The following is a 144,179-nucleotide window of genomic DNA, read 5'->3' as shown; positions in this document are numbered from 1 at the left end:
CACTTATAAATGGATACCAGACAAATATGAAAATATCAGATCATTGGAAAAAAAATATTCGTGAATACTTAACTTGGTAGAAAATGAAACAATGTTTCGATTTTTATGGAATATATGGATTTTTTGAAGTTTTATGAGTTTTATGATTTTTTTTGAGTATTTTTTAAATTGTTATGATTTTTTTATTTTTATTTTTTGATATTTATGAGGCAAACCTCTAACTCTTCTCATGTTATTAGTACTAACCAAGTTATCAAAATTAACATGACTTAACCTCTTGTGCCATAGCCACACATCATCAAATTCTACAACTAAACACATAGCATCCTCTATATCAAGGTAGAATAGATTACCTCTAGTTTGATCACCTTTTTCAATCAGTTTTCCACCAGTATCATATATCTTAGCAATTGTGTTCTCAAACTCAACCCTACACCCCAATTTTTTTAGTTGTGACATACTCAACAAATTATAGTTAAGTCCTTCAACATAGTAAGCATTGTCACATAAAATCTTTTATGTGAGCTTGATAGAGCCTTTTCCTTTTATCAGACATGGTGCATCATTACCAAATCTTACACTATTTCCATCATAATATTTCAAGTTTATTAACTTACTTTTATCTCTAGTCATGTGATGTGAACACCCACTATCAATGATCCATCTGTCTTTCTTGTTTACACAAGACACCAGTGTAGTTGTCTCATTTTCATCAAATTCATCCTTCATTGCAACATACACCACTTCATCATCATGATCTCCACGAATGTTTGCAGAAACATAGAAGATTGAGGGGTTCTATCTATTATGTAGATTCAGTTATATGCCTTTACATTAGTACCATATAAAGAATCTGAGGTCCACCCACCTAGGTTTTGCAAGTTTAATCATGTTAGGTGGTTGATGTGTGACTGAGATTTCACAGAGGTAAAGGAAAGTTTAAAGGTAAGTTACCTATCATGTCTTTCAATTGCAATTAGGTTGGTCATATTGCTACTAGATGTCCAGAGAAGAAGAATTACAAAGGTGGTGACAAGTGAAAAAGTAGAATAGATGAAGACTTTATGATGTGTATCTGAATTTCCTTCAGGAGAGAGTTTTTTTTATTACTTTAAGAAGATATCTCAGATATTTTGCAACAACAATAACGAGTTTTGATTATTGATAGAGGAAGGAAGAGACAATTTCAACAACAATAGGATGAAGAGTTTTAGCAGGACACTTGGCAGTATTAGATTTTGATCCGAGTTTCTTCTCCTTGTTTATATATCTCTTTTCTCTTCCATTATAAGGTTTCCAGTTCTGGATATTTTTTCTCATGACTGTGATAACATAGTTGGTTCTAGTTTTATTACTATGATACCATATTCTTAGTTTTTCTATGTTATGAACAACAATAATGTAGTTTTTTGAAGCATTCTAATTATATAGTCATCTATTGTGTATCCTCTAATTTTTTGCATCTACCATGATGTATTGATTTTAAGGAAATGAATACAAAGCTTCATTGAAAAAATTCATTATGAATTTATCTCCTTTACTTTGGGTTTGTAGTTTTCTATTGATTTGTACCCAAAGTGCATATTGTCCAGTTGCAACTTGTTTTTTGATGTCGTATGCCACTGTGTGTCTTGCTATTGGTTCAAGAACCTAAGTAATTTTCTTGATATGCATTGAAAAATTGCAGGGATCATAAGAGGATCTGATAAGTATGAATTTGGTTTGAAGATTGATGTCTATTTGCAAAGTAGGTTGATAGATCTAATATATAGATATATGAGTATATTTCAGGCATCCATGTGTATGTTTTGACTTAGTTTGTGCCCAATGGACAAGGGATTGATCAACTTGGAGATTACATTTTTTTTTGTTGCATACCTGGGTTGTGCTGATTCAATCTTTGATTGAATATCTTTTCCCTTTATTTTTAAGAGTTAAAAAGAGTTACCCTCACTTAGTTTATTAGATTCATGTGGCCTGTTATTAGTTATTTCATGTCCATGAATGTTCGCATAAACATAGAAGATTCAGGGGTTCTATCTATTATGTAGATTTAGTTATATGCCTTTATACTAGTACCATATAAAGAATCTAAGGTCCACTCACCTAGGTTTTGTAGAGCCCGAAGAAGAAGGAGAGTATAGCCTTATAGTTGGCCCTAGTGTTTGAATAGTATCATTGACCATGGAAATTAATTGCCCCTAGGTGTATGTGTTCTTATCACTAGGTTGCTAAAAAATGTTAATTTAGGAGCCAAAAAAATGGTGAATCTGTTGGGGACATATTGAATCTAAAAGGTGATTCAATATGATTAGAAGAAAGGCATGTGCAAAGTTTGTTATTAGCAGCAAGGTCATGCTAAAGTTTCATCCCTCTTAGTAGTGTTTTGTCCAGGACAACAATAGCTTTGGAGGTTGAATGAAAATTTTATTGTTACTAGTGTTTCCATCATCACTCAGTTCAATCAAGAATTTTTTTCAAAGTGTTGTAGTGTTTAGAGTCAAGAATGAACAACATGATTTGTTCTCTTTTTCAAGATTGTAAATCTACAAGAGTGGTTTGATGATTTGTGTTTTTCCTGCATTTGAAAGTCTAGTTCAAATTTTGTCTAGTGACAAATTATGTTTTATTCTCATGTTTGTGAGAGGTAACTCTGTATCTTTGTACCAATGTATCCTAGTTGATTTCATGTTGTAAATTTTGAAGGACTTTCAGTTTGTATGGGTAGATCTAAATTTCTTGATGGTCATTCTTGGAAAGAAGTTTGGATTCTTGATTTAAAGTTTGAGTGTTCTTGCATCTACTGTTACAAGAAATATGAATGTTTGAAAGTGAATCATAGCTATGGTTTATTTGTCCTCTTCAAGGAGGTGGCAACTCTATAAGGTTTTGCATTAGTGTTTAAGGTAGTTTTGCTTTTCATGGGTTTTCTTTTCATGGAATGCAAAGTGTTAGAAATGGTTGCCTCATTTAGTAATTTTCAACACTAAGAAAAGAGGTGAAAATTTTATTTTAAGATGGAGTCAGATCTCAGATCTGAGGTTAGTCTACCAAGTTCTAAAAATTATGAAACCGTGGTTAGTAATATTGCTATGTTGAACAAGAAAATCTACAATAAAATTGTCAGCTTTATAAGAATTGCAATAGGAAGTACTCATGGTCTAAATGTTGAGCAATGTTATCTAAAGTTTAAATTAGCGATCAATATGATGCCTTTTCATTCTAGACCTAAGGAATCTTCCTTGCCTAGTATTTTCGTAGATATTCTTGTGCTTGATTTAGTTAATTGGCCAACGCCTATAAGATTACAAGAGTTTTTACAAGCTGAAGACTTCTCAAAACTTATTATTCCTCCAGAGGTTTGAATCCTTTCCATGTCCATAAGGGCATGCATCCCTAGATAAAGCCAATGATGGGACTCAAAATTGTGTTCCCGTTTTGAGTACCATTCCAAACATTTGAGTCAATTTGAGGCCTATAAGCGCATTTCATGCATGTATACCCAGTTATTGTTTTATGGCCTAAGAGGTATTTTATGTTTCTAACACCTTGCATTCAATATTTTTATGCACCCTATAGTGATAAATTTTCATTTTGACTTTTTTTGTGAAGTTTCATTTTGAGCATTACTTAAATTTGCATTTTTGCCAATTGTCAAACAATGACAGGAAACCTAGTTTGCAATTGAATATCTTCCACCTAGTAATGTTTCATGACTCACTACTTTGGGAGTGTTTAGTACACATATCAAAGAACCTATGTTTTAGTTTTCAAGTTCTTTTGACATATTTTGACTAGGTTTTGAATTCCTCAAAGTAGGTTACTTATCTTTGTGATGCTGATGCAAATTGTTCAAGAATTATAGGAAGCCTTGTTTGACCTGTTATAACTTTGAACCAGTTGACCGAAATGAGAAATTTCCTTTTGCATTGTATTCTATAGGTTAGAGACTTTCTATGTTCTAGATTTGAGCATATGAAAAATCTGTTTAATCAATGTTTAAATGTGTTCCATGTGCAATTTGTGAAGTTTTACTAGTGTCAAGGAATGCAAATTGATCGATACCCCTATTTGGGAGGTCATATCTTTGAATCCACGATTTTCTGAACCAAATGAATTATACAATTGCATTCAACTCCAAAAATTCTCTAAGTGTGCCAATTTTTGAGTCTTAACCAATCCATTAGCATAGTTTCCCAGGGCCATTCCATTTGTGAAAACTACAATTCTACTAATGTTTCCACTTTTGTAAATCTAGGTACCCCACTTCACATGCTTTCCAAATGCATCTAGTTATTCATCATGAGCCCAAGTCACATAACTATATTCTCCTCATGACAATGAACTAGTGCCCTAGTTTTTAGGCCCCTAAGTATCCATTTGACCTGTTTCTGAGGCTGAAACTGAGCGCATTTTATGGTTTTTTGACATGTTTGCATGCAGTTTTAAGAAGGCAACTTTGACGGTCAATATCTTCTGACCCAGGTGTCATCAGGACACAAGATTTGATAGGGTGCAAGAATGCAAAACAAAGTATTGACATGTCAATTTTCAGAGCCAAGTTATCTATTTCAGTCAATTTTTAAAGCTATTCTCAGAGAATTCTGAGCAAAAAATTATAGTTTGTAGAAACACGATGAAATGAGTTTTAAATAACATTTTAGTGCTCAAATTTGAATCTAGTCAATGCCAAAATCTCAGCGGATCAATTCGGGATGCCAATTGTTTCAATTCAAATTTTCTTTTAGCCAAACCTGCTTTGGGGCTCCACTAATCTCAACATATTAACAAGGCATTAGGTTTTAAAATAAATATTATAATAATTTTAATCATATGCATACTTGCACTTGAGACCAATTGGATATAGGTAGTTCAGGGGCAAAGGTTTCAAAGTTTTCAAATATCTCACACGGTTGATTTTGGTGCTAAGGGGGTTGATGTGTGACTAGGATATATAAGAGGGTGTCAAGAAATCATGTTAATGCATTGCATTTGACTAGTCTTTTTATACATACAAGCTAGGATTGAGCATCCTTTCGAGAATGAGATCTCGATGTTTTATGATGAGGATCACATGCTCCCTAAGATTTTGTTTGCGCATAATCTAGATCTCAATAGGATGACTCATGTAGTTGGTGATGGGTTGGCCCCTATGGTGGGTGGAGATTTTATTACTCATTTCTATGTTTTCTAATTCAACTTTGTGTCTTAGCCCATTCACAGTGGTGCCTTTGCTTCAGGGAAGAGGAAAGGGAGGGAGGAGCTTCACCCACATTAATATAAATTCATGGCTATGACATGGAGGTAAAGACAAAATGTAGAGCTCCACACAGATGGAAGGGGACTGATGTTGTAGTCCACATGCAAGGAAAAAAGTAGATAAAATGCATAGCATTCATGACTAGAGTTAGAAGAGTTGATCTCCCGCAGCAAGGCAAGAGCAGAGCAGTCATTTGTATGGAGGACATAGCTCCACGACAGAGGATGGATTGTGCATGGAGTATGAAGGTAGGGAGAGGAGTTTTACAAGGCATGAAGATAGGTAGAATGTTGTCCACGACAAAGGCAAAATCCATGAGTGAGTCATACAAAGAGATCGATCTCCTTAACCTTTTGTTGGAAACAAAGGAGATGGTTTTTTATTTTTAAAGGGAATACCTAGCCTGTGCAAGTTGGACACAAATATATTTATTAGGGAATCTACAAACAATAATCCCACATTGATTGGGCAAGGAGCTTTTTCTTTATTTAAATACCCAAGTACACACTTAGTGAAATATCTTAAGGACACGAGCTTTTTGAAAGTCGTAGGCTCGTGTGGAGGCCCCACCTATACTTGGATTGCCAGCTAGACATGAGTAGAAGCAATATTTTGAACAAAACTACACTCGAAGGAAGAAAAAGGGTGACGTCAACAAGTGCCATGTGGTGCTCAATTGTGAGGTCATGGGGCTAATTGCGAAGTAAGATGTTAACCGCATGATGATGCAAAAAATGGAGATTTAACCACAGTTTTCAAGTTGCTAATAGTAAATGTCAAGTTAGAAAAGTGTTGTGACCGTGTGGAAAGCCTCATTTTTCTCGATTGTAAGCCTTAACCACAGTTAAGAGGATGAAGCCATGAGGTCAAAAAAAAGGTTAGTCATCTAGTTGCTAAGCTTAAGGTAGAGTTAGTGGTTAAGGTCGTGAACTCGTGAGGAGGTGACACATGACGAGGGTAGTGTGAGGTGGCGAAGCTGGCCAACTAGGAGTTGACATGTGGTGACAATTTGGTGGTCAACATGAGGTTAACCTAGAATGAGAAAGAGGCCAAAATATGAAATAATATAAAAATTTATATTTTATTAATATTCTTTCAATTTTGAACATGCAAGCCATAGGCATGAAAAATCTAAATAGATTTGAAGATATTCTATAGTTTCGACTATGGCCTATTTAAATTTTTAAATTTAATCTCTGAGCATGAAGTGGGGAATGAATTTTCAAGTCAACTTTAGAGCCACATTTTTTAATCAAAAATATGTAGTATAATATACTGTCAAAACTGGGAGAACCTAGACTTTTCATTTCTATAATCAAATTTTGCATAGGTCTTGAATGGCAGGAGCTACATGCAATTTTGTGTTTCCAGGGCATCCTTAGTATTTATGCAATTTTGTTGTTTCAAAAGGAATAATATCATATTGTAATCAGTTTAAGATAAGATTGGATCCATTGAAATGACTACCAAGAAGAATTGAATGTTTTGAGGGAAGTTGTAGAGAATAAGTGTTTTATCGGCAGAGGCAGTTGAGGATTCACGATAAGGGAAAATGAAGACAAACCAATCAGATTAAAGCTCCTTCATACTTTATGATGTGTATCTAATTTTCCTTTAGGGGAGAGTTTTTCTTATTACTTTAAGGAGATATATTAGATATTTTGCAACAACATTAATGAGTTTTGATTATCGGTAGAGGAAGGAAGAGATAGTTTCAACAATACAAGATGAATAGTTTTAGTAGGAAACTTGGCAGTATCAGATTTTGATCTAGGTTTCTTCTCCTTGTCTATATATTTGTTTTCTCTTCTCATTGTAAGGGTTCTGGTTCTAGAGAATTTTTTTCATGATTGTAATACCATAGTTGGTTCTAGTTTTATGACTGTGATACCATATTCTTAGTTTTTCTCTATTATGAACAACAACATTGTAGTTTCTTGAAGCATTCAAATTATATAGTCATCCATTGTGTATCCTTTGATTTTTTACATATACCCTGATATATTGATTTTAAGGAAATGAATATAGATTTTCAATGAAAGCTTCATTATTAATTAATCTCCTTTGCTATGGGTTTGTAGTTTTCTATTGATATATGCCCAATGTGCATATTGTCTAGTTATAGCTTGTTTTCTAAAGTTGTATGTCACTGTGTGTCTTGCTATTGGGTCAAGAACCTAAGTAATTTTCTTGATATGCATTGACAAAATTGCAAGGATCATAGGAGGATCTGATTGTGTGCTAAAATGTTGTCACACTTCTATGAATCATTACATGTAAGAAAACTCAAGAATGAGCCCTCACAAATCGATCCATAGCTCTCTACTCATAGAGTGCAAGGATTTGCAATGGAGGCCCTTAGTTTGACCTATTTTTGTGCCCATGCAAGTACACCATGAGATGAGAGATTTAAAGAGGAAAAGCAAGAATGCTAGTCTCCATGATCTTCAAATATGCATGAAAATAAGATCTAATCTATGAAATCAAAATCTAATCTATAAATGCAAGATCTAAGCTAAAATCCCATGATGGGTGCAAGAGAGAAAAAGACAAGAAAATAGAAGTTCTCCACAAAAAGCTTTTGTATTCAAACTCCTTCAAAAATTGGTTTTCAAACCTGCAGCATAACGATAGCATAATCATGGGTCTCTAACATGAGGAGAGGGCTCTCCCTTATAAAGGAAATTATGGAGGTGAGAGGCTTCTCACAACCAATATGGGATAATAGAGCTTGATCCATGTGAGACAAAATTCCACCAATGAGAAAAGAGGAGTGGTTGAGAAGAAAGTGGTGATCCATGTGAGACAAGATTCCACCAATTAGAAAAGAGGAGTGGTTGAGGAGAAAGTGGAAAGATAAATCCCACTTAGATCACATTTTTAAGTGTAGAGAAATTAAATAAAAAGAATTTATTTTATTTCCTTTTTTTATCAAAAGAGATATTTAAGTGGGATTTTTATTTAATTAAAAGGGAGCAAGTTCTTTTTAATTAAATAGAAGATATTTAATTAAATTAAAAGAGAGGTTTTTCTCTTAATTAATTAAATGTGGATGAACTGTTTAATTAAAAGAGAGGTTTTCTTTTGATTAAATGGGGATTTTATTTTATTTAATTAAAAGAGAAGATTTTCTTTTAATTAAATACGACTTGGAATAAAATGATCAATCTTAGAAATGAAATAAATCGAATTTGATCAAGGAAATTGATTTGAAATGATTTAATAAAATATTACAAACCATTGATTCAGAAAATTTGATAAATTGATAAATTGAATAATGGGGGCCCATAGTCTAGGCGACCATTTTTGGGTGCATACATTTGCCCCTCTTTGACTAATGTGTGATCGATTCGGGAACACATGTAGTCAAAGAAAGAAATTGAAGTGTGAGGTCAATTTGGGATCACAAAACAACCCAGATGTGTGGTCGACTTGGGAACACATCAGGACAAAGAATTCAAATAAATTTTAACTTGAAAAAGTCTAGGATAAAATTGATAAAACTGAATCAAGGATTGAAATTGATAATTATTGCCCCCTCGTGATCGAAATCGAAATGAGATAGAGGAGAAACAACAAATTGATAAATTTGATCAAATCGAACAAAAGATAAGGTTCTTGCTGTAAGATGAAAGATATAAGAATCATAGAACCAAGGTAGATCATCAAGCATGAAATATTATGCCCCAAAGGTTATTTAGAAGAAAAGAAGTGGGGAAAAAGAAAATGGAAGATAGAAGTTTGAAAGATATGGAAAGAAATAGAAATAAGAAAAGAAAATGCTCCAAAAATCAATCAACTATTTAAGATAGAAATTTCGATTGAGATCACGAAAGAAAATAAGGAAATGAAGATCAAAATGTGACCACAATTGATTAAATGTCCACAATAAAGATGAAAGGAGAACCCTCTCAAACTCATAATGTAGCCTAAAAATGCAAACTAACATGAAGTCTAATAATGCAAGCTACATGAAATGCAATGGTGTACTTGCAAAAGAGCAACTGTAACATAGGATTTTGTGTTCATCATTCATTAGAGAATGTAAAAGAACTTATTTTCATCATTGGGCCATTATTAACGGACATCGAAAAATCACACAATCATCACTAGTTACAAATGCAACTATGAAGATATGAATGCAATTTATATTGAATTGAAATGTGGAAAGATTCTAACATAAGCATCAAAGACATAAAGGTCAAGATGACTTCGATGTTAGCTTACCCAATTTAATATAGAAAAAATATGCTTGCATCAAGGCATAGATGCCAAGATGACTATAAGAATGGTTGTGCAAAAACAATCAAGGATGATGTCTCAAATCTCCTAAGTGATTCAAGGGGACAAAAAAAGACACTCTAGAGTTCAAGACCACACCCACAAGAAAAAAATAAAAAATAAAAACATGTCTCATGCCCCAAGTCTTCTAGTGATGCATCATGGAGAGACTTATCAGATAAAGACACTCAACAAAAATCAATAACAGTTAGTACACAGAGAAAAAAAATCATGACATAAGTCAAGCATTAAGTGTTGCGCTTAAAAATTTAAGTGTGTTAACTGATATTGAGTTCTGAGGACAAGGATCAAATGCTTGCAGGAAGGTAAGATCACATGATGATACTGGGTAAGACCAAACCAATAAGTGTTGAAAAACACTCGATGTCAATGGGTGTTGAAAAACACCATTTGCGAGGTGTCCTAAAGACTCACACATCTAAGAAACCAAAGCTAACATAGTTATGCCCCCTAGACAAAGACCAATTCCAAACCAAGGTAACAAGGACAAGGCATGGTGGAGAAAGGCTAAGTGTTGAGGACATGTGCTAAGAAACAGGGGTGCAAAGGCCTCAAGTAGTGCCAGTTTCCAGGTTTTCATCACTTGGATTTTTTTTTTTTAAAAATTTTTTTCCAGGACTATTTATAATTTAAAAAAACAAAATTTTGCTACCAAGGCGCTTGTTTCCAGGTTTTCACCAAGGCACTTTTTCTATTTTTTTGAATTTTTGATTTTTGTTTTTTTTTTTTTGTGTATTTTTGAAATATATAATTTTTTTGAAGATACATCAAAGTGCCTTTTGCTAGGTTGTCACTAAGATGATCATTTTTTCAGGACATTTTTCAATTTTTAGAATTTTTACAATATATCATTTTTTTGGATTTTTTAAAATATATCAATTTTTTTTGGATTTTTTCAGGATCAATAAATATGTACAAATAATACACAATGCCCCCAAACAAAAACAAGGACCAAACTCTCAAGCATGATCATATCGTGTAGTCCCAATGTTTAGCAAGGTAGAGGACATGATGGAACAATAAGCTAATGGATATTATGGATAAGGAAGGAGTGTATGAAGCAAGTGAAAGTGATCTTCAAGGACTGACTCCTCAAGAGTACCCAAGCTAGGGAAAAATTGTCATGTAAAGAACATTTAGACAAGAAATGAAAGGCCAGTATAGGATAATTCAAGAAAGCATAATGTAAAAGTGGGAAAGATGAAATCCAAAGAAGTAGACATGTCAAGAGACTTTATAGCATCATATTTTACTCTATTTTATTAGATCAAGACCAAAGGGGTAAATGGGAAAAGGGTAGCAAAAGACTAGAATGAATGGAGGAAAATAGATATAAAGGCTAAACATGAAAGGAATGAAAACAAGATCATCATAAGATATCTCACAAGATAGCCAAATGTTTGTCTATAGGTCAACATTGTCAAGATCAAAGAGAGAAGACGAAATGAATGAAAGATGTAGAAGAACTACGCATGATGCCTATTTGTTAGGTTTTCATCATGGTACTTATCCAAGGCACCACAAGGGAGTGGTTTTCACCATAGGATGAATTTATTTCTCTTTACTTTTGCTACCAAGGTGCCTGATTACCAGGTTTTCACCAAGGCACATTTTCAAAAATTTTAATTTTTTTTTCTTTCTTTTTTTTCAATCTTTTTCAATTTTTTTTTGGAAAATGTCAAGCTTTTGAGATAATGCTCTTTGAATGTTTAAACCATGATATACAAAGGAATTCAAATGATATGCTCAAAGATGCTAATAGGGAAAGGAAGATGGGAGACAAAAATGAAGGATATGGCTTTATGCGAAGTGAGTGAGATTGAAAAATGGAAATGAAGGCAAGATCAACGTCAACACACACCTTGAAGGGTGGCGAAAGGATGGAGAAAATGTGAATGAAGGAATATGTGAAGGAATATGGTGAGTGGATAAAAAAGGTTGTAGTTTAGGCACATGGAATGGAAGAATTCTTTTGGAAGAAGATGAAGTAGAATTCTTTGGAAGCTTGAATGTCAACTTCAATTGTTGTTCAACATTAGACTTTCTCAAGAAAGAATTTGGAATCCATATAGCCTTAGGCTTCTTTTCATTTCTTTTTGATGATTTAGAGATAATATCTTCAATGATGGATTTTGGAACCCATACTTGTCTTGTAATTTTTTTCTTAGATATCTCTTTTGACTTAATGCCCCCATGTCGATTAGAAGAGACATGGTGGTCTTATTTTTTATATGGATTCTTGAATTGCTTCTTTTTCTTGTATTGAACATTCAAGTTACTTCCAAAAGACTTGGGACTTGTGGAAGAAGAAGGATGATATGACTGGATTAGGTGAGTGGGTGGATGAAAAGGATTCAAGGATATGCATCTACGTTGATCTTGAGGAAAGATAGGAGAGGGAGGGACATAAGGACCCAAAATGGATGAAGAACTAGGAGAATTGGGAGGGGAAAGTGAAGGGACATAAGGACCCAAGATGGAAGGTAGATATGAAGAATTTAGTATTGGTGGGGAGGTCCAAGGATGGATGTATAAGATGCAAAAGGGTAATCAATAAGTTCATGAACATCTATATCACAATCAAGGACATCAGCATCTTTAGAGTGAGCATTAGGATTTTCAATAGGAACATAAACATCTTTAATAGGAGAAACTTCTTTAATAGGAGAACTTATAGCGTGAGAAGACTTAGGAAGAGTAGAAAGTGGAAGGGAACATGGAGTGATAGAACAAGAAGATGGAAGACTTTGATCTTGACAAGGATCTTTGGATAACATAAGCATAGAATTGTTCTCTTGATTTTCAATAGGCTCAACATTGGAAGTAATAGCATCATTTTTAATAACCTTAATGGAAGTATCATCTTTGGAAGGCACAACTATATTAAGGTGATTTTGATTGTCAATAAGCTCAATAGTGTAAGTAGTATCTTGATCTTGCTTAGGAAAAGACTTAAGACATGGTGGAATGAATGAGGAAGGGTGTAAGGGATCAAAAGAACCATGAAATGTATTAGAAACATTGTGAAAAGGATTGGATGACATGGAAGGTTCTTGATCTTGATCTTTTTTTATATTCTTTTCTTTATCATTTTTAGAGTCCTCTTGACATGAAGCCACTCCTAAGGAGAAGGAAGCATGTTGGAATTGTATGGAAGACTTTGGAGGAGATTGTGAAGGACTAGATGAAGTAGGCATTATAGCACATGAAGGCTTAGGATCTTTAGATTTAGCATTATCAAAAGTATTTGCAGCCAAGTGAAGGTTAGCTTGAGTTTCTTTAAGAGGTAGCCCTTGAGGATAACTATAGGGAACTGCATGAAAAGCATTAGGATCTTTGTTGGATGAAGGATTGGTAGGAGATTTGAAAGACTCTGAATCTTTAAGAGATGTATGGATAGTGGAGGAAGTAGAAGATGGAAGGGGAGCATTAGAAGACAAAGGTTCAACATTAACATGATCTTGCTCAAGAGTGTAATCTTTATTTTCAGCATGAGGGTTCTTAGAAGAGGAACTCTTATCCCATTGATGTTGTATTTCAGCACAAAAAAATTCTTTCTCTTCGTCAAAAAATGCAGATTTATCATTTAGGTATTGTTCACAAAATTTATCAATGTTGTTTTCAAGATTTGATTCATGTGAATTACCATCAATATCTTTTCGTGACGCATCCCCTTTAAGCACAAGCATAGGACTAGGAGGACTTTTAGGAATTGTTCGAATGTAATAATCATCACCATCATAATCATTGTCACTAGAAGAATTATAGATAGGCATATCACAAGACTTTTCATGTTGTTAATTATCATATATCTTAATAAGAGGAATAAGACTCTTGGTAGAAGTAGAAGAAGAATGATATCGTGAAGAAGTAGCAGGTGAAGACCTAGATGGATGATATCTAGAAGAGTCATGGTAAGATTTAGAAGATGAAGTATGTGAATGATATTTAGAAGAATTATCGTAAGACTTAAAAGATGAAGAGTATGAAGGATATTTAGAAGAATCATGATAAGACTTGGAAGATAAGGAATTTGAACGATATTTAGAAGACTCATGATAAGACTTGGAGGATGAAGAATCATGATAAGACTTGGAAGATGGAAAATATTTGGAAGAAGGATATTGTGATTTGATCTTGCACATGATCCTAGCAAAAGTGTCTAATTTATCCATTTTTTTTTATCATTTTTGTTGCAACGTTAGCATCCATGCATCTATTGGAGTGACAACACTTTTCAAATTCAAGAAGGAGGTGGATTTCATCTGAGCTCAAATGAGGATCCCTAAAAAGATATCCAAGATCCATGGTTCTAGAAGAAGAAGAATCAAGTATGGAAGAAGAGAAAGAATGAATAGAAGAAGGTAGACTATATTATAATAGGAGGAAAAGAATCAAAAAGACATGAAGAAGAGAAAGAATAGAAATGGGAGATTAGAAAGACATGAAAGACGAAGAAGAAAGTAGACCAAGAGTCATTTTGGGAAATTTGATACCATTTGAGATCATTTGAATGTTGAGCAACATGTAATTGCACTTGTAATCAACATGAAAGAAAAGGTACTAGTTGATAGGATAACCCTAAGAAACGTTGGTACCAAACTAGGATAGTAAAAGCACTCACTTGTCCAAAAGAGATGTGATAAGATAGAATTTAGCAATAGTTGTAAACCAACACTGCCACAGAGGTGCCCACAACTTTGGGTGAATACCCTAGCACATATGGACCAGGAGGATGATTTACCCAAATTATATATAATTAAAATTGAACTTTGATGAAAGCGAATGGACAAGAGATTACTAAGACTCTCCAAGTGTAATATCAAAGGATCCAAGTGTATATCTTTCTCAATAAGGACAGTTTCTAACTTACCAACTCCAAACAAGGTCTCTTGTGAAATCAATGATCACTAATTCAAGAGGTCAAAGAACAATAACCCATGGTGCAAAAAAGCTTTTAACAATGAGAAAAGTAGCCTAATCCAAATAGGACCAACCTAGGGAGACTAGAAATAATGGGATAACAAAGTTATTCGATCGTAAAGTCTCAACTCAAGAACTCAGATTTTGTTCATTTTAAATATCCAACTAGATGTATCAATAGATTCTTTATCATAAACCAAGCACGCAAGATAGAAAATAGGAATTTCAAGCAAACAGTCTTCAAACAATGAACAAGGGGCAAAGCAACCTTGCGCATGAGCAATCAAGTGACTTAGTTTATGCTAATCCCTAGGAGAGCTAATTGTGTATGTTCTCAAAGAGTTTCACAATCATTGCATACATCCCTAAAAAAAAAAAGTTGGCTTCTCTAAGGTTTTTAGTAATGGTTTGACTCTGCAACTTTTATGATTCACAGGGGTGACCTCCAATCCCGGCGCACCGAGGTTTTGACACAGTTTGAGAACTTAATCTTCAAGAGCTGCTAGGGAGATCTGACAACCCACAATGAACCATACCCCATGGAGATTTCTTCCACGAGGACATTTATATAGCGATTGTTGCAACCACGGCAGAAGTGGCTATTACCGCTTGAGGTTCCGTCTGCAGTTTGCCCTGTATAGGGATTGTCTGCTATGGTTAACCCTCTCTAAAGGTGACCGACTCACAATAGTGGACCACAAGGGGACTTAGCTTTCAGATCCAAGGTTTTGACACCTTTTCACTTTTAGCCCAATCAAAGCAAGTAGATAAATTTGACACGCTAACTAAGATTATCTCAAGATCTATGATATCAACCCCTAGTGATCTATCAACCTCTCCGGAGAAAGGATGCCTCAATCACCAATTTGAAGATCCATCTATCTAAGAGATTCTCAAAGTATCCTCCCCACCTACAAGGAATCCGTCTTTGAGAGGAGTTTCACTAGGAACTCACTCCCTCAAGATCCACGAATAGTATTCATGGGGCCTAATTACTATGTGCGTACAGATGTTAATTCTCCAAAAGCAAATCTATCCAAGAATAATCAAAAAGCACAAGGTGGTACACTTAACGCTTTAACTAATGCAAGGTGAGTCCAAAGATGTAGAACACTTAACCCCTCACACAAGCCAAAACGAGTCCACAACTCAAAGATTAGTGAGTTCTAGAAAGCACAAGAGGGTTGCCAAGTGGAGCACTTAACGCTTCTATCCTGTAGACCCCTCCCCTTTAATGTGGCGCTGATCTTGCAACTACGGGGTGGAATGAGGGGTCGGTGGATTCAACGAGTCCAATAACCCAATATAGCTATCTAAATCTATCACTAATAATCAAGCTTGCTAAATAAAAATCAATAGAGATTACAACCTAGTATCCATTATGCATGTGTTTGAAAAATAAAAGCATAAGCAAAACACACAAGCTAGACACATGAGAGGTTCATTTTAAGGTTCCAAATCAAAGTGTTATCAGCCAAAGAAGAATACCTGAAGTCCTCGCAACGCGCTTAGTAGATCTTACCTATTTTTAACAACTTTAGCACGTTTTTTCAATGAAATCACAACTTGCTGCTATTTTGTTCCAAAAAAATCAAAAAACACAGAAAAACCCAAAACAGTGAGCAATTAGCAGAAAAAACTAGAAAAACACGAAAATCCCTACAAAAAATAAAAATGAATAACCTAATCAACATGATTAGACCTTTTTTTTGCTATGATTTCGGACCCAAAAATAGAAATGAAAAGAAGAGACCCCTGCTAAAAACTAAAGAGCTTTCCAAAAATGTAAGAAATTCAAAAAAATCCTTTCATTTGTGCCCTAGGGACCCAATTTTTAAAAATAGGCTAGATTCATCAAATCGAGTTTTTGATCCTTAATACGGCCTCAAAATTCAAAATACAAAGAAAGAACACCCCTTAGAATTCAAAAAGCTTTTTGAAAATGTGAATTTTTCCAAGAAATATGCTGATTTGCGATCAGAAATGACTTTTTATGAAAAATAAAGAGAAATTCATAACTCACGCAAATCATGTCAAAATGCTCTGAAAATCAAACTGGGACATGTTGGGCACATACCCAACCCACAAAAAAAATTTCAAAACCAAAATCTAAGTGGTTTAAAAGATATGATTGAATCTTTAAACCAACTAGATTTTTTGCCTGCAAACCAATCTATATATGGGTTGGCCTTAAAAACAAAGTGAAAAATTTACCTAGATCCAATATGCTGCTGTAAAAAACCAAAGATGAAAAATAAAATCAAATGGAGCTAGAAACTTGATTCAAGCTCCACGGTGGGCGCCAAAAATGTGTGCTAAAATGTTGTCACACTTCTATGAATCATTACATGTAAGAAAACTCAAGAATGAGCCCTCACAAATCGATCCATAGCTCTCTACTCATAGAGTGCAAGGGTTTGCAATGGAGGCCCTTAGTTTGACCTATTTTTGTGCCCATGCAAGTACACCATGAGATGAGAGATTTAAAGAGGAAAAGCAAGAATGCTAGTCTCCATGATTTTCAAATATGCATGAAAATAAGATCTAATCTATGAAATCAAAATCTAATCTATAAATGCAAGATCTAAGATAAAAGCCCATGATGGGTGCAAGAGAGAAAAATACAAGAAAATAGAAGTTCTCCACAAAAAGCTTTTGTATTCAAACTCCTTCAAAAATTGGTTTTCAAACCTGCAACATAACGATAGCATAATCATGGGTCTCTAAAATGAGGAGAGGGCTCTCCCTTATAAAGGAAATTATGGAGGTGAGAGGCTTCTCACAACCAATATGGGATAATAGAGCTTGATCCATGCGAGACAAAATTCCACCAATGAGAAAAGAGGAGTGGTTGAGAAGAAAGTGGTGATCCATGTGAGACAAGATTCCACCAATTAGAAAAGAGGAGTGGTTGAGGAGAAAGTGGAACGATAAATCCCACTTAGATCACATTTTTAAGTGTAGAGAAATTAAATAAAAAGAATTTATTTTATTTCCTTTTTTTATCAAAAGAGATATTTAAGTGGGATTTTTATTTAATTAAAAGGGAGCAAGTTCTTTTTAATTAAATAGAAGATATTTAATTAAATTAAAAGAGAGGTTTTTCTCTTAATTAATTAAATGTGGATGAACTGTTTAATTAAAAGAGAGGTTTTCTTTTAATTAAATGGGAATTTTATTTTATTTAATTAAAAGAGAAGATTTTCTTTTAATTAAATAAGACTTGGAATAAAATGATCAATCTTAGAAATGAAATAAATTGAATTTGATCAAGGAAATTGATTTGAAATTATTTAATAAAATATTACAAACCATTGATTCAAAAAATTTGATAAATTGATAAATTGAATAATGGGGGCCCATAGTCTAGGCGACCATTTTTGGGTGCATACACTGATAAGTATGAATTTCATTTGAAGACTGATGTCTATTTGCAAGGTAGATAGATATATATATGATATCTAGATATATGAGTATATTTCAGGTATCCATGTGTGTGTTTTGACTTTATTTGTGCCGAATGGACAAGGGACTAATCAGCTTAGAGATCACATGTTTTTGTTATTACATACCTAGGTTGTGCTAATTCAATCTTTACTCAAATATCTTTTCCCTTTATGTTTAAGAGTTGAAAAGAGTTACTCTCACTTAGTTTATCATATTCATGTGGCTTGTTATTAGTTATTTCATGTCCATGAATATTTGCATAAACATACAAGAATTAGGGGTTCTATCTATTATGTAGATTCAGTTATATGCCTTTACACTGGTACCATATAAAGAATCTGAGGTCCACTCGCCTAGGTTTTGTAGAGCCTGAAGAAGAAGAAGGAGAGTATAGCCTTATAGTTGGCCCTGGTGTCTGAATAGGTGCATTGACCATGGAAATTAGCTACCCCTATGTGTATGTGTTCTTATCACTGGGTTATTAAAAAAATGTTAATTCAAGAGCCAACAGTGGCCTCGGTAGTAGGTAGATGGAAGGTGTTGTGCTCGTTGTGCCACCATTCAACTAAAGCACTTAGTAACCCATGGTTCACCTGTATATAGGGCATGGATGTCAACCATCTCAATCCCATACTTGCTATGGTAACCTTCCTGTTATCATCTAGATGACGAAGGACACATAACCCTACCACCTTGGGGGCTTTGATCAAAAGGGTGAGAAAGACAATCTGCAAAATTGAGTCACACAAACATCAAAAACATCAATATGAGCTATACATAGATCAAGGACATCATCAATAAATTGAAATGATAAAAAATAGTGCTTACACATGTAAGATTTAACACTAAATAGTAAAAAAAACTCAAAATTAACTTGTGTGGTACTTTTCATCATAGTTAGATGATATTTTTTTGTTGATTAAGTATCACGTGATACTTCTTATACTACTCAGGTGATACTTTCGTGTCAAGCGATAGTTCACACCATGCCATGCAATATTTGGGTAGGGTTGATGCGATAGAACTTTCTAAAGAGTGTGATACATTTTGTGTGATAGAAGTATCACACGATACTTCTCAAAGTAGTCGTGTGATACTCTTAAAGTATCACACAATATTTTTGTCAAAAACCCTAAAAACCTATTAAAATGGTGCTAAATGCTAAAAAAACATGCAAAAAAAATTGAAGACTTACTGCGGCCTCTTACTCAGGTGGTTGGTTGTGCAATCGATTGTGCTTGAAATGATGTCTGTGGGTTAGAATGCCAACAACCACCATGATATCTCTTATCTGTGGGTTAGAAGACAAATGAATTAAAAATGACCCTTGGATCCCTTATCTCTGACCTCATTTTGACTCATTTTTCCAACTCCTTAGAATTCTGTGAAAATTGCACCCTTGGCTAATTTCAATGTCCTGGATCCATTTTTTGGATTGAAGTCAAAATCTGAGTTCATCTTGATAGTCAAAATCACATTTTAAAATGTTACCTTGTTTCATGCAGTTAGCTGACCTTTTGAGGTCTAATCTTTGAATCTTCGCTTGGGAATCTTGATTTCTCGATGTCTTCACCATTTCTACACTTTGTACCTAGTTTAATTCACATCTTTCACTTCTAAATCATCTTTCTACTAGATTTGACCTAATTTGCATATTTTATCCTTCTTGGTCAACTTTGGTCAAATTGGGGCATCCTATCACTTCTGTACAGTCACTCTTTGGTTCTAATGTCATATTTATCATCATGTACTTTTATATATCTCAATTTTCTCATATCTATCTCATTTCTACATTCCCTTTACCTCATTTCAATTTCAATCTTGAGGGGGCATAAATACTCTAGCATCGCTTGCTACAACTATCTATTTTTCAGGAGTATATGTTTGATCTTTTCATTTTCTCTTGATCTATCTACGTTTCTTGGTGTTAGTACTCTTCTTGGGTTCTGATATCATATCTTTCCTAGTGTTAATTACTATTGCTATCAGGTTGTACATTCAGTACTTGTTATCTCTTTCTACATTTCATTCTTCAGAATCAGATCTCTCTATCTATTGTTGCCTACTTGGCTTTTGTATTTGATGTCATGTGTTCCCAAATTGATCACATATTATTCAAAGAGGGCAAAATGTAATCACCTAAAAATGGTCATCTAGACTATTAGCCCCCTTCTTAGCATTTTGGTTAAATTAATTAATCATTCCCCTAGGCCAAATTGCTAAAAATTAATTTATTTGAATTTAACCTATAGTTTGACTATAATATCCTATGTTGATATTTGATCAAAAGAAAATGTCCCCTTTTAATTAAATAAAAGACCCCATTCTTCTAACCCATTCAATGTGCACATATAAAGTCATTTTCCTATTTACAAATTAAAAGAAAAGGCTTTTGTCTCACATGAAAAGTCAACTCCCTTTCCTTGGTTGACTTGATCTTGCACATGAATCATACCAAAAGTCAACACTCACCCTTGATTATCCACTTCTTGATCTTGATCTCAACCATCCATCTACCTTTAAAAGAGAGAGCTTTCTCATTCTCAAAGGATCTTGTTTCTTTTGTATTGTTATGTTATAAGTTTCTTAATAGATTTCTTAGAGCTTTGTGGAGAACTTCTACTTCTTGTCTAATTCTCTCATCCCCATTCTCATACTAGCTTAGAGTCATTTGCAAGTAGTTTAGTTCATTTTGCAATAGTTTAAATCACTTATTTTAATTAGCATGGCTTGGAAACATTATCATATTGTTAGCATAGTATCATTGTACATCTCATTATAGCATAAATCATACTTGCATTGCATACTTGAGAACTCCTTTTGGACAATTGCATTCTTGCTCTTGTATAAGGAATATCTCGTTGTATGGTTTCTTAGCAAGGGTTGCATCTCTAAGGCTCATTTCATACTTGTTTATGCCCCTTGAAAGTTATGACATCCATATTTGGTGCTTCCAATTGGATCACCCTTTTCTTATTTCTCTCCAAACTTTGTTGTAACCAAGATGTTGAGATTTTGGTAGATGAATCAATTATTAAAGGAACTTGTAGGATTGTAGATATGATAAATCTAGGTTATTTGCATTCTCTGTTACTACCACCTCTTGAGTTTCTTCCACACTTTCAGGAGAAGAGGAGCATGTAGGATATTTTATGGATTGAGTCATCTCATCTATGAATGATGATGGTAAAGTGTTCATCTTAGGAGCTTCATTTATCATTTCTTGGATAAGATTTAAAGTCTTCTCTTTGGGTTTTGATCTTTCTTCTTGGTGACTAAATTGATACTAAAACTAGGTCAATTCCTTTATATGGATCCTCACCATCATCTCCACCTTGTGCACTATGTAAAGAACCAAAAGAAGTAGGTATAGAAGATGGAATAGCTGAAATAGATGTACCTTCTTATAGATAAATATTTTTCTTTGTATTTCCTTTCCTTGCCGATCTAGTAGATGTGGCTTCTTTAACTTTATTCTTTAACCAATTCTTAGTTCATTGAGTCATAACGAAGGTCCTTTCCTTGAGATCTTTCAATTTTGATAGAGATCAATTAATGTATGGCAATTCTAACAGTTATTTTCACTCAAAGAAGAAAGGATCAATTAGGTTCAATCCATCTTCTTTTATCTCTGTCACATCCCACCCCATCTTGTAATTAATGATTTGTTGCATAGTGAATCTCATCCAGTCCCTTCTTTTCACTTCGAAATCATTTTCATAGTTCACCCAATAATCTTTCATCGTAGGGAAATGGAGATAGCCAAGTCCCAGTGTCAAGTTATTTTTAACATACCTGTTGCCATCAAATGGGAAATGACTCTGAAAAGAATGTAAAGTTATCTTCAACATGGATCTTTCAATATTTGGATCATCCGAAGAAGAAATATAACTGTAGTGTCCAATATCAATTAATAAAGGAATTGATCTTTTGTTCCTGCACTTCCTGTTTACCTGAGCAATTTGCCTGCAAACTTCTGAAAGCACTTACCTATCATATACAAAGTGAAGCAACATAAGAAGACAATCTTGAAAACCTCTAATGGAGGTGTAGGTGAACCAGGGGTATCGTATGAAAAATATACCATAAGTACCGATGAAACTAGCTACTTCAGGAGAAATCTAGAACCCTATATCTCCCTGTAGCTCTTTGATTGTAAGCATAGAAAAAACATCATTCACCCTATGGAAGTGTGTGTTGGTTTGTTTCAATTGCAATTGGGGGTAATAATTATAGATTTTCATGGTCAAGTTATACTCCTCATAAGGATTAAGATTGGACCATGACTTCATACTAGTAATTGTATACATCAAGTACGAGGACATGTAAAGCCCTTGATTTGTATTGAATTCAATTAAATAATGATGAAGGGCATCACTAATCATTTCTCCCCAATTGATAAAGTGTTTTTTAGCGGTGATGGTATTTATGTATTAAAACATCTAATCTTGAAAGTCTTCAGCAGCCTAATTTCCCACTATCCTACTGAGGAGTGATTATATAAAAAATTTCTTCATTAAAAAGATTTCTATGCAACGCTCTTGGTAACTGTGATTGTCCTCTTCTAGGTTGATCCAAAAAACTCTTAGCAATAACATTAATAAACACCTTCTTATTCTGATGAAAATACTCTTGAGCACCTTCTTTAGAGATTTCTATGAATTCTTCTCTTACTAGCAATTTGAATGTGATGGAGATAGACACCAAATGTAGCTTAGCCACGACATTACCTCTTGAAGTTTTTATGTCTCTAGAATTTTGGTCATATGCCTTGATACATTCCAAAACTAGTTCAGTACACTAAACTACAAGTGGGATGTCCTTTTGCGTGAGCCAGTCTGCTATCCAATGTTCGCTGCGCCAAAGGTGATCTACTTTCTCTACTCATCACCTGCCAAAAATCTACAATATTCATGTGTCCCATTTTTGTATATGATATCTTGAGAAGTGTGCTTGGTAATATCGTACGAGGCTCTTTACCTTGGAACTTTTTTTCATTGTATTGCTTATTAAGCTCCTTATTCTTTGCTTACAACTTCCCTTCATCATACCATTCCCAATTTAATTGGCTTAAGGCATCAAATTTTTTATTGTTATAGTCATGAAACTGCAAGGAATATATCTGAATTCAAAGAATTTTATTCTATCTCAAGATTCTTAGACTTCATGATGTAATTTTTGAATATTGGGAAGATAATAATTGGACTTCTTTTGCTCAAATTCATTTAGTTTAATCTAACTTTCTACCAATGTCACTCAGAGTCTTTCATTTGGTACTTCTAACTTCATATATAAAATGAAAGGATCTTACAATTCATCATAGGCATTCAACTAAACACTTTTCCAGTTAGCATATACATGCATTTATATCATACACTTGCAACCGTTGCCTGGTGATTCTTGTCATTTATTTGCAACATCAAACGATGGCTATCAACTTGGAAATAAATTTATATTTGTTGCTTGTGTATTCTTAGAAATGCCCCATATTTGCTTGAGATCATTATGTCAAATAGTTATGTGCACTTTCTAAGTTCCTGTCAAGGTCACAAATTTGTGAGGAATAGCAAGCATCTGGTTAATGCAGCGAGTGCCAACTTCCATGTTTCTAGGCATTTGGCGAGGAATTATTTGTGTTGAATATGATATTATTTATATTTCACCAAGGCCATCTTCATCAATAGGAATCATCCATGTCATTGGGAGTCAACATGACTCGGGTTGGGCATGTACAACTGTAAAGGGAAGCAAACATATCAATTCATAATGGCATGGATCTGTGCATTCGCCAGCCGGACACTTCGGATTCCATTCAAACATTTTCTCAGATAGTTCACATGCCTTACTGCACATGACTTCATGTATTCTTCAATTTTATGTAACTTCCCTTTGATTTCTTGTGTAATTTTGGGAATGTCACATAATTTCTTGAATAATGAAAGAATGTTTTGAATAATGGTTTTCAATTCATTAACCAAAGTGGACGATTCCACTTGTTGTAAGACAATAGTTTGTGCAACATTTTCTAGTACTTTACTCTCAAATTTATTTTTAGATCTTTCCATAAACTTTGTGTGTGCATCCACATCAAGCTTATTCAACTTTCCAACTATCTAGACAAGTTGTTCTAGTATAGGAGGATTTGCATCAATTGTGACATCATGAACAATATCTAGTAAGATATCCTTGATGTTAAATAGAACTTTCTTTTTCTTTTGCTCCCTTAATCGATCTTGTTAAGCCCTCGTACATAATTCTTCATATGCAGTTAAACAATATGGATATAATGTGTTTGGGTTCTAGTCAAGTATCATAATCTCTTCATCAAGAGCAACTGGATTAGATCTTACTATGGTTTTCTTCTTCTTCTTCAACTTTGTAGCCTTGGGACTAACTCTGTCGGTACTCGACGATGTCTTTGGTGGTGCTGGAGCCTTTTGATCTTGATTTATCTCTTTAAGTTTATTGTCTTTCTTCATCCCATCCTTATTTTCTTCATGCAATACTGGTGTAAAATGAAACTATTTGAGGCTTAACCCCTGATTGTTTCAATGCATCTACCTTGCATTCATTTACTTCTCTTTTCTCAAAGGTAGGATGCTGAGATGAGGCAGTGAATCAATATCCTCTAAAATTTTTGTACATTTTCAAATCTTATTTACCCTTTATTTCCCTCACTAGGATGTCATGGGCTTGTGGTACTCTACCTATAGTAGAATCATGAAATTGATTATTAGTTGTAGCTCCTCTTATTTGTGAATTTCCATCATCAACATTATCATTTCATTGCTTGATATTTGTGTCTTCTTCTTCAATATTCGAAGCATGTCTCTTTGTTTGCTTTGCATTTGTATCCATTGACATATTAGTAACAAAATAATGTAAAGAACTAGTAGGAATAAAATTTACATTAGATGACTCATTATGTGTCTTAGGCTTCTTATCCTCATTAATTTGTCCATTGATTGGTGCATAGCCCAGTATATGTGCATGAGCTTTCTTGGTTGATGTTAGACGGCCTTCTATATTGGGTTTGGTGTTAGCCATAACATCTTCATCCTTTTTAAATTTATCTCCAAGGTCTTTAATAGTAATATCTTGAGTAGTAGAATTGTCATCTCTATCATTAATATCCTTAACGATATTCTGTACTTCATTAGTGACATTTTGAACAAAGTCATCTTCTTGATTATCAAGTTCAATATGTTGATCTAGCTTTGTATCTACTACTTGTGTGACTCCCTCTGGGCATTTGATCTTTGAATATATATTACCATATTATTTTCCCATTAATGTCAACATCTCTTAATTTTCTAGTCAAGATCTTCAATGCTCTCTGTTTAGGTACAAATATTTTCTTATATTTCTCAATTGCTTCACCTATTTTGTAATATACAATTCTGGCATTTCATTTGAAAGATCTCTCTCTCTCTCTCTCTCTCTCTCTCTCTCTCTCTCTCTCTCTCTCTCTCTCTCTCTCTCTCTCTCTCTCTCTCTCTCTCTCTCTCTCTCTATTCAATGCCTATTTTCATTTTTCATCATTTTTTTCTATACAACTCTTTTAGAATCATGTTCCCAATCTCAATAGGTGTTTTAAATTTTTTTTCTATCTTAGCAAATAAACCATCTACTATCTTTTGTTTATCTTCTCCAATCATTGTGTGATACTTAACATATTGAAAATTAGATAATCCTCCATTTTTCCTTAGGTAATATGTCATTTCATCAATAGGTTTTGGTCTCTTATTCACAACAACTCTATAATGACTAACATCATCAGATTCAGTCTTCTCACTATCTTCCTCTTCTTTAATAATCAACCTTCTTTCGTTCTATGAGTTGGTTGGCTAGAGGATGCAGGGACATCCTTCCTCTTCTGATAAGTCTTAACTTGCATCTGTATTGGTTTAATAACTATAGAAAATCCTATCTTAAAAGGTGGAGTAACCTCTGATGCATCTCATATTCACCTACTTCACCAATTTTTTAGTGATAAAATTCATAGATTCCTTAGACTAATAAAACCCTTGGGGGAATTGACGATAATGCCCCAATCTTATCAGTTTGTGTAGCAACCTTGGGATGTAAATGATATTTCGGTTCTTCACAATCCTCATTATGAATCAACTTGACTTTACTGACCTTGCTTGATTTTATAGTTACAAAATTTGACATCATTTCATAAATTAAGTTTTGGTGAATGAAATAGAAACAGGTTCAGTTTGATCTTCTTTCACTCCAAATTCACCTCTCCATTGAAATTTGCTATCGAATCCACAATCTTAAGCTCCAAATTGTAACAATGTACACAAATCAATCAGGTTTGTACAAATAGCTAGGGTGAAAAATTGAACAGTTCAAACTCCAATTTATAATAAAGTTAGTTTAAATGTTTGTTACGACACAATAAATGCTTCATGCCACATTCTCAGTTAATATACTTACTTCCCCAAACTTCACTCAAATTTCATAGGATACTTGATTAGGAAACATTTCCAACTCAATCTCAATTAACATAGTAAACATACCATCATTCAATTCACTATCTTAGTCAACACTCAACTTCCACCTACTACTTTGCTCGATGTGAGTCACTGAATGCACTATCTTCCAGTTTCTCATAAGTTGTCCTATTGCATGATAAATTAGGCTAACATGGACTTCACTTCATTAATTTAAGGAACTAATGTAACATATGACAATACTAATGTAGTTCCATACATCTGTACTATTGGCAATTTGGATAGGGTAGATGATATAAGGTTTTCATTTATGGAAACATATAGTCAGGATTGAGTAAGAAAATCATGGAGATAAATATTTGATAGATGTACTTAGAAAATTGTCTGAGTATCATAGAGTTTATCTGTTAGTACATGCACTATTTTGATCAGCGTAATTCAAAGAGGTATTTCTAGCACATGTGCACTAAGGTACATATGGAACAAAAAATGAGGATTCTACACCTAACTACTCTCAAATTTCTTTTTAGATCTTTCCATAAACTTTTTCTATGCATCCACATTAATTATGACACCATGAACAACATCTAGTAAGATATCTTTGATGTCAAATAGAACTTTTTTTTTTCTCCTTCCTTAATTTGTCTTGTTAAGCCTTCCTAATACATAAATCTCCATATGCAACTAAACAATATGGATATAATGTGTTTGGATTCCAATTAGGTATGATAATCTCTTCATCAAGAGCAACTAGATTAAACCTTACTATATTTTTCTTCTTCTTCAACTTCTTAGCCTCGAGACTAACTATGTTGGTACTCGATGATGTCTTGGGTGACAACAAATCCCTTTGATCTTGATTTGTCTATTTAAGTTCATTGTCCTTCTTCATCTCATCTCTATTTTCTTTATGCAATACTGGTGTAAACTAAGTTACTATTTGAGGCTTAACTCCTGATTGTTTCCATGTATCTTCCTTGTGTTCATTTATTAAACTTTTCTCAAAGATAGGATGCTAAGAGGGGGTGGTGGATCAATATTCTCTAAAATTCATGTACCTTTTCAAATCTTGTTAACCCTTTATTTCCCTCATTAGGAGGTTATAGGCTTGTGGTAATATACCTATAGTAGAATCATCAACTTTATTATTAGTTGTAGCTCCTCTTGTTTTTGTATTTCCATCATCAACATTATCATTTTGTTATGATGAAGGGCACTTCCCTTAATACCTTAAACACATAACAGGAACAAAGAAGTAACAACAATTTGCAAGAACAAAATATGGGCTTCTTATTATCATTGCAAATGCAAAATTATAGAATTTAAAATCTCACTATGCTAACCCACATGGGTGCCTTCATTACAGTAATCTGCAAGACAAAGTTACGAACTATCACCAAAGCTGTCCTAGACAATGTTCAAGCATTTCTTAAATAGGCAATTTTATGCTACTCGAGAAGGCTCTAGACACCCAAATTTAATACCTAGGGCTAACAAACCCTACCGATACATATAAAGTCAACCAAATACACCTTTGACATTTATTTTGGAAGTTTTGGTCAGCCCAACTTTGAAAGGCCATAACTCTCAAACTATTGCTCTGATTGACTATTATAACCACTTTTTGGAAACCTCAGCTTTTGATCTATAGGCTTGGATTTGCACAAGAGCCTATCTATCAATTTTTTGGGCCTCATTCAAGCACATTTAGGCCTTCAAAGGTGAGCCTGAAGTTTATATACCAAAATTAAAAACCAAAAATCTGCAATAAATCCATGAATACACGTGATATGACACTAAGCCTTAATTGGTAGGTTGATTTATCTAAGATGAACCTCTACCTCTAAAATGAGGATATTCTGAGCTCGTATGACTGACTTGCTAAGTAGCAAGCCTCCATGGACAATAACTCTACATTAAGACAACCCTTATTCAAACTACTAAAATGAAATATTTTTGGTTGATGCAAGATTGAAGAGTTCATTTCATCAATCAATATAACAGAATCAACATCAGAATAGTATACAAAACCTTAAGGTAGGAATTGAGATTTGTGAAGCTAGTATAAGGTAGAGAAGAATCTAAGTAAGCTATAGTTAAGAGCGCATGAGATTTAGAGTTTATATGTAAGTGTGAGAAGTAAAATAAGTTCACTGATAAATATAAATAGTTTTTTGTCACATGTGTACTTGTGCAATTAATGCAGAAGTTAAGTGGAAGTGAGTTAAGGATCAAAGTTAGGTTTTTGAGTACCATTTGATTGTGAAAGAAGTTAAGGAGTCCTTGGAGTGAATTTAAGAGAAAAGTTAAAGTGTTTTGAAGCATATATTAAAGCAAATTCAACAAGCCCTAAAGTTCACAAACTTGAGGTATTTATTGCTTGTTTTGTTGTAATTTGGGGTTTAATTTGAAAAGAATGGCAACTCCAACTTTTTTTATGTGAACAAGAGACCTAGATATAGGTTTATGAAGCATCCATACATTTCATTAGAAGATGACGCATTAGGAGAATTTTTACAAGTGTCAAATAGGTTTTTGCATGTAGAAGACATTTGTATGTACATTCATTGCAAATTTGAATCTATAGGAGACAATGACATTCATAAGGACATGAATCTAGTGTACAAAAATGCCCTAACACCGAAACAAAGGTTTGAACATTTGGAAAACCTAAATATCACAAGGCATATGTTCTTCATAGAATTCTATAACCATGAGTGTACAAGGATAATTCTGAGTTGTGTACATGAAGATATGTCCTAGGTAGGAGACATACTTGTAATGATTGACAATGACATGATTCACAAATTAACTAGTTTGAGCAATGAGGGTACAAACTCTGTAAACATTAAAAATGTTAAGAAGTTAGTGGAAACTAACTTGAAAACAATATCAAATGGAAGAAATAGGAAGTTGAATATGATTAAGAAAGTTGATGTTAAACTTATAAGAAATATAATTGGATACAAGATGAATTATAGTTATAGGTTGAACTTTGTTCCAATAGGATTCATTCATGCAACATACATGATGAAAATTGAAAAGGAAAAAGTCAATGTGTGAGATTTTGAAGTAGCAAATACTAGACAACATTGATAGAATAAAGAAGACCAAGAATACAATATTGAGATTTGAGTCCCCATTAACACATTTTTTTTCCAAGTAATAAGGAAGTTTCATGGTATGCCAAGTTTTGAATGGAATTGCATCAGATTCATAATGGACCTAATCACACATTATTACAGAAAATAATCCGAGGATAAAATGATAAAAGATATAACTAAGACGATGAAGAATTTCCAAGGAGAAATGAAATAGAGATTTAGAAGCCCACCATCCCTAGTTGAGAAGTATAAAGATGAAATTTGTTTTATGGTTGAAATGGATGTTACTTGTATGGAAGTAGTAGAACCGATAGTGAAATTTATTGATCTTATGGGATATGAGTTGATAGAGGAGTTAATTGAAGGATACACAAAGATTATCTTGGAATTAGAAAAGGATAAGGAGTCTCCTAGATGGGGCACCTATGAAGAAAAGGTTAAAGAAGTTGACAACGAACTACACAATAAGGATATCAAGAAGAGAGTTGATAAGAAGATAAACAATATTCTAAAGGAATCAGGCATGAACAAAGAAGAATTTAAAGAAGCCATGGGAATTGCAATGGAGATGAAATCAAGTGGGTAATCAAACATTCTTATTATGAAGCCATTAGCCATTGAAAAAGAAATAAAAGGAGTAATAGTAGTAGTACCATCCACGCAGACACCTATAACACCCTATTAGTTGCACATGTGCAACCGCCATTTGTGCCACAAGTTCAAGCAAAAGATGAGGAAGATGTCAATATAGTCAAATTTCAGTCAGCTACTCCACCTATCTGTTAGAGTAATTAGATATTTCCTAATTAACTCTATTTTAATTAAGCTAAACTTTAGGTATCTAATAATTAATTATTTTGTTAATTATTATGATGCAACCTAGGTTAGACCTTTTTAGGGTTTCAATCTCCTTTATAAAGAAGATCTCTCATTGTAAAAACCAATTGACTTTTGGTAATAACAATTTATATTTTTGCTCATCAAGAATGTCTCATCTATGGATATGGCAATTCCAACCTCCATAGCTTTTTCTTCTTTCTTTTTGTGATAGGTGTTTGCATGCAGGTTATTCTTGGGAGTTGTGTGGTTGATCTTTCATAAACTTCAATATGGTATTAGAGCACGATGGAGTGAGATATGTATTCAATTTTTTCCCTGTGTACTAGGCAGATGCAGTGGCTAGGTACCTATGCATTTCTATTAGAGTAAATAATTATTATTTACACTTTTACTTAAGTTTACTTAGGTGAATGCATTTATTGAATAGTTATAGTCTAGGAGTTGTTGACAACATGGGAGTTTGTTCCTATCTAGTCATACTTATCCTCTTACCTTGATCAAGGATATTCCACCTTTTGTGGACGTATTTTCATTATTGTAATATCTTCTCTCTCAGTCTGTTTAGTTTTTCCAAGGTCCACGTCTTCCTTCTTTGGTTTCCCTTCAACAGGTTATTTGCATGCAAGTGATCTTGGTGAGCTATGAAGTTGGCTTTCATCAACTTCTACATGATATCAGAGCCTCCCTACTGCTTCTTGGCTGAAGGATTTTTGAAGTTGTAATTTAGAGACACAAACCCTAGTTTGTTTGTGATTTTTTCTTCAATCCAAGGGAAGAGCATTTTTTGAGAGCAATTTGGGCCTAAACGGATGCTACCATTGAGTTTAGCAGGCCCGTTATAGTCATAATCCATATAAAATTTTCCAATTTTGGAGAAAGTCACTCCAGGAGGAATTTTTTTTAGTCCAAGAGCCATACGGACCTATATAGATGATTTCATACGAAAAAATTAAAAAATTACAATTTTAGCATTGCCGCCTAGCGGCCACTAGATCTCCATCACCGCACCACTTTCTCATGGCTAGCACATAGCCCAGGGGCCACCGTAGCTAGTCGTAGACCTATTGCGACAACACCATATCTTGGCCGCTGTCAGTGGGCCTCCATCTTGCCACCTCCATCGAGTTTTTTCCCTAGCATGTTACCCTATTTTGATGCTTCATCAAGTTCCACCGCCTCCACGTAGCTCTGCTATGGACCACCAACTCCTGCTACATTTGCAATCCTTTTTGTACACTTGGCACATGTTTTGGGTGCCACGTGGCCCCTACCATGTCACCCGAACACATTAGAAACTACCACATGGCTAGAGATATTGGTGTAGGTATTTTTAGGTTTTGATGCAATTTTATGGCTCATTTTTGTAGTCAAATTTTGAAGTTCTATTTTTCACTCTGGCAAGCTTTTCTTTTGCATCTCATCTCCATTTTTTGAAAACATTATATTTTTGGAAAGCTGGTTTTGTTTACTTTTCAGAAATGCTATCATTTCCTTCAGATTTTGCCCCATGCTCTTTCTATCACATTTTTGGCATTTTTTCTCTATAGTGGATATCTTGGGTGTTCCAGGTCTGAGGATCATTTTCATGGCATGGGATTTTTTTTTTGGGTTGTACTATCTTTTGTATCAACTTTTTTCCTTTTCTAATCATTGTTGTTATCATTTGTAAGCATCTTTATGCAAACACACTGAGATAAAGTGTCACTTTTGCATTTTGGGTTCATGAACATTGTTTTGAGATAGTTGTACTAACACTATTTTATAAAGCACCATGGGTGGATAGTTGTTTGCCACTTTTGTGCCCTCTTCCTTTTTTCCCCCATGTAGAGTTGATGATTGTGTCTTTATAGGTGTTTGTACCTCTTCAACTCTCTCGTCATTCTTGGTTCTTTCTGCAAAAGATTTTGGCCCATCTTCTTAGTTTCCTATCATCTCACCCCATCTACATTAAGGGGGGGTTATTCTGTTGTTCTAATGCTTCCTTGGTTCGATGGTTTGATAGTGTGAACTATGTATTTAGTACATGATCCTATATACTAGGCAATTGTAGTGGCTGGCTACCTATGCATTTCGATGAGATGGATCATCCACCATATAGGCACGCTTGGTTTGTGCCTTCTTCTTCCATTGAGGTTCTTTAGATCAACAGTTTCTTTTTGATGACATAGTCTATGGCTTCTTCATGCTTCAGCGATGCTCTTCATGATCTTCTTTTTATTCTTGTTTTATGAGACATTCCTCTAGTTAGAGGCTTCTTCAGTCCTTCACTAGGTTTTCAGTTACCTCTTTTTTGGGGAGGGTTTTTCCCATGTGGTTTTCTCTCTTTCCCTATTTTTAGAGGTTGCATTTCTTTGCATTTGTACATGGGTACCTAACATGGCCTTGTTGTTGGGACCCATTCTGCATTTCATCTTAGTATTAGAGTAAAAAAATATTATTTATGTTTTTACTTAAATTTACTTAGGTTAATGCATTTATTTAATAGTTGTAGTCTAGGAGTTGTTGACAACATAGGAGTTTGTTCCTATCTAGTCATAATTATCCTCTCACCTTGATCGAGGATATTCCACCTTTTGTGGACGTATGCTTAGTTGTCAACCTTATCTTCTAGCACTTTCTAGCTTGTTCTACAATCCTCCTTGAGGCCTTTATATTTTTGCTCTCTCATTGTATTTCTCAACTCATTTTCAAGGCATATTGTATAGCAATTTCATTTTCATTGTTGCAATAGCTTCTCTTTCAGCCCATTTAGTTTTTCCAAGCTCCACCTCTTCCTTCTTTGGTTTCCCTTCGACAAGTTATTTGCATGCAGGTGATCTTGGTGAGTTGTGAAGTTGGCTTTCATCAACTTCTACAATTTCATTGAGATGAATCATTTACCATATAGACATTATTCTTTTCATTCCTACTTTGGATACAACCTTGCATGTTTGATTGTTCAACTCTTCAATATTTGGTATTTCATGCCATCTATATCTACGAGTTTAGTTATTTTCCTTTGTGTGCCTTCTAATTCGATGTAGATTATAGTCTTCTCTACCTAGTTAGGTTCTATTTCAATGGAGGTTCTTCCGATCAATAGTTACTTTTGACAGTGGTTTGTAGTTGCTACATGCTTTAGTGGTGTTCTTCATGATCATCTTTTGTTCCTATTTTCTAGGTCATTCCCTAGTTTGGAGGCTTCTTTTGTCCTTCACCAGATCAATAGAATACCAACAAGAATTGTACAAGTTGAACAAGAACTCATTGAGCCACCTAAACTCAAGAGAGTGAAAAAAATGGCCAGTGGTCTAAGAAAGAAAAGAAAGACATTAGTCACCTATATAGGTAAGAAAAAGAAAAGGAGAACTGAACAAAAGACAAATAAATTAGAATCAAAGTCTAAAAGTGCAAAAAAAGAACCTAAGAGAAAAATAGAGAAATGAAAATCAGAGGCAACCACTTGAGAAAGAAAGAAATGGAAACCAAAAGTTGAGAGATTGAATTGTATGATAATTAATGATGGAGATTTTGTACAATTGAACAAATTTTATGACTTATACAACAATTTTAAGAAGTTTGAGCTAGAGAATGCAGTTATTAGACTTATGATATTATCAAATAGAAATTTTGAAGATATATAAGGATATATTCCTAAAGATTTATATGAGAGATTAGATAACCAAAAATAAGAGAGTTGTTTAAGAGGACAAGAGTATAAGAGAAATATTGATAAGTAAATTATTCAGAGTAAAGGAAGATGAGAAACTTGTAAGAATAATGAAGAGCATTGAAAATTTATTGAGAAATAAGAAAAGAGTCATATTAATAATAGGAGGAAACTATGAAGAGGTCAACAAATAAATAGAAAAGGCTATTGTGAAACATATGACTTCTATGGAATGAAGCACAAGACAAGAAAGAAAAATGATGGGGGAGAAATCCCTACTCACTCTATAGAAGAGGCACAAGTTGAGCAACAAGTTAGATCAATATATACACTACTAGCAATAGAGACCACAAAGGATACAAAATGAAAGAGGTAGCAGAGACATTAGGGATGCCACAAATAACAACTGACACATATGCAATGCATGTGGACAACACAATCATTAAATTGTATACAACTAGAGATCCTTTTAATAATTATGGACCTACTATTTTTTATAATTTGGTAGGGCATACAAGTTCAAAGAATAAAGAGGAGGAGAAAAGAGAGAAGGAAGAAGAAGAAGAAAGGAAGAAGACAAAAGAAAAAAGGAAGAAGAGAGAAGAAGAGATGAAGAAGGAAGAATAACAAAGGAAGAAGAAAGAAGAAGAAAGAAAGAAAAAAGAAGAAGAAAGGAAGAAGAGAGAAGAAGAAAGGAAGATGAGAGAGGAAGAAGAAAGAAGAGAGCAAAAGATAAGGAAGAAAAAATGAAAGCGATTGAGAAAATGAAAGTTAGTTGGAAAATTATAGTTCAAGAAACTTCCAACTTCAAACCTCACCTAAAGCAAGTTGAAATAGAGGAATCACCCATGCAGATAGAGGTAAGAAAGAAAGAAATGAAAATCAGTGCACCTATTCAATAGACTCATCAAAGGACAAGTGAACCAATTTCTTCAAGGTCACCACTTGAATCAACCTTGGCAACTCTATCTGGAGAGGATGATGATCAAATTGAGTTGATATCATCTACAAGAAAGATAATTGAGATGTACAAAAGAGTAAAGAATTTTCAAAATTCATTGATGGAAGTCACTAAAAAATTGTAGAGTATCATATTAGTCAAAGTTACCAAATCTGATCCTCAGACAATAACAAAGGAAGTGATCAAAGTTTTTGATAATGAGTTCACATAGTTATCATAAATTGTAGCTAAAAAGGCTCATACCCTTCATGATGTAGAAATGTTCATAAAAGTTTGTCAGAACATTAGAAAAAACTTGAAGAGTCTTGATGTAAGCATCAAGTAATCAAGGAGATGCTTGATTGAAGCAAAGCATTATATGACAAATGTATCTTGTCACATTATTTTGTCAAAGATATCTCATATGAGCTAATAGTCAAATTGATAGAGTTGAAGGCTTTTGTTACTAAAGCACAAAGTCCTAATGTACAAATCATGGACTTAGAGAGTAGAGTTAGTAGAACTTGTGATGATATTGGGCTATTAGAGCTTAAAAAGGAAAGGATATTGAAAATATTTTCACTACTAAGAGAGCACCTTAACTTACAAATTAACTATGTTCATAAACAATTGGATGAATGCCTTTTAGCTAAAGCATCATATGACAAGTTTGCATATTTAGATTTGAATGCAATTGAGATTGCATCATACAGGATTTGTGCATTAATAAACATATTTGAAGCAATCAAGGAAAGGTTTGACAAGAAATTCTCTATCTCGAGGAAGAATTTTTTGGATTGCATCACATTAATATCCACTCAATACTCTTAAAGGTAGAAGTTCAAAATTTTGAATTTTATATAAGTTTTGACACCACCTTTATCATTGATGTCAAAGGGGGAGTATAGTGAGGAAAATTATATGTTAAAAATATAATTGTATAAGGGAGTTATAAGTAAGAGTATAGTCAAAGGGGGAGTATCCTTATGGAAAGTTTTGACACCACCTTTGTCATTGATGTCAAAGGGGGAGTATAGTGAGGAAAATTGTATGTAAAAAATATAATTGTATAAGGGAGTTATAAGTAAGAGTATAGTCAAAGGGGGAGTACCATTATGTTAATAATAAAATAATGATCCACAATTTTTGAAAATTTTGTAATGGCTATGTAATTGTCATTACAAGTTTTAAAATTTTGTAATTTTGAGTTTTTGGGACACAACCAATTTTGCCATATGTTGCCATTAATCCCAGAGGTGGAGATTGCTGGATTTTTGGATAGGGTAGATGATATAGGGTTTTCATTTATGGAAACATATAGTCAGGATTGAGTAATTAAAATCATGGAGATAAAGATTTGATAGAAGTACTTAGAAAATTGTCTAAGTATCATAGAGTTTATCTATCAACCCAAGAACTATTTTTATTAGCTCAGTTCATAGAGGTATATCTAGCATGTTTTCACTGAGGCATGAATAGAATAGAGTATGAGGATTCTGCAACTAAGAGCACAAGGTTGTATAGATAAAGAACAAAAAGAACATGATAAAGATAAGGAAATGGATATTTTTAGTTAAGGAATTATTCTATTTATCAAAATAATTACTTGACCAATTAGGGATGACATCCTAGATGTTAACCCTAAGTCAACAAGAGTTAATTTTGTATTTTGGCAAGCCTGTAAATGTATGAAGGCTGATAGTGTAGGTTATTATGAAATAACATGGTATAAAGGACAAAACTTGAGATGCAAAGTTTTGGTGATGTCAATGACATTGAATTGCTATTGTTGTGATATGTGAATTCTGATGTTAGATCAGAGTAGTGCAAATATATGATTAGTTTTGTGAATAGCAACAAAGGAAAATCAAATATTAAAGATATCAACAACAATACGAGGTTTTGTAATTATCTCTTGTATTGAAGAACATTAATGTAAATTTCATGTTTGGGTAGTGGCCCATCTTGCATACTTTGTATAATGATAATAATAACTCCTAATAGGGTTGAGGCTTCTAACAAGACCTAGTCCTCTAACAAGGACCGAGACACTATACAAAGGTAATAGACTCCTAATAGGGTCAATATCTTTTACCAAATACTTTTGAAAAGTGGGTCATTTTGTGGGTAGCATCCTCATTGGGGTTTTCCCTTGGCTAGGTTTTCCCTAGTTAAAAAAATATGGTGTTATGTGTTGCATTACTTTATGATTGTGTTTACTATTCAGCTTAATAAGTTTACTTTCATATGCAAGTTATAATTTTTTTAATGATATCCATAATTGGGCAAAAGTTTGTGGAATACTAATTCACCCCTCCCCCCTCTCAGTATATCCTATTTCTAACATTTACATGATTCAGTTGGTAGTAGAGGTTTCACCTAAGCCATTGGATGAGGTACCATTGACTATATCATTTCATGATCCACTTCCTTTTGTCTTCCTTTTCCAAGTCTTACCCATCTAATCATAGATCTCATCAACATTAACTTTTCCTTTTCTTTTGGCATCTTCCTCTTTAGCACCGTTCACACTTAGTACCTATAGTTCCTTCTTAAATGAACAATCTTGTGATAATGATGACATTCCATTCCAATATTCCTCTATTTTCCAAGTCTTCCTCCAAATTGTAATCTAGTACAATTAGTTGCAATGTGACCATATCTTCCACATTATTATCTTGTTTGTTAGGTACCCAATTAGACTTCTTCTAAGATCTACAATTTAGTGATTTGTGTCCAAATTTATTACAAGTATTAAAATACCCATTGAATTCATATTTGTGAGAGACTGATTAAACTTGGATCTACATTCATATGCTTGATGACCATAGTTGTATTTGGAAGAATAACCATGAAATATAGGAGTAACATTAGTCATACTAATTTTGCTCCTACAAAGATTAGTTGTGTGTCCCAATTTTCCACAATGGTAGCATTTAGGTTGCTTTGGCTTGGGATTTGTATATACATTCCTTTGTTCAACTTCCTTAGATGGTTATCCTTGCTTGATAGTGGAATACTTGGTATAGCCTAGTCCTTAAGTGTCTTCTAGTCACCTCTGTCCTCTTAGTTGTTCATCTAGTTTTCTTATACTTTCCTTTGATCTCTTCATCCTTTCATCAATTTATTTCTCTGATGTCAGTTCACTATTCAACTTTTCATTCTCTTATCTCAACTCAATAATTTCCTCCATCTTTGTACCAATCTCATGGTTTGCACTAAGTAGCTAATTTACCATATCATAGTGTTTTTCGATCAGTCCCATGATTTATTCATCCTTAGCATCTAGTCTTGTAGTGATCTATCTCTTATCCTCTTCAATAATTTGTTTCTCATCCTCAGCCTATCTCTTATGTTCCAACACTTCACACATCCTTTTAGACTGCAATTATCACTCTATCTTCAATGATTTTATCTACACGGTTAGGTTATTGTTCTTCTCCATTAGATCAACTATGCTAACATCAGATTCATCATACATATTTCTATCAAATATTTCTTCTATCACTTCTCTCTAATATGTTGTGTCATTCATTTGTTGGTGATTTTCCTTCCTTTTTTCCAGTGACTGCTTCAATATTTCTTTCATCTCATCGATCTAATTCAGGGATGTCCTTAGCTCTAATTTGTGATTCTCAATAGTCTTATCAAGCATATACCTTTCCATATCTCAGATCTTTGTCTAAGGTGGTAAAACCCCTTAACAAAAGAACTAACTTTAAAACCAATTATTGTAATATTTAGGAAAGGTAGGATGCTGGGAGGGGGAGGGGTGAATCAAAATCCTCTAAAAAAATTGTACCCTTTCAAATCTTATTATCCCTTTGTAGTTTATTCATTTAGTAGACATGCACACACATTAATTCAATGCTAAAATGAAAGTAAATGTAATTAATCTACTCCAACATATGCATGTAACCATAAATCAAATTTAGTTACATATGAACCCTTGGTTAGAGGGAAAAGTATGGTGGGAACAGTACCCACATATCCTTTGCTACTATAGTAAGAGTTTGCCTTGTTAGGGCTACAATGTTTTGTCACTTCTGGTGACTTACTTTTTTAGGAGTAACTCAATTAGATATGTGAAGATCTACCTTTCTCAAGAATTTTACAATACAATACAATGTGTCTACTCTATTAAGATATTTACAATTAGATTGTTTTTGATAAGAAAAATAGGTTTTAGAGGATTCCTGAAACCCAAAAGTTAAAATATATCAAAATGTTGAAAATAAGCATTTAAAACCCAGACAAAAAATGAAGACCAACTAAAGGGCCAATACAATAGACAAACAAAAAATTGACTAACCAAAAACCTATAGCAGTCTAATAGTTCAAAAGATAGGAAAACAAAAACCAAAGTTAGTCCTCTGTCTTTCTCTCAAGCTCCTACATTGTTTCTGCTGCTTCATAGGCTTTGTTAATCTCCTCAACCATTTTCTCTTGCTTCTTCTGACCATCCCAATCCATGCTACTAAAAGTAATGTCAGTCATCACATCCTCTTCCATTCTGGATCTTTCTCTATCCTTTTCCTCATTTTCATCCAAAAGATCTCTGGCTTTTAGCATTCCAATAAGGGATGAGATATTAGCATTGATAGAAGTTAGAATGGATATCATCTAATTTGCCAGATTATGATTGTAGTTTTTCCAAATTCTGGGTTCTCTTCTCAACCAAACTGAGTCAATCCCCTTGTTTATTCAAATTTCCACAACCAGATTGTTAATCCTACCATGTTAAATGATTTAAATTTTATAATGATGAGAGAATAGTTGTAAAATTGATCTATGCATTTGCAAATTACTTTGCTATTCAAATCCCTTTTCTACTCAATAATTTATCACCTCCAGTGACTAATGTAACAAATCCTTTCTTATGATGCTTGATCTCTGATCTGTCATAGAAATACCTTCTCATTCTTCTAGTGCATCCCTCTCACAAAAAAAAATCATCAACAATAATCTTCACAACAACAACAACATTAAACTATTTCTTGTAGGTCCTTAAATAGGTATCTCACCTCTCCTAATCCTTGACCTAATAAGGGTTAGGAATTTTATAGAATCTTCTCTTGATCTAAATCAATGATCTAGAATCACCCTTTTTCCTTTCTTTTGTTTCATTGGCCTTCATTATTCCTTCTAATCAAATTACATTTTCCAATGAATCTTACCAAATCATTTCCTCAATCTATACAAATCTCTTTTCTTGCTTGATAGAGTTGTTACACATAAGATTTCATTCCATTTAAAATTTTTATGTTCTTCTTACATAGCTTGATGTATACTCTATTGATACTTAGTGGGAATTTTGTAATTCAACCCTCTGTCTTAGTTAAACATTGATTGATTAGTGACGTCTATGTTCGGTATGTATAAAATTGTTTGGTGTAAACTATGCTTGGTATAATTTTATCATACTTACACTTATTTTTAATCTAAGCTCAACTAATAGAGTATGGCTTGGTAATAATGTTCATTGACCAATACCTTCTTCCTTCATAAAAAACTATTGACACTAATGGCAACATCAATGTTTATTGGAGTAAAATCTTCAATATTTCCTTATTTTGCTAAGATTAATAAATACATTAGAGCCATCTACTCCTATCTCAATTAAATTCTTGTACTATCATATAAAAAAAAATCAATCCTTGAGTCCAACCTCCATGTTAGTAACTAAGCTATGATCCCAAACATAAACTTAATTTAACCAAACCTAAAATTTAACCTTAACACAACCTTAAACATTACTTTTTTTAGATAGGTAACATTTTTTTGTATTAATTATAAAGGTGGTTCTTACAATAGTGTGTCATTGTGTTAAGTGGACACTATAAAAGTCCTCATAAAAACCCTCATTAACATAAAAGTTAATGCATACTATAAACAAAAGGCATTAACACCTACACCTTAAACATTACTTTATCTATAACTAGAAAATAAAAAAAAATTGTTATAATTTATTTTAGATACATATTATACAATATCTACCTACATTTGAAGGTCACAACTCAATTCATGAAATTATAACATAAACTAAAATTGGTCAAATTTATATTACTTTTTATCACTATTTACTTAACATGATATGTAAAATATAAATATTATATATGTTTCTAATTAATGGTAAAAATGGGTTTTGAAGGGCCCCAAAACCCTTTATATTCTCTCAGAAGAAAGATATTCAGTCATAGCAACAGATAAAATGGTTACCCCAAGTGCATGCAACACAACCAAACATTCAAAAAGACTAACAAAAAAAAATACAACAAAACTAGCTAACAAACAAAAACCAACACCTAAACCAAAATTGAATCAAATAGGGTAGAAAAGGAAATTCTTAAACCAACTACTTTAGAAGGATCTCAGTATCCTTCTCTATGTTGTCAAGCCTTTGTAATGATTTGATGTGGTTAATCTGCACTTTATGCTTCTCCTTTCTCTCAATCTCATTCTTCTTCCTCATACTCACACAAGTTCTATTCCATGACCAACAGTAACACCATAGAAAGTACCCTCTTCATTCTCAACACTAATAATCTTTTTTCCCTTCTAACTCTCCAACATAGTATGCAAGCCTTAAAGATTAATACTCGAAGAATGAATCCACTCATGGATGTGAAGATGAATACTTCTTAAGATTACCTCATTATTTTTCATCCTTTCATTCATTGTATGCATGTGGACCTCAAGAATGGGAATTGGATCATTGTTAGCAACAATATCAATCTCATTGTTAATGCCCTTCTAAATTTTATCCACCATACTATCCTTTCTAGTCTGGAGGATACCCATCATACTATCCTGATTAACATTGAAATTGTCTAAATTTAAGTTGATGATGCCATCCTTGTTCTCTTTATCCCCCACCTCAGTGATGGGAACAAAGGAAATGTACTCCTTTCTTGTAGAGTATGAATGGTCAGGGAGGTCCTTCACTTTCTCTATTGGCAAATTTTTCCACTACTATTATGCTAGTTCAGATACCTTTCCTTATGTTCCATTTCCTCAATTCCCCTTGTTCGCTCCATATCCATGTTTCCCCCAATTTTATTCAAAATAGTTGTCTACATCTCTTTGTGGTTCTCTGTTGTATTTGTTTCCACCTCCAGGGATCTAGTTTCTTCCTCTTCATTTTTGGCTTCTTCCTTTTCCTCTACTTCCTGCTTATTGGCTCCTGCTTTTCATCAGAATTCCCCTCTTCCTTAAAGCTATCTAAATCATCATTGCCCTTAGTATTTTCACTCTCCAAATTGTCCTTCATTCCATACTCCTTTTCCTTCTTCTAATATTTTTTCTTTATTTTTTGATTTTTTCTCTAACTCCAAAGACAAGCCATCCAAAGAATCCTTAGATTCCTCCATATTGAAATCATCCTTCTCACTGTCATTCAACTGGCTCTAGTCACATTTTCTTTTCTTTTGAATGACAATTTATTTCACCTAATATTTAGGTCCTAAAAGCTTTCCCACATTGTGTTTACCATAGAATTTTGAAATGATCTTCATAAGCCCCTCATGGAAAATAGGTTTCAAAGAATCCTTGCAATTCTTACTATGACTATCAACCATTGAGTTATGTATGTGATAAGAAAAATAAACTTTCTTTCCATGCCTAAAATGATTTAAGAACACCAAATAAAACATGCAAGCTTTGGTAAATCTACCATCTAAAGTAACATATTCCATGATCACTTTCAAAACTTTCCTCCATTTTTTCTTCATTTGGGTCATCTTAAAAAAGCTTGCATTTCATTTAACCAATTTAGCCCTTCTTTTTAACTCTTAGGGAAAAGTTTAACCACTTCCTTAGAGTACTTAATGTCTTTGATGAAATTCTTTCTTGTATCACCATACCAGTGACTTTCGCTATTAGTTCCACTATCAAATCCACCTCTTTATTATGCAGTCACTACCTCATTACTCTGACTATCAACAAAGATCTAAATAATTTTCTGGTTTGAACCTTCTGTATTCTCAAAGAATTTGGCAATGCCACCCTTCGAAATAATTTTCCACACTCTCTTTTTCTTTTTCCACTTGTAAGTTTTCAGCTCCACATAATTCAGGTTTCCACCCTTTTTTACTAGAATGCTATTGTTTCCAGAGTCTGCAACTAAAATGTGTGAGTTCATAGAGATATGCACCCAAAAATCTTGATAAATTATAATCACATTCATTAGGAGATACTTTTTTATCACATGAGTACTCAAGGTCATCAAATTACCATAAGGTATCATTTCCATCAAAATTAGTGATGATTCTAGCTCTAAGGTTAATCTTTACATCATTAATAATATTTATTAAATCATGACTCGTGTTGGCAGTACCTTGTTAGGTAATGATTTCATTACTATTAGTTCCAATATCGACCAATTTATCGGCAACAAAGTTAGTTTCTCTAAAATAATGAGTGATATGAAAGTTACTAAAACTTTAAGCCAAAACTTTAATATTATCAATTATGTGTTTTATATCTTGCGAACATGTTTTTCACCTTTTATGCAATTAACCAAACTCTTCAAATCTCTCACCATTCATAACTTCTTACATCCTGTCATTTTTGCAATTTGAATGGTATGGAGAGCCTCCATGGCTTCTATAGTATGAAAAGTTTGGATACACATAGGGACTACAATTGCATGTATACTATTATTCATTTCATTTCTCACAACCCCCCCACAATTTATGTTTCTTGGTTTCCCTTCATAGCTTCATCGAAGTTGGCTTTGAGCCAATTACTAAGTGGAGAAGTCCAAGCCAAGTTCTCTCTTTTATAATTTATTTCTCTCTTGATTTTAGAGATCTCCCATTTCTTCAAATTAATATTTTCTTATTTTTTATGATCTTTGGGGTGGAAAAGGTCTACTTGTATATTTTCATTAATATTCATAATAATCTTTTTTCCAGACACTTGAGGGTGTGTATAATATTTATTTTCAAAAAAATGATTATTTTATTCTTTCCATACACTCCAAATAGTGTGAGGTATTATGAATTTCCATGGGGTCTCAACCCCCTTGTGTTGAATAGGGATTTTCCATTGCTAAAAAAAGGTCCTAAATAGAATTACGCATCACTCATTCTAGTTTCAATCTAGTGAAGAGGACCAACCATATCTCTTGCGTATAGTCACATCCAAGTAGGAGGTGAGTGGCAGTTTCAACTTCTTTTTCACATATGTAGCACTTGTTAGGAAGAACGAAACCTTTATTCACAAGATTTTCAGTAGTTAGAAATTTATTTTGAAGAAACAACCTGTAAAACATATTTATTTTAGGAATCATATTTTCAGCCCAAGCATTGACCCAAAAAGGTTTACTAGAGTCTCTGAAAACCTCTAAGAAAATAGGAGAGATCGAATACCTACCATTGGGTTTTAATTTCTAGATAAATTTATCTTGGATTCCTGGTCTTATGAACCAAGAGTTGAGATTGAGGTCTATAGAAGCTACTTTTGGATTGATCATTTTCATTTGTAGCCAATAATTATCCCTCTAATAACAATTAACATCAATATCAATGAGATCAATGCATATATTTGTGTGATGAGAAAGATTTGGATACTCCATTAAATTTTTATCTAGTAACCACTTGTCTTCACATAATTTAATCTTCTACCATTCCCAAGAATCCACTTACATCCAATACACACTATAGGTTTAGACTTTTGAATGTTGTTCCAAATTTGAAACCCAATAATTGAGATATTAGACTAAAAAAAAGAACCCAAATTTAGATAATTAGAGATGTGTTTATTTTTTCATAGTGGTATTTCACTCCTTTTCCTCATCGTAAATCATCTAGATTTATTAGGAAACAAGGGCCTTATTGGCCAATTTAATTAATCTAATCCCTAGGCCTCCTTTATGTTTTGGTTTACAAACATTTTCCCATAGAACCAGAGGAAAGTGTTTCTTAACCTCAACCCTAACCAAAAAAAAGTTCTCTGAATTTTCTCTATAGCATCAATGTACTTGGAAGGGATAAAAAACAAACTAAGAGCATATATGGGCACATTCTGAAGGGTCAGCTTGAGAATTTTAATCTTACCAGCTTGGGTTAGAACGAATCCTTTCCATCTGGCTAGTTTAGAGTTGAATCTATTAATGAGTTTATTCCAAAAGGAATTTTTCATCTTAGGATCGAGAGGAAGACCCAGATAAGTGGTAGGGAACAACTCAATTATGTATTCCAAGATTCTTGACTTTCTCTTGTATCTTAGTTCAAGGATGTTTATGAAGAAGATTGAACTTTTAGTCCAATTGATAAGTTTCCTAGTGGCAAAAGTGTACTTAGCCAAAATTTCCTTGAACATTCTAGCTTCTTGAATGGTAGAGCACCCCATTAAAACCGTATCATCCACAAATTTCTCATGAGAGAAAGTTTTAGAGCTAGAAAAGGGTTTTTACCTTCCAACATTTTTTTTCCTATGAGCCTCTCTATAGACTCAACCATGATAGAAAACAATATAGGAGAAATGGGGTCTCCTTGTCTGAGACCTTTGTAGGTTCAAAAAATTTAGAAGAAGCTCCATTGACTAGAATAGCTACAATAGAAGAGGAGATAAATTGCCAAATCAAATTAACAACTTTGCTATTAAAACCAAAAGTTTTCAAAACTTCGCATAAGAAAGCCCAATCAACTTTATCATAGGCTTTGGAGAGGTCTAAGTTCATGATAAGGTCCTTTTTTTTAAGACTTTTAGAGAATGGTTATTTTCATAAACTATTAAAATAGAATTAAGGATTTGTCTACCTAGGGTAAATTTATTTTGTTGTTATCAAATAAGACTTGGAAGAATAGATATTAGTCTAGAAGTAAGAACCTTAGAAATGATTTTATAGAGTGAATTTCATAGGCTTATCAATCTAAACCTATCCACAATATCACCACCTAGGGTCTTAGGGATTAGGGCAATGAAGGTAGAATTGATCTATTCTAATAAGGATTGGGCCCCAAAGAATTATTTTATCATATTGGAAACATCAAAGGATATAATGTGCCAAAATTTATAGAAGAAAAAAATGTGAAAACCATTAGGACTAGGTGATATTTCCTCTTTGAACAAAAACCAAGCATCTTTGATCTCTTTCAGGGAAGAAATAACACTTAGCATTTTTTTTATGGTTGAAATAAATAATAGTCGAAATGGATGATAATAGGTCTTCCTGATGGAGATAATTAATATTCAAATCTACCTTAAGCAAGATTGATAAGTAGCCCACCATCTCATTTTTAATATCTTGGTTCGTGTCCACTTTCCCTGATAACATCTTTAAGCAGTTGATTCTAGTTGCCTTATGTTTGAGGGTTTTCATGTGAAAGAATTTGGTATTTTTGTCCCTAGATTCCAACCATAGGGCTCTCAATCTCTACCTCCAAAAAGGTTCCTCTTTAGAAATATTATAATAATATGTAACTAGGATCTCATTTTCTAACTTCATAAGATCCTTTGAGAAACCATTCTTTTGATTTTGATCTTGGATAGTTTTAAGTTTAACAATGGTCTAAGATTTTTCTTTAAAGATATCCCCAAAAACCTCTTTGTTCCATTGTTTAATCTTGACTTTAACATTTCCAAGTTTTTTGGTTATCCCATAGATGATTGATCCTTCCACTTGAATATTCCACCTTTCATGGGTTCTAGATTCTAGCTCTGGGTACCACATTCTTTCAGACCTTAATGAATGATTAAATTTACTAGATAGGGATCAACATTGAAGGGAAGTGATGAATGGTCTAAGCCAATACAAGGAAAGGAATAAATATTGAAAGAGTAAAAAGAAATCTAGTTAAGAGAGATAAGGTATCTTTCTAGTATAACTTGAATTTGATTCTTTCCAACTCTCCTATTAGACCAAGTGAATTGAGGGCCTTGATGGTCCACATCAATAAGAGTCTGGTTGTTAATAAAATCAATGAGGTCAAGTCTACTATCAATTTGAGAAACAAAACCTCCCATTTTTTTAGAATCATTTAAAAGGGTGGTAAAATCTCCCATTAACAATCAACTCTTATTAGGAAACAAAGTTATGGTACTCTCAAATTTATTTCAAAAAAATGTTCCTAGCATTCTTAGTGTTGGGAGCATAGATGTTAGAGGTTACCCATTCAAATTTATCTCTAATATGGTTAAACTTTACAACTGTAATGTTGTTACTGGTAAAAACAAGCTTACCTTCTATATGGTTGAGGTTCTAGAAACTAGCAATACCTCTCAAAGCTCCTTCTGAGTCACTACCTTCAACCCCATAATTTTTAAAGATTTTGATTTTTTTTCAGCTTTCTCCTTGGATATTTTTGTCTCTTGAATCATCACTATATCATGATTTTGGTCATGCATCAAGTTTCTTAGAACATCGTGTTTGTGAGGGCTGTTTAATCTTCTAATATTCAATGATATTATATTCATCTTTTGTTTGATAAACATACCTCCTAGATGGTCATTTGTTTCCCATCTGCTATATTATGTGAATTTTCTATCTCCCTCTTCTTCCCTGTAGAAAATTTACATGGTCCAGGTTTTTTAGAGCTGATATCTACTTTCATTTGTCTTATTGTGATCTCTCCCTAAACAGGTGGGATTAAAAAACACCCCCTTTCTATCATTTGACTTTGTTCCTATATGTTTCTTATATGTGACATATTTCCATTCTCCTATAGTTACTTATTGGAGATTTTGGTCTTCCTCTAACCAAACCACAAGTTGAGTTTCTATGTTATTTTTTTGTGCTTTGATTTGATCTTCATTATTTTGATTGTGCTCTTAATTGCCTTTCTCCTCTTGTAAGGGACTAATGACCATAGCCTTCAAGTTTCCTTCCTCAATGGTTTTTCTATTGGGTTCACCTTATTTAGGTATATTATTTCCCCTTCTTCTATAAAGGTTTGATCAACCTTCCAATTGACATTAGCTTCCTTGGTTTTAGTGTATTGGGTTCCCTTCATTTAATTTTGTTATCTCTTTCTCCCTCACTTATACGTGTCACTATCTTTCATATGACCCTTGTCCCTCTTTGTTAGTTGTTGCTATCACTTTTATTAATACTTTTATCAAAAAAAAAATCATTATATTGTAAATGACATGCTAATTGATTTCATGTATTATACAAACATGCGATAAAACATTTTCCCCTTGATTAACCACAACAAAAACATTTGGGATGAAATTGTGATGACAATTTGCGACGATGGTGTAATTTGTGGTGGTTTTCATGTTTTTTAAAATTTTCCCCAACATCGTCACAATACTATCGTAAGTGTCATTATTATGACACCCACATAAGTATAAACAAAACAAAAAAGAAAACACAACATAAATAATTCCCCATTTGTTTTGATTGTGGAGAGTTGTGCGAGAAAGAAGGTGGAGTGATCTTAACATCGTTATGCCCTTATGCTTGGTGCATTTCATTCTTGTGATATATCTCTGCATTTTGTTGCTATGCCCTTGCTCTGTGATTTCATTTTTGTGATCTCTGCATTTTGTTGTCATGCCTTTTCTCTACAATTTTGTTGTCATACCCTCACGATCTCTGCATTTCGTTGTCATGCCCTTGCTCTGTGATTTTTCTCTACAATTTGGTTGTCATGCCCTTATCATCTATGTGTTTCATTGATGTGGCCTCGCTCTGCAATTTCGGTGTCATACCCTTGATCTGCACTATTGTTGCCACATCGTGCCCTTGCTCTATGATTTCATTTCCATCTTGTGACCTTTCTCTGTGATTTCATTGCCATGCCCCAACTTTGTGATTTTCTTCAAGGGTATGTAAATGTTGGTTTATTTTTCTTCTAAATAGGTATCTCTTTATATCTCCTTCTAAACATGTATATTTAGAAATCTTTTTTAAGGTTCTTATTAAATCTTAGCTACACAATAGAAAATTGATCCAGTTGCATACATATTCCAAAATCCAAATACTCAAAAATAAAACTCACTCAAACCTTGCTAAGTGACTTACCTCAAGATCCTCCACAAAAATAGTGCAGACTAGGAAAAATGGGTAGAGTTCACAAGAAATTTTACAAAAACATATCATAGCAAATATTTTTGGAAAGAAACAAGCCATAACCAGTTAAATGGGTCTAGTTTTTAATTATTTGGGTTGATATATACATATATTTAATTGGATTATGGCTTCTACAAGGGAATGAGCCTCGTGATTATGCATATGTGCTTGGTTTATTTTGTTCATGTGATATATCTCTGCATTTTGTTGTCATGTCCTTACTCTATAATTTTGGTGTTTTTCCCTTGCTCTATGATTTTGTTGTCATGTTGTGCCCTTGCTCTGCGATTTTGTTGTTGTGTTGTGCCCTTGCTCTACAATTTTGTTGCCATACCCTAGCTCTATGATTTTATTCAAGGGTATGTAAATGTTGGTTTCTTTTCCTTCTAAACAGGTATCTCTTTATATCTCCTTTTGAACATGTATATTTAGAGATCTTTTTAAAGGTTCTTATTACATCTTAGCTACACAATAGAAAAAATGATCCAGCTACATATATATTCTAGAATCCAACTAATAAAAAATTATAACTCAGTCAATCCATGCTAAGTGACTTACCTCAAGATCCTCCACAAAAATAATGTAGACTAAGAAAAATGGGCAAAGTTTGTTAGAAATTTTACAAAAAGATATCATAACAAATATTTTTAGAAAGAAACTAGCCATAACTAGTTAAATGGATCTAGTTGCTAATTAGTTGGGTTGATTATAAATTCCTATAGAGCTATCATTAGATTAGGTGCAATAAAATGAACAATCAACCGTTCCTAGCTAGCAGGATCAAATATAGTTTTCCAAGGTCATAAAATTGCATATGCATGGAATTGAAGAATAAATTCATTGAAGAGTCGAGTGCAAGGAGGTGAAGAAGCAAGTTCTACTTCTGTGCAAATGTCATAATCACAAGGCTCATTCCCTTGTAGAAGTCTCTTCCATAATGACATTACCTCTAAACCATGTAAAGGATGTTGAAGTGGTTCCCAACCTTGAAACACTCTTATAAGGATTTGATACTTGGGATCATCATAGGGAGATTGTGCCAATACTTGAAACACTCTTATAAGAATTTGATATTTGGATTGTAAATTATCAAAGACACTTTCAAGTGATTCCAATGTCATAGTACCTACCACAACACTTTCCTGGATTCTGTCTAGTGACTCCCATAACATCCTCTATGTTGTCTAGCTATTCTTTCTATCATTCAGTCTCTTCATAAAGCCGCTCCTTCTTGTTCTCTTTTCAAAGACACTCCTTCTCCTTTGCTCTCATGCCTTGAATTTTGATTATCAAACTTTTGAATATATGCCTCCACCTAATCTAAAATAAACTTCACAATGTGTTGTAACTCTGGCATAGGCATTTAATCATCAATAACTTTCATTTCAGTATTCAAGTTTTCAAGATTGGTCAACACCCTCACTTGCAGACCTCTCATGTCAAGCACTTTTTGTACTGTTTCAACACCATGTTCTTGCTTTTGAGCTAATAGTTCTTTGGATGCATTTTCTTGTAAAACATTAATTTTGTTGAACAATTGTAAACTCTTAGAAAGTGCATTGTTGTTTGTATGTATGTATATATATGTATGTATGTATATATGTATATATACAGAGAGATCTTGTGGATTGTGGATTATGAATTATAAAAAAAGAAAAGAAAAGAAAACATGACATTAATTATTCCTCATTTGTTTTGATTGATTGTGGAGAGCTACGTGTGAAGGAGGATGGAAAGCTCCAAATGAGAGTGGAGAGCTCTAAACTTTGGTGGAGATTAGTGATGATCTAGGACTTTGTTTCCATTCCCTTGTGATCTTCGTGCCCTTGCTCTGTGATTTTTTTCAAGGGGAGAAGAGGTACCTATGTAAATGTTATTTTCTTTTCCTTCTAAACATGTATCTCTTATTCATATATAATAGCTTTGGTTAGATTCAAGGATAACTAATTATGATAATTTTATACATACATGCATGTATGTATGTAAATTAGTTCGCTATGAGAACTACTTTACATGAATACATACACACTTGCATAGTACTTGTGCTAAATTAATTATCATTCACGTCTTAAATTCACACAAGCAATTATCCTTGCATTCAATCGAATTTATTCATACCAAACTAAGTATGTAGAAATTTGTACTTACAAATTATATTATCCCTTGGTAATTGAGTAAAGATCTCGTGCATATTATCGTCTAGGTAATGATCAGATGCATTCACATTAAGTAATAATAGGATCAAGCAGATGATCCATTTATGTTATTTCATACTTGTTTAATTGACCATTTTTTTTAACATAATCAGTAATACTAGAATTATACAGCTACAGCTAGTACTCTTGTTTATTTAATTTAATTATATACATTTAAGACTATTGTTATTATATTTAATCATATAAATGTGCCATAGCATTTATGTCACACAAATGTCGCAATTACAAGGGTGTCTTAGACAAATTTCCGTTGCACTTGTGACAATGAAAATGAAAGGTTTGCTAGTTCGTTAGCTCAATTTGCAACACTTGTAGTCATCACAATTGCGATAGTAGCCCTTGCTATCACAACTTGTGATAACAAAAGTCTGACGCATGTCTGACCAGAGCCAATTCCTCTTAATGTCAGTTGGGCAACGAGTTATCATCATAATTGTGATGACTTGTCGTTGCAATTCGAGCCCAAATGTAGTATTGAACCATCAACACCTTTGGCTCCCCCATCGCATAGCTAGATGTTGTTGCTAGTATCTATAAAAAAATATTATTATGAACAAATTTAAACCAACTAAATATATATTTATTTAGTTTAAATAAAAATATTTATCTATTTTTTTATTTGTTCAAAGGAAACAAATTGAGGATTACAACTAATGTAAATTATTCACCATGAACATATTTTTGTAATAGAACTATATTGAGATGTTATATTAATTATTTTTTTTGTTAGGGGATAATTTTAATTTATACAACATGGATTTCCCTTGTCTGCAAGACAAAGGTTTTCATTTTAGAAAATGCATGTCTGCTTTTCTTATATAATCCCTTGAATACTAAGGATTTTTTGTTTTTGTTTCACACGATATTTCTTTGAAGTTAATTGGACTCTCATTTATGTGTGTCTTATAGTTTACTATGTTTCTACATAAGGCGAGAATTGATTTTTTGGTTTTGGGAAGGTTAAACAATTTATAGAGCATCTATTTGATATTAAAACACCAGTCTTCCTGGACATAGTACTTATGTAGTTCATTTTGTTTGCTTCTTAAAACTAGTATCAGGTCTCAAAAAAACATTGATATTCTTTGCCAATCCCAAGGGTGTACAATATATGAGGGTCAGGTCTTGGCATGTGCTTGGGCAAAAAAAGAGTAATAAACCTAGTATGGATTTGGAAAAGAGCTGGTTAAAAAAATATTTACGACATGTTTTATCACTTTGAACCAATGTTTCATCTGTGAAAACTTCATGGGACAATAAATAGACTCCTCTTTCCTCCCTCTATCTTACAATAACAACAACTCATTAATTGTGACTTTGGCTTGAACCATTAAAACTTTTCAATTTGAGAAGTTTCTACCACTTTTCATACATTCTCGACAAGCTTTTGACAATCAAATTAATTTTTTTGTATGATACATTACACATTATTGTTGAAGTTCATTATATATATCCTATCAACTAATAAGGGTAAACAAACAAACATAATAATCAATTATCATACAAGATTTATCATAGGTAAAGGTAAAGTTTTTTTAACATTTTTTTTATCGGTAGGAGGCCAAAGCCAAGGTTAAATTTTTTTTCTGGTCAGTAATAAGTTTAATTTTATTAATACTATAATAATATTTACATCAAGATTATAAGGTCCTTCATTCTATCTATAGGACCATCATTTACAATATGAAATGTTTCACCTATACATCTAAAATACAAAAGGCCTGTCCTAGGCTGATTTGCTTACAAGAATTTTGTACTTTTTTGAAAAATGCATCACATAAACCTGCATCCATTATGACCTCGATGCTTCCAAAAAACATTCGTTGAGTCGCACCTCCAAAAATATCCATATTATGAGGTTGCAAATTCATATTGAAATTATCCATTTTAAATTTCAGACCTCCTTATCTCCATTATCTCCCATTCCTCTAGTTCTTCTTGCTTTCCAAAAACAACTCTTCTATTAATCCAAGAGGTGATGTTATTCTACTATCATCTTCCACTCCCCTTCATCAAAAATGTCCAACCCTCCCTTTCCATTAGCTTTCATAACTAGAATTTCCTTTGTTGCATCAAAATTTATCGCTTTCCTCCTTTACATTAAACATGACAAAAATTTCTTGCCAACCTCTTTCTCTTGGAGAAATCCATTGGGAAAGTGGCCCCCTTCTTCTATTCATTGTAGGCCACGATTGTAGATTTGAGAGCATGCCATGCATGGCATAAGTTTCACTATTAGTGTGTTCGTGCAGCCAATTTATAGAGGGAAAAACCCCTTTTCCTATTCCTTCTTCCTCGTCTATGTAGCCTTCACTAAAGTCGAAGGCCCATCCTGGATGTGCCCATTCTAGCATCATCCCCAGGTTCAGAATTAAAGCCTCCTCGAAGAGCTCCCTCATCACCCATTCAACAATTTGTTCGTGTTCTCCGACATGCAAACCCCATGCCATTATTATCACTGCTATATCCACCTGGACCTTCCAACAGTGGTCAACTTCATGAAAGAGAGGGCCTAAAGTCTCTTGCATTTCTTGAATCACTGCATCAAAAGGAAATTTCACCATTTTCTTCAGACGATAGTCTGCCATGCGCCCAAAAAATGCCTTCTGTTGCTTCATTGTTTTGAAAGTGAAGGTTAGCTCCATGAAACTTGCACCAAATTACCTTCTTGAAAAAATGTTAGTTAAAAGAATCACCCATTTCCTTGTTTTAAAGAGCTTCACACGCTCTTGCTGACATATTCTCTATCATATTATCATAGCCACCATCTTCCCCTTTTTAAATCAGTCCTACTGCCGCACAAAATAATAAACACACATGCTTTACAAAGATTTAAATCTTTAATAAATCTTGCTAAATCCTCCTTTCTGACTACCCAGTCCTTGCATAGGTTGGCTTGAAGGTTACTTGCATTCCTTCATCACTTAAATTGTAATTTATATTTCTTTTAGAATTTGAATGTTTTACTCTAACTATTTCATCACTTAAAGACAATGCTCATTTTGACAAAGTGTCCACCTCTGTGTTTCCTTCCCATTTGATATGCGTGATTTTAAAATCTTCAAAGTTACTTAATTCTTCCACAACTAATTTGATTATTGTTTGAAGATGCCAAGCACTGATTTGCATTTTTGCTATTGCCTACACTACTATAAGAGAGTCCCCTTCCAAGTGCAACTTTTTAATCCCCTCCTTCCTTGCTAACCTTACTACTAGCAATGTTGCTTGACATTTTGCCATGTTGTTGGTGCTTGTGGTTATTTTTTTTGTGCCTTTCAAAATTATTTTACCTTCACTATCTCTCAACACAACCCCAACCCATGAGATCCTTGGGTTGCCACTTGCAGCGCCATCAAAGTTCGCCTTTACCCATCCTTCATATGGAGCTTTCCATTCTATCTTTTTCGGCCTATTCTTTTTCTTTTTGGTTACCAAGCCTTGGAAGGAGATTTGAACCTTATCCTTGGCCTTGAAGATCGTAACACACTATTATCTTTTGTGTAAGGAATCTATATTGCTTGTCTTTTTGTTGCTGAAACACTAACTGTTTCCTCTATTGCATTTACAATTCTATTTAAGCATCTTCTCAAATTTTCCTTTTCCCCTTTAAAAATTCATCTGCTACATTCCTTTCATAGTTCCCAAATGATCAAAGATGTAGTAACTTTCCATATGCTTGAGAGAGTTGATTTTCTCTGCTCTCTTGGCTATCCATCAAAAACCTGTTTGACACTTTGAGCTCTAGGGCCTTGCCACCTTAACTTGAATTGGACCAAATCCTAGCATTTCCTTGCATACTGACATTGAATTAAAAGGTGATCTACTACTTCCTCATGCTTCTCACATGAAGGACATCTTGATGGACCTATCATGCCTATTCTCCTTAGAATTCTGTCGTTAAAATTATCCTATTATAGGCTAACCATGCAAAGGCCTGTGCCTTAGGTAAAATGTCCTAATTCCAACAAAGATCTTTTGACGTGAAGACCTCCCTATTTCTTTCAACCAGAATATTATATCCTAATTTAACTGAGTAATTACCTTATAAGGACCCACTCCAAATTATTTTATCCTTCTTGAGACTTACCATCAGATTTCTTTCTTTGAATATGATCTGCATTCCCTGCTGCTATAGATCCATTAACTCCTCATTTGAAACATCTCCTCATTTGAAACATCTTTCCAACACCATTCTTTCCCTAATAAGCCTTCCTTTTCAACCATACAGTTTGCTACTAAATTTCCCCACTTATCTTTGAAGTATGTTTTTAAATCTAGGTTACCATCATCCTCTCCCAAAACTCTATGCCCATTCTAGGAGTCTTCCCAGAATTTAGCTTGGTTTCCATCACCAATACGCCAAGAAATGTGCTTCACTATAAACTATCTACAAGATAGCATGAAGTTCCATATGGTTGAACCTTTTGGTGGGTCTCGAATTGTTAAGATCCTATGATCCTTATTTGAGTCTAAACATTTACCTTTCAAAATTCTCACCCAATAGCTCTATGGATTCTCATACATTTCCCAAATTAATTTGGCTCCCAATGCTTTATTCATTAGTTACCAATTCCTTAACCCAACTCCCCCTTCTTCCTTGGGTTGACAAATTTTGTTCCCATGCTAGTAGAGGAATTTTGTCACCTTCATTAGATCCATTCCAAAAAAACTTTCTCATCTACTCAGTAGTACATTTGAGACCATTTTTCGACCATTATTGGTCAAAATTTCGACCCAATTTTTGACCAAACTTTGACCAAATTTGACCAACCCATTGGTCAGAATTTTTTCGATCGAAATTTTGACCAATACGTTGGTCGAAAAACCTCCATAGCCATGGTGCAAGTTCTGCCAGGAATTGGTCGAAATTTTGACCAATAAAGGTAGAAAATTTCGACCATTAAAGGTAGAAATTTTGACCAATGAAGAAAAAATTTTTGACCAATAAAGGTGGAAATTTTGACCAATAAAGGTAGAAATTTCAACCAATGAAGGTCAAAAATTTTGACCAATGAAGGTAGAAATTTCGACCAATGAAGGTCAAAAATTTTGACTAATGAAGGTAGAAATTTTGACCAATGAAGGTAGAAATTTCTACCAACAGGTAGGTGTAAATTTTTTTTCAAGCATTCTATAAAATAGTCACATGCCTTGCATATGATATGACATTTTGCATGCATCCTGCACTCTCTCATCCGGCTGATGATGGATTACGGAGAGTGATCTGAAACCATGATGCTAAAAAACACACACAATCAAATCCAAAACGAACTTGCATTACAAATGGATTGTGGAAATCTGATATTGTTACTTTTGCATGCATGTCTACCAGGACAAATATATGTTTAAGTTGTGATTGTCCTGGTAGACATGCATGCAATTTTACCAATATCAGATTTCCACAATCCATTTGTAGTGCAAGTTCATTTTGGATTTGATTGTGTGTTTTTTAGCATCATGGTTTCAGATCACTCTACGTAATCCATCATTAGCTAGATGAGAGAGAGTGCAGGATGCATGCAAAATGTCATATCATACGCAAGGCATGTGAACTGTTTTATAGAATGCCTGAAAAACACTGACACTAACTAATATGAAAAATATATAATTAGTTATATGATTGAGACAAATCATGTACCAGTGAGTTGGTCAAAATTTTGACCAAAATTTTTTTGACCAATGGGTTGGTCGAATTTGGTCAAAAATTGGGTCAAAAATTTGATCAATGAAGGTCGAAAAATGAACCCAAATGCACTAGTGCAAGTATGCTTGCCAAGTTGACTCTTTGAGTTTGATCATCAAGTCACCCCACCAAAGTGCCTCATCAAGGTCAGTCTTTAGGTCTGCTCATCGAGCTTGCTCACCAAGTCAGCTTGCCATGTCACGTGTCTAAGTGGCCTCGCTAAGTCAGCTTGCCAACTTGCCCCACCAAGTTGCCACTTTAAGCCCACTCACCATGTTAGATCGCCAGGTTGACTCCCCAAGTCAGCTCGCCAAGCTGACAATTGAAGTATGCTCACCAAGTTGACTCTCTAAGTTCGCTCACCAAGTCCGCCCCTTAGGCCAACTCTCCAGGTCAGCTCACCAAGTTGACTCTCTAAGTTTGCTCACCAAGTCCGCACCTTAGGCCAACTCTCCAGGTCAGCTCACCAAGTCACCCCCACCCAGTCACCTCAACAAGTTGACTCATTAAGTTAGCTCACGAAGTCGACTCACCCAATGGTTTTACCACCTTGCCCCAACAAGTGGGCTCACTTAGTGTGCTTAGGAAGTTGCCCAATAGAGTTGCTTCTCTAAGCTCGCTCACCATGTAAACTCACTTGGTCGGCACGTTAAGTTGACACTTTAAGTTTTCTCATCAAGCCACCCAACCAAAGTGCCTCATCAAGGTCAATCTTTAAGTACACTTAGTAGGTCGGCTCACCAAGTCGCTTTGCAAAGTCACCTCACCAAGTGGCCTCGATAAGTCAGCTCACCAACTTGCACCACCAAGTTGCCACTTTAAGTCGATTTTCCATATCAGCTTGCCAGGCCGATTCCCATAGTCAGCTCACCAAGCTGACAATTCGAGTACGCTCACCAAGTCAACTCTTTAAGTTCGTTCACCAAGTCCGCCCCCTAGGTCAACTCTCCAGGTCAGCCCACCAAGTCACCCCCACTGAGTCACCTCAACGAGTTGACTCTTTAAGTCAGCTCACCAAGTCTACTGTTCAAGTACACATGCCAGGTCAGCTCGCCAAACCCACCAAGTCATGTCACCAAGTCGATTGTTCGAGTACACTCACAAAGTTGACTCTTTAAGGTCAGCTCGCCAAGCCGGCCTACCAATTCATGTCACCAAGTCGCCTCACCAAGTTGGCTTGCCCACATGTCCCACCAAGTCCCCAAGTCTGCTCGCCAAGCTGACAATTCAAGTGCGCTCACCAAGTCGACTCTTTAAGTTTTCTCACCAAGCCCATCCCCTAGGTCAACTCTCCAAGTCAACTTGCCAAGTCACTCCCACCCAGTCACCTCAATGAGTTGACTCTTTCAGTCAGCTCACCAAGTCTACTGTTCAATAAATCACTCAACCTCGTTAGGAAACCAGTTTGAATATCTTTCCCCATCATTTGTCACATCATAACTAATCAACAACATGCATGCTTAGAAAATGCCAAATACTCAAGTTGTAGTCTCCCTATGTGTGCTCCCACGAAGCACTCAGTCATTTCTCATCCACAGGTTTCAATACCCTCATTAGATCATCCACGTTCGAGATAATAATTGTGAAAGACTATAATGCACAATAATTAATAAATATTGTACAGATTATGTCAAAACTTAATGAATTTCTTGTGCTACTCTTTGTTTGAAGGAATTACATCGAGGGAGTGCTCACAAAGATGAAGCACCATGACTTGCTCAAAGGCTCAACCATTCCAGTACTACTCCAGCTCAAGAAGGCTTAACTATGGAGTTTCCTCCATGGTTTAAACCACTCTACTTGGAATCCCATTTGCAAAACCTACAACAAGTGTTGTGCCTTATGAACCATTCATTAGAAAGCCCCTTGAGCTCATCAATAGATAAGCCTAAGATATTTTCCACAACAAGTCAAATTGTGATATTGCTATCACGATTCAACTGTACATTTTTTGAGTCAAACCCATTGACCCATGAATATAATATATGACCCAAGAAAGAGGGTGAAATTGTAAATGTAATGGATTATACATCCTTTCCTCCTACTACTAGATGACTAAAGGTGCTTGTGTGCTAATTGTACCCCCTTTTCTTGTAGTTATTTGCAATTCGTACCATCCGATCAGTATAGAAATTCGTCTACAATTAGCTGATGTAATAGATACAGTATAGTATGATAAAAGTAACAGGAGGGACACAAGCTTCAATTCTTGCATGAAAATTACTAGTTCAGTTTTTGAGTAGAGAGAGAAGTAACAACAGACAAATGATATATGCATTCAAGGTAAGTAGAAATGCAACTTAATATAAATGAAGCAAATGTTTCTAATCAGTAATGACACTTACAAATTGAGCATAAGTATACAAGAAAAAAGGATGCATTATGATAAAGTATAAAAGACTAGGCACGCCTATCCAATTTAGAGCTGTAGAATGTTCTACATTTTGAAAAGAAATGCTGAAATCAGCAGAGATGTAGATTCATTATAGAAAACAGAAAAAGATGTAACAAACTGGAATCTTTCTATAGATGTTTTCATGTCAAGATTATCTACAGCTGAGAGTAACAACAAAAGATATCCAGAAGCCATCACTTGTATGCATATAGATAATGGAAATATTTTACATTTTGTTATAGGGGGAAATTTAAGACAAGAAATAACCCCTTAGCTATGATTCTGGGCATTCTAAGCTACAACATGAAGAAATCAGGAAAAAATTGAAATATACTTAAGCTTTCATACTAAGTTCCAGTAGCTTAACATACAAATAGAGCTCCAAGATAACAAGAAGGAAGAAAGAAGATTCCATTTTAAAAGCCACATCCAAAAAATGCGAATGAAGGAGTATGAACCAGTAATAAGTAGCTACAACATAATGAAAATCAGGCGGATGAGAAACATGCAAAACACTATGTGTTCCAGCTTTCTCAACATTTCCAAAAAATGTGAATGGAGGAGGCAAAAAATGAATAAATGTGCCATGGGAGCCATCTATAAATGCCAAAAACAATAGTGTACATCCAGATTCGACTAAGAAATGCAAAAAATAGGAATTAATCAGTGATACCGGCCTCAATATCCCAAAAAATGCTTAGAAATTGTAACAATATTTCACCTTATAGCAGGAAGCAAGTGATAGTCACAACTGGAATAAAAGGTTGAAAAGGGAGGAAAAAGATACCCATCAGATGTGCAACCATGGTAGTAAGACTCCAAGAAAAATCACACACATCTCCAATGGTGGCAATAAAACCCAATCTCCACAAAAAGATAGTCAAGATTAGTCACGACAAGTAAAAATCTTTACATTTTATGTTATCCCACTCATCCTTGGCGGCTTAGATAAAAAAGAAACAACAAAAGAACAAGTGATGACTGCTCCTAGAAAGACTCCAAGTGCAAAATTGTGTCAAACTTCAATTTGCAGACCTAGAAGTAACTCTCGTAGTAAGAAACAGAAAGTAAAATAAAATTAACTTAACTCTGTGGCTATAGAGAGATGCCCCTTACGACCTGTTTCAAGTCCCTGAAGCCTCATCTGTGCAAATAGATTAGGAATATCAGATGGATATAGATGCATAATGATTTATGTAAACTGATAAATATTTAAACAATTATGATATTGCTATTAACTGTATAGTTTTTGAGTTAAACTCATTGACCATGTTGCAGGAGTTGTGGTTCACAAGAATCCATCTTACACAAGAATAAATGGAACACTTAACAATCATTGCATCTAAGTGATGCTCGCAAAAGCATTGGGCCTTCCTAAGTGAATCCTGATAGCAATATCCCAATTTAACTGACTTGGAAAATATCTCCTACTAATCAATTTATTATTTATTGGAAATAATTTTAGAAAAGAGTAATTTCGAAAAGCTCATATGTAACAATCCATCGCTCCTCCACGAGAGGGTGACTGTAGATAGCTCAAGGCAAGGACCTATAGGCAATTGTACCTTATGTGATAGAAATCTGGAGAGAAAACATATTAGTATCTGCTTAATGTCTGTTATATGTAATGTAGTTCTATATTGATTATAGGTAGGTTACTCTTCCACATTATTTACAAGAGGCGTTATTGGACATCTGTTCTACTATTTTGTTTTGAAGTCTCGAGAAAAGAAAAAATTGTGGAGACTTCTTTTCAAGGCCTCTTTCATGGGGCATCATGTTTGCTAGAGTCGGCTGAGGAATAATTTTGAAACAAGATTTGATATTTTCTCTGGTTAAATGCACAGTTAGGGTCTTAGAAGAAGTACTTATATAGCTGCAACATGGCTATGAGGTTTTCCTAGAATGGTAGCATTATGTTTACAAAATCATGCAAAAAAAACATTTCGTTAAATTTAAGGGACATATTTTATTGCCCAAATATCTTTACTGGTGGTATGCAGTCGCAACATGACTATGAATCATGGAATCACTGATAAATGCATATGTTCTTATGGGTACTATAGATTCTAATTTCTTAGACTACGACCTCTAATCTCTTTCAACCATTGCTACAGGTCAGAGACTTTCTGATGAAGATCAATATTCAAAGTTTATAGGCCCCACAGTCTCTTAGTAACTCATGTAGCCATGGAATTGCCTTTCCCTGTATAGTTTGTTAATAGATAAGGATCTACAAGACTAGGCAGATTCAGTTCAATCTCAGCTTTTTTCTTAAAAGCAAGAATATCATTTCAAAAAAATGCTACTCGAGCTCAATGCATTAAATTTCTTGGGAGCTGTAACCTGAGCCTGTGCTTGGATCCTTAAAGAGTTCAAAATAGTCGAAGAAACCAGTTCCAGTGAATATAAATATTCAAGTTTGTAAGCACAAGGGTCTTTTGATAACCCATGCATACACTTTATCCTTCACTGCATGCTGCTGATAGAGTCAAAAACCGACAAATGCAACCGTTCTCATACTGTTCCCACCAATTTTTTGCTGGAAGACTATCATTTCAACCAAAGTTTCTTGTCAAGATCACCACATCACAAACTCATCCTTCACAAGGAAATGTGAGCATGACATTGGTACTACAGAATGTTTGTTAAAAAATCTAATTCCAGAAGTCTTAATATGGACTCTATGGTAGGGCATCTGTCCCTCAACCCTGTCCTGCATCATGAACCTCCCCCCCCCCCGTACAGAACCCACTAGGGCACTGCCCCTCAACCCCATTAAGGTCTCCAGTACTAGAACCCCATTACTTTTAGGATCTCCTATCATGTATGAAACTTGATTATAATGAAGAGGTGACAAGGAATTGGGATATGACCTTTGAGTGTATTGACATAGATGTTATTGTTGCACAATTTGCTAGAAATCTCTTTACATGACACAGTTTTACAACACATGGATAGTGGAAGTGGAATTGTCACTCATTGTGGTTCAAGTGAAGTTCTATTTTCAAAGTTCTAGGTGTTCATTTCGTTGGTAAACCCAACTTGCTGTCCTACTAGGCCTAATTTGCAATTAAGTCTCCAGTGAGCATTTTTTTTTCCTCCCAAATGTCCCAAAAGACTGTCATAATCACATATTCTGATACCCAGTCAGCTATATTTCAACATATCTCAAAATTAGATATTGATGTTTTGGATCAGTTGTCCCCAATAGATGACTGTCACTAGTTTTTGGCCTATTTGACCCCACTTTTACAGAACAAGTGTGTGACATATGTGGCTTCTGGCCCTCAAGCTTTCAACAGTTTTGTTTAACCCCAATCAAAAGAAATTACAATCAATTTGGTCTCATATACCCTATAACTATGAAAGCCCCAAATTGCTCTTACAAACCCTCATCTAACTAGGGCTTGCTCATTATAAACTAGTAAGGGTAGAGAATTCATATTTATTGACTCAAATTTCTAAGACACCTTACAAGGGGATATTACAGTTACAATATTCCTCTAGTTTGATTCTTCCTGCTTTCAAATGCATTGCATGGGATGAATTTTAGAGACTTGCATTTATATGTTTCAGTTGCTTTGTTATCTAACAGCATGCCTGTGTAGATGACTAGTATCAACAGGTCAGGAAATTTGGCAAGCTGTAATGATTAAATATAGAACATATGGCAGGCTATAACAATAAAATATGTCCTTCCCACGACAATTCATGTCAAATGGGATCAATTAAATTGCATGTTAAGCTTTGAGTTGACTATAAAATAATGGGATTAATTTATATTAGTTGATTTGAAATAATTTATGGCTTAGATTGTGTGTGATGGATGAATGGACACACAATCAAACTCATAAATTATCTCTAATGAAATATATCTTATACATATGAAGAAAGGGATTCTAATTTATGATTTTTAAAAAGACATTATAATCAATATACACATTTATATAAAGCTAAATCCTTTACATGAATAATATCTACATTCAACACAATTATGATTTTCTCCTAAAATGTAACAAATAATAATTTCTGTAAAAAAATATTCAAAGCTACAAATATAATTATATTATGTGAATAACTATATATGTCCCTTTAGTGGTATTTTCTTTTTACTATATATAATATTTACAATTTAACTCTATTTCCTTATCCTCTATAAGAAAAATGTTTATAGACAAGCATCTATGTGAATCCTAGCTTGCAACTATGCAATTCAGAAATCTATTATCTTTTGTTATCATTTGCTACATCTCTACCAATCGTGACTCAACTATGTAATTCATATATCAATTCTCTTTTTTCATCATTGGCAACAAAAATGGTTGGAAACACACATTCTTATGAGTCCTAAAGATAAGTTATGAAAGATGAAGCTGAACCCACAATCACATAGACACAACCTTGCAACTACAATGACTCTAAAAGCTAAAAGCATGTTTGTAGTGGACATGTAGCACTCTCTATGATTGTTCGAGTTATGATTATTAGATGTGTAGTGCACCCATTTGCACTCTCCTCCATTGATTGGGAGGACTTTCGCATAGTTTCTTTTGAGTCCTTTCCTATAATGCTTATGGAACTAACCTGATCTAATTTTCTACCAATTGTCTTTGGACAATGTGTATGAAAAATGTTGAGATTTTAGACTATTTTATCATCATATGTGAAGGGCTTATTTCATTTTGGAGACTCTACTTAGCTTTCACATGTTCCTCTTCTCGCCACACATTATTTATATAATGAAGCAAGTGCGGTCTTGAGTAGAAGATTATTTTGTGCACTGCCTTAGAACATGTAGGTTTCTTCTTGCTTGGTCTTATTATTCCAGGCTTCCATCTATGGCTTGTTCTAGCCGGTAAAGGTACGGAGCTTAACTAGAAGGGCAAAGAACCCTCTTGAAGCCATTAGTGGTGGGGCATCTAGTTGGCATTGCCCCTCCCCTTACGAATGACTTGGGATACTCATTCTCCTACCTGACTTTGATAACTCAAGCTCCCACAATTACACCTAATTTGGAGGCAACCTGTGATGCCACCATTACACCTATAGTCATGTCCTACAGCCTAGAATCATGCTCGTGATTGTAATCATAATAGCAAAGTTCTTACTTTCAACATTAGAAAACTTGGACATATGTCCCCTTAACAATTTTATACATTTTGACTTTGAAAAAATGATCAGTATTGTTGAGAATTAAACTAATATTCACACACCGGTTATGAAATTCCCAATGCACAAAAACAATTTAAACACCATTACATCTCCACAAAAATTATATCTTCATGCACTCAATCTAACGATTTTATCTCACATTTCTACATAAGATACATACAATAAAGTAGAGCATTTCTTTTCTAAAAATAGGACAATGTTTAAAAAGATCTATCAATCTCACATTTCAAATGAGTTTTTACAAACAATTGATGAAACCATTGTCATCAAAAATTAATTGGTAGATGTAAATTGATAATCAAGCAAAATAAATCCTTCTTATATTGAAAACACCAAACAATGACCTGAAGCTTAGTGGTGACAGGGTGCTCATCCATATCAGCATAGTTCTTATTGATGGCTTCCATTATCAACTTATTACACTCAGGTTCCATCCATTTTGTCACAAAGGAGGCCAATTTAAGCTTTGGATTGCTATCAAGCATAAGCTCACACTATAGCTTGTGAATACCACAAAGATGCATCTTATAAGGAGAAATGAAATTCTGAGTCATGCTTGGTATAATTTATGGAATAAGCCATGAGCATGACCACAGTGTAGTTGTGGATGTTATTCTCAAGCTTAAGAGCAACGAAAACTGATTCATTGAATGCTAGGAAAGTTGTTGCACTGTTTCCTCAGATACAAATGAGGACTGTGGCAATGGTTGTATGCATAATTTGCTTTAACAATTCAGTTAATTGCTTCACTAAGTATGTCCCTTTGAAAATGGTGTATACCCACTCTTGTAAAGAGTTCACACAACAGAACTATTTTTTAAGGGATGAAGAATTTCTTTGAAACCATGAAAAAGGATATTTAGAAGTGACCAAATACTGAAACCTGTGAAGAGAAGGCTCAAATGCTAAAAAAGGCAGAACATAGTTGGTGATCTATTATAGTGTATGTGCAAAAGGATTGATTTGAAAAAGGCTAATGTAACAAATTATAATGAAGAATGCTTGTCAATACAAGATTCCATGGAAATCGATAAGTGATTATTATTGGTGATAATAACAAGCTTGAAGTATGCAAGTACATTCAAACCTTATTTCTTCTTGCACATAGGTAAAAAGCTACTGTAGTGAACACTAGATGACCAAAATCAGCACTTGATCTCTGGGACTCTGGTAGAGCAGCTATACTATAAGCCTTTGAGCCATAAATTTCAAAAGATTGGAAATCCAAGAAAACAAACCATTTGGGTCCTAAAATCTGAACTAAGGAAACCTGGTTTCTCAAGTTCCATAGAGCACTATATAAATATTTGACCAGTAAGTTGCAAAAGGTCCGAAGTTTAAGTAAACAGACCATTTGAGAGCTGAAAAATGAGTCAAGGAAAATGGAACTTACAAAGATAAGACTCTTTGGGCAGACCCAATCAATCTAAGACATCCAAACTGGATTCCAAGTTCTCGGATGTCCAGCTTTGGCCTTGCATTCAATTTAAGACATCCAAACTGGAGTCAAGTAGGTTAATTATCTAAATTGAATCTAAAGACAAGACTCTTTGGGCAGACCCAATCAATCTAAGATGTTTGAATGAATCAAATGATTTTCATATGACTTGAAAGTGTAGACGTGACATTTGATTACAATGAATACTTTTATGATCTTTAACAAAATTGACTCTATTTTTGCAAGTGATCATTCAAGGATCAAACTTGTTGAAGATGAAAGAAACCTTATCAAAAACAATAGTAATGAGTTTAACAGTGCCTGTAGCGGCTATAATGGTGAAATGGGCCAGCATTCTCATTGCCAAAGTGCCCACAACTATTTTTATCACTGCTGTCACATTCGCTCTTGTGCTATTCTACTCCATTTTAAAAAAATGACATTAATTAGCATTTCATAAATCTTTCAACTGCCCAAATAGATTTGGGAAAGCTAGTATGTTTTATATGTTGTAATTATAAAGGGAGCACAGCTATAGCAGAAGAGAAAATGCATAAAATTGGAAATAACTAGAAGACAGACAAGGAAGGGGGCTCTTCCTCTTCCACTTTATTTGGGGATTCAACTAGAAGAAAGAAAACTAATTTGGGATCTCCTAGTTTGAAAGAGAATGTTGGTTCTCCATGTGAAGTTGGAAGGAAAAGCCAAAAAATTAAAAGGGAACAAGAGAGTTTGTAGAATATAGTTGATGAAAGTATGCAACTATTCTAGAATTTAAAGTTTAAACCAAAAAAAAATGAAAACCATAAATTTGATGTGGTTAGAAATCATGTTCTTGACCATAAGCCAATTATTATAGTACTTTAGGAAATCTAAGAGAGACAAGGAAAATATGGAGAAGATTAGGCCTTTTAAAAATTGTTTAGTGGTAGCTAGTAGCTTTGAAGGGGTTTCAAGAGATACATTGGTTCTCTGGAATCAATCCTTGTTAAATGGACAAATTATTGATTCCAATAAGTATTTGATGGTCATCAAGCTTCACCACTCCAAATTAGACTTAAGTAGGATTTTGGTCAATATTTATGTGCCAAACAATAGGAATGCTGAGTTGTGGGAGAAATTATCTTATTTAAAGAATATAATGGATGTTAGTAGTTGCCTAATGTTGGGAGACTTTAATGTGCCTCTTTATGATCATAAAAAATGGGGGGTAATCTAAGTCATTTGGAATAGAACAATAACATCTGGCAAAAAATCCAATCCACTCTTTGGCAGGAACATCACTGCATTGCAACCCCTACTGTGCAAGCATATGTTATAGTTTAATTCACTTTAAGTCAACAATAATCTACATAGGAACATTTTCCATGCTTGAAATGTGGAAATGGTCTGTGCACATACCAATAATTTCTTTCTCAACAACTTTCGAAATATACCCGGTTGCAGTGTGGCAATCACCACATACTCGAAGGTTTTTGATAATTCTAAGCATTGTTCCATCATCCATGTAACAACCCATCGCCAACTCTTCTATATGATGGGAAAGAAGAAATTTCTTCTCCCGCTTCACATCCATTCATTACAAATTCTTGCCAAGGAGTGTCACCATAAATTCTCCCAGCTGTATGTTCACATTTGATTTATAAGAGCCAAGAAAACTCATCCACACAATTGAATAGGGCTTCAATTGCATTTCATGAAGTTTAATATACCTGATATACCTGTAGTTCAGTGTAGTTTAAAAATATGCCATATTTTGCATGGCTTGGAAACATGAGTCACTGCTGCAGTTTAGTTTCTTATTGTAAAATCTGAGATAGAACCATAGCAGGAAAGGATTTAACTATCCATAACAATCTAGTTTTTTTTATTGTTTGTCATTCAAGTCTATTTGGTTTGTGATCTAAATACTATATATAGAAATACTATATAGAAAATATGGATTTCACTAGGTCTTATCACACAGACCACAACGCTTCAGCACCGGTGTAAAGAATATAGCCATTATGCTTATGATTTCATTGCAAAAACTTCATCTAACTTAGAGAATTTCATACGTTAATCAATGATTTCATTTCCAATATTGTGTCAATGCAAATATAAGACAATTCTATTTTAAGAATTTGTTTATATGTCAAGTTAAAATTATAGAAAACATGCATCCGATACATGATACAAACCTGCATGGCCAATACAAGGAAATAAAGAACATAATGATATTTTCCCAAGATAATTGACTTCATGTCCAAACACGCATGAAGCAAAGTTATAATACTAGCTACTGCAGAGCTGCAAATCAATTTAGGTTTTTGATTAGCAAGACACGAAACAAATCAATAGAAAAAGAGTGCAAAGAACCTAGTAGGACAATTATATAGATAACAAGCTGCTAAAGTCCCAACATATCCAAATCAATATAAAATAAGTGCAAAGAGTGAAGCAAATTGAATACAAGCAGATGGGTTCAGAAGTTTGCAATTTTAAAATCTTGCTTCAGGAATGCAATATAGACACTAGTCACATGGTGTAGAGGATTTACACAATGGTGTTCCCAAAAGCACACAATGTCACCAAAGACTCCAAACTTGGATTTACCTTCACCAAGTGTTTCCTCCACCTCTACACACCTTAAACAACTTCAAAAAACATGTTTCTAAGGTTTCCAAACCCACAAATCTTCGGTATATACAAAAAATACCGGTTTTCCCCTTTACTAGGCTATTCTCTTCTTTGGATCAGCAGACCCTGTTTTCTTGATTTTTCTCTGAAACAGTCAATCTCATTTTTCCGTTACTTGATTTAGAAGTTTAAAGGTTCCAATTACAAAACAATTTTTGTATCCTTCGGGGAAATTTTGAAAAAGACCAAAAGCCTTTACAATCACAAGAGATCAACTTATAGTATACTTAAATGTTAGTAAAGATCTGCATTGTAAAGTTTCCTGGAAGTGACTGGCACACATTACAATTACTATGCCACTTAGGCACCACGATATTGCCACATAGGCACTACGATAAACTTAACCATTTCTATTGGTTGGAGAGGCTATGGTGAATTAAAGTATATTGTTGTGAAGGAAGAAGGTATGCTCATCAAAACCTTATTAGAGTAGCTAGAAATATATTAGTAAAGTTTGCAATAAATCTTCATGTGAGAATGTTTTCCATGAAGAGTTGGGCTTCTAATAACTTCATAGTCCACATGTTCAGTTGATGGTATAAATAGCTATGTAGTTTGCACTTCTAGCCATCTTAAGCTAGGCATTACTTTCTTATGTCAATCATATTGCCTGAATTGGGCATAGCAAGTCAGCAAGAACAAGGCACATCAAAATCCTTTAAGAGCACTCAAAAGACTTGGCACTAATTGGTGGATACTCGCTGTAACAAATTGGTCCATCCATTGCTATCTGGGATCTTAGTCATCCATTACTATTTTAAGAAAGATATTGGCAAATATTGTAGTTTGATGTGCACCAATATGAGGAATTAGAAGATAAGGAATCACATTAAGAAGTCAAATGATATGAAGGTATCATGTCGATACTAATGATAAATTAATTCAATCAAATAAAACATATTCATATGGAATTATTGACTAAGACCACTCTTAAAGAGGAGAGATCCACTTTTAGAGTAGGCCTCCGGTGTTCATCATTTACCTTGACATCCTAGTAGGTGCTTCCAGGTCTACCAAGACACAAACAAATATGTTGCCATGCATCCTCTTTTGAATAGGGCAGCCAAAACCATATGTCTATAAAGGGCTTTCACAAGCCCACATCTTTGATATATGGGATATTTAGGACTTCCATTTGGCCTGTAAGTCGGGCATGCTTAATACATAAAGAAGAATGTCTAATCACTTGAAGAAGAATAGATACATATATACTTGAAGGTGCTTTCCCATGATTAGCTCTTCTGAGAATGCTCCCACATGCATGGCTAGCAAATCTCCCCAAAGTGTTGGAAGCATTTAGTTGAACAGAAGCATGTTGTGTATTAACTGATTCAAAGGTCTTTCTTTTCTTCTGATTTTCTCCATAAGTTGATATTCCTTGCAAGGATGGAATTGAATGCACAATATCTGAAAGGCAATGCTTTCAACTACTTATTTTTGGAGTTATGTCAGATGTGTTACCATTACAAGTTAAAGAATCTAATGTTTGACCTATAAGATGTATACCTCATGCATTAGCTAGATGATATTCAGTTAAAAATAGAAGGCATACAACAGACACAATTGACATGCCCAACCCAACATGCTACCATTTTCCATCTCAAAAGTATAGTGAATTAGAAATAGAAACTTGCATGGTGGGGGATCATGTGAAAGCTAGTTTCAAAGCTTTTGAATACAGTTGATGTTTGACCACCAGTTGAAGTCTTAACAAGAGAAGACCTTAACTGTTGAATGGAATTCCTATGCACTGATGATATTCTTGTTGTATATGACGAACTAGTTTTCCAATGAGTAGAATCTGATGGGAGCCCCTCCTTTGGAGAATCCATTACTTTTCTTAGATGATTATCCTTCATTGATGGATAACCTAAAGTGTCTCCCAGATGCAATGGAGACTTTGAAGAAGTGAGATCATGGTTAAAATAATACTTTGTAGCTGATGACAGTTTCTTAAAAGATTGGATCCTTGCAGGGTTGAGTGTGGATGATTGACTCCATAATTGTGTCCACCAGCTGAGGGGCTTGAGCCAGTCTGCCATACATTCTTATGATTTGGTTTAGACATCAACCTAGTGTTAAAAGGTGAGCTTCCAATAGAAGTTTTTCCAGTATTATTAACTAAGGACAACTAAGAGTTTCTATCCCATGTAGTTGATGGACCATACTTTCCTCCTTGCTGAATACCCTACACGACACTTAGATGATTTGATGGTGAAGATTCAACAAGAAAATTATGTTTTGGTAAATATCAAGATAATGGCATTCCCTTGTCAAACTCAAATACATCATCTACTAGAGATCAAAATCTTGACTGCAAGCACCCTTGGCCCTAAAGATCAAAATCTGTAAATGCATCAAGATTAGACACAGATTATGACATTAAATTTGAAATTTTTGTTATCTCTTTCTCTAGAGATGATTTCCCATTGTCTAAAAGGCTCATTTAGATATAAATAGGGGGGAAAGACTTCTTTTGAAGGCATGGAAGACTGGATAATCATAAGATAACCATAGTAAATTCTGGCCTAAGATATAAGACAGTTCTGATATGCATAAAGGGAGCATAGGAAGTAAGGAAGGATTGATGGAAGAAGGGAGGGGAAGATAGTAAGGAAGTACCTTCATTTGGTCAACAATGATGAAGAGTTTGACCTTATTTGAAGGGTGGTAATTGTGAAAGGCTGTGACCAATGCAAGGGGCACATATGGTGAAGAGAAGTGACTCTTACATTGTAAGATATAAAGAAGAGGTTTCGTTTGAGGAGGGCATCCAAGGGAGATAAAGTTGGGGAATAACATATTAATTTAAAGTGGTGATTCAATTTTTATGACAGGTGTTGAACCTTCCACGAATAATATATAAAAGAAGAAATTTTTTTATGATCATTTACCATTCATCACTTCCAAATACATTAAATCATCACTCCTCAATTTATGAATTACAACATTCATTTAGTCATCATTCACTAACTATCAAATTGTCAAATCAAAGGAAATCATTCTATCATTCATCAAACATCAGTTGGGAATCAAACAAAATTGCAATCAATTCTTCAATTGATTCAATCAATCTATATTAATCATTCAATCATCCTGAGTGAATAAAGAAATATAAAAGACAAGAAGACCATATGGTTTAGATTATTGGATATTCTTATTTGGTCTTTAGCTATAAACTCATTTTTTGTTGAAATCTTAATTTTAATCTTAATTTTAAAAAACTGAGTTCCAACAAAAGGGTTTTGAGAAATTTTTTTGATGGTGATAGATTCTTTAATTACACTGCCCCAAGGGGTATGATATACAGAAAACATAAGCAAGATAATGCACCAGGCATCTCTGGTGGAATTGATATCCAATATCTGACTTCAAAAGAAAGAGGGTTCAATTGGTTGAGCACAAATAAAAAAAAAAACCACATATTCACTAATTCACCAATGTTCAAATCCTAGGAAGGGACAATATAAGCAATTACAACAAGATCATGTAGCAGGCAATTTTAGTGGGATGGATATCCCAATAGCTACCTCTAAATCAAAGAGGATTCAATTGGTTTAACACAATTAATTTAAAGTATGGTATGTAAAGCATGATTGATATCCTTAATTATGCTATACACCAATGTTCAAATTACAAAAGGTACAATATTCAAGGTATAAAAGCAAGATCATGTGCCAAGCAAATTTGATGGTATAGATAACCGTCTTTAGCCATGAACAAAAGAGGGATAAGAATAGGCAAGTGAAATAAACCCTCCACAATAAATAAGTGCATGCACATGACTAAGAGAAATGATTTTTTTGCCAATCACTTTATTTTCATCATAAGGAAAATTGAAACCACAAAAGAAAGTTATGTGCCTAACAAATAAACAAATCAGATTAAGAAATCCTTCTTTTAGGGTGGAGTCTTCTCATGCAAGGCTTAAAGGCTTCCATTTTCAAGGACTAAGAGGTCCCATGAAAAAGAAAACAAACTCCTAGAGCCCGTACATTTTAGGGCTGCAAAATTGAGCAGAAAAACTATGGTGGAGCTCAAATTTACCCCCACCAGCTTAAAAAAAAAAATTTCCACATGAAAATCCCTCTTAACTTTCAAAAACTAAGAAGCTAATTCTCAAAGAACATCAAAGGTAAGTTAAAAGAATTTAAAAAGAAAACACTTTTTACTTGGACTAAAATTTAAGCTGAAATGCATTACAAATTTCATAGAGGCGCTAAGATCTTAGTGTTCCTATAAAATCTATGTTCTCAGCTCTATATCTAAGGAAACCCCCTCCATTGGACACCAAGCTCTTATCCCAAATTCAAAAGGTCATATCTTTGAAACTTGAAAACTCTAAAATTAAACAATTTTCAAAGCTAAATATCACTTTGCCACAATAGGACAAACTGTAAGTTTTGAAGCCAGCTGAAACATTTTATTGCTCGAACCTGACTGGAAAATAATTTGAGCTTAAAAAAATGATTGAATTTGCAATCAAATGCAATTCAACTTAATTTAACACATTTTAATAAATGGTTTGTAGTTTGTACAATTATTAAAATCATGATTAAAAACAAACGAAACCCACTAGCATTGATAGGAATACAATTATATGTTTTTTATTTCTTAAGCATATCCCTAACATGAGTACAAAAACATAATCAATGTGTGTAGAGCAATGGATATTTCATGGGGAATCAGCCTCTAGATTCACATGAGTTCAAAAACCCATTATAGACAAACATATGTTATCATTAACATACAAATCAAAAGACGTTGTACTCTAGCTAACTGAGACACAAATCCTAAAAGAAGTTCAAGTACTGATCATACATCTCTAGAAACATGAAAATGTGCAATGCATAGAAAATATGCATAAAATGCTAGAAGAGGGAACACCACATCCATATCCTAGTGAAACTTTAAAAGAAAAAGTCGAAACACATCAACAATTAATTTTGACAAGTTCAACTGCTCATACATCTCTAGAAACATGAAAATGTGCAATCCATAGAAAATGCACATAAAATGCTCGAGAAGGGAACACCAAATCCATTGCCTGATGAAACTTTAAAAGACAAAGTTGAAACACATCAAAAATTAATTTTGACAACACTCTACAGACCCAAGGAAACAATAGCAAAGTCAACAAAATGTTAGAAAAAATTATACTTATTTAAAGAGCATGACAAGGAGTATTTGCCAACACTAGATCGACTAACATGGATCAGATTAAAATATATTAGACCTTCTTTCAGAAAATAAAGAAACAAAACTCATATGAATAATAAAAATCATAGCAAGCAATCACATCAATGACCCTGGCAAATATTTCAAATTTCCCTATAACCAAGGCCAATGTACCATAAAGGATCATAACGAAATGAAAAACTATTGACGATCACTGTCCCTAAATAACCCCTCTGTCTACAACCACACACATGGAAATTGTATTCTCCTATAAAATAATGAAACAAAGTTAATATTTACGAAAACAGTAAGAAAATAGCAAATTTTCACAAAAACGAAAAAAACCTAGTAGAACATAGAATAACACAGTAGATAGAGCTACGTCAGAGAAATAATCTCATATAGATAAATCAAATTAGAATTAAAACTAAAGCACATGATCTTGATCAAATGGAAAGTAGTAGGAAAAAAAATATATTCCAAAGATTTGTGTGCAATAAACATTTCTGATGAAAATAGAAGCCCTTGATCACACATATAGATCAAAAAAACTATGAAAAGCGATAAAATTAGAAAAACAATAATCCATCGTACCTTCTTCTCAACAGTTGATGACTGCACAATAGGAGCAAACTACTACACTTGCATGCCTTCTCTTCTCTTCTTAAGCAACCTTTTCTCCCTCTTAGATGGAAGACGACTATATCTCACTTGATCACGAGTCTTCTGGGTCACGTAACAACAAGATTAGGGCGCGACAAACATAACGTTTTTCAATTTTTGCTTACTGTGAGCTCGAAAAACATAAATTTTTCCAATTTTTGCTTTGTGTGAGCTCGTGTTGGTCAAAATTTTGACCAACACGGGCTCATCTTTAACATAAGTCATCACAATTCGACCAAATTGACCCCAAATTATCAAATGGTCGAAAGTTTTGGTCAAAATTTTGAGTCAAATGTACTATTGACTGTTCCAAAATGCGAACAACTTTTTTGGGTAAATCTAGACACATCATTGCAAAAATAGGCATGATTGAGATTATAGTTTGGAGCATAAGGATTCGACTTGCCAAATATAACCACTTTCCTCTCCATCCTTCTATCTTTGTTTGACATTTCTCTATCAATTTATCCCATAGCTTTGCTTTGTTTCTACCTGCAAAGAAGGGAATTCTTAGATATTTATTTAGCATCAGCCCCATTTTTATGTTCATAATCCAACAAATTCTCACTTTGATGTTTTGTCGGGTGTTGAAAAAAAAGATCTCTAACTTATTCCAATTTATAAACTACCCTAAGATTCTTCCATAGAGTCCTAGAGTGTGCTTCATAGTCTTTGCTTCTTCTATACTTGCTACTCCTACTAAAAAAGTATCATCTACAAATTGTAAATGAGTAAGAGCTTCCATTGTCTCTGTAATTTTGATTTCTCTCCATAATCCCTACACTCTTTGTCTATGGATTAGCCTTCCTAACACCTTCGCCATTATAATAAAGAGTAAAGGGGATAAGGGGTCCCCTTGTCTAATGCCTTTTTCTTACTCAAAGGAACCTTGAGGGCTTCCATTAATCAACACTGAGAAGTGTGGTGTAAATAAGAAACTTTCTACCCATTGTAGCCATTTCGGACCAAACCCAAACCTCCTTAACACACTCAGCAAGAAACCTCTATCAACTTCATCATAAGCCCATTTTATATATAATTTTACCATCATGTTTTGTGTTTTAAGGTTCGAATAGTGTGAATTGCCTCATGTGCTACCACCACCCCTTCAAATATGGATCTTCCTGGTAAGAAGCCACTCCGCTTGCTCAAAATGATTGAGCTCAGAACTTGTTTAAGTCTGTTTTCCATAACCTTCAAAATAATCTTGTAAACTATATTACATTAAGAAATTGGTCTAAAATCTTCAAAGGTTATTTGTGTTTCTTTTTTTGGCACTAAAGATACAAAGGTGTTGTTGAAATCTCTAAGAATGAAGACACCTTGTCTAGAGTCCTCTATTACTTCCCATAAATCCTTTTGAAAGATAAAGCTCAATCTTTGAAAAAAACATAGCAAGAAACCATCTAGGCTTGGGGCTTTATCTACTTCTAAACCTTTTAAAGCTTCAAGAACTTCACTCTCTTTGACTTGGTCCATTAATGCTTTATTTTGGAAAGCTGTTATCCTTTCCTAGATAACATTCAACACCTCATGCACCTCATTTTGATTCTTTACAACCTATTGTCCTCTGTGAGAGAAAAAATTAACTGCTACCAAATTGATTTCCTCTTTATCCTAGATGAGAACCCCTTCAGCATTTTGAATCTCATAGATTTTATTTGACACCCTTCTAATTTTTACTAAATTATGAAAAAATTGGGTACTCCTGTCCCTCCCCTTAACCATACTTCTCTAGATTTATGTCTCCAATAAATTTCTTCTTTATTTGAACATGCTTCTAATTCCTTTTTAAGCAATTTCTGTTAGTGTAGTTTTTTATTTTTCCTATTTTGCTAGGTTTTTTCTACACTTTTAGTAATCTCGCTTAGGTTAATAAATCATGTCTTATTAGGTGAATGGTTGTGAGGTGTCACCTTCCTACATGTGAGCATCCATTAGCTATCTTGGGAAGATACTTTTCTATCTTTAGTCCGATAGATGGTTGCTTCTCATTGGTTGGTGTTGTCACCTCCTCCCTCTTCCTAGCCTATATAAGCATGCTACCTGACTTGTATTTGCATCTCTTGTTTTTGCATCCTCTTAATGCTATTTTGCTTCCAGCATTTGCATTACTCTCTTGGAGACTAACTCTATGATGCTATTTTGATTTTGTATCATTTGCATTCATATTTTAGATATTTATTCTTTGCACTAGTTTTTTGGGTTATTAATCTTATTAGATTCTAACATGGTATCAAAGCTTTTCTATGTGCAAGAGTAGATTTTAGTTTCCTTATTTGAGAGATTCGGGGGGGGGGGGGGGGGGGCTAAACAACTTTATTGTAGTTTTTTGAAAAATGAAGTATGCTCTTCTCTTGCATCTTTGGATGATCTTGAGAATCAGAAAAGTTTTGACAAAAACGGTTTTTCTCTGGGGTTTCAATCTCAAATCCGACAACCAACTTGCATATTTGGAGTTTTCAATCAGTATTGTAGGTTCCAGCATGCCATTGATGGACTTAGGAAGCTGATCCAACATTTGCATGTCATATTTTGGTTGCTGGGGTCATTTTTTGATTTTTGGAGCCATTTTTTTTACTGTTAAAGGCGTCTAATTTACACTACAACAGCATCTTCTGTATATTAACAAGAAAAATGCTTTCTGGGTTTTGTTCGCAGCCCCAAAAAACCATCTAAGTATCTTTTAGATTTTGCATGCAAGCTATATATTTTGCAAAATTGAGTATGAAAAGCTACAACCATACCCCTCTCCATTGACAATTGCTGATTTGAACGCAGTTTTCAAATGTCTCGTTCTTGCTCATACGGACTCTGATTTTGATGATTCTTGTTATGAACTTGGCTATTTTTTTGTGCTCTATCCACTAGTGGAGTTGTTTTTTGATTTTCATACATTAATTCTTCAAAAATTGCAGATTCTCGGCCATGACTGTGCACAGTTCTCATTTTGGAAACTTGGGAGGATCATAACTTTCTCATACGACCTCGTATCGAGGTGATTCTTTTTTTGAAAGTGCACAATTTTTTGAGTAGATCATAGTGGTGCTATTTTTTTCCTTGATTATTGTGCCTAAATTTTACTTTCAACATATGCTCTTTATGAGGGTTTGTAATGCATTTAAATCAAGACCACTAAGTATTTATTTCTAGTGGTAGTTGTAAATGCACTAAAATAAAGTGCCAAATCATTTTTTTTGTGGGGGGGGGGGGGGTTCTTTGATTGAGTAAAAAGGGGGGGCATTGTCGTGGCTGGGTTCTCTTCTTTTTAGCATTTCTTCTCTGCATTTCTTCATCATGGATCAAACAAATATGCCCATCCTAACTCCATACAATTAGTTTGAGTGGAAATCACACATGACAATTCACTTAAGGAAAGATGGATTAAATAGGATAACTATGGGACTTGAAACTGAACCTGCTAAAGATGAAGATAAGCCTAAGTGGTTTAACAAATGTGATGAGGCATATGGAACATTGTGTTTGTCTGTTTCTCTTGACTTGCTATTTCACATTGAGTCTTTGGATACACCAAATGAAGTATGGACAAAGCTAGAAACATTATTTGCAACACAAGATTCAATGAGGGGTCATATGTTGGAAAATGAATTAATTAGTTTTGAGTCTAGGCAATTTCAACACAATCCAAGATTTCTTCACCAAATTGAAATCACTAAGGCTGTAGTTAAAACAATGTGGAATTGAAAAGAAAGATGAACAACTGATTCTTAGTATTCTCTCTAAGCTAAGTTCAAAATATTCTATGTTTGTCTCTACCTTCTATGCTACTAAGGGTGCACTTGGTACTCAATTCACCATGCCATCTTTAGATGATTTTGCTGTCAATCTCACTCGAGAACAGGACAAGCTAATCCCGATGGGCACTCTTAAGTCCTCTAAGTCACATGCCTTGGCTGCCAACCATGGCACAAAAGAACAACAAGGACAAAGTAGTAACAACAATAGTAAGGACAAGAAACAAAAGAATAGTGAGGAGAAGAAGGATCAGATATCGATTTTTTCAAAAGCAACTATTGATACACCATCTTCCAAGGGCGATAAGCCTAAGAAAGAAAAGGTCAAATGTGCCTATTGTGAAAGACCTGGTCATGATGAACATAAATGTTTGCAGAAACAACTTTGATCACTTGACATACATTCTTGAGAAGAATAATATCAGTGTTCCCGAGTCTATCAAACAAAGTTCTAATGAAGGGTCTAACAAAGAAAAAGAAAATAGCAAGGGGAAAGGAAAGGGCAAGGCTCTTTTCGCAGTTGCTTCCTCACCATCCACTTGGGTTCTTGATTTGGGTACTTCACACCACATGGCTTCATCTAAGGAAGAAATTGCATCCTTGGAGCCATGCACTATGCCTTCTATGTTGATGGGTGATAACACTCCTATTGAGGTGTGTGGGAGAGGGTCTATTGATGTGGGGGATGGCACATTCCATGATGTTCCTTGTGTACCCTCATTGTCAACTAATCTCCTATCCGTATACTAGATCATTCACACAAGTTTAGACAAGCAGGTTGAGTTCACTCCTAGTTCAGTGGAGATATGTGAGTTGCACAATGATTCTACAGTTGCAGTTGGGAGAGCATATCATCAGTCACGACTCTATATGTTTTCTCACTTTGATCCTGATCCTCCTTTGACTATTTTTCTCACTCACTCTAATGATGTGAGCAGATTATGGCATGAGCGGTTTGGCCATCTTAACTTCCACTACTTGCATCAGCTTAACCAGCAAAGCATGGTCACAAGGTTGCCTTCTACTTTGACATTGGAGTCACTTGGAATACATGATAGATCTTCTACTGGGTCAGATTCACTTGAGCAGTCTTCTACCTCCACTTTTGATGCAGAGAGTGATTCATAGGACTCACCTCCTTCCTCTTCTAGTCATCATTTACAGGTTGATGATTCTCCTCTAGATTCTCCATCTTCTGGTCCAGTTTGGGCTAGACAGACCTTGCAGTTTGCAGGTGATTGGGTTGGGGATCCATTAGACACCAAGCAGACTCATTCACAATTCCAAGATGCTCTACATATCTTCATTGCTACTGCCTCAAATTCACAGTCCTTTTATGAGGCTTCTGGTATTTTTGAGTGGGATATAGCTATGCAGGAAGAGTATAGTTCCTTGATCAGGAACCACACTTGGGATCTTGTCCCTTTTCCTAAGGGAATAAAACTTGTTCAATGTAAGTGGATCTACCAGACAAAATTTGCAAGCTTTGCTGGCGGTGCGGGATGCTTCATCTTTTGGGGGGGCCTCTTCCTCTCACTTGGAGTCCTAATTTTCTTTGGGGAGTCTCTTTTCTCTCTCTTTTGGGGGGATTTTATGTACATGGGTACCTCATCAGGCTTGACTTGTTGGGACCCATTTCTACATCCACCTAAGCTTTGCTTATGGGGGGGTGTTAGTGTAGTTTTTTATTTTTCCTATTTTGCTAAGTTTTTCCTACACTTTTAGTAATCTCGCTTAGGTTAATAAAGCATGTCTTATTAGGTGAATGGTTGTGAGGTTTCACCTTCCTAAATGTGAGCATCCATTAGCTATCTTGGGAAGATACTTTTCTATCTTTAGTCCGATAGATGGTTGCTCCTCATTGGTTGGTGTTGTCACCTCCTCCCTCTTCCTAGCCTATATAAGCATGCTACCTGGCTTGTATTTGCATCTCTTGTTTTTGCATCCTCTTAATGCTATTTTGCTTCCAGCATTTGCATTACTCTCTTGGAGACTAACTCTATGATGCTATTTTGATTTTGTATCATTTGCATTCATAGTTTAGATATTTATTCTTTGCACTAGTTTTCTGGGTTATTAATCTTATCAAATTCTAACAATTTCTCGTCCTTAAAGTCCTCCTAAAACATTCCATTTTCAATGACTTTAAGACTTAAAATTTTTAATTTCTCCTCTAGTTCCTTTTTATTAATAAAAAATATTGCCAAAATGTTCTCTATTCCAAATCTTCAACTCTTCCTTGAGAAATTGTAGTTTTTTGAAAAAAATAAGGTTTTATTACCTTTCCTTGTTGGAGCATTTTTCCACCATTCAATAATAAGATCTGCAAAGCCTTCTGTTTCATCCACATGGCATCAAATTTAAAAGGACACCTATATGGAGTATTCTCATCTTAGATCCTAAAGAAAATAGGGAAGTGATTAGAACCTTGATAAGGGAGAATTTTAGCTGAACATGACCAATTTGCCTCTGCCCAATTGCCTGCCCCAAGAAATCTGTCCAACTTTTCTGCTATATGCACAAAATCTTCTCTCTTGTTTGTCCATGTGAAATCCCCTTTTTGAAATGAATTTCCACTAAACCACTAAAATCATCAGGTGTTCTATAAAATTAAGGTCCTTATGATTGAAAATATTAAAATTATTGGTTCTGGATAGCAACCTTGTAATGAGTGGAAGAAGGGGTGCTTAATAGCTGGAATATAAGCAGTTTGGGAAAGAATATTAAGGATCTTAATCCAAGGGATAATGGTAGATGGGACTGTCCTTTGGTGAATTGGTTTAAGATAAACTTTGATGAGGCCTCGAAAGGGAACTTGGGCAAACCAGGATGCAGAGTTGTTATTAAAAACTCTAATGTTAACTATGTGGGATGTATGGCTATTCCAATAGGGGATCAAACTAATCATTTTTCACTCTGCTGCTCTTCATGGTCTTATCTATATTAAAAGTATAAATTTGAGGAACATATGGGTGGAAGGCGACTCCCTCAACATTATTAATTGTTTAAATAAAATTACTGGTCCATTGTGGACTGTTAGCAATATTATCTTCAATGCTATTAAAATTATAAATTCTTTTCAAACTTGCATTATAACTCATAATTTTAGAGAAGCCAATCATACTACTAATTGGGCTACAAATGTGGCTTGTTTTAGTGATCATAAAATCATTTGGGATTTTTATGAGTCCTTACCTCTAGATGGTTGCCAGCTTATCGAGTATGATAAATGGAGATCTAAGCAAAAATATTTTAATTATGATGGTGTTAGTGATTTATAATTATAAGGTGAACTCGTTTGGAGTGTGGTGGGTATATTTTTAGAAAGTCGAGCATTTCGCACAAATTCTGGGCAATTTTTTCCATTCCTCTTTTTGTTTGTGGTGTGGCATCTAGTTATAGAGTGATTTAGGGTTTTTAGAGAATGAAAACTAGAAAATTTGGTGCAAAGAATATGGGAGGAAAAAGGAAAAGGGTGGAGCCAACAAGCTGCTCAGAGTGGAGGAACAAGATGGAGGTTTGGGATATTCTAAGGCGAGGCAATTTCACAGGGTATACAGAAAGGCTTAGAGGTAACAATTTGACTATTACGCACCAATTTATCAAATCCTAGAAGGATAGCTCTATGATGGTTGGTAACCAGCGAATGGATTTTACTGAAGAAGTAATTGTAGAGGCCATGGGGTTGGACATGGATGGGATTAATTTTTATCGGGAGAGGAAGCTCTCTGACAGGACCATTGATGATTTTGCAGAGACAAAGCAGGAGAAAAATCACTTGGTTAAAATAGGTAATTCATATTAAAACCGACCCTCTATTTCTCGACCATGGCAATTTGTGCTTTTTGTGATAATGGAATATCTAACTTTAGATGGGAGATTCACTGAGCTGTATGGGTATCATTTCACATTGGAAAATCACTTTCGGCATGATGTTAGGATCAATTTATGCCCAACTATTGGATTATATTGAATGAAATGATATTTAACCTTGCACCATTGTCTATCAAGACTCGGCGGACACGGGTATGAAAGATTTGAACTTCGACATGAAGAGAAAGGTTATGGGGATGACTGAGAGCTCGGTCATCTTCTTCAGAAAAGGTGAGATAGTGAGGTGAGGAGATGTGGTTCACCATAGCTTGGAATTGTTCCACATCAATATCCGTGGGAACGTTGGCCAAACGTAAAGCTTTCTCAAGGATATCCCTATGCAAAGGAGATAACTCTAGCAATTCAAAAATGGAGATTCGTGCTTGTATGCGTTGCAGTTGGCTAACAAGATCATAGTTGGAGATCTTGGAAGTAATTGGTTTCTTAGATGATGAAGCATTTTTAGGATTATTAGCAACTTTTAGGACAACCTTAGATTGCCCCCTAGTGACAGTGTTAAGTGGTTCATCCTAAGAAGATGAAGACTCAGCCACTCAGAGTACCACCTTAGGTCTAATATCAGTATGATCTTGAGGAGTGGATCGTGTCCTTAAGACCACTCTTGGTCGTTCATCTTCAACATCATAATTTGGCCAGTTGTCATTGTTGGAGCTTGCCATACATATGTATTCAATGGGCTCAAGCATGCTTATAACATTATCAGTGTTAGCATAAGCATTACTGATTTTGGCATCATGATTCTTTTTGGCAGTTACCCTTGAGGTCTCACCCTTTTTGTATTCAGGTACTGGTTTTTGGAAAGCTTTATGATCAACATTTTTAACAAGGCCATCTGTAACAAATTTGCCAGCTTTGATGAGGTCTTGAATTACATCTTTGAGTTTGAAGCAATTTTTTGTGTTATGTCCTTTACTTCAGTGATAGTTGCAAGTATGATCTTCTCTCCACCATGGAGCTCTAACGGGTGGATCATAAGGATGTGAGTTGTTTGGTAAGGTAGCCAATTTGTTTGTAATTAAGGTTTTTAAAACCACTTCATAAGGTTCAACCATAGGTGTGTAAACACGTCGCTTCCTCACAAATTTAGAGCCTTTGTCAAAGGGTTGTGGCTTTGAACCTTCTTGTTGTTTTTTTGCATAGATGACATTGGAAAGGTTAAATGCATGCTCCTTAGTCTTAGGAGTATCCACTACTCCGTCATTGACAACATACTTATTTTTGTTCCAAGGTTTGCCTTTGTCTTTACCATTTCCATTGTTAACTCTATCCTTGTTTATGGCAATGTCACCTCTTTTCATAGCAACATCCTCAATGCGATATGTACTTTCCACCATGGCATTGAAGGATGTGAATAACTATTTTCTTAGATCAAATTATAATTTGGGTACAAGTGTATTGACAAAAATGTCAATTTTTTTAGCCTTAGGCACTTGCCGAGGATATCGAGAGTATAAAGATCTCCATCGTTGAAGGTATATTGCAAAAGATTCTCCTGGTTTTTGTTTGATGTTGCATAAGTCTAACACAGTCACAGGATGTTGAATGTTGTATGAATATTGCTGGATAAAGCGTTGTGCGAGTTCATCAAATGTCTTGAGAGGGGGACTCAATTTGGTAAACCATTCCATGGCTTGTCCTCTCAAACTTCTGGGGAACAAACGCATAAGAAAGGTGTCTTCATGCATAAAGTCCATGCTAATAGCATAGAAATGTCTCACATGGTCGTGAGGATCACCATTTCCATCGTATTTGTCATACTTAGGAACCTCTATATCCTTAGGAAATGGCAGCATGTATAGACTCCTATCAAATGGAAGAGTGCAAATTGATTCAATAAATGATGTTTTAGGTGGCTCTTTTGAAGTTTTCAGCTGTGCAAATTGTTTCCTTAGTTCCTGTATTTCTTCCCTTAAGATTTCAGCCTCAGTGGGCTCTCATTTTGGAATAATATGCTCAAAATTAAAACCTTGAGGGAGTTTCCATCCCCTAGCTGCCATGTATCAAAAGTATTGGTCTCCATTTTCTTCTAAAGCTCTGAGCATTAGTTTTTGGGCGAAGCCATATTGTTGAAATTTGATCACGTCTTTGCTAGTTACTTGTTCATCACTATCATGATGAGATAGTTTAGGTGAAGGACATGTGCTAGCAACAGCTCTAGGAGTCCTTGGAGGCATGTGATTACCATCATTGTTCTCAAAAGGATTTCAAGGACAAGTTCTTTTATATCCTTCATAGCGCGCCTGATTGTTAGTTTCAACTTGTTGATTTTCTCTCTCCATAGCGTATATAGCCTCCAAATTCTTTTGGGTTTGAAGTGCTTGTTCTTCTAAGCGACATTTAATTTCATAGGGTGCACCATAGTGACTATACCACTCGTATCCTTAGGTGTCTCAAAGGGTGTACCAAATGGATTTTCAAAACTATAAAGTGGGTTGTGCTGAACGTTGGCCGTTTGTGTTTGAGCAAATTAGAGATTCCTATCACAAGGTTGCTTGCAAGGACGTTTGGGTGGTGTTTCCAATTGCTTGAAAACAAAAGGCGTGTGGCTACTATTACCAACTTGATATCTAGTTGTGACTGGCATGTAAAGTGTTGTCTTTGTTTAGTAGGACAAGAAAAGCGAGCCGAATTTGAAGCTTTTACGATCAGGACTAGTCACTTGTCAAAATGTGATAGATGGCTTGTCAAATAGTGCTCAAGATCTTACAGCATGAGTGACTCGAGCCTAGCGGACAAGCGAGAAGCTCAATAGCGAATAGCTAGAATAAAATAATAGGTGAATTTTGACAAGTGATTCATCAAGATGTTTCAAGACTTACAATCGACGGACTAAACCCATCTTTTCAACCTAGGATGAATTCTTCACACACTGATACGTAGCTAGGATCAAGGGTGACCAATGTGACACTCCTTAGACCAAATAAATCCAACTACAAACTCTATTTTTGACCCAAAAATGCCTCTAGGCAATGCTATCTCAAAAGGAGGGCGACATAAGTTCAGCAAATAGTGTTGCGTGACAGAATTTCAACAAGGGTGCGACACTTTTTGTCTAAGCGACAGATATTTGAACTGAGTGGGATAGAATTTTATACACAGTGTGACAGAATTTACTACTATCATGCGACAGACTTTTGGGTAAAAATTTGTCGCGCGATATTTCTTGTGAAAGCGTATGACAGAGTGCTAGTTTTGTGCAAAAAAAGTCAATTTTTGGTTTGAAGTTCATTTCAATTTGTCAATCAGACAGTTGTTTCAATCAGATAGTGTTTCATTTCAGTTCGTATCAGTAAATAGCAAGGTTTGCAAACAATAAGTGTTTTAACATGTCTCACAACAATTGATCAAGGGTAAAAACAACCTTGTCAATACGCATTTGGGATATCAGAACTGCCTTCCTAACAACTTTTTATCGAAATGTTTATGTTGCAAGAACGTTAACACTGGTCAAAACATCGAAAACAATAGCCAAGAAATCTACCTTAGAGTCATGGTTCATTACTCAACAACTTGGTCCACGCTTGATATCAAGTGTTTTTCAACACTTTTCAGATAATTTACCTATAGTCTTCGATGTCGCAATATTTTTCACTATCAGGATCAAGTCTTGAAGAAATGACCAAGTGACTTACACACACACACTTTAACACTTAAACGACTGAGTTGTGCTGACCTTTATCTACTTTGTGTGCTGTCTATGATGATTTCTTTGCCATATGTTCCCTCCCTAATAGTCTTTTGAGGATGTCATTGACTAGAAGATTGGGGGCATGGGACATATTTTCTTGATTTCTGCTTGTGGGTATACTTTGTTTGTCTATAGTGTTGTAAGCATTTATGCTTGTCGTATTCAACATTTTGACTTACAAATGTATCATCCTTGACTATTTTGCAAGATCGCACTCAGGGTTTATCCTAGCGCTTATGCCTTAATACAGGTGTAATCTTGCTAAATTAAACTTAGGGAATCTAATCACATAGTTATCTTCACTTACATGTCTATGATGCTTAGATTGGATTTCCACATACCTATCTGATATCGATCATATTCATATCCTCATAGTTATACTAGTGATGGTTGTATGATCTCATGATGTCCCTAATAAATGCTCAATGATGAAATTAAGAGTCTAAATGTTATGCGCTTCTTGCTGGTAAACCACTTTGCATATTAGCTTGCATTTTAGGTTCATTTTCTAGCTTAGTCTTACATTCTTGCATATGGGGAAATCTCTCTCTTCATCTTTTTGCAGACATATCAGCTAACTCCTTTCATATATTTCTTTACTTTCTTCTTGTTCATGTCTTTTCACCTTCTTAATCTTTCGCTTCATCTCTTTTCTATCTTATCATCACATTATATAAAGTTTTGACATCTTAAATAATTTTGACATCCTGGATTCATTTTTAGGATCAAAATCCAAATTCGAGTTCATCTTGATGGTCAAAATTGTCTTTTAAATTTCTACTTTCTTCTGTGCAGTTAGCTGACCTTTTGAGGTCTAACTCTGAATCATCGCTGGGGCATCTTCATTTCTTCATTTCTTCATCATTTCCATACTTCATATCTACTTCAATTCACCGTTTCATGTCTAAAATCACCTTTCTACTCGTTTTGACCTAATTTTTATGCTATATCCTTTAAGGTCCACTCTAGTCAAACGGGGGCATTTTATCAGTTTCTTATAGTCATTCTTAGGTTCTAATCATCTATCTGTCATCTTGGACATTGCTATATTCTAATTTTCTCATGTCTAGCCAGTTTCTACATCCTCTTACCTCATTTCGATTTTGATCCCGAGGGGGCAAAAATACTCTATCACTAATTGCTACAACCATCTATTTATTAGGAGCATTTGTTTGATCTTCTCACTTGTTGTTGATCTATCTACTTTGCTAAGTGTTAGCATTCTTCTTGAATTCTAACATCTTTTCTTAGTTTTCAGTACTACTGCTATCAGGCTGTACATTTAGGACTTGCTATCTATTTCTGCATTTCATTCTTCGAAATCAGACATCTATATCTACCACTGCCTACTTGGCTTTGATTTTCTTTGACATAATGTGTTCCCAGATCGATCACACATTAGTCAAAGAGGGGCAAATGTAATCACTAAAAATGGTCATCTAGACTATTAGCCCCCTTTTCAATATTTTGGCTAAATTAATTTAATCATTTACCTAGAGCAAATTTCTAATAATCAATTTAGTTGATTATAACCTATAGTTTGACTATGCTATCCTAAGTTCATTATTTGATTAAAAGAACATGTCCCCTTTTAATTAAATAAAAAACCCATTCTTCTAACCCACTTAAAGTGCACACATAAAGTCCTTTTTCTATTTTGCAATTAAAAGAAAAGGCTTTGTGACTTTTGTCTTATATGACAAGGCAACTTATATTCTATTGGTTGACTTGTGTGTGCACATTGATCACTCCTCTTTTCAAATTCCACCATTGATCATCCACCATCTTCATCTTGATCTGCACCGTCCATACATCTTTAAAAGGGAGAGAGTTTTCCCCCTCAAATCCATCCTCATTTTGAATATTGTTATGTTGCAGATTTTCTAACAGGTTTCTTTGGAGCTTTGTGGAGAACTTCTATTTCTTGTCTACATTCTCTCATACCATAGCATTTTAGCTTAGATTCATGTTGCATGTTAGTTTAGCTTCTATTTTGCAATAATCTATCTCACATAGCTTAATATTTGGATTGTAACACTCTCATCCATGCTTAGAATAGCTGCACTTTTCATATTCATTCTAGTTTAATCTTTAGTTGCATTGCATTCTTGAGGAACTCCTTGGGACATTTGCATTCTTGCATCTTGTCTTTGGAACCTCCCATTGCATGGTTTACTAGCAAGAAGAGTATGCCTAAGGCTCAACTGAGAGCCCTTGAACTTGAAATACACTCTCTTGCACTCCATGGATAGGGAGCTCTAAGCCGACATTTGAACATTTTGAACTCATGGGATCGTTTGGATAGAAGGGTTTAGAGTGGGACACTATCAAGTGTACAGATGTTAGGATCAATTTTCCATTTTATTTATTGCAATCTCTTAGTATCTCCACTTAGACTATTTGTAAGAAAACTTGGCAACAAAGAATATAACCGTTTCCACATAACCCATAATAGATCTAAAATAAACACGGAATTAAAATCCACATGAAAGAGAATAGACAACATACCCATAAAATGTGACACAAGATATACCCTGGGAAACCCTCATTGAGGGAAAAACCCAGCCTCCAAAAGCATCCATCATCATGTATTATTCAGCAAAAACACCATTTCCATACAACCATGGAAGTCTTCATGGCCATAGCCACAACCGAGCAAACTATGTGAACAAGCATGAATCCACACATCCCATGCCATGCTTTCAACCTTCACAAATGCTCCCTTGGCTAATCTATCAAGCCTTGTCCCGCTCGACTCTTGCCTTTTGTCTTCTCCTTGTCACTCTTTTTTCTCTCTATACAACAACTACCCTTGTGGCTGCTTATATAGTAGCAAATCCCACAAAACCACCAAGTGGTATTACATAAACCATGTGCTAAAACCATGTGCTACCTAACCCACTAACCCCACATTTAATATTGGGCATTTAATTCTTTTCCCCAATATTAAATAATTACATAAAATATTTTCACAATGTTACAATACAACTCATCAAGTATATCCCATGGGAATCTTTATATGTTGCACGTCCATCTAGGTACAACATTACATAATAAAAATAAAATAATAAAATATAACAATATTATGCAATGTGTGCAACACCCATTATCTCAACAATCTCCCACTTGTTGTATACATTGCATAGGGTCAATCCGTAGCCACATAAATGAACAAGGGAACAATCCCTCCCAGCACATCCACCATCATGGATCAAAATACACCAAGTGCTCCATCTTGGTACTCGCAACAAAATCAAATTATCCAGCATCTCAAACATGAATGATCTCACCTCCTATTATGCCACTCCCACTGGACATACATAGAAGCTATCCAAAGAGAAAGCCACCCAACCTGTTGCATTAGAAGATCATAAAATTCTGTACCAACTGAAATTCCAAGCACAAAAACCTAATCCAAAGGTAATCACATGTATCCGTAGTTGTCAAAATATCCATAGCTGAAATAGCACCCACAGCAAGTGCCAAACCCATCCAACTATCCATACCTCAAAGGTATAACAAGTGAATCTCATATCACCGACATATCCAATCTGCAACCTGCAATCATAAGCCTCAAGAGCAATACCTGCCACATATATACCAAGAAGCTCCCACTACAAAAGATAATGTCAAATCTATAACCAATCCACTCAACACATCTCAAAGAAGTGAATCCATGTAGTATCAAGGACATCCACAATACATAATCCAATATCTTGCAAGAACAACTCTCATAACAAGTCTCCAATGCTCTCCCAAGTTCACCACAACCAACAGAGGAAAGAGAAAGAAATAACCATGTCATCTCTCACATGACATAATGAGCACAAACCAGTGATCACAATCTCCAACCAATCTCAAATCCAATGTAGGCAAAACTGAACATCCAGGAAGATAACCAAGACCAAAGAAACCATGCAAACATAACCTGTATCATGTCCTTCTACACACACCTCTAGATGTAAACTATGCAAGTATGATCTCCTCCATAAAACCCCAACAAGAAGCCTCAACAACACCCAAACCATACCATACAACTAATCATGGATGTAAGCCTCTCACAAGAAGATCAAACTCAATAAAACCATTCCTAAACCAAGGAATAACCATTCCTAATTCAAGGAAAATGCCCAATATAAAACCATCTCCCAAACTCAACCAGCATAACAACATATGCACATGGAGATAACCAATGCTTAACCATCTCTCAAATGAACCCTCCAGAACTAACTCATGTACCATAGCTCAAGATCCATATCCATGAAAGACAAGCATAAATATAATGCAACTAAGAGAAACAATGGGCTATACCTCTCAAGTAACAAACTACCGAGTAGACCAAGAGTGGGGAATGAGAATGCTCATCAAGATACCCAAGTCTCCAACCAAGACTCATCTAAGAACAATCTCCTCTCAAGTCCATATCAGGTGACTGCCCCTCGGACTTCCTGTTGAAACCATCAATCGTCCCAACAAATACTTCTCTAATCCAAGAGAAATCAGCGTCACCACCGTCTCTAAGTATCCATGAGCACCTGTAACCAATCAATCCATGCCAACTCCAAATGCAACATAGCAATATCATGAAGTATCCAGCTTATGATCAGTGTACTCAATACCAAGAAACTAAACCAAGATCAATGTCAAAGTTCCAACCATGGCCTAAGGAACATAAACATGACAACATGATCTTACCATCTCAACTAAAGAGATAACATGCTCCATATGAACACACCATAACATGTCACAAATCTAAACGTGTATCAAGAGTATACCATGACATAATAATGAAACCATCCTCGTACCAAGGATAACATGCCAAATAAAAGCATAAACCACACCTTTGTCAAGAACCCTATGAGTCCTCAAGATGCAACCATCTCCACACACCATGAAGAAAAACCATCTCCACATACCAGGAAGAACCATCTCCACACACCATGAAGATAACCAAGAACCCCATGAGTCCTTAATATCTATCCATCTTCAAACACCATGAAGATAACAAGTGCACCATGCAAATGTCAAAGACGCTTCTACAGCAACAGGATCTAAGACAAACCTCCAACATCTGCAAACACTCAATAAATATATCAATGCCAACAAAACTCCCACTCAACCATGGTACCAAGTCACCTATGGCATCATAAAATCCATCCTCTCCAAACCAAGAAGATATAAACCAAACCAAGAACTAATCCTGCACTATCACCCCATCACTGTCACAAGCTCCCACTAAACCGTGTATCCAAGCTATCCATGACATCATGATGAAAAACCATCCTCTAACCATGAGAATCAACCAAGGCATCAAACTATCAAAGAACTCAAAGTGCACATCATGAGCTCCTCAAAAGAAACCAAATAACCATGATCCTCAACCAAGAAGATATACCACCATAACCAAATCAAAAAATCCAAGCTAATGAATATCAAGGATGTACCTGTATAACCAATCATGTCATGCCAAAATTCATGAAACCATGATCACATCCATGAACCAAGCATCTGGCTCTTAATATTTCCAACCTATTAACATAGTCAACCACAATCCTCTGCCATGACTGTACCTGGTAACATCATCTCATCCCTTCTACATGAAGATAAAATCATGTGACTTAGGGTATAGACAACCCAAATCCAAGCCACCAATTTGAATATGCATCAATAATGAAAGATCAATGGGCAAAGACAACCCATAATCAAGTCATAAATGCAACCTGTAAGTATAGACCGCTTACAAAACTGCACAACTTGTAGACCCAACAAGTCATCATGCATATCCAAACCAAACACTGATAACCATATCATCATGAGACCAATCTGAAATATGAACTGAGTATACAATGACATCAAATCTTAAATCTCCCAATGCCATAAACTCACAATGTTATCATAGTCAAAATATACCTATAAACTATTTAGATCAATATATCAACAAATAAATCATGCCAAACCTGCACCAAATCTAAACCAATGTGTAGAGCTCTCCAAGAGCTTTTCGTTGACTACTTGAAGTCCAAAATCCGACTCCGTATGCCCAAGTTATGCCCTAATTCGTGCTCAAAATAAATAACATTTGACTTTAGGGCTCTTAAAACTTGACAAAATATCAAAATCACAAAACCAAACCTACACCATCTTGTAGTGCTCTGAATTAGCTTTCCAACGCCTATAAGAACTCTGAAATTTGATATTCTGAGAGAAAGTTATGGCCGTTTTACTAAGACAGTCTTTTTACCATTTTCAGTGCGATTTTTCATTTTTTATTTTTTCAGTGACGAAAATTCCAACGAGATTAAATTTGACGGCCATCATGAGCTGAAACCAAAAAACTCTTTCATTTCCTCTTAACATGGCCAAACTAGGGCAAATTATATATCAAAATTTATGGAAATGTTGACCCGGATCCAATGGTGAGGTCTGTTTTTACCCAGGATGTCATTTCTACATGCTACCCCACAAAACCCTCATTTAAATGAAACATCCAAAAAAATTTTTTTGTCCAACAATTTCACATGCCCAAATCTTTTAACATCCCATCATAACAGCAAACCCAAAACCCTTAGACCTGCAATAAATCATTCATATATCTTGCCCTTTTCTTTTATCCTCTCATGCATTCCCATGGATTCAATCTAGGGTTACAATAATAAAACCATAGCTCTGATACCACTTGTAAGGAAACTTGACAAAAAAGAATATAACCGTTTCCACATAACCCATAATAGATCTAAAATAAACATGGAATTAAAATCCACATGCAAGAGAATAGACAACATACCATAAAATGTGACACAAGATATACCCTGGGAAACCCTCATTGAGGGAAAAACCCAGCCTCCAAAAGCATCCATCATCATGTATTATTCAGCAAAAACACCATTGCCATACAACCATGGAAGTCTTCATGGCCATAGCCACAACTAAGCAAACTATGTAAACAAGCATGAATCCACACATCCCATGCCATGCTTTCAACCTTCACAAATGCTCCCTTGGCTAACCTGTCAAGCCTTGTCCCGCTCGACTCTTGCCTTTTGTCTTCTCCTTGTCACTCTTTTTTCTCTCTATACAACAACTACCCTTGTGGCTGCTTATATAGTAGCAAGTCCCACAAAACCACCAAGTGGTATTACATAAACCATGTGCTAAAACCATGTGCTACCTAACCCACTGACCCCACATTTAATATTGGGCATTTAATTCTTTTCCCCAATATTAAATAATTACATAAAATATTTTCACAATGTTACAATACAACTCATCAAGTATATCCCATGGGAATCTTTACATGTTGCACGTCCATCTAGGTACAACATTACATAATAAAAATAAAATAATAAAATATAACAATATTATGCAATGTGTGCAACACCCATTATCTCAACACTCTCCCACTTGTTGTATACATTGCATAGGGTCAATCCGTAGCCACATAAATGAACAAGGGAACAATCCCTCCCAGCACATCCACCATCATGGATCAAAATACACCAAGTGCTCCATCCTGGTACCCGCAACAAAATCAAATTATCCAGCATCAAATAGATGGTGGACAATATGGGTAAGCTCTTCAAGAGAAATGTGAATGACAAAGGGAAGGACTCCCCTTTGGTGGTAGAGACTCAGGGACCAAGAAAACGCATCCGAGCTCATTCTAAGAAGAATGAGGATGTCAGTAAGAAGGACAAGGTGAAGGCCAGTGCTAATAATATGTATATTCTGGAAAATCAGGCTGTTGACCTAATAAAGACTTCTTAGCTGGTTGGTTGTTGTTATTTTACTATTCTTTTGTTGTCTTTTCTAGCTCTGTCTTCGGTGACCTCATGGTTGTTATTTTTGGAGGTCTGTTTCATGTTGTCCTATGCTGCTTTTCTCTGATGTTTACATCTCTTATTTATCTCTAGACTTTTGTTATTTTATAAAGGTTTCGGGTCATTTAAAACCTATTTTTACTTAATCAAAACAAAATTATTAAAATCTTTTTGGCTTTTTGAAATCCAACCTTTCCCACCTTTTTTGTCTCCTAGGTTCAAAATTGCATTAAAATCCCCTCCTAAGATTGCCACATCATTATCTAAATCTTGCACTTTTGCAGATAATGTTTTCCATAAAATCCTTTTTTGAGCATTATTATTTGGACCATAGACATTAAACACCAAGAAAGAACAATGTAACTGTTTAACATATACTTTAATCCATTGCCAGTTAGTTTTCAAAAGGGATTTAGTTACTTCTAGAGTATCTGATCTCCATAAAATAGCCATACCTCCTGAGGCTCCTTGAGCTCCTATCAGCAAGCATTCCCATCTTTTGAATTTATTTTTGAAATTGGTAGAATCCTCCTCCTTAATCTTTATTTCCTGTAAAAGCACCAAGTCCAGTTTTGATTGATCAAGACACCTTTTGATCAATAGAATCTTGTTAGGGGCATTGCAACCCCTGACATTCCATGATAGAGTTTTCATGGCTCCCAAGAAAAGGCTAAGCCTTTTCTTGATCTCAATATTTTTGATTGGCTTACTGTATTGCCTGCCAATTCCAGTTTTAATTTGATAGATTTGGGACCTCTTTTCTTTTTGCTTCCTGCATTTGGCTTCTTTTTAGAGCTTTTTTGTTTGATCTTTCCTCCTGAATTCCTAGACATTCTAATAAGCCTAGGTCATTTAGATTATCTTCCTCTTCTAGAGCCTCCTGAGATGAATCTCCTCCTTCCTTCATGTTGCTACTCTTCATAGTTTCTTCAAAGGATTCACTTAAGTTCTAGTTAGGGGATACTTCTATATCCTTAAAGACTTGGTTTTCCTCTCCTCATATAGTCTTCCCATTGTGGTCTTGCATTATCAAAGGTGTTTCTATAACATTCCCTAAACATCCTTTGGGGGTTAAAAGTTCAGGCTGGGCAATTTCTTTGTTCTTCCCTGCCATCAATAACATAAATGGAATGTCATTTACCAGATCCTGTATCTCTTTGTCCTTGTCTAGATTACACTTTTGTAAGTCCACACCCCTATTTGCTTCCCAATGTTCCATAGGAGTTTCTGTCACCATTTGGGTTGAGATCTCTTTATCCTCCTGCTCCCTTGCTTCTTTGTCCATAAGAACTTTCTCCACCAGGACTGACTTTATTGTAGTTAAAATCTCCTAATTTTCACAGAGCTCATTTAAGTGAACATTATTGTTTAAACTTTTATCTTTCTCTAGTTGGAATTCCCTCCATTCCAAAACCTCTAAAAGTTTGTCCACCTCTAGCCCTTTCCCTTTCACAAAACTACTTCTTTGTAAAACCTCTTTCAGGATTGGATTATCTTCCCCTTCCCATACCTCTATAGGTTGTTTCCACACTCCATTTTCTATGCTTAGAGTAATTAAATTTTGGCAAGGTTTCCCTTCCTTCATATTGATTAAAATCCTTGGGTGGAGGGAAGAGTCCTTGATGCTCAGAACTTCCTCAGCTTTAACAAAAGTGCCAATCGTGTTCCCAATCTCTGTCAGAACCTCCTTCCCCCAATATTCTGCTGGTAAGTTGTAGAGATTAATCTATAGAGGAAATGTCGGTAACTTTTCTTTACCTCGGTCAAAATTTGGCTCCTAGTCCTTCATAAAAAAACCTTTGCCCTCTAAAAGGTAAGGACCATTGTTTAGGATTTCCCATTTGTCTATTTTGCTCGGAGCTATCCCCATGTAAAATTTGTTGGTTAGGGTTTTCAACGTACATTCCTTTCCCCATATAACTTTGCATCTCAACCTTATATTTCTTATAGAAGGAAATGGACCTAGCCATTTGAAAAAGAAAGCATTTTTCTTTAATTCACCTATTGTTTCTTGGCATTTTGCATTATCTATATGAACAGTGGACATTACCTCATAGGTGATACGCTCTTCTAGGTTTTGGGAAGAGTCTTTGCCTACCTCTTTCTCCTTCACTAGAGCTTCTTGCCATTTTTTGGGCCTGTAAAACTTGTGTGCAATCTTTGTAAAGTCCAATCTGTCAAACTTTCTATATATCAACTTTTTTCCATGGGTTTGGTTTCCCCATTTCCTCTAATTCTCCCCAACCTGTCTTCTTTGTGGTGGATTGAAATAATCATGTCTCTAGGGGTAGGGCATCAATCACTAGAAACCTGTTTTATTATATTTGTTTAGAGGCCATCTCTTGCTGATTTTTTGTCCATAAGACCATCCTGCATGTCATCAAAACCCTGATCATGCATCTGCTTTCCATCCATGGTTTCCCTTGCCATTTGTAGGTAGCCATTTCTTCTAGCATTCAAAGCTCTCCTGTTCTCGCTTCCACGCCATTTTTCGAAGCCAAGGTTAATTATTATTATCTTTTATAATTAATTATTATAATGATTAGTTTAGCTTGAGTAGATTTGAAGCCAAGACCTCTTAGATGAGAGGCTCACAATTTATCGCTACATTGTAGGCTCTTGCCTCATTTCTTTTATTTTTATATTTATTCTTTAAATCTTTGAGGAGCTTAAATTTGAATTGATCTGTATTGTTCACATCTCTATATATTTGAAGAAATTAAATTAAACTTTAATTATTTATTTAAATAAATATTTTTAAAAAGGTATTGAAGGAAATACACATGATTTCTTTGTATATTTTTTACTAAAATATGATTAGATAAATTTCAAAATTCTATTTATCAACAATTTAAGTCTAATCTCTAAGTTGTGAAAATTTTGGTCTTATAACAAAGAATTATAAATTATCCTATTTATATAAGACTCTTTACATGCCACTAAAACTTATATAATGAATTTAGGTAACCAACACATGAGATTAATCTTTACCAAATTAGGTCAATAAACACTATGTAAGCGCATTATTGAAATTAAAGAGAAGGGCTAAGTGTTGAACACTAAATATAAGAAGATGATGATTTGTTATTGTTTTTGTGCATTCATCCAATATTTCATTGTACTATTAGATTAAATATTAAAATATTGGTAAATGAGTTAATTGTTTACCTACAAAGTTAATTTTATAGTTATGTTTTTGTAATGTCCTTCTAAAGAAATTTTAATAAACTTGACATTATTTTTAATTTAATTCACACATTTTGTTATACACTTGTAGAACATTAAAAAATAGAATTTACTATCAATTAATACAATAGGCACAAATAGTATGCATCCATTTCACAATTGATTTATCATTTATAATATCTTATTACACTTATATATTTTCTAACGTTAATACAATTTTGTATTAATATTCTTAGTTCAAAAATTCATGTATGAATGATAGAAATAAATATTTTGAATTAGAGACACAAATTTAGAAGAAAAAAGATCTACACAATATCAAGTTGAATGAACCATATAAATTATAAATTCAATATTGTCTAAATCAAAGTTTATATCACTGCAAATTTTGTGAAAGTTTCCTTGCTTGCATAATGTATGTATGTATGTAAGTGAGGTTCTACGAGGAAAAGATGGGAAAGATATAACTAACTTTGATTTATTCCACATTACAATCCTAAATATATTTTGACTTGTAATGTGATAATGTGTAATTGTATTTTTTAGTATTGCAATATAATACTTCAAACCAAATATACATATACTATGAGAAAATTCTAAGTGTCCTCTGATACTTATTGATATTATTGGTCATAAATTTCTCAAACTTATGAAAAAAAGCTTGTACTTTGGTAATCTTTGGCCCTAATAATGACAAGTGATTGCCTTGACTTGAATATTCATGCCATTAAGTTCCTAAAGGATTCCTTATATCTGCCAAGAATATCTTTAGGATCATCCAAAATCATTTAAAGATTCATCAACTTACCTAAAGAAGTTGATGTGAAAACATCAAATTAAACTTCAACCTCTATAATCAAGTTAAACTTATGAATTATTTTCTTAAAATTGAACAAGTTGAAGGATTTGTGGAGCCTAATCAGAAGCACCTGGTCTGTAAATTAAACAAGAATTTGTATGAATTGAAGCAAATACCAAGATCATGGTATGAAATGTTGCATTTATATTTGATCATAATTGTATTTCTTAGAACAAGTGATAACAATAACTTTTACTTGAAAGTACATAAAGGAGACATTAAAGACTTTTGATATGGAAGAGTCAAGGCCAATTGACACCCCGATGGTTATCTAGGAAAGACCACTACTGAAGTAAATGAGACACCATATATATTAATGATTGGGAAGTTGTAGTATGTAGGACATAGAAGACTTGATATTGCATATGTAGTTGGAATAGTTGCAAGATTCTCAACTAATCCTAAGGAGACACATATGATTGCAGTTAAGAGGATATTCAAATATTTAAAAGGAATAGAAGAATATGGACTATGGTACAAGAAAGAAGGTGTTTTTGAGCTTAGAGTTTATAATGATGCTAATCAGGAAAGAAATGTTGATGATAGAAAGATGATAGGTTGATTACATGGTTGATCAAGAAACATAGTCTTATATCAGAGCCTACAGCTAAAGCTGAGTATGTTGGTGTTTCTATCAATTGTTCAAATATTGTTTGGATCAAGCAACTATTGGAAGGTAGGCAAGAGGAAGTCACCAAACCTATTACTATTTACTATGACAATACAAGTGCTATTAACATATATAATAATCCTATGATGCATGCAAAAAAAAATCACATATCTATCAAGTATCATTGCTCGAGGGAGAAAGTACAAGAGAAACAAGTAATATTGGAGTATGTGAAGTCTAAGGAGAAAATTGCAGATATATTCACAAAGCTATTACCTAAGGATGCTTTGCATCTTAGAGGTAAGTTAGGGATCCTTACCCTATCTAAGATTCAATGAGAAAGGTTTCACATTTCATCAATTCATGGGTAATTAGAATATCTTTGTGGAGTAGATGCAAGAGTTCACTCCTTCGGGACTATTTCCTAAAGTTGTGAAAATGATTGTAATAAAGTAGGTGTAATTAGTACATGCAAGGTACAAGGTATAACTACAAGGTTTTATAAGTTTCTCATTGAAGTTTATACATTTAGAATTATTTTCAAAGGGGGAGAAGTAGAGTAACAAAGTGACTGGGAGATGAGTAAGTTATGTGGAGTGATTGGAAGTATGATTATGAAACAAGATTGTTGCTATAAAGAGTACACCCAAAGGGGGAGATCAATGATGTTGATGATGTTTTTGAATAGAGAAGCATACTCTAAGGGGGGAGCATATGATGTTGTAGACCAAGTAGAAGAATCTTATGTAGAGATCATGAGTTGTTAAGAACCATCAGACCCAACAAACAAAGAGTTGAAGATGTTTTGGTATTTGATGAGGTTTATTATTTCATAATGTTATGTTATGTAATGCAATAATGTCTTGTGTGTTTCCATCAATACCAAAGGGGGAGATTGTTAAACCCAACTAATAATGATGTTAATCTATGTGAAAGAGTCATATCAATTGTTATGTTGTCATTAATGTCAAGCCTTAATTGGTTAGACATTATGCTAGTTTAGTAGAGTGCCATATCAGTTTATTGATGAAGAGGATTTGATTGATGAAGAGGGTTTGAAGAAAGTATAATGATAATGTAAGTTTTGATAAGTGTATGGTATTCAATGGGCACTTTAATAAGTTAGAATCTAACAATATAATGTTGGTTTGATTATTTTACACAATTAGATTAAGTATTGAGATCATGTATAGTCAAGATAGTTTGGTTAGTGAATGAAGAACCATAGTATTAATTGATCTATTACAGTTGTCAAACAAGTAAAGAATGTATAGTATTAACTGAGCAATTATAGTGTCAACCAAGTCTAGTGTCAATTAGGTAAGATGTAATGTTAACCGAGCATGAAAAGGAAGAATAATTTGGAAAAAGATTTAATCTTAGGCCAACATGTGATGAAAATAAAGATTGTTTGAGAAGTTTTAAAGAGAAGGATGAAGTTAGTTATGACATCAATGACTAGAGAAATTCAAGGAAGATTTGATGAAGGAGATATCATAATTTAAATTGGAGATCAAAGTTTAAGGTGGAAGTATAATTTCCAAGTGTTTAGATTCAATTAATTTTAACCTGATGAAGGTCTAACAATAGTCAGTAAGTAGAAAATCCTAGAAGATTTTAGAGGAGTGGAAACGGTTTTCTATTTAAGGGATGAAGATAATGCTCATTGTTGCTATTGAAGTTGAAGAAGTAAGTGATAACTAGAAAGATAACTATGAAGAACTACATTTTGAAGATCAAGTAAGAGAAGTGCTAAGTTGATGTGCAAGTAAGTGTATCATCTAGAAGGGATCAGAAGGAAGAAAGAGGAAGAAAGATGAAAGAGATTGAGAAATGTAGAGATCTAAACAAGCAAGGTAGTTATTAAACCTAAAATATCATTTCATCATCACTTTCTAACCATTGTAGCAGAAAATCTTGTAATAGACTGGACCTAATAGTCTTATTTAAAATCCATTGTATGGGGACATTTAGTTGAATGTTTTGTAAGTCCTTAAGAGCATACCACTCTTTAGATGTTTCAAGGAGTGATAATGTCTAAATGATCTTTGGTGAAAAGCCTCTAACAAGGTCACATTAACAATGTGTATGTGACCTCTAACAAGGTGGGTTCCTAATATATCTCACTTCATAAGAGTGAAATTTATGGATTGTTGGTTCCCAAATGGTTTTTTTCCCTTAACAGGGTTTCCACATTAAATACTTGTGTTAAAATTGTGCAGATGCTAATTATGTTATAAGTTTATTTAATATTTACTATTTATTGTTACAATTTGGTATAAGCTACAAGTTTACTCTAATAATCGGTAGAAGAAGTTAAAAGTCACTTGAATGATTAAGTTGAATGATAGATCTATTTACTGAGCTAGTGATCTAAAAGATTAAAGAGTTTAAGATTGTGGAAAAGTTTTTTAAGACCTGTAGGATAGTTGGTTATAATAGATTCACCCCCTTCCCCCCACTCTCAATTATCTAATAGTTATCATCATTGGTAATAAGATTCTTAATAGCCTCAACAGTGGGAACACTATCAAGATTTTGGTTCTCCTGCATAAGCCAATTTTCCAATTTATCAAACTCATGATACAAATTATAAACATGAGAAGGAGGGACTCCAGAGGCTTCATCTTCATCATGGGAAGAGTGAGAAGAGTTATTATCAATGATATGATTGAGATCTTGGGGAAAATTATTGGTATCATCATGTATCATCATGGCTTGTACTTATGTGTATAATTTCTATAATGACTTTGTATGTTTTTTCAATGTAAAATGTATGTGGCTAGGCTACCTTATTTACTAGTTTTGGGCACAAAAAAAAAAGAAAATTAATTTTGGGTCACCATTCTAAATTTACAACCTCAAGAATAAACTTACCATAAGACCTAAAGTCCCATACGAATAGGTTGACCTATGTTGACCTAGGTCAACCTATTCCATAATATGTTTACTTACATCTATCTATTCCATATTAGGTCAACTGAGTTGACCTATTCCAAAATAGGTCAACCCAAGTTGACCTATTCCAATGCTAGTTCATAAGGAGATAAACTTCAGGTCTTAGAAACTATACTTCTAAAAATAGAAGAAGTAATACATAATAGGAGAAAGAAATGTTTAAGCATTAATCCATCAATGGTCTATAAGGTTACTAAATGAATGATAGCTAAAAGTTCTTAAATGATGATCACTTCCATTTTAAGATCGTACAATATATACATAAAAACTCTTATTTAACCAATTTTACTACCTTACTTATGGTGCTTTACACAATTAAAATTTGTGTGTATCATAAAAAAGCATGTGTTATTATTTCTATATTCTCCCACTAAATAATCCATATTTAAGATTTCAGCCCAATTATTATGCTAATGAATAAAACATCTCCAAAACAACTTGATAGATAAAACTTGAGCATTAATTCCAACAAAAAGACCTTCATTATTTATTAGCATACAAGTGGAATCCCACTTCATCAAGATCCACTTTAAAGAAAGAACATTATCAATCCACAATAATTATTGGGAGAGGACCTCAAATTTCTCAATAAAAAGTATTGGAAAAAACAACATTTAACATCTAAGGAGTTCTTGAATCATAGATCTTGAGAGAGTCACTCTCATAGTAGTTGACAACAACCTAATGTAGGCACAACTGACTAAATGTCTAGGAAAAATTGGTAGAGTTATTGGAGTTCCTAGTTATGACTTGGTTGTCATTAATGTCAAGGTAAAGAAGGAACATTGGCTAGTATGAAGCCAACATTGGTGAAGCACATTGAGCACATGTGCAAGACTTTAGTTTACAAAGGTGACCAAAGAAAGGAGAAGAAAAAGCCCATCAAAGGTGACAAAAAAGGAAAACCACTTAGATAAAGTCATGCTAAGTGAATAATCACATGAAGAATAATGTCAAGTATGAAGGCAAGATAGTGTGATCAGTAGTCATGCATAATAGATAGGCCAAGTCATCAAGAGGAAGCAAGTAGCAATGGTGCAGGAGCACCTAGGATTTTAGCTTCTCCCTATTCAAAATTTTGGCTTGTAAATGTTCTTAGCCAAAATATTGACTAATAATGACTTAGGCTAGTCCATGAGGTGTGTATAGGTAGGTTAGGAGGGATTAACAAGAGTTGTGGAGTTGTTTTTTCCATTTGGACTCAAATAGGACATAGATGAGAAAATGTTGCTTAGGAGTGAAGACATAGTCAAAGGGGTTGACCATGACTTCAAATAGGTGTAAAAATTCCTTAGTCTTAAGGGATCGAACTAGACACATTTGGGGCCCTAGGAAGTGTTACAGTAAATAATTAATTATTAATTATTTATTCTATTACTTAAGCTTACTTAGGTAAATACATTTTATTTATTAGTTGTAGCTTAGGAGTTTGTTATAAGTTGTTGACAATACGGGAGTTTGTTCTCTCTTATGTCATACTTATCCTCTCACGTTGTTCAAGGACTTTCCACCTCATGTGGATGTATTCTTAGTTGTCACATTTATCTCCTAGCATCTTCTAGCTTGTTCTAGGAGATTCCTTGAGCTCCTTATATTCGAGCTCCCTCATTGTATTTCATATCTCATTCTTGCATATTGTAAATACATGTTTTCTTGTGTTTGCATATTTTCTCTCTCATGTCTGTTTAGGGTTTTTCCCTTGCTCCACACTCTTCTTTCCTTGGCTTCCCTTTGATAGGTTTTCACATGTAGGTGATCTTGGGCATCTTCAGAGTTGGATTTCATCAACTCCAATAGGAAGGAGGAGAAGGCAAAAAGCAAAAAGTTGCTTATGACAACTTTTGAATTTTGTAAAGTTGTCATGACAACTTTGACAACTTTTGTTCAAGTTTCCACACAGTTGTTATTTGGTGGTTTCTACAACTTCCACATGTGTAGGAGTCTTATATAAGACCATGCCACTCCCAAGGAAAGTTTGGAATTGATATTGTATGGAGGCATAGTCTATTTGAAGCAAATAATCAAGCAATTTTACCACAATACGATTGAAAACTACTCCTACAAATTTCTATGGATTGAACTAGTGGTTTGTACTATATGGATAGTTAATACTTGTTGTTTCCCATCTAAATCCATTCTTGTTTATGCAATTTAGCCTATTTTGTTAGGATTTAGAATTTTTTTTTGTTTGGGCCAGTCTGTTGGTTTGTACAGAGCTAGTTGTGGAAAAATGGCTCTAACTTGACTTCCAATGGTTGAATCCTCATGGCCAATTGGAATCAAGTAGATAACTATATATACATTGTAAATATCAAATTTTGTGCTTTATGAAGTTGGATAGCTAATTTTTCCACCAAGCCCTAGGTGAGCCCTGATTTGCCCAACAAGGTACTTGGTGATTGCTAGAGCAAACATATGGACAAGATGGAATGGTTTGTGCCAATCAGTTGGTGATTTGTGTAGTCCATAGAGTGAAGGAACCTAGGAATAAATGTGGGAAAGGTTTGAATCCATTTGGTTAGTTCAAACCACTAGAAACAAAAATGACTACATTAAACCCTTAAAACACTTAAAAATAGGGTCATTTTGGCATAATGGTGTACAGATGAGTTGGGGGTCCTAAACTAGTTGAATCTTGGAGGTTTCAAAAAAGGATATCAGGATCCTAAGCTAGTTTTTGGGCTTGTTAAGGAGTTTGGGGAGATAAGACTTGATTTCCCTACAAGGAGGCCTAATTGGGGACAAAAGGCTACAAGGCAAAATAGTGTATTTGGAGAGATCATTAATGAAAAGGAGTATATGGCCACTAAGAAAATCTCAAGAACCTTGGAAATGGTTAGGGTTGAAGCCTAGAATTCACTTGCTCAAAGAAGGTCTTGGTTTCTTAGGATAGCAAGTTTGACACCTACAATACATGGGTGTGTTTACAAGGATAAAAGAGGGTGTTAAGTTGATTGGTGAGGATTCAAAGAGTAATAGTTGTTATCCCTTGGGTTAGGGTGAAGATAGAGACCCTAAGAAGATAGGAGAGAAAGAGAGAGAGAGAGCCTAATGTGGACCTAAAGAAAAGTGTATTTAGGTCTTGGTGGTTGGATCCTCCTCATCAAAGTGGTATCATAGTAGTAAATATTTGGGATAGGCATTGTATATGTCTGAGTCAGTGGGTGAAAGAACCATGGTGACTAACGTTGAGTTGGCTAAACAGGTGATAGAGTAGAAGGAAAGAAATAGAGTTCTTGAGGAAGCTTTAGAGGAAATGAAGAAAAAATTGGATGAAGTTGTAGAGACAACTGATAAGGTAAAAGAAAAGTGGGATATAGATGAGGATAAAGAGAATAATAAGGTAAATGTAGTAGATTAAGATGATGTCATACTAAAAATAGATCCTCCAGTAGTAGAAGAACCATTTTTGAAGGCTATCAAAGCCTTAAGTAGAAAATCCTTAGAAGGAGTGCTTCTTTTTAGTGGCAAGACGGATACAGATAGATACAAATTTGGTCATGGAATGGATAGAAGGTATGGAGAATAATTTTGAATGTGAGGGGATCACAAAGGCACAAAAGGTAAAAGTGGAAAAAGCTAATAGCTAACTGGGAAGCTATGGTGAAATTTCCTTCAAGAGGAAAGTGAGAGAATAAACAAGAAGCTAATAGCTAACTGGGAAGCTATGGTGAAAAGATCAAAGAAAATTTCATTCTAGAGGACTATGAGATTCAATGACACAAGAAGAGACAGAGCCTAAAGCTTAAGGATATGGATGAGGCATCTTAAATTGAGGAGTTCCAAAAGTTATGCCTAAGATCTAAGGTATAAGAAGAGAAGAGCATCAGAGTGGCTAGATATTTGAGAGGACTAAGGTGGAGTACCTAGGAAGATATCATCTTGTGGACACCCACCATAGTTCATAAGTGTTATTGGTTGCCACTCAAGGAAGAGGAAAAGAGAAAGAAGAAGCAAGATTCAATATCCAAAGGGAGAGGAAGGGGAAGAAACTCTAGAGGACATAGAGGTGGCTATGGAGGAAGAAGTACGGAGAACAAGAGTTCAGGGGATTCTAAGGTAGTTAACCAAACTACTGAATTAGGTGGAAGGGGCAACTGTAATAGAGGTAGAGGCTCTTGTACCAGTGGAAGAGGTAGGTTCAGTATCTTTGGAAGAGGATCTCATTTCTCTAATATGAAGTGTTATAATAATGGACAATTAGGTCACCCTACCTATAGATGTCCTGATAAAGCTTCTTCATCATAAGGTGAGAGAAAAATAGCCTATGTACAAGAGGAATTTGGAAATGTCAAGCCAAAAGAGGTTAATCTTGACTTTAAGAGTGGAGAAAACATAATGTTCAAAAGGGTGTTAATTAGAGAACCTAGTAAAGGGGAACTGAAATAGAGAAGGGCTCTCTTTAGAGTAAAGTGTAGGATACTTGGAAAAGTGTGCAAGGTTATCATAGAATCAGAGTGTACTGATAACATCATCTCATAAGAGGCAGTGATGAAGCTCAAAATGAACAAATTCCCACACTCTAACCCATATAGGGTTACTTGGTAGAATAAAGGACAAATGTGTCTATCAATGAACAAGTATGGGTGGAATTTGTCATAGGAGGGTACCAAGACAAAGTCTCATGTGATGTGGTGCCAATGGATGCATGTCATTTTCTACTAGGTAGACCATGATAGTGTGATAGAGATGTAGTACATCATGGCAAGAACAACACATATTCTTTCAAGAAGCATGGGGTTACTTATAAGTTGCAGTCATTCATGGAAGAAGAATTTGATAAGGCAGTAGAGTCCAATGTATTGCTGATGAGTGGTAGGGAGTTCTTGAATGAACTCAAAAAAGACAAGGAAATGGGGTTTTCTATCATAGTGAAACCTAAGGAGGAACTAGACTCTCAACTAGTTGCTTTGTGAGAGGAGGTCAAAAAACTATTGGAGTAGTATAAGGATATCTTATGTGATGGGACACCTACCACTCTACCACCACAAAGAGTAGTAAGTCATCGAATAGAATTCATAGCAAGGGCATCTTTACCCAAAAAAGATGCCTACAAAATGATACCTGATCAACACAAGGCAATTGCTAGGCAAGTGCAAGAGTTGTTAGACCAAGGCTTGATCAAAAAGAGAATTAGCCCATGTGTAGTACCCATTGTATTAGCTCCTAAAAAGAGAGGTAAGTGGATAATGTGCACTAATTCTAGGGCCATAAATAGGATTACTATTAGATATAGATTTCATATACCTAGAATAGAGTATTTGATGGATTTTTTGGAGGGCGCTAAATATTTCTCCAATATAGATCTTAAGAGTGGTTACCACCAGATTAGGATGAAATAAGGGGATGAGTGGAAATAAGCTTTTAAAACCATAGAAGGTTTATATGAGTGGTTATTAATTCCATTTTGATGCAGTGCAAGGTAGGAGAATCCCCAAAGGAGAAGTCCTAGCCCCCAACAAATAACCACACAACAACAATGCAACAATAATGCAAGATATGATACCAAATCATAATACTTTATTCATAAAATAACTAATTACATGTAGTATGCCTAGTTGTAAGGCCTTTTAAGTTTGGGCCAAATACAAAAAGCAATTGCAATATCGATTTTGCAAGATCCCACAAGATCCAACTTACAAAACCAATCCCAGCTAGTCCAATTCCACAATTGGATAAGAACACCAATAAGAATCCACACTTTTACCCTTAGGTCCACTAAGTAATCCTCCAATTCTCAAGCTGCAACTACTAGCTCTTCAAAATTTGCATCTACCCTTCATCCTCTTCTCCAAGCTGGATGACTTAATCCTACCTAAAGACTCCACAAAACCCCTTATTTATACCCAACTAAGCCACAAGTTGGCCCATTTCATTACAAACTAAATTGAATTCCTTAAATTAAATATATGTTGAGCCACAAGTTGGCTACAATAGAAATTAAACACCCCTACATAAATTAAATTCCAAAATTTGGCTCATAGACAACTCAACACCAACATAAACTAAGACTAAGTCGAGTGTCAACAAAACCATGCCAAGCACTAGTAAAACCATAAGAACTGTCAAGCTCATAGTGTAAAGTGAGCACCACAGAGCATTCCAAGCTCCAAGACCATGCCAAGCACCAAGACCTTGCTAAGCACCATTGTGTACATCGAGCTCCTAAAGCACGTCAAGCTCCCAAGCACAAACTATTCCTAACAATGATCGAGCACCACTTCTTTGGTGACTGAGTCCACAACTACAAACCAAAATTCCTCCAATGTACAAGATTGCAAGAAATCCTAGGATGCTCCCACATCAGACACCCTAGGTTTGAAAAGATGTTTTAGTAGGTAGAAGAACATCTTATGGGATTCAACACATAAATCCCAAACTAGTTCTTCACATACATATCCTCCAAGTCTTCAACTTGTACACTCTTTCCCTTGTTCTTCTTTTGCTTCTTCACATCCATCCTCGATGTGCTACAAGTCTTCTTTCCACACTAATCTCCAACCCTTTTAGAATCTCTCAACTCAACTTGGCTATCGATACTTAGATTTCTTCTACTAATCTCTTCATTCTACAAAGGAATTAGGAAAAACTTCCTGCCATCTTTCTCAATAGTAAACACATTCCTGACACAATCATACACAACCTTTTAATCATACTGCCAAGGTCTACTGAGCAACACATGACAACTATTCATGTCCACAATATCACACAACACTTGATCCTTATATTGACCAATCTGGAGATCAATAAGGCATCACTCCATCACTTCCAAAGCATGCTCAGCTTGCAAACAACCAATCCTATAAAGATAGGGATGTCTCACTCTCTTCAAACCAAGTTTCTAAACCATCTCCTCTGCAACAAGGTTATCAGTACTACCACCATCCACAATCACCTTGCCGACTTTACCACTAGACATACAACAAGTCCTGAACAAACTAATCCTCTAACAAGAATCCAGTGTCCTCTGACCAATGTGTACTCATTGAGCCAAAAAAATCTTTCCTTGCTTAGGTTGACTGTCTTGGACTACAACCTCATTCAAAACAACATTTGTTCTACCATGTGGACATTCAAAAGATCTATACCCTTTTTGACCACATCTAAAACAATTACCTCTAAACCCACCTCCACCTATCCTTTTCTTCTGATCAATAGGTTTTGGTTCACCTTCTACACTTAGTTTACCTTGTGTCAAGCTATCCTAGTTTTCCTTCCCTCTAGCATTACCTTGAATTCTCCTCTTCAACTTATCTTCTTCCTTCAGAGCACACTAATAAGCATCCTCAACTAAAGAAATATTCAACATACCAACCTCATCCTAAATACCGAATCTCAAATCATTAATGTACCAAGCTACCTTCTCCTTTGATCATTCTTTGTGCCTAGATCGATTAGTCAACTTGTAGAACTCCTCGGTATAATCCTTCACAAGCATATCCTTCTATTTTAGATTATGCAACCTCTTAAACAACTCAAGTTCATAATTTGCAGGAATGAGCTTAGCTTTCAATTTAGTTGCTATCAACCTCCATCTAGAGATCTTCATTTCACCTTCTTCTTCTCTGTCTCTTTGCAATTCTTTTCAACAAAGAGTAGCATGTCCTTTCAACTTAGTTTGTGCCAACCTCACTTTGAGTGGATCCTCAATATCCTCAAGCTCAAAGTATTCTTCCAATTCACCAATCCAATCAATCAGGTCTTCAAGAGTCAAAGTACCTAAGAAATTAGAAACCTCCATCTTATGCTTGAGCTTCAACTGAGATCTAGGTCTAACAAACTGACCAACCCTAGTTCCAATAGGTCTCTCCATATGATTAATTCTATCCTCACCACTAATTTGGTAACTTCAAATTCTTCAACAACTTCGTTATAACCATCACCAATACCCACATGCCTAGGTACACCACCTAAAGCAGTCACAATTTTGAAAATCATGTCACTCTTCATCAATGCAATCTTAGATCTGAATTTTGTTTGAATCTTCTCTGAGATCCTTTCCTCCATAACATTGCTAAAATCATCAACTTTCCTAGGGCCCAATCTTCTTAGAGGCATATTCAAAAATTTTCACAAACCTAAAGCAATAGATCTACCAATCCTTCACCCAAGCCTTGGTGTAAATTGCCTCAACTTTGGTGATTTGTCAACACACTCAAGAACAACCTTCACTCTAATACCACTTGATGCAGTGCAAGGCAAGAGAATCCCCAAAGGAGATGTCCTAGCCCATAGAAAATAACCACACCATAGAAAAAAAACAACAATGCAACAATAATGCAAGATCTAATACCAAATCACAATACTTTATTCATAAAATAATTGATTACATGCAATATGTTTGGCTGTAAGGCCTTCTAGGTTAGGGCGAAATACAAACAATAACTACAATATCAGTTCTGCAAGATCCCACAAGATCCAACTTACAAACCCAATCCCAGCTAGTCCAAATCTACAACTAGATAAGAACACCAAGAAGAATCCACACTTGTACCCTCTGATCCACCAAGAAATCCTTTGATTCTCAAGCCATAGCTACTAGCTCTTCAGAATTTGCATCTACCCTTCATCCTCTTCTCCAAGCTAGATGACTTAATCCTACCTAAAGGCTCCACAAAGCCCTTATTTATACCCAACTAAGCCACAAGTCGGCCCAATTCATTACAAACTAAATTAAATCCCTTACGTTAAATATATGTTAGCCACAAGTCAACTACAACACAAATTAAATACCCCTACATAAATTAAATGCCAAAAGTCAGTTCACGGACAACTCGACACGAATAGAAATCAAGATCAAGCTGACTGTTAGCAAAACAATGCCAAGCACCAAGACCTTATCGAGCAACACTATGCACACCAATCTCTCAAGCACGAACTATGCCTAACAGTGACCAAGCACCATTGCTTTGGTGATTGAGTCCACAAATACAAACCAAAATTCCTCCAACATGCAGGATTGCAAGAAATCCTAGGATGCTCCTGCATTACATTTTGCCTCACTAAAGTACCTAGCACATTCATGAAGTTTATGAATGAAGTGTTTAAAGATTACATAGGTAGGTTTTTAGTAGTCAACCTATATGACATTCTCATATTTAGTAGGACAAAGGAAGAGCATATGGAACATCTTGAGTTGGTATTGAGGAGGCTTCAAAAGGATAAGACAACTACCAATTTGGAGAAGAGGGAATTCTTGAAACAAGAATTAGAATACTTAGGATTTTTGGTTTCCAAAGGAGATCTCAAGATGAATCCAAGAAAGGTGGAAGCCATACTAAATTGGCCAACACCTAGAACAAGGATTTGAAGTAAGTAGTTTCAATGGTTTGACTCAATTCTATAGGAAATTTGTGAGGAAGTACAGTGAGATGTGTGCACCTATCCTAGATACCATAAAGGGTGGACACAAGACTCAGTTCAAGTGGACCAAGAAAGCCTCTGGAGATTTTGAGAAGCTAAAACAATAACTGGCCACACAAAATATCTTAAAAGTACCTAGTTTTGAAAAGCCCTTTATAGTGGAGTGTGATGCAAGCAATATAGCACTAGGAGTAGTCTTAGGTCAAGAAGGAAGACCAGTGGCATTATTTAGTGAAAGATTGAATGAAGCTAAATCTAGGTATTCATATTATGACCTAGAATTCTATGCATTAGTTCAAGCCATTAGGAAGTGGAGACACTACTTGTTGCCTAAGGAGTTTGTGGTGTTTATTGACAACCAAGCTCTTAGTTTTACTAACATGTAAGAGAAGTTCAATTTGAGACATATCAAGTGGATGGAGTTCTTATAGGCCTACACCTTCACAATCAAGCATAAGAAGGGACAATATAATAAGGTGGAAGATGCATTAAGTAAAAGGCTACTCATAGTCTAGGAGGTACAGTTACAAAGCATTGTCATAAAATAATTCAAGTCTCTCTATGAGGAAGATGAAGATTTTGTAGAATTTTACAAGGTATGTGTGGAGTTTAAGAACCATTTTCATGGTGAATATGCTAACTATACTTTGCATAATGGCCTAGTGTTCAAAGAAAATCATCTATGTGTTCCCAAGGGTTCAATGAGGAGAACTTGATTCACGAAAAGCACAATGGCAGTTTGAGTGGACACTTTGGTTTAAACAAGACCTTGGAATTGGTGCAAAGGTTCTACTATTTGTCTAAGATGCAAAAAGATGTCAAAAGGTATATGGAGCAATGTGGAGTATGTTAGAAAGCTAAAGGCACTGCTACTAATACTAGTTTGTATCAACCTTTATCTACTCCTAATAGACCATGTGAATGTTTGAGCATGGATTTTGTAGGAGGTCTATCTAGGAAAAATACTAGATTTGATAATATATTTTTAATGGTAGATAGGTTCAGTAAGATGAGTCACTTCATACCCTACAAAACTACTAATGATGTTAGCCATATTGCACATCTTTTCTTCAAGGAGATAGTCAGAATCCATGGGTTACCTAGAAGCATAGTGTCAGTAATGGATGTAAATTTTATGGGTCATTTTTGGAAGGCCTTATGGAAAAATTTGGGAACAAACTTGACTTTTGAGTCAGCTTATCATCGTCAGACTGATGGCCAAACTGAGGTGATAAACAAGGTGATAACTAAGGAGTATGGTCAACTATGAGACCAAATGATCCCTTAGGCAGAGTTTTCTTATACCAATAGTCTAAAAAGGACCACATGTAAGATTCCATTTGAGGTAGTATATAGCCTACATCCTAGAGGTGTATGTGAACTTAGAGACTTAAAGGATAAAAAATGGGTAAGTGGTCATGCTAATGACTTTGCCGAGTCCATGAAGGAGATATATGAATAGGTCAAGAAGACACTCCTACAAGCTAATCAAAGATTAAAGGCTAAAGTGGATACAAAGAGGAGAAATCTTGAGTTTGAATTTGGACACTTGGTGAAGGCTCATTTGAATAAAGCAAGAATGAAAAATAATATTCCAAACAAATTAGAAATGAGGAGGATAGGACCTTGGAAAGTTCCAGAGAAGTATGGATAAAAGGCATACAAACTAGACCTTCCTAAGGAGTGTTGGTGTAAATAAGTATTTACTTATTACACTTTACTTAAGTTTACTTAGGTCAATGCATTATTTTATTATTTTACATGATTTTATTATTTATTAGTTTGACACCTAAGAGTTTGCATACTCTTATGAGTTGTCATGTTGACAACACCAGAGTAAGCAACTCTAATTCAGAACATGGTGTCTACAACACTAGAGTTTGCATAATTAACTGAGTTTTCATGTAGACAACACATTTATTAGCACTCTTAATTAATCACATGGTGCCTACAACATAATTTTTCATGCTACACCTTTGTAGGCTTATCCTCTCATCATTGCACTAACTCCCCACACCTAGTGGATATGTGTCTGGTTGTATGACTTATCATGTTGCTGATTCCTAAGCATTCTAGATGCATATTAGAGGCCTTTATATACAGGCACCTCTAGTATACTTTCATATCAATTCATATCAATTACATTGAATTGAATATCATATAGTCATTTTGATCATACTCTTTTGGTCTACTGTTGTGCTTGTACTTGAGTTCCTTGGTCTTAGGTGAATTTTGCCCTAAGGAAAATCCTTAGATGGTATCAAAGTTGAGGGAAATTCTCTTCATGTAGTCATTCAAGATTGATCTTGCTTCACCTCTTTGAGGACACCTTGACCTAGATCCAGAGTATTGTAGTCATTGGGAATGTCTAGAGCCAAAGCGAACCTCACCATTGTATCCAAAATGTTGATTCAGTGAAATTTGACTATAAATTTGCCTACCCTAAGCCATAGTCAAAATTGAGGAATTTTTTTTTTTCAAACTAGCACCCAAAGGCCTGATTTGCAAATTTGGTATGATCATTTCAAATCTCTGAATTTAAATTTTAGATCTGCATATTTTATTATTTTAGTCTTTGCAATTTCTCTACATTATTTTTCAGATCTGCATATTTTGTTCAATTTTTTTTGCCATCAGGTCTGTAGAGGAGAGATTTTTTGTAGGACAAGATTGGAGCTTGCTAGTGCAAAGTAGATATCTGCATCATATTCAGAAGGTCAAAAAAATCCCAAATTGGCTTTTGTTTCATCAAAAGCAAACATCTAAGGTGAAATATAGAGTTAATTGATTTTTGGAGGCATGACGATAGCAATTCAGGAAAAATAATAATAGAGGTGATTTTCAAATAGTGATATCTCCCTCATATAGACTCCTTTTTTCGAGCATTGTTTTGTTTTGGGGTAGAATTTCATGATCTACACATTGGTGCAAGTGGTTTGAGATCTTTATTCCTGAATTTTTTTGCATTTTGCAAATCCCAATTTTTGCCACTTCAAATGCTTAATATAGGCTCATCTAGACACATAATTAGGTTCCATTTTTTTTGAAAGTGCATAATTTTTTATCTATATTCTAGATCTACAATCAAATTATAGGCTTGTGTGGACAAAAATACTACTCTTAGAAATAGGCCCTAAATTGGCAAGTGGCTATAAAGTGCCTGAATCATCCATTAGAGGGAGTTTATTTGATTCTCTCTTCTATTTTGGGGAGTGCATAGATATATTGATCTCATGGATTCTTTTCACATATGTCAATCTAGTATAAGATCGAAGTTGACACCGAGGAAATATCAGAAATGGAGTGCCTTGATCATTGATCATCTAAGAAGAGCCCATATGGAAGTGATTCCTTATCTATCTTCAAAGATACTACCACCTAATCCTAATTGGATCACACATCTTCATCATTTACTTCACTTTATGTATAGAAGTATGACTGAGGAATCTTTTATTCCTCTTAGTATGGCAAGTTTTCCTCATGATGTTTGGATGGCTCTTTGGGAAGCATATAGAGATCCATGAGTCCCTCCTTTTCCAAAAGACATTCTATCATTAGTCACTTTAGCTATGGTTCCTTCAACTCTAGATGAGATCACACCTCTTGATACTCCTATTGATTCTACTGATCTAGTTCTAACCATCGATGCTTTTGATTCAGTGCAACAGGACACACTATGTCTTCCTACTTCAACTTCATGGGATGACTTCCTTCCAGATATTGCAGGTCTATTCATGGAGTCTCACATTGAAGATGTGGGAGACATCATTGATGATATTCATCTTCTCTTTGTTGAGGTGAATACTTCATCCATTGCCACCATGATAGGTCTAGCATAACAGGGTACACCTTGTCTTCCAGTTCCAGTCTCAGTGTATGACTTCTTGACAGATATTTTAGGTTTATTTGTGGAGTCACACATAGCAGATTTGGGAGACATCATTGATGATATACATCTTATATTTGATGAAGAAGATCCTTCTTCAATTGTTTTGAGGGCTCACTTTGACCCTCATATCCATTCTCTACATGATCAATATTCACAGGTTGATATGATTGCAACAGTTGCAGGAGGTCTCTTTATCATTTAAAGAGATAGTAGGTTCTTTGGGACAGTTTCTACATCCATCCTTGCTAGATTTGACATTGTTCTTTTCAATAGCATTAGAAGGGATAATAGTTAGTATCAACAAAGGGACAGTTGAGTAGGTTTCAGAGGCATCATTAATCATCAAGATTCTTTCTACACATAAGGGAAGCATCTCATATGTACCTATGATATTGTTTCTTCCAAAGGGGAGGAACATTATTTAGTAGTCCTGGATTAGCTTCTACATTGGAGCAACTATCATTGATTGGCAATCTACATTGGGGGGGGGGGGGGGGGACTACCTTGTCTCTCTTCTTCTTCTCTCTTATGTAGGGGATCTTTTCCTCTTTTCAGATTGTGTTCTTCTCATACTTCTCTTTTGTATATACTTGATGTATGTTGTAATGGGGGGGGGTCTTGATTACTCCATCCATCCATGCATCTTGATTTTTCATCTCTCTTTTTGGGGGAGGTTTTTTCCCATGTGTTTTTCCCTCTTTCTCCACTTTATGAGAGATTGCATTACATTATGTACATGGGTACCTAAAATGTCCTAGTAGCTAGGACCCATCATGCATTTCATCCTAGCTTTCATAAGCTTAAGTGCATTCCCCTAAGTTTCACTTAAGGGGGGTATTGGTGTAAATACGTATTTGCTTATTAAAATTTACTTAATTTTACTTAGTTCAATGCATTATTTTATTATTTATTAGTTTGACACCTAGGAGTTTGCATACTCTTATGAGTTGTCATGTTGACAACACTGGAGTAAGCAACTCTAATTCAGCACATGGTGTCTACAACACTAGAGTTTGCATAATTAACTGAGTTGTCATGTAGACAACATAGTTATTATCACTCTTAATTAAGCACATGGTGTCTACAACATAATTTTGTGTGCTACACCTTTGTAGGCTTATCCTCTCATCATTTCACTAACTCTTGTGTTTAATGGAGGATAACCCACACCTAGTGGACAAGTGCTTGGTTGTATGACTTATCATGTTGCTGATTCCTAGGAATTCTAGATGCATCTTAGAGGACTTTATATACAGGCATCGCTAGTGTAATTTCATATCAATTCATATCAATCACATTGAATTGAATATCATATAGTCATTCTGATCATACTCTTTTGGTCTACTATTGTGCTTGTGCTTGAGTTCCTTGGTCTTGGGTGAATTTTTCCCTAAGGAATTTTTACAAGGAGTTTTCCATCTTACCCATTTTCAATATCTAGGACTTAGTCAAATAGAAAGGACCCGATGGAAAAGAATATGAAAGCATCTCAGAAGTGGAGAAAGATGCCAAGGAGCTCAATATACTTGAGAAAGCCCAAGCTACAAGCATAGATAGTATTGAATTCAAGAGTGAAAAAGAAGACAAGACACAATGTATACATGGAGCACCTAGTAAAATGGATGAACAAACCTAAGTTAGAGGCCACTTAGGTTGATGAAGGTGACTTAAAAAATTTGGGCATTAGATTAGATGTTATTTCTGATAGAGGCTAGTTGTCTTTGTTGTGACAAGGAGAGAATGATGCAGGAGAACCTAGGATTTTGGCTTCTCCCTATTCAAAATTTTGGCTTGTAAATGGTCTTAGAAAAACCATTGAAGAATAATGATTTAGGATAGTCCATGAGGTGTGTCTAGGTAGGTTAGGAGGGTTAACAAGAGTTGTGGAGCTGTTTTTGCCATTTGGACTCAAATAAGACATAGATCAGAAAATGTTGCTTAGGAGTGAAAACCTAGTCAAAGGTGTGGACCATGAATTCAAATAGGTGAAATAGAGTAAAAATTCCTTAATTATTCTTAAGGGATCAAATTAGACACATTTGGGGCCCTAGGAAGGAGTAGAAGGCAAAAGGCAAAAAGTTGCTCATGACAACTTTTCAATTTTGCAAAGTTGTCATGACAACTTTGACAAATTTTGTGCAACTTTATACATAGTCATTAATTGGTGGTTTCTACAACTACCACATGTGTAGGAGGCTTGTATAATACCATTCCATGCCAAAGGCAAGGGTTGGATTGATATTGTATGGAGGCATAATGTGTTTGAAGTAAATAATCAAGCAATTTTACCATAGTATGGTTGAAAACTACTACAAATCTCAGTGGTTTGTGATGTATGGATAGTTAGTAATTGTTGTTTCCTTTATCAATGCATTCATTTTTATGCAATTTGGTTGGTTTTTTTAGGAGTTAGAAATTATTTTTGTTTGGGCCAGTTTGCTGGTTTGTATAGAGCTAGTTGTGGAAAAATGGCATTAACTTGACTTCCAATGGTTGAATCCTCATGGCCACTTGGAATCAATTAGAGAACTATATATACATTATAGATATGAAATTTTTTTCTTTGTGGAGTTAGATAGATAATTTTTCCACCAAGCCCTAGGTGAGCCCGACAAGGTGACTAGGTGATTGCTAGAGCAAACAGATAGACAAGGTGGATTGGTTTGTGCCAATAAGTTGATGATTTTTGTAGTCCATAGGGTGAAGGACCCTAGAATTGAACATAGGCAAGATTTGAATCCATTTGGTTAGTTCAAATCACTAGAAACAAAATTGATTGCAACAAACCCTTAAAACACTTAAAAATAGGGTCATTTTGACATAATGGTGTACAAATGAGTTGGGGGTCCTAAAATAGTTTAATCTTGGAGGTTTACCAAAAGGGTTATCATGATCTTAAGCTAGCACATGGGCTTGCTAAGGAGTTTGGGGAGATAAGACTCAATTTTCCTATGAGGAGGCCTAATTGGGGGAAAAAGGCTACAAGGCTAAATAGTGCATTTGGAGAGATCATTAATGAGCAGGAGTATATGGCATTGAAAATAATTGATCAATTATATATTGTCTTTGATGTTACAAAAAATATCATATCTTTACTAGTTAGTGTATGCTGAACTCACTTAGGCGATGAAGACAGTTTCCTATGTCTGCCAAGCATTTCAGTGTTTGCCAAGTTTAGAAGACAATGTCTACCGAGTTCACTTGGGCATCAAAGATAATTTCACAGAAGTTGAGTGTTAACCAAGCTCACTTGGTTAACACAGGAAAGTTGGATGGAATCAGTGTTAACTGAGCTCACTTTGTTACCAAAGAAAGTTTGTGAAGATGTAGTGTTAACCAAATTCACTTGGTTAACATAGGAAAATCATTTTAGTGTTAGTGTCTACTGAGCAAGATTGGGTAACAAAGGATTTTCTTGTTTTGGCATATTGAGTTTAATGGATTTTTTTGATGGTTAATTTGACTAAAGAGATGAATATTAATTATTCTAAGGTGTATTAAATCTGACTTGACAATGCATATGGTATAAGTAAAAGGTATAGTTGAGGATTGGATGTAAATGAGAACGTGTGGAAGATAAGAAGATTCTTAGAAGAAGTGAAATGGAAGGATAAGAAGAATGTTGTTGAGGAGATGCAAAGATACATTCAATCGAGAAGGATCAAGTACTAAAGCCAAAATTGAGATCTAAAATTAGCAAAGATAAGTTTGCATCAGCAATCAGGTCATATCATTGCTACTCTCTAACCATTATAGTAGTGTATCAAATCTCCTAATTGAGTTGGTCTAACAACTATTTGTAAATCCTCTAACAAGGTGACATTTCTAGATTAAAGTGTCTAAAGACCTCTAACAAGGCCACTCCTAATAGGGTGATTAAATCATCTAACAAGGTCACACCTAACAGTGTATTTTGTAACCTTTAACAAGGTTGGCTCCTAAAAAGGCTCATTTTAGAAGAGTGAAAAATAGTAACTAGATGCAATTGGTGGTTTTTCCCAAATTGGGTTTCCACATTAAATCTTGGTGTCACTTGTGTTCATGTTATTTCTTTTACATGTATGCAACTAAGTTAATTAAGGTTAATCACAGTTAGCATCTTAAGATCAACATGTTTAGTATTTGCTGAATTACAACATATTGTTAGTATTAACTGAGTGCCTTTGTGTTAATTGAATAAAAATAGTTTAAACAAATTTTATGTTTTGTATTGACATCTAAGGGATCTAGGATTTATTTTTGTGGTAATTGATTCACCCCTCCCCTCTCAATTACTCCTCTCATATTTCCAACAATTGATATCAGAGTTTTTGGTGCTTGTAGAGAAGGTTTCAAGGACCTAAGCTAAAGATCAGGATGTCTTATGGAAGAGAGATTCCCAAGTTGAACAAAGATAACTTCGAGGCATGGTAGGAACTTATGAAGCTACATCTAGCAACCATTAGTGATTTAGGTTTGCAATATTTGAATACCCAATATAAAGCTCCTACTAGAACTATGAGTATGGAGGAGATTACTAAAAAGAAGAATCATAACATCATGATGATTGACATTACATCCACTCTTAACTATGTTGAATTTGATGAGATCAAAGGGTGTGAAAGTACTCATGAGATGTGGACCAAACTGAAGTGAGAAGAACCAAGGCATAAAGCTTAAGAGTTCAATTTGATCAGGTGAAGCTGAGAGAGGATGAAAACATTGCAAAATATGTTGAGAGAATCAAATCTAGTGTCAGTGTAATCAAAGCCTCTAGAGGGAAAATTGATGATGTAATAGTTGTAAGAAAGCTACTCAAAACCCTTCTTCCTATCTATCCAATCAAAGTGTCATTTATTCAAGAGATAAGATGTGATCCAAATAATAAGATAATCTTGGATGCTCTAGTGGGAAGGTTGATAACATCTGAGCTAGATAACTATGATAACTATGTTCCTAGTTCTAGCAATCTTGAATCTGCTTTTCAAGCCAAGTTGTCACTCAAGAAGAAAGTTGTAAAGTCTAGAGGAAAATAATTTGAAAGTGAAGAGGAAGACAATTCTGAAAGTGATCTTGAAGCCATTGAAGCCCTGCTTGCAAGAAGGTATCCCAAAGGCAATGGAAGTACAAAGGTAAAATTCCTTTAATTTGTTTTTCTTGTGAAGAAGTTGGTCACATTACTACAAGGTGTCCAAATAGAGAAGGAAAAGATGAAAAGAAGAACAACAAGTACAAAGGCAAGAAGGATTTCAAAAGCTACAAAGACTATAAGGATAAAGGTAAGAAGTCTTATTTCATGGCTAAAGATTCAGATAGTAGTGATGATGATGAAATGGTTTAGACTATTGTAAAATATGAATCTAATGATGAAGAAGATAAAATGACACTTATTTCTCACGTTAGCAAAAATGATACATGGATTATTGATAGTGGTTATTCTCATCATATGATTGGTGATAAAAAAAAGTTTGAACATATGAAACACTATGATGGTGAAAGTGTAAGATTTGAAAACAATGAGCCATGTTGCATAAAAGAAAAAGGTTGTATCTCACTAACCAATGAACCTAGATGTGACAATGCTTATTGGGTTAAATCATAATATATTGAATGTGGCATAATTGAATAACATTGGATTCAAGGTAGAATTCATGAATGGGATGGCCAAGCTGCTAGATGGAAAAAGAAATCTAGTTGGGTCTGGTAACTAAACAAAAGGTAACCTATTCTACCTAGATCTTAGTGAAAGTTCATGTTTCATTGCTCAAGTAGAAGAAAGTTGGTTATGGCATAAAAGGTAGTGTCATGTGAAATTTGATAACTTGAGCAAGATAGGCAAAAAAAGAGAGTGAGAGGTATTCCTAGTTTGAGAAAACCTGATATGGGTCTATGCAAAAATTATCAAATTGGTAAGATGGGCAAGATAGGTTTCAAGAGCAAGAACTATCATTCTAAAGAAGTCTTAGAGCTGGTTCATATAGACCCTTGTAGACCTATTGGAATAGAGAGCTATAGTGGATATAAGTACTTTATTTTATTGGTTAATGATTATTCTAGGATGATGATAGTAATGTATTTGAAAGATAAGTCTGAAGCTTTTCAAAAGTTTAAGTGGTATTTGGCTAGAGTTGAAAAAGAAACAAGAAAAAAATTGAAGTGTTTGAGGTTAGATAGAGGAGGAGAATTCATTTCTAATGAATTCAATGTTTTTTACACTGAGAAAGGAATCAAAAGGCAAGTGTCTGCACTTGGTACACTACAATAGAATGGTATAGCAGAAAGAAGGAACACATCAATCATGGATTGTGCAAGAACCCTGATGATAGAAAAGAATGTTGCAATCAAATACTGGAAGGAAGAAATTAGTACAGTAGTTCATACCTTAAATAGAGTACAGCTAAAGAAAGACTCAAATCAGACACCTTATGAACTATGATATGGCTACAAACCTAATGTAAGTTACTTGAAAGTATTTGTAGAAAATGTTATATTTTGAAGGAGAGAAGGAAAGGTAAACTTGATGTCAACAGTGATGAAGGCATATTCCTAAGATACTATAGCAGAAGTAAAGCATACAAATGTTTGAATCTAACCACTCATAAGATCATAGAAAGTGCACATGTGAAGATTGATGAGTTTGTATAAAAGAGTGAAGAAGCAAGTAGCAAAGAACCTAAAGACTACAGAAAGTTTATCTACTTTGAACTTGATATATTGCCTAATCCAATTGGAAGTCAACAGAATTCACCTCCTGAATCCCCACAATCTCTAGAAGTGCCTAAGTTACAACCAGTGCAACCTAAGTCATAGTCTGAAGGACCCAAGTCATAGTCAAAAGATATCAAGTTGCAACCATTGCAACCCAAGTTTGAATCTAAAGGACCCGAGTCACAGATAGTGGGACCTGAGCACAATATAGAAGATCATGGTGAGGCAAGTGGAACAAGTTCTAAATCCAAAGTACCTATATTAGCAAGATATTTTAGATCATACCATGCACTTGAGAATATTTTTGGAGATAAGTCAAAAGGTACAATGCCAAGGAACAAACTAAAAGTTACATGTTTGCTTACTGAATTTGAACCTATAACAGTTAAAGATGCTTTGGATAATGAAAGTTAGATTAAAGCAATGAATGAAGAGATAGAAAAAATAGAAAGGAATAAGACATGGAATTTTTCTCCTAGACCCAAGGATAAGAATGTAATTGTTCCAAAGTGAGTGTTCAAAAAAATGATGATTGAAAATGGAGAAGTTTCAAGAAACAAGGCAAGGTTAGTATGAAAAGGTTATTCTCAAGAGGAAGGTATTGATTATGGTGAAACTTTTTCTCCTATAGCAAGATTACAAGGTGTTAGGAATCTACTTGCTTATGCTACACATAAAGGATTTAAAGTATATTAGATGAATGAGAAATTTGCATTCTTGAATGGAATTCTAGAAGAGGAAGTCTACATAGAGAAACCTAAAGGTTTTGTAGATCCTAGCAAAAAAAGATATGGTTTGTAAACTGCACAAAGCATTGTATGGTCTCAAACAAGCTCCTAGAGCTTGGTATGCAATACTACATAATTACTTGATGAAGATTGGTTTTCAAAGGACAAATGATAACATTAGCCAATACATCAAAGAAGGACCAGACAAGAAAATTGTGTTGGAAGAAATCTTTGTAGATGGTACATTGTTTACTAGAAATGATGATTTGTGCAAATCTTTTTTAGAGGAAATGAGTAAGGAATTTGAGATTCAATATTTGGAGAAATCAAATTCTTTGTTGGCTTGTAGATTCAACAAAAGAAAGATGGCGACCGGAACAGCTGGGAGACTCTGATGGAGAGGAGGGTAAAAAATATTGAGAACTACAATCACAACCTAGCTAGTCAAATGATCTCCCTCCTTGCTTCGATCAACGACAACATCCTCTCTCTCTTGGATAATCTCAAAGACAGGAACCAGATGGAGGAAGATGATAAACAGAACAGAGACAAAGATAGGCTGGATGTGGATAAAGCCAAGGACAGCACTATGGAGCAGGATTTGACGAACGCCCAGGATCATAAGGTAGAAGAGCAACAAGAGTGCGCCGAAGCTGCCCAGACCATGCTCGAGATGGAGAAGTAGTCTGCTAGGTTTGGTCTCTGTCCTTTGGTTTTTGTTTCTCCTGGCTTTGGCTTTTTGTCTGGTCTCTGTTTTTCTGGTTGGTTCTCTGGCCTTTTTAGTGGGTAGCTGTTTCGGGTTGGGCCTTTGGGCTTATTTTCAGCCGTAAGGATTATGATTTGGCTGGGCGATTTTTTGCTTATTTTCAGCCTTTCTTGTTGTTAAACTTATGGGTTTCAGGACCCCTTAAAACCTGTTTACCTTATCAAAAATAAAAGAAAGATGGTATCTACATTACTTAATCTAAGTATATCAAGAAGATACTAAAGTAGCTTGGAATGGAGGACTCAAGACCAGTTGGAACACCTATGTCTACTAGACATAAGCTTTCCAAAAATGATGATTCCAAGGTGCTAGATCAGACCACATATAGATCAATGATTGAAAAACTATAGTATGTAGTACATACTAGGCCTGATATTGCTCTTGTAGTTGGTATGGTGGCAAGATTTTCAGCTAATCCTAAAGAAAATCATATGATGGCAATAAAGAGAATCATGAGGTATATAAAAGATACTAAAGATTATGGATTATGGTACAAGAGAGGAGGCAACTTAGATTTGAAAGCCTTCACTAATGCTAATTGGGCAAGAAGTGTTAATGATAGGAAGAGCACCACTGGTGAACTGTTCTTTCTTGGTAAGAGACTAGTGTCTTGGAAAAGTAAGAAGTAGAATTACATTTCTCAATCTACAACAGAGGCAGAGTATGTTGTAGTAGCAGTTAATTGTTTCAATGTTGTTTGGTTCAAACAATTGTTGGTAGGTATGAAGGTAGAGATCAAGGATCCAGTGGTTATCTTCTATGATAACACAAGTGCAATTAATATATAAAGAATTCTGTGATGCATAACAAGACCAAGCACATTGCAAAAAAAATATCATTTTCTGAGAGAATTGGCGCAAGACAAAGAGGTGAGATTGGAATATGTGAATACTAAAGAATAAATTGTAGACATATTCACCAAGCCATTACCCACGGATGCATTTTTGTATCTAAGAGGTCAATTAGGGTTTATTCACCTATTTGAAGCTTAGTAAATGAAGTTTAGTGATGCATCAACTAGAGCATGTTGAAGATGAATCAATTTAATATAGTAACGAAAGGGCAGATTGCATATGAATTTGTACATCAGGTACATTGAAATTCACTAAATATTATCTTTGGTATAACATGTCAAAGAGGGAGAGTTTGGTTGTCATATCATAGAATTTTTTTTTGAAGATGTCAAATAAGGAGAACTTGGTCTGATGTCAAAGAGGGAGAGTTTGCTATCATAGAAGATGTTAAAGACTGAGTAAGCTTGGAGAGTTTGCTGACAGAGAGAGAAACTAAAGTCAAAGGGAGTTCACACTCATAGAGAGAGTTCTCATGGATGAGAATCATAATGAAACTAAGGATATTATCCTTACTTTTATTTTGCTCTAAAATTTCATTATACTATGACATGTGTTGCCATCAATGCCAAAGAGGGAGATTGTTGAAAATAATTGATGAATTGTATATTGTCTTTGATGTTACACAAAATTTCATATCTTTACCAATCAGTGTATGCTAAGCTCACTTGAGTGATGAAGATAGTTTCTTGTGTCTACTAAGCATTTTGGTGTTTGATAAGTTTAGAAGACAGTGTCTATCGAGTTCACTCAGGCATCAAAGAGAAGTTCATAGAAGTTGAGCATTAACCAGCTCACTCAATAAACAAAGGAAAGTTAGATGAAACTAGTGTTAACTGAGCTCACTCAGTTACCAAAGGAACTTTTTGAAGATGTAGTGTTAACCAAGTTCACTTGGTTAACATAGGAAAATTATTTCAATGTTAGTGTCTATGGAGTAGGGTCAGTTAACAAAGGATTTTCTTGTTTTGGCATATTGAGTTTAATGGATTTGTTTGATGGCTCGAGCCAACTGAAGAGATGAATATTAATTATTCTAAGGTGTATTCAAGCTGACTTGAAAATGTGTATGGTATAAGTATAAGGTCATGTTGAGGATTGAATTTAAGTGAGAATGTGTAGAAGATAAGGAGATGCTTAGAAGAAGTGAATTGGAAGGATAAGAAGAATATTGTTGAGGAGCTACAAAGATACATTCAATCAAGAATGATCAAGTGTTGAAGCCAAAATTGAGATCTAAAATAAAAAATGATAAGTTTGCATCAAAAATTAGGTCATATCATTGTTACTCTCTAACCATTGTAGCAGTGTATCAAATCTCCTAACATAATTTGCTTAACAACTATTTGTAAATCCTCTAACAAGGTGGCATTTCTAGATTGAAGTGTCTAAAGACCTCTAACAAGGCCACTCCTAAAAAGGTGATTAAATCCTCTAACAAGGTCACACCTAATAGTGTATTTTGTAACCTTTAATAGGGTTGGCTCCTAACAAGGGTCACTTCAGAAGAGTGAAAATAGTAACTAGTTGCAATTGGTGGTTTTTTCCAAATTGGGTTTCCACGTTAAATTTTGGTGTCACTTATGTTCATGCTATTTATTTTTGTGTATGAAACTAAGTTAATTAAGGTGAATCATAGTTAACATATTAAGATCTGCATGTTCAATATTTCCCAAGTTAGAACATATTGCTAGTGTTAACCAAGTGCATGTGTATTAATTGAATAATAGTAGTTTTAGCAGAGTTTATTTTTTCATTGACATCTAAGGGATCTAGGATTTATGTTTTTGGTAATTAATTCACCCCTACCCTCTCAATTAATCCTCTCATATTTACAACATATGGTCACCAAGAAAATCTCAAGAACCTTTGAAAGGGTCAAGATTGAAGCCTAGAATGCTCACTTGGTCAGAGAAGGTCTTGGTTTCTTGGGGTAGCTAGTGAACACCTACAATGCATGGGTTTGTTTGCAAGGGTAGAAGAGGGAGTTAAGTTGATTGGTGAGGATTAAATGTACAAGAGGGATAGAAGAGTGATTATCCCTTGGGTTAGGGTGAAGATAGAGACCCTAAGAAGCTAGGAGAGAGAGAGCCTAGTGTGGACCTAAAGTAAAGTGTGTTAGGTCTTGGTGGTTGAATCCTCCCCATCAACATGCAATAAAGGGCTAGTGATTTGTGTAAAATGTAACCTAATTCCTAGAATGTCTATGTTTTAATTTGACTTTTTGAGTCTTTCAAACCATAATGTAGTAATGATAGAGTAGAACTTTAGTGTGTAGTAGTAAACACAATGTTTTAAGAATAGTAAAGGAAATGAACATATGTCTTAAATAGTTGAACAAGAGACAAAGCAACCTTGTAAACACACAAAATTGTGGTATTAAAAAGAAAATCCTACAAATGTTAATGCCATGTTTGATGTTTGAGAATGTTTACATGGGTCTTCTCACATTCAAAATCACATTCCAAGCAAAACTACCTAAGGTCACAACTCGTTACTCAATAACTTGGTCCATGACTGATGCCAACTCACCTCACACAAAGTAGTTTCCCACAATAGATATGATGTCTTTGTCATAAAGGTGTCATTGGTAGAGATCTGAGTAGTCTACTAGGATAGGTCCTTGCACCAAGATGTTGAGAGGATAAATAAGGTTGCTTCTATTCCTATGGTGTTTAGAAAGGATCCCATTCACAAGATTCCTCTTGCACCTATGAATAGGAGACCCTACCTTGTGGTAGGTAACAAACCTCATGGCCACAAGAGTACCTTAACCATTCTTGCTTAGTATTTTTCTCATGGTCCTTATCCCACAAGTACTTCTACTAAACAAACACAAGTGTTATGCCCCTAAGGCTTCAGCCTTTGTCAAGGGGTTTGTGATTATAGTAGGTTGGGTTAGCTGGGTTTTTCTTGTTCCCACTTTTGGTCATTCCTATCGGTATCTTTCCACCAATAGAAGCCCCTGTAAAGGTAATATCTCTCTAGGAGATAGTAACAAAATGGATCCACTCAAGGGTGAAGAGAATACTCTCCTATTCCAATTACTTCCCCAAAACACACCAAGAAGATTAATTAAATCTACTAAAAAGTGGAGTATACCACTCACTTTCAAGATCTAGGGGTGGGTCTATTAGAAATAGATAATATTGGGGGGGGGGGGGGGGGGGGGGGGGGAGGTGTGGTGGGGGGTGGGGGTGAATCAATATTCTAAAAAGTTTTGCCCACAACTAAGTATTGTTAATTACTTTATAACATGCATATGAAAGTAAACCCATAATGTTGAATAGTAAATAGATCCACAAACAAAGAGAACTCATAACACTATATTTTGTTAACTAGGGAAACCATGGCCAAGGGAAAACCCATGTGGGAATGGTACCCACAAGATGATCCACTAAAGAAAAGAATATTGTTAAGGATATTGACCCTATTAGGAGTCTATGAATTACATATAGTGTCTTAGTCCTTGTTAGAGGACTAGGTCCTACTAAAAGTCTCAATCTTGTTAGGAGTTGCTTCAACTGTATTTGGAATTAGCAGTACAATTACAACTATATGCAAGAAGAGCCCACTGCCCTAACATGCAATAATATAATGTAGTTGCTTTACTCAAAATAGAGATAGCTACAAAATCCTCTTACTACTATAATTCACATTCCTTCTGATCATATTTCAAACTTCACATCATATAAGGCTCACATATCATACATGTAACCCTTGCACAAGTTGGTGTATCACTTTCATGTCATTACAACATCTTCATTACTTTTCAAGTTATGATTCTTGCTTATACCTTTACTTTTACAAAATTATTGACCAGTTAGCCTTGATGTTTCCACACATTTGGCTATATACAAAATTAACACTTTCCCTCTTAGGGTTAACATCTAGAATGTTGTCCCCAATTAGTTAAGTAATTATTTCATAAAAATAATAATTTCTTAACCATTTATTCCTCTATTTCTATTGTGTTATGTTTTGTTTAGTTCACTACCCTTACTGGTGTTTGACCTATAACTTATTTTGTACTATCTATACAGATCTATGCACTTAGGTACATCATTAGGACACTTTTTTCTACCCGCCCTTAACTACATACATGCCAATTATCACTATAGATTTTGCAATACTAAAACTACCTATGTACTAATATTAAAATTGTCTAACACTTAGACAATATTCTATCTCTGATCATGGAATATTCAACAATATTCTATCTTTGATCATGGAATATTCAACAATAACTGAAAACCCTTTACACAACTTACTTATCCATGTTGCCAACAATCTCCCCCTTTGGCATTGATGGCAACATATGGTAAAATTGGCTAAGTCTCAAAAATACAAAAAAAAATCTCCAAAATTTGGTCTCTACAATATTTCAAAATCTTGTGGATCATTACATTTATAACCATCTCTCCTTATTACTCCTATTACAATAGATAACCTCCCCCTTTAGTATATAATTGTTGTTATCATACTATCATATAACTACTTTCTCCCTTTTCATGTATTTTATACAATACAATTTTCTATATATTCTCCCCCTTTGACATCAATAACAAAGGTGTCAAAAATTATATATATTTAAAATTTAGATTTCCTTTTGTAGCTCAACTTGATATTATAGAGATGCAATCTACAAAATTTGTCTTTAATCTCTCCAGTTATTTCTTCCAAGTGTTTCTCAATGCCTCTGTGGTACTCAATAGTGCACACAATACATATGATTTTATTTCCACTACATTCAAATCTGTGTATGCAAACTTCTCATAAGATGTCTTGTTAATAAGACATTCTTTCAACTGCCTCTGTAGCATACTAATATTTGGGGATAGATTTTCTCTAAATATAAAGAATCTCTTGATTACCTTCTCATTTTCTAGTTCACTGATCCTGATGGCACCATGAAATTTTTGCAATTCATCTTCCATGTCTTTAATGTTTACATCTAGTTGTTGTAATCTAATAGTAAGTATTTGAAGATCACTCATTAGAACTGATATCTAATTATCAATTTCTTTTAGATAGGTGTAGGACATGACATATTATCCATACAACTTATTTCCTTCTACAAGATAACTTTGCAACACATTCACACAAACATCCAATGTTTGCAAGTCATTAAGCACATTTGTGTAGACTGTACCAAACTTTTGGGCATTGTGCCTTATCTGTACCTATACCAATGCAACATTTGATAATGAAGTAAATTCTTCATCAAATATCTTTACTATACCCTTTGTCTTCATCTACAAATTAGTTTCTATTACCTTGGTTGATATTGCATTCTGCATTTTATCCAAGATCTCTCCTAGTGTTCTTTCCAAGGATCTTCATGTCTTTTTCTTCTCCAACAACTTACTCAATGAAGATATGAGACATTTCTGGTCGTCATCATCATCTAATGCTACTAAAAGTATCGGAGTCAATAGTGATCTTATCACAAGTGTAACAATTCTTTCATCTGCCTCATGTTAGAAGATAACTTTGTTAACTTCTATGTTGACATGCTTGAGATGTGCTTGGAATGATCTCACTTGCATCACAACCTTCTAACTATTTCTCATCTTCTCCTCTACTTTTTCTTTTCTTCTCTTATCTTCTTCTCTCCTTTTCTCTTCCTTCATTTTTTTCTTTTCCTCCTCTTCTTCCTTCATTTTCTTTGCTTCTTCTTCCCTTTTCTTGCTATATTTTTTACATAGTTTTCTTCTACTCTTCCTATTTCTTCCTTTCTTGGTCAATTTTATTTTCCTCTTCTTTCTTTTCTACTTCTTTTCTTTTCCCTACCTCCTCTTTCTCTCTCTTTTCCCCTTATGTGATATTGCCAACAATATTTTCCCCAAGATCCTTAAAAGAATCCTCCTTATCATCCAATGTTGCAATTGACATAGGGATTACTCCCCTTGAATTAACACTTGGTTTGGAAATTCTAGGCATAGAAATCATGTATTTAATTATGGCTTCTTGTGTCTCTTGATTTACCTCTTCATAGTTTCCTCCCATTAGAAGAATGGGTCTTCTTTTATTTCTCAACAAGGGCTTAATACCCTTCATTATGCTCTGCATAACTTCATCACTACTTACATCACAAAATTTCTTTATCAAGTTTTCTCTAATGCATTTATCTTCCTCTGTAACTCTTCTCCTTCTATTTACCAATCTATTATACAAGTAATGTGGGATACTCTTTTGTATATCCTCAAACCTCTTATTCCTCAAAATTGTATTATTTACTGCAACATTTTCTAACTGTAGTCTATCCATGTTGTTGGAATTACAATAGGAAAGGTAAACTCTAAGACGAGGGAGGGGTGAATCAATGCTTTAAACTTTATCCCATAAGATATTCACCAAACATACATCTCACATATTCAATAAGTAAACTGAAATACCATGTAAAGCATATACATCTAAAGTATGTAAACAAGTAAGCATTCACACATATATGACACAAGATATGATTACCTAGAAACCCTCCAATGAGAAGGTAAACCTCAGGTGGGGATGACACCCACAAATATTCACTATTGTAGTAATGTGAAAGGTCTACCCTATTAAAAGCTTACAAAGACTATTAGGTCTTACCCTGTTAAAGGATTTCAACACCCTGTTAGAAGTGTGCTTGATTAAAGGACTTTAACTCACAATTAAGTAAGTACCTTGTTAGAGGATTTCAATACAGCCTATTAGGACTACTCTATTAATAGATTTAATTGATTCACCTATTATAATGTCTCAATAATGATCTTTCAATTAACACTTTGTTGCTTGATGACAAATCACCTCTATACTGATGTATACTTGATCCTTCTTGATCAAATGTCTCTCTATTGTCCACTATTCCCTTCCTCTATTCTCCTTCAACTGATTCTATAATGCAATTTAGATCATAATACCTTAATCACCATGAATGTTCTGGTTTGCACATGCAAAACTCTCCTTGATCATTCATTCATGTAATACATAGGATCACCATATTGTTGGTTTAACCTTGCCTTTACCTAATTGGGTGCATGTAATACATAGGAATTCCCACTTAAGATTTGTCCTCACCAAAAAAAAATCATAATTCAATCCTTAAGTCAGGCCAAAAAAACAACTATGAAAAAATTGTGTTTCTCAACATCTGAAGTCCTTGGTGTTTGACATCAACTATGACTTCAATAGTGTCACTCGACATTTGAACGACTCGACATGCACTACTTGCTTAGCTCCTAAATCACTCAACACATACTGTCTATACAACACTTGAGTGACTTGGCATATGAGTGACTCAACACTCACTATTTACTCGACATGCTCTAATTTACATGTCATGCTCGACATATGTTACTTGTTTGGCATGAACTAAGTAAATGAATTAAGTGTGTAGACACTCACTTGTCAAAATCAATCTAAGATTAACAATCTCCCCCTTTGACATGAGTGTCAAAAACACTTGGTCATACATTAATATTCTTAGTCTTATGAGCATAACATAAATGACTATTCAGCTTCTATACAAAATTTCAAAATATCAAAATTTTGCAACATGACTTATACCTCCAAATCTTATAACTCCCCCTGAGTTGTTTGATCTGTACAAAATCTTTCCCCTATTGAGTAGATTTTCTTAAACTAATACTCTTTTTCTTTTCTCTATTTTCTCCTTGCTTGCTCTTACTCCCCCATTCTTACTCTGCTCTTTACTCCCCCTTTGTTCTTACTCCCCCTTTTTGACACTGATGTCAATGGGTTATACACTACTAGTGTATTTGTCCAAAAATGATGATATAGACCTCAAGAATAATTTTAAGAGCTGCATCCCAATTATTAGATGCTACCTCCAAAGACTTAAGTTGGATGGCTAGTGCAGCAGCAAGGTGTACTAAGCCATCTAATGTAGACAGGTTGGGGTCTTTCTTCATAAGTGTTTCTACATAGCCTAGCTTGTTGTGTAAAATCTCCATGTAAGGAGTCAGCGTAGACTGAATGCTAATTAGTTTAGCCCTTATGTTGGATTCATTTGCTTGTAATGTTGTTAACTAACCTTGGGATTGCAAAAGGATCCTAAAGTGTTTCTCACTTTGAGCTGGAGTCATGGGAAATTTTACACTAGATGACTGCATTTGACTCTCTAAGCTTAGGATGTGATTCCTTATCTCTTGTGTAACACAATTTGGTGTACAAAGAGAAAATGTTCTCTAGTACCTTCTTCACACTATCTATCTTAGTTCCCAATGCAACCTATGTTAGTGCAATATCACTAGATATTTTCTCATTCACTTTATTTTGAAACATCTTCTTAGACCATTCTAATAATTTGACATTAGTTTCTAGGTTTTTATTACTTACTCTTTCCACTATGTTGGTCAATTTTTTAATGATTGGCTTTGTTTCATTTGGAGTAGGCAGACTAAATGCATCTAATAAAATTTCTTTGATCTCAATCAAAGCTTGCTTCTACCTATGCTCCCTGTGACCAGTTCTTGATGTTTGTTTCTTGCTAGGGCCTCTTGAAGTATACCTGTATGCTCAATTGTTATTGTTGCAATCAAACTTGGGCAATACCATTTCTTCATCTAGGCTAACATCTCCATAAGTTATTATCTCTTCTACCTTAGATGAGCTAGGACTCAGGATTGAGAATTGCAAAGGTGTTGCATCTGTGCTTAGCCTCTGAAGAGTTTGACTGGAAGGAGTTCTAGATTCTGGTAATGTCACGAGTGCTTGGATTGCTACTAGCTCCCTTGGCTTGAGTGTCAAACTTGTCTCTTCAGGCTTGTCCTTTTCTACCTCTTTGGTTTTAGTTGCACCTTGTTCTTGTGCTGAAGGTGCAAGTGCAAGTACATCTACCTGACCTATTTGAATTTTTGTCCCATCATTCACTGGTGTTTCCACGTTGTCTTCTCCAACTACCTCAACCTTTTCTTTTTCAGGTTCTTGAACATTTTTTCATACTAGAGTGCCTTCCATGGGTGTACTAATAGTGCATCCTATTTTTTCCTTCCTTTGATATATGACTAAGGGTTATGAAGGTTGTACACTCATGACTTGAGGAGTGAATGTAGATAGTTCTTGTGTTTTCGCTTCCTCCTCTACAGTCATACACTCTAGCTTCTGGATTTCATCAACACTTACCAATACAGGGTTGTCACACAATCTGGCCTATAGCATGGATTGGATAAGTATCTTTTTCAAATCTTCCTCTATTAGGGGATTAATGTTCTGATAAGTAGGATAAGAAACATCCTTTACTATGATAGTTTTAATGTTTGCACTTATCATCTATGGAGGGACGACACTCAACATTTGTGTATCTTGTACAGTCTAATATGGTTGCTGCTCTTCCTCTGCTATTGTCTGATTATCAACATTCATATCAATGCCTCCCTCAACTATGCCTTTCTCCTTGTTATCTTCTTCATCATTTTCTACCTCAATAGGTTCTTGTTCATCATCTTTGGTTGTGGCTAGTCCATATGTAATCTTCCATATTTGTTTGGACTTTTGGACAACATCCTCCATGTTGTTCTGTAATATGCTAAATTCCCTATACTTAGGTACAAATCTGACAACATATTTCTTTACGGATTTAGACATTTTTCCCTTGCTAAGTTTTGGCATAATTTGAGTGAGGGTTGTCTCCCTAATTTTCTTCTCTGTGTCTAAACAATAGTGCCATTTATGCTCAACTTTGTCATATAAACTCTTAGATATGGAGTTGGCAATTTCTCAAGGAGCTTTCTTAAAAGTAGCCATCATGGCATATATTGCCTCCTCTACTTGATTCTTCTCAATTTTTTCAAGATTATTAAATTCAAAGTGAGGGAAACTTGATAAGTCAGCATTTTTTCTAACATTCTCAGATAAGTTATCTAGATCTAAGGAGGGATTGTGACTCACCACTTGGAATTGGTTGTTGTCATCAAATTTTATCTTCTCCTCATCAAATTTAGCCTGAGCAACATACTTTCTTCTTGGTCTTTTATGTACTCTACCTTCCTTCTCTTTAGGCTTGGCTTCCTCTTTAGCCTTTCGTGTAGTAACTCTTGTACTAGCCCTTGTGGTAGGTGTCGTTGTTTTAGGCTAGCTTGGTTTTGCAACCTTCTTTAGTCTTGTCATTGCTTCTTTTTTGGCTTTTCTTTTCTTCATGTTAATAGGAATAGATGCTTCCTTAGCTTCTTATGTAGTTTCTATTTCCTCTTCTTGTTGATCCTCTCCCTGACCTTGTGTTAGTGCCATTGGTGCTTGACCATGTGTGTCTTCTTCTTCTTCTTCTTCTTCTTTGGCTCATTCACCAATTTTTTCTTTCATTTTCTTCACCAAGTTTTTCTTCTTCTTGATTACAAAAGTAATCTTCAAATCCATAGTGATCCTTGATTTGGCCAATTCATAGTTGCCAAAAGCTTGGACTTCTTTATCCACTTCTTCTGCAAGTAGTGTTGTCATTATTGCAAAGGCCTCATCTACATTTATCTCATAACCTAATGGCCTTAGCCATCTCACCCTAGGAATTGTTGCTTGAACATATGCGTGATCAATATCAAGCAGGAAGCAAACACCATCATAATGTTTCTCCACTAGTGAGACTAGCATCCTTAATCTCTTCTTCGTAGATTATTTAAAAATCTTCAAAATAACTAGTCATTACTAACTCAAATTTATCACCTAATTATTCAATGAATTCTCCTATTTGTACTGCAATTGATCTATTTGTCTTCCATGCAACATGCAACATTACTAAATGTAGGAAATGTATTCTGTACATAAAAGAAAATACATAGTAGAATAGATCTGAATTACACTGAGCAGTCTTTCTTTTCCTTATTGCTCTTAAATTTTCAATCAATTGCTGCAACTGCAACTTGGCAAGATCATAAGTATGATCTTTCTTCATAATTTTGTAACCTATATCTACTGCAATGCAAGGTAAATTATTTAATCTGCTTGACTAATAAAACTTGTGTGCTATTACCCTCACTACAAAAGCTATCAAGGGATCTATGATAGTGTCAACGGTCATTCCCCTTTTGTTCCATATAGCCCCTGTGTTCTTTTCAATGACTTCCTTTGACTCACTTCTCATAGTCTTTGGGCGATCTAGGGTTGGATACCCTATTACCCTATGAACAATTTTCTTTGTAATTTTAATTGGCCCATTCTCTAACCATACTAAGCTATCATGAATTCTACTTAGACCAATCTTAATCCACTCAGTTTTGAAAACATTGGGGAAATCTATGGCACGAGTTAACCCTTTCTTCTCTACAATGTTTTATTCATCCTTCAATGCTCTATTTTCGCATATTCTTGCATATTATTCTCTGATTTCCATGTCACTTATGCTTCCAATCATACAATTGCAACAACTCTTGACATCTTGAATCATTAACACTCATGGTGGTATCATAAACAATGCACCAGAGGGATCTTGTTTGTATGCTATATCTGGAATAGCCTGGAAAATTAGGTTGTTTGATCTCATTACTAATAAACTAAATATTTAAAACCTCTTTCCCTCTACACCTTTCACTTTAGAAGAACTAGATGCCATTACATATCTAGGGTTTGCAAAATTTGAAACTGTGCATCTTGACACAAGATAAATACCTTATAAATCTTGATGAAATGGTGTCGAATAGCTTTTCAAATCTCTTGTAAATGCTTTAGATGAAATTCTTTAGATTTTCTTTAGCTCTTTATGTTCTTTCTTGAATTCAAATGATGTTAAATGAGTAGAAATTGATCAAATAGCCCTTAAAAATATTGTAATTAATTCTAAGTGCTTACACAATTGTAAGCTCAACAATAATTGATTTCTGGTTCACTCGGCATCCACATGTCTTTCCTTTTGCTTGGCAACCATTATGAGCTTGACCTTAACTAACCAATTTCATTAACTTGACATCCACTAACATTTTACTCGACAACCATAGGAAACTTTTCATGCTTGATGGTAACATGAAAAAGCTGACAAAACTTAAAGATTTTCTTTGATTTTAATAAAACTTTGCATCTTTATCCATACATATGTAATATTTCTAGAACTAAATTCTTGGAATTGATGTATGTTATATCATTTAAATATCAGTCGCACATACCTCTTGATTGCTTAGTTTGATGAGATATGATCACCTGACCCATTGGGTGAAGTGATCCCATCTCCACTTGATGTGTTGCAATCCTCTTTTCTCTTCCATGTCTTTTTCATCTCATTTCTAAAATTTTTAATATTTTCCTTGTCTTTGCCTTTGTTGAACTCACAACTTGGTGCCTTTGACCTTGTTGGACAATACTGACTGATGTGACTAGTCTTCAAATAGCTAATACATGTGGTTTGACTCAACCACTTTTTGTAATTACTTTTGAAGTGTGTTCTAATATAGCTCTCAGGAACATATCCATACTCTTGATAGTAGTGACAACTATACCTTGTATTATAATCCCAATTATAAAAGTTGCCATTATTCTTTACCTTTGTTTTCTTATTTGATGACCACTTGGGTTTGGATCTACACTCAAAATATCTATGTCCATACTTCTCACAATTATAAAAATATCCTTCAAATATTTGACTGTGCATGGTCTTGGTCCTGCATTCATGTGCCTGATGACCTTGTTTTTTACACTTATGGTAGTGACTCATGCTCTTCTGCTTAATATTCTAGTTTATAGTCTTGCTCCTACACACATTAGCAGTATGTCCTTTCTTACCACAATTATGACAAGTAGGTTTTGAGTTGCTTCTTTCTTCAACACTTTTGGATGATTCTCCTTCTTCAATACTTGTGTATCCCAATCCATATGTATCATTGTTAGATCTAGGGGATCTCATCAATTTTTCAAAGCACTTGATAGTTTCACTTGGATTATTGAAACTTTCAACAAACTCCTTTTCCCTTTTCAGTTCATTGCTCAATTGTTCATGCTACAACTTAAATGTTATGATCTCAATATCCTTGGCATTCAGTTCATGATTTTCAATCATCATTTGACCCAAAGTTTCCAATTGCATGGTAGCAATCCTAGTTACCTCTGATGATTTCTCTTCTAGTCAGCTGGTCAAAAATCTTTTGTCATCTGCAATCATGACTTTGTCTTCTATAGCTTTCTTTTTCTGTTGGTCACCTTACATAGTAATATGGCTTGTGATTTTTGTTCTATCTTAAGATTTCTAATCTCTTCATCTAGGGTTTTATTCTTTTCCATTAAATCTACAACTTTTGCATCAAATTCATTAGAGTTTCCATTTACAAATAGCTTAGTACTGTCTGTCTCTTGGTATTGTGTGTCATTCTCCTCAATAGCAATTTATTTCCTTCTTCTTGATAATTTCTTTAGATCTTCTCTTGCTTCATTCAACTAATGTAGAATGAGTTGTATTTCAATCTCTTGGTTCTCAATAACTTTCCCCAACTTATAGACTTCTATTTCCAAGATCTTTCCTCAAAGTTGTTAGGCTTCACTTTCAGAGAGCAATGCTCTGATGTCAATTGTTGGAAATACAATAGGAAAGGTAAAATTTGGGAGGGGAGGTGGGGGGTGAATCAGTGCTTTAAACTTTATCCCATAAAATATTCACCACACATCCATCTCACATATTCAATAAGTAAATTGAAATACCATGTAAAGCATATACATCTAAAGTATGTAAATAAGTAATCATTCGCACATATATGACACAAGATATGATTACCCAAAAACTTTCAAATGAGAAGGTAAAACTAGGGTAGGGATGACATCCATAAATCTTCACTACTATAGTAATAAAGTGTATCCAATGAAGGCTACAATGTTTTATCATGAAACATGATCTACCCTATGAAAGGTCTACCCTATTAAAAACTTACAAAGACTGTTAGGTCTTACTCTATTAAAGGATTTCAACACACTATTATAAGTATGCTTGATTAAAGTACTTTAACTCACAATTAAGTAAGCATCTTGTTAATGGATTTCAATACAACCTGTTAGGACTACTTTGTTAAGAGATTTAACTAATTCATCTGTTAGAATATCTCATTAATGATCTTATGATTAGAACTCTGTTGCTTGATGAAAAATCACCTCTATGCTAATGTATACTTGATCCTTCTTGATCAAATGTCTATTTGTTGTTCATTGTTTCCTTCCTCTATTCTCCTTCAACTGATTCTGTAATGCAATTCAGATCATAATACCTTAATCACCATGAATGTCCTATTTTGTGCATGCAAAACTCTCCTTGATCATTCATTCATTCCCTTTTTTTACTCATAAGAAGTTTAGGGTTTTTCCTCCTTAAGAAAACCTAGGTGACTTAGGGTTAGGTATGAATCAATGGTTGTGATTCATCCATAATGCTGCTTAAACCTTTCTTTTACCTAATTTGGTGCAGTAATACATAAGAATTCCCGCTTAAGATTCATCCTCATCAACAAAATATAATAATTCAATCCTTAAGTTGGCCCAAAAATGGTTTACATAGTAGTTTGTGCCAATACAAACAACTATGACCAAACTATGTTACTTGGCATCTAAAGTCCCTAGTGCTCAGCATTAATTGTGACTTTAATACTATCACTCAGCATTTAAATGAATCGACATACACTGCTTGCTCAGCTCTTGAATCACTTGACACATACTATCTGCTCAGCACTTGAGTGACTCGACACTCACTGTTTACTCGACATGCTCTAATTTACATGTGCTCAACATACATTACTTGTTCGGCATGAACTAAGTAAATGAATTAAGTGTATAGACACTCACTTGTCAAAACCAATATGATATTAACACATGTTACCATACATGCTATAATACTTATTTAACTTAATAGAATTATCTTTTTCAATGATTTGCACATTCAAATTCTCTACCTTAAGCTTTCTTACCAGCTCATGTTCTTACTGTTGGAAATATAAGAGGAGTAACTAAGAGGGGAGGGGTGAATTAGTTACCACTAAAATAATTTCAAATCCCTTAGATGTCAATACAACATTCTTATTAACTCAAATCCTTGCACAACTCAGTTAGAACTAGATATTCATTGTAACTTGGTTAACAAAGCAATCTTGAGAGATTAATGTGTATTAACCTTTAGTAACTTAGTTTCAAAAAGATAAAGTAGCAATAAAATACATAAACACATGAGACACCAAGATTTAATGTGGAAACACAATTTGGGAAAATCACCAATGCAACTAGTTACAACTTTTCACTTTTCTGAAGTGAGCCCTATTAGGATCCAACCCTGTTAAAGGTTACAAAACACACTATTAGGTGTAACCCTATTAAAGGATTTGAATCACCCTATTAGGAGTGGCCTTGTTAGAGGCCTTAAGACAATTCAATCTAGAAATTCCACATTTACAAAATGATTGTTAACTCAACTCTATTAAGGGATTTCTTCACTTCTACAATTGTTAGAGAGTAACAATGATTGACTTGATTAATGAAGCAGCTGATTTGTAGATTCAAATCACTCTTCTAGATTATCCTCTGGATCCTCTTTGATATTTGTAGCTCTTTGGATGTTATGCTCTTAATCAAATATCCTTCTTTATTTGCATATTATCTTCTTCCACAACTTCCATGTTTTAATCCACAACTTGACCTTTCATATATATGAAACCCAATGTCAAGTCAACTTGAATACCTTTACAAATAAATAATTAAAATCTACTAAGTCTATTACATAAACAAAATAATAATAAAAATTATTTTGATGTAAGTCGGTTGATAGTGAAACTGGGTCACTCAGTTTCCACTGAGTTCCTTGGTAACTGACTTAACTTGTCTTACATCAAACCTATTTGGTAACCAACCTGACTTGGTTAACACTGGAATCCTTAAATGACCAACCTAGCTTGGTTTGCATTGATCTCTAAACCTGGCTTCTTCTAAACTTGAGCTCAGTTGATATTGGACTCTTCTAAGCTTGATTACTTCTAGCAATGCTTAGTTAGAGTGTACCATTTGTGTAACATAAATGACAATATACAATTGAATAATTGTTATCAACAATCTCCCTCTTTGGCATTGATGGAAACATAACATGTCATAAGCAAAGAAAAATTTGGAGTAAATATCCTTAGTTTGATTCTAATTCTTCAACCATGAGAACTCCCTCTAAGATTCTTCCTCTTACATCCTATCTTTAGACTCCATCTGATCAAGTTCTCCCTCTTGTTGATATTCAAATTTCTTACTTTGATTCGTGAAACTCTCCCTAAATGCTTTTGATATGACATATTCAATCTCTCCCTCTTTGACATCAAATTCCAAAGACTTTATACAATGAGTTTATAATGTACCTTATATACTGATTCATATCCTATGAGCTCTGACTTATTTGCATCAACTTGATAGATCTTCAATGTAGTTTGGTTGATGCATCACTAATTTGTACTCTAGTGAGCATCAGATAGGGGAATGACCCCTAACTTTCCTCTGAGATATAAAAATGCATCTTTAGGTAATGGTTTGGTAAATATATTAGCAAACTACTCCTTTGTGTTCACATATTCCAATCTAACCTCTTTATCTTGAATTAATTCTCTTAGAAAATGATACTTGATTACATTGTGTTTTGTCTTAGAGTGCATCACTAGATTTTTGGATATGTTGATTGCACTTATGTTATCATAGTAGATAACCATTGGATCCTTGATTTCTTCTTTTATTCCTGACAACAATTGCTTGGTCCAAACTGTGTTGGAATAATTAACTACTACAACAACATATTATGCCTCTACTGTAGATTGAGAGATGCAATTCTGCTTCTTACTGGTCCATGACACTAGCCTCTTTCCAAGAAAGTATGCTCCTCCATTGGTGTTATTTTTTTCATCAATGCTTCCATCCCAATCTGCATCAGGAAAGACATTCAACTTAAGGTTTCCTCCTTTCTTGTACCATAGACCATGGTCTTGAGTACATTTTAGATATCTCGTAATTCTCTTGACTACCACCATATGATTTTCTCTGGGATTTGTAAAGAACCTTGCAAATAAACCAATTGTTAATGTAATATCAGGTCTTGTGTGAACGACATACTGAAGTTTCCCAATCATAGATATGCAGGTAGTATTATTTACCTCTTTTGAACCATCATTCTTGGATAGTTTGTGTATAGTAGACATAGGTGTTCCAACTGGTTTGGAATCTTCCATTCCAAAGATCTTTAGTATCTCCTTGATATATTTTGATAGAGTAAGGTAAATATCATCCTGCATTTAATGAACTTGTAAACCAACAAAGAATTTATCCCTCCAAACATTAACATTTCAAATTATTTCCTCATTTCTTCAGAGAATGATTTACATAAGTCGTCATAACCTTTGAATAATATATCATCCACAAATATTTCTGCTAACAATATCTTATTTTGTGGTCCTTCTTTAATATACAAACTACTATTATCATTGGTTCGCTAAAAACTAATCTTTTCTAGATATCCATGTAGACCCTCATACCATGCTTGAGGAGCTTGTTTTAGACCATACAAAGCTTTGTGTAACTTACATACCATGTCTCTTTTATTTGGATCAATGAAACCTTTAGGCTAATCAATGTAAAATTCTTCCTCTAGAATTCCATTTAAGAAAGTTGATTTTACATCCATTTGATCACTTTGAATCCTTTGAATGCAACATATGCAAGCAGTATATTGACTCCTTCAAGTCTAGCAATAGGAGAAAATGTTTCTCCATAGTCTATACCTTCTTCTTGAGTATATCCTTTACACACTAGCCTTGCCTTATTCCTTCAAACTTCACCATTTTCATTCAATTTGTTTCTAATACCCACTTTGTTCCAATTAAATTTTTATCCTTGGGTCTAGGAACAAGAGTCCAGGAATTATTCTTTTCAATTTGCTCAATCTCTTCATTCATTGCCTCAATCCAACTTCATTATTCAATGCATCTTTAATAGTTCTAGGTCCAAATTAGTAAGAATACATGTACCTTTAAGTTTTTTATTTGTCATTGCACCTTCTATCTGATCTCCAATTATTTGTTTAGGTGCATGATGCCTTGTGGCATATCAAGCAAGTGCAGGTTCCTTTTCTTCTAGATTCTGGAATTGTTTCACTTCGTTCACCATGCTTAAATGTTCTATGAAACTCTAAACTTTGCTCTGTTTCCCCTATTTGAGACTCAAGTTCCTCTTTCTAGGACTCGATTCAAACTATCTCCAACTCAGGTTGCTCTGGATGCAACACGGGTTGTTCTGGCTACAACTCGAGTTGAACTGTAGACTTAGGTGACTTGGGTAGTGTTGACTGTTAGAGTGATGCTATTTGTTCTTGCCCAATCTCACTTGTTTGTACCTTTGGTAAAGTATCAAGCTAAAAGTAAATAAAATTTATGTAGTCTTCAAGTTCCGTGTTTCTTTGTTCTTCACTCTTTTCTACAAACTCATCAATTTTTACATGTACACTTTCTACAACTTTGTGAGTAGCAAGATTCAAACATTTATATGCTTTGCTATTGTTGGAATAACCTATATATATGCCTTCATCATTTTTTGCATCAAATTTTTCTTTCCTTGTCTCTTTCAAGATATAACATTTTCTTCCAAATACTTTGAAATAATAGACATTAGGTTTATAGCCATACTATAATTTATAAGGTCTATGATATGTACCTTTCTTCAGTTGAACTCGGTCCTAGTTATGAATTGTTATGTTGATTGCTTCTTTTCAATATTTGGATGCAACATTTTTCTCTATCATTAGTGTTCTTGCACAATCCATAATGGATCTATTCGCTCTTTTTGCTATGCCATTCTACTAAGGTGTACCAGGTGTAGATACCTATCTTTTGATTCCTCTTTCATTACAAAATTCATTGAATTCATTAGAGATGAATATCTGACCTTAGACAATTTAAATTCTTCCTTGTTTCTTTTTCAACTTTAGCCAGATGCCACTTGAACTTTTGAAAAGCTTTAGATTTATCCTTCAAGTATATTACTATCATCATCCTAGAATAATCATCAATAAACAAAATGAAATATTTATCTCCATTATAGCTTTCTACGCCTATTGGTCCACAAAGATATGTATGAACTAGCTTCAAGATTTTTTTAGTATTGTAATTCTTACTTTTGAAGCTAGTTTTTGTAGCTTTTGAAATCTTTCTTTCCTTTGAATATGTTAAATGTCTTGTCATCTTTGCTTTCCTTACTTGGACAACTTGTAGTAATGTGACTAACTTCTTGACAAGAGAAGCAAATCAGTAGAATTTTACCTATATATTTACCTTTGCCTTTTGGTGATCTTTTTGTAAGAAGGGATTCAAAAGCTTCAAGTTCATCATCATATTCTTCTTCTTATTCTCTATTAGACTATTTTTCTTTTGATTTTCCTTCCTTTCTACCAAGAGTTAGTTTGGCTTTGAATGCTGACTCTATGTTCCAAGATCCAAGAAGATAGTTAGCAAAGTTATCCAACTCGAAAGCTATTAACCTTCCCACTAGTGCATCCAAAGTTATGTCAATTTTGGGATCCCATCTCATTTCTTGAATAGTTGAAACTCTAATTACATAAATAGGAAGAAGAGTTCTTTATACCTTGCTGACTATTATCACATCATCGATTGTTCCTCCTACAACTCTGATTGCACTCGCACTTGCTTTGATTCTTTCACTCTATTTGACAATTTTTTCATCTTCTTTCATTATCATCTAATAAAATTGGCCTCTTAGACTTTCTGCTTTGGCTCTCCTCACATTTTCATCTCCTCCATAGATCTTTTGTATCTTGTTCCACATTTCATGAGTAGTAGGACAATCTTTGACTTCATTAAATTCAGAATAATTGAGAGCAAAAGAAATGTCAATCATCATTGTGTTGTGATTCTTTTTATCTACCATCTGATCCATAGTCAAAGGATTAGGAGGTGATACATATTGGTTCTCCAAGAAGTGTATGCCTATATCTCTAGTGGTTCCCAAATGTATCTTCATGAATTCCTACCATGCTTCGAAGTTATCTTTGTTCAACTTATGAATCTCTCCTCTGTAAGACATCTTGATCTTTAGCTTAGGTCCTTGAAATTGTTTTTTGGAAGCACCAACAATTTTGATGCCAATTGTTGGAAATATAAGAGGAGTAACTAAGAGGGGAGGGATGAATTAGTTACCACTAAAATAATTCCAAATCCCTTAGATGTCAATACAAAATTATTATTAACTCAAATCCTTGTACAACTCATTTAGAACTAGATATTCAATGTAACTTGGTTAACAAAGCAATCTTGAGATATTAATGTGTATTAACCTTTAGTAACTTAGTTTTAGAAAGATAAAGAAGTAATAAAATAACATGAACACATGAGACACCAAGATTTAACATAGAAACTCAATTTGGGAAACCGTTGATGCAACTAGTTACAACTTTTCACTCTTCTGAAGTGAGTCCTATTAGGAGCCAACCCAATTAAAGCTTACAAAACACACTATTAGGTGTGATCCTATTAAAGGATTCTTTGTTAGGAGTGGCCTTGTTAGAGGTCTTAAGACACTTCAATCTAGAAATGCCACCTTGTTAGAGGATTTACAAAATTACTATTAAGTCAACCATGTTAAGAGATTTCTTCATTGCTATAATTGTTAGAGAATAAAAATGATTGACCTAATTAATGAAGCAACTAATTTGTAGATTCAAATCACTCTTCTGGCTTATCCTCTAGATCTTTCTTGATCATAATAATCTTTGCAACTCTTTGGATGTTCTGCTCTTAATCAAATATCCTTCTTTATTCACATCTTATCTTCTTC

This window comes from Cupressus sempervirens, chromosome 3, assembly GCF_028749045.1.
Source record: "Cupressus sempervirens isolate cs-2001-9-10 chromosome 3, ASM2874904v1, whole genome shotgun sequence".
Classification (NCBI taxonomy): Eukaryota; Viridiplantae; Streptophyta; class Pinopsida; order Cupressales; family Cupressaceae; genus Cupressus; species Cupressus sempervirens.
The sequence above is the reverse complement of the archived record's forward strand: the minus strand, read 5'-3'. Positions refer to the sequence as shown.